Consider the following 143,664-nt stretch of genomic DNA (forward strand, 5'->3'; position numbering starts at 1 on the left):
CAACATTTGGTAGAATTGTTCAGCCTTAAGAAATAAATGTGATTGAAAAAGTACCTGACCAGTCTAAATGACTGGTCCGGTAGATCTAGTGTTAAAACCTATAAACAACTTTGTTTCATTATTAATTAGTGAATTTGATAAAATCCATGTGGTTGCAGGCTAAAAATGTGTATGATCAACTTTGAATATTGCTGATAATATTTGTTGTTAATATTTCCTGTTGATGGTTAGGATATACCTTGGAAAAATCATCTCGATAAAAACGTTTAAAATTACAGACACCAAATATAGTTCGATTTTGAGATACGCTATTTGCTAAAATATTGACATATGACTTTTACCTGTTTATACATCTTTTGCCTGAATAAGAATGACGCATGAATATTAATTCCTTTTTTAAATTGGATTAACAGTAGAACTAAGAGAAACCATTATACGAACAGGCCGTTTTATCCTGAAATCCCTTCTACTTTTTTATGCCTTTTTGAAAGAGAAGTGCTTATATTCACCTTAGTTCCCCAGTTTAGTAGTGTAATTATATGTATGCGAATAATTTGATGATTACTAAAATTTCAATGGACATTAATCAACATCAATTATTTAAAGATCTTAATTAAGTTATTGCACATTGTTTCGAGTGATTTAAGCCGATCACTCTCAAGGTCGTTCGATTCGCAGGAGAAAGTGGAGACAGCAATTTCCCTCATACAAAGTGTTGTTGAGAGAGTGCGTTTCCAAAACGTGGCACTATTTTGGAGGGGGTGCACACCCCCACTGGAGGCTCACCTGGAATGTCCGTGGGATTGCGCAAAAAAAGGTCCAATGCAATTGCACACCCACCGGGAGGTCACAGAAGCGCGACCGGATATGACGGGCGCGGGCGCGTCAACAGTCTGGTCGTTTTGACGCTCATTGTGCGATGTAACGATACACAACTACATGACGAAACAGTACAAAATAATAATGATAATAATAAAAAACACCGGTCGCGACCAAGACGGCGCGAGAATGGTGAGCTGGTGGGGATGGTAAATAAAAAGACGATCTGTCCGCCGGTAGCCGTGTCCCCGGGGGCGGGAGAAGCGACACGCGGGGGTAGGCAGACACCAAATGCGAGTGAATGTATTTTATTTTATTTTGTACTTTTTTTTTCGACTGCCCGTTGCGCCGAAATGGACGGTTCGGAGCGGAGGGCAAAGCAAATCAGTACGAAGAAAGGTGTCACAAGAAGGCGAAGAAGCGCGAACGGCTCGAACGTTCCGGTCTTGAAGGGCCGGTCGGTGCAAAACGGGCGCGATGGCGCGAGAGGGAAAAGTTCATGAGTCAACAGACAAGTGAACCCAGGTGACTTTGGTGACCGTCCGGGTGAGTGAGCCCGCGCGGCTGCTCGGTCAGAACTGCGCAGAACGACGTCGGTCACAGCCACAAACGCGCGCGGTCGCGCACACGACGAAAGACCCGCGCTCGGTTCCGGCGGGCCCGCTTCCCGACGGTGTGTGCATACGGGTGTACGGCGTTCTTGGGTAAGTGTATGTATCTGGGGTGCCACACGCGGTACGGTGCTGCGGCCGATGACGATTAAGGTGACGATGAGGTGGACGACGACGACAACCACTACCATCCAAGCGAACTGAACGCCACGGCACGGCACGGAACGGCGAAGATGACTCTCACGACCTACGCGGTCAAAGTGTGCGGACCCTCCGCCTGCCCCGCCGACCCAGACCCGGCGACCACCCGACGTAACGAATTGAGCGCGATCGTCGTCGAACCAACCGGCCCAACCCGTCGACGGTTTCGTTCCACGCGATTTCCTTCAGAACACTGGCCTCTCCCCCCCCCTGAGTTTGCCCGATCCCTCAGAAACCTAGCTGTGTGTGTGTGTGTGTGTGTGTGTGTGTGTGTGTGTGTGTGTGTGTGTGTGTGTGTGTACCTATACACAAGAAGATGCGCGGAGTGGAGAATGATTCGGAACCTTTTCGTAAGATATATCTGGTGGGCAATTGCCTGACGCTAGAACGGTGGGACCAACGAACGGCACTGGGTTGGGGATGGAGGGGTTAATCTCAAACAAGAAGAAGGAGCAGTCGCAAGTGAGGAAGCAGACCCGCGGGTTATGGTAGTGTTCTTAATTTATGAAAGGTGATCGTTCGGATGTAGGAACACAATTTCGTGGGTTTTTCGATGCCATTAATACACGGTGGTGGTCCACGATCACACGCACGATTAATCAAACACGTCGAATCATCGGTTCGGAAGAGTCTTCGTTGTTGTTTCGTGTGACATGAATTGTTCTCCTGGTCGGCAAACTCCCCATGGGTGCGTTAGAATAATCCAGAAAGGTTGCATGATTATGATTGCTTTATGAAATTTTATTACTTTTAGAACTGAGCCATTAAACTACAGCAGAGCATCGTAATGGTGAACTGAAAACTATTGCGCACACAACCACTCCGGATCGGCGCCGGCTAGTTGTGGCGAGAGCGCTGTGCACGAAACGCTCGCATTATCTCCTGGCATTTGATGCACTTTGCCACGACCTGCCCTTTGGGTTGCTGTGCAGTGCCGTCCCCGGGCCGAACTCCCGCTTGCTGCCAGGGGCCACCGGCACGGTCGGGATCAACAAGGCTGGGTTTGGCGTCGAGGCAGGGTAGCACAAACATACACAAACAATCTCCCGGCGATGAACGGTGCAGTGCAGTTCCCTCTTTCGCATCCACCGTTCCGCGCAGCGGGGTCATGGCCTCCGCTGCCAGTAGCCTTTCCAGCAGTAGTGGCCTGGGCCAGCTCTGAGCGAATGGGCGCCTTGACGCCCCTGGAATGAGCCACAGCGAGGCAGCAACGAGGAAACGCCCGAACCGACCTTTGACCACACAGGAAGCTCGAGTTCGCTAAATAGGTTTGGCGATAGCATCTGGTGATTCGGGCACGGATCGATCGACGATGGGCTAGCCTTCGGGGGCATATTGTTTACACAACACATAGCACACGTCTGCAAACGATCGTTTCTAGTCGATCGACGATGCTCTAAAGAGCGTACAAAGTCTAGAGGGCAATCGATGGAGTCACAAAGGAAGCTTCTATCTGTTGATCTCTAGCCGACTGGAGCCTGTAAACTGCAATTTGGTCCAACCTCACTGCAAAGATGGAGGTACCATCCGTTTGCCATATCTACATACTGGTGACAGAATTAAGGGCGCTAGGAGGTTGTAGATCCAACGCATCGGCTAGTTCAGTTTCAGCTGTGACAGCTTCTTTTCGACCCCTTGTTTACCGGCAAAAAAAATTAGGTCACCGATAACACATGGCCGCCAGCAGACCAGGATCTGATAACGCACTTGGGTCTACTTCTGGTGCCTAGACGTTCTGATAAACAAAACGCATGGACAGACATCTCCAAATGTAACAACAGTTGACCGGTGGTTGTACTGTGTGCAGTTGTTGTGCACCTCCAGGTTACCTTGAGGCAGACTGGCACTGGTCCACTCGAGATCGTCCCTCATCGGGTGATACGTTTGCCCAATCACTTGCACTGCCACAATCTTATCTGCCCAGACACCTGTCTACTTCGAAGGCTTGCACGGAAGGGGCGGTTTTGAGAAGCTGGGGTTGGTTCTGAACCACTGAATTGCGGTAATGAGCGGATTGATGCAATTCAGGCATGTGATGAAGAGCTCTAGTAGTAAGACAAGAGTTAAATAAATGGAATTGCTTACGTTAACACCTTCAGGAAAATTAATCCTCGAAAAATAGTTAAATTTTAAAGCTCATTTAATGTCGTGAGCACGTCGGGCGACTTTGTTGCGAGTTTGCTTGCGGTTCGGTCGATGTGCCTTTCTAATCAGGTCTCATTGTTTTCCTCTCCCTTATCGTTCCAGAACAACCGTGCATCTGTGAATCACCCTCGGTCGGCCCGGGGCAGCGATAAGTTCCCGCTTTGGGCAGTGGTGGTAGCAACAATAAAACCCTTCACGTTCGGAGGCAAAGCGCGTGTGACAGTTAGGCGAACGAACACAAGGGTAGCACACCTTATGGCTACAGGGTCACTGTTAAGGCAGGGAGCATATCAGAGCGTCCCGGATCAATCCAGTACCTGGTGGAACCGGAAAGCGCTTGACTTTCCTTAAGTAATTGCGGTGTATAGAACAAGAACAAGCAGTGCGTTTTACACCGTGGTCAACTGTTCGTTCAACGGTTTTGCAGTTGGGGTTCTTGGCTCTGATACTATACCGAATAGATCGGATACTTCGCTCAACTCAACGCGCCCGAACCTTCGATGAGTAATAGCCCGCCGTGGAGGTACTAATTGTCGGTGAAGTTTGTCAAAAGTGTCACGTATCCAGCGCCGGACATTTGCCGACCGCGTGCCGTGTCATCGATTCGTCCTCGAAAGTTCGTGCCTTCGTGCCCTCCCATATCTGACCCTTCTGCTCCAAGCTGGTCCGTGTTTCTAATCGACGAAGTGTGGAGTTTTTAGCGCAACCAAGCTTCCCTCGCTTGCCTGTATGCGTGTGTTTGTGTGTGTGTGTTTGTGTGTGCTGTGGGGCGCCGTCTCGCGTGGTAGTACAACTGTCTCTGTGATATATCTGGCTCCGCGTGGCCAACGGTTGTGAAATCGCTCGTGTGTGCTTAGAACGGGAGTGTACAGTGTGTCGCGCTGGGACGCGTTATCGGCGGGTCGACGCTATATTGACCGCGTTCGAACGTCGGGCTTCTACGTCTTACTTTCGCCCCAGCAAGGGTGCATTTCACCTACGGACAAGATATTTGGGTGCTCCCCAGCCGACGGCCTCGGTATCGGAACGGCGCGAGCAGCAATGAGCGATCGCTGTGGGCATCGGTGGTGAGATCATGAGGGAAGTGGACACTTCGGAAACATCCGTCGTATGGCCCGCATGGTGTTATTCAGGTAAGAACCAAACGTCTTCATCGATGCATGTATCGTGACGAATTTGAATAACATCCGTAGGCATCTTATCTAATCGTGGTCAGCGATTTCGCATAATTTTACGAGCTTATTACAGCGTCTGTTCCGGCCCACCAACGTGTTCCCTGGTGTGGTTCACGTTGGGCTGATCATTTAACGTCCATTAATAATTCCTGGGTGACGCTTGTTCCGATACATGGATGTTTAAAATAAAAATTAATGCTATTTCATCTATAATCATCTGAGTTCCCGGTGAAGCCATTCCATTTAAGATAAACAGTGAATCTTCAAGTCGAAGGTCCGGTACTTAAAAAGTATTTTAAGATATAGTTCTAACTTTCTGATGCGCCTTGTGTTGAGTACATCGTATTAGTATTGCAGAATTTGATGTTTTTATTTACACATGGATTTTAAATACTCGAAAAATACGAAATCGATCACTTACGTGTAATAAGAGCACTTGAAACTCCGTGATTCTATGCGTTGTATAACTGGTTGTTTGCGGATCAATAACAAGAAACATTTCATTTCTTGTAAACAATGGCAGTCACAATTACACTTCAAACTTACAAGGTAGAAAACCTCTTGAATCTTTCAGTTTCTTAAGAAGTCTTGGCGCAAAGCAAAAGGCAGTAGGGTTTGAAATAAATATTTTAAATTCATTTCTGGTTGAAAAGTCAAAATTCTTGTAATGTTTCGTAGCTCAAACTAAAAATCGCTTCACCAAGAATTGTTTTTCAAATACTTTCTTCTTCATTTTTATTCAGTCTGAGGATTTAGCGATTGCGGTTCTCTCAGAGGTTCTTTGGTTAAAAATCAACTGTCGCAAAGGAGAAACAATTTTTGTACAAGTAGTTTACACCCGCAAAGAGATTCCATGCTGGTTTTCCAGCGTTTAAAACCGCATAATTCGATCCGCTTACAATTAGCCTCTGAAAGTCAAACGGTTTTTATGGCGGCCCCTTGCGACTTAAAAAAAACTCACAAAAACTTGTCAAAACAGGCGTAGGCGGTCGGATCGTTTCAAAGCGTAAGGATCGATTTCGGAGTTTTCCCCGTGTGGCGTCATCGGTGACACCTTCCGAGAAATTGATGTCGCATGTCGCGGTATCCTGCACCCGACGCGGACACAGCTATAGGGCGGACAGGACGGCCATTAGTGCGGCTTATGCCTTGTTTTTGGTGTTTCACCCGGCGTACTAGGAACAATTCAATTACCTTCCCGATGTAACCTCCCCGAATTTTGTCTCCATTTCCCACTATTGCACCGAAGCGTGGCAGGATTTTCCGGTATGGTGAACGTGGTGCGCCAGAGCTTGGCGTTGTTGTACCGGCATGTTTTCGGTACCCCTCTTGTCAACAGTATTTCAAAGCATGCCGATCCGCCGACAACTTCAAACTCTATAGCTAACCGCCGGTTGGATGAAGGACCCTGCGTAAGGCAAAAAGGAAGGGAGAGAAGGGCTTAGTTTTGGAGGTGAAATTTAATTTCACCATCGCAACACACGCGGCCATTCCTGGAAGCTAGCGTGACATAAGCCACCGATTAGTGCGGGTCAAAGATCACCCAAATGGATTCTAGGATTATACGCAGGCCCGGAATGTCCACGTGTACGTCGGCGGGAAGGTATGCTTTCCGGCCCATAAGTTGCCTCGTTTCGCAGAAAACGTTACGCAATGCGATTCAACCGAAGAAAAAAAAAGCGATATTCCAACGAACTCTGGTGGCCACCCCTTCGAAAAATAGGAACGCCAAACCCGATAAGCCACGCCACGATAAACGTCACGATCGCCCGTGTTTGGCCTCATATCGAAACGGTGTGAAATTTTCCGATAAGGTCAAGCTTGCGACCGATCCGGTCGGTCATTAGCATAAACTGTTCGGTCAAACGTCGAGCTCCGAAACGGGGTGGATCGAGGTAAGGTTTATTTTTAACTCCCCGAAGCTCTAACTTTGGGCCTTCGACATTGTGCGAAGTTGAAAGTTTGCTCCAAAGAAAACCGAACATTTGATGTAATTTATGCTCACAGTGATCGCGTCTTCGTTCCGTTCAACAAATCTGCTAGAGGAGACCCTCGTTCGTCGGGCCACTTGCCATTTTGGACCCCTGCTTTTTCCCGCCAGCCTTTCAGAACGATAAAAAGGCTAATCGGTGGTGTTTTGCTCGCTGCTCGATGTGTTGCCGTCCGAAAAAGACCTTTCATGTGAACTGGGCTACCATCTTCGTTTTTCTTTTCTTTTTTTTTGTGTGCAACATGATGATCATCATTCGTTCGGTTTGCGGACTGCGCGCCATCACCGAGTCGCCGTCGGTCAGGTCACATTTATTGACATTTGGAGCGCACGCGTGGAACCGCCGGCCTGGGTCCGGGGTTGGCCGATCCGTCCCCGGCACGGCACAGTTTAACAGCGATGCTCCCGCGAGTTAACCCCGCTCCGGACCGCCTTAGTGAACGCCGGTTCGGATGGCGGGCAGGGGTCACGATTTGCAAAAGCAATTACAATTACTCGCCCCCTACCACTACACACCTTGCCGTTCGGTTGATTTGGCATGTCTCCGGTCCCGGGATAGACGGTTCCCCGACGACCAAACGGCCGTCACCGTGCTCTGATGAGGTTAGGCTTGAACTTTGGCCGATCGGGCGCGTCCCCCGGCTGTCGGTCGTCTAATTCGGTTGCTTCGATTCGGCGAGACGGAAGCTCCCATAAAAAATTAGAAACGCGACTGGCGAAAGGTCCTTCGTCTGTGTGGGGGTCTCTCACCGGGGCGCGATTGGACGCCATTCGTTAGATCATGCGGTCGCTGGGTTTGATCTTTCCGACAGGGTTGCCGCATATGTCTAAGAGGGGGCTTTCCATACAGTTGGAGATGTGAAAAATATTTGGTTAAGCGTTAATGCCACGGAGGTCAGGCATTAGAGTAATTTTTATAGCAAATTTAATTATTCCTATCCTATGATATTCTTTCATCTTGTGGTACGACTGCCAAACTAAAACAATCACACTCTTTGAACCGGCTTTATTTGTAACGATTATGTTAAGTTAACATGGAACTAAGCGAATTTTAATAACTTTCAACTATGCCAGTGCGGATCGTTTAGAGTCAAACAATCTTCTTCAAACGAGTTTTTAGTAGCTCAGTATTCTGCTTTGATGAAATGGAATAATAAATAGATTAAGCAATTGATTCTCCGATTCGAAATCGTTCGAATCAAGTTTGTTGTCTGTTTTTAAAACTAACGAAACGTACATGATAAATTAAAATGAAAAGTGTTTTTAATCGTACCCTAATGTTTGTAAGAATGGTACAGTAAAATTTAGCTGGTTTTTTGTTATTGAGGATAATGGATAATTTTGGCTGGAAAACATAAAAAGAATTGATGATGAAATGATAGATAGAATGCCATCAGATCGACGCTCATCCCTGTTGTGCCCCTTCATTCCACTTTAACACATATGTTTTAAATTGATACCTTGAATGGAAAATGACCTGCAATTTTATCGATTGAGTCCATCAAACTCGTACATCGTGAAAAATCATATTAAAGATCGAATCGTGCGATGCTAATTTGACAAAAATCTTAAACAGTCAGTGGATTAATTACAATCGCAATCGTTTGCTCGTCAAACATTGTGTTTCTTTTTCATTTGATAAGTACTGATTCACGACTGCAACACTATTAGATTGCAGAATGATTTACTTAAAGTATTTTTGTTAGAGTATCCAAACAAATTGTTCTTGTATAATTAGAGATGCTCTCTTAAATAGCGATTGGTGTAAACTAGATTTGTATTGTTGTTCGATTTTGTTTAGGAATGCCGAAAATTCAGAAGTTAACAAAAGAATAATAAATATTTAGGAACAGATCATTGGAGACATAGAAAGGCTTTAAGAACGGCAAACAGGTGCATTTAGTAAATATTAAGCTCATAGTGACAAATCGAGCTCGAGCCATCATCCAAATCCATCCCGCAACATTGTCCGATTCTTGGCCGAATCGAAACAAGCCGGTTTGTGTTGGAAAATGTCATAAACCTCCTTAAATTAAATCCTATTGTAAGTCCGGTTTTAAGGTGCTCCTGCATAACTGTACCGCGTTCTCGAAAGCCCGGACCACGGGTCGCATCCCGGGTGTGTGTGTCCTCCGGGTGCGCGTACACGCTCGATATTTATATCTGGTTCACAATAAAAATATCTCCCCTTGATTGGCCGTTGTTCCAGTGGGCTCTCGGGATGTCCCGTTCGTGTCTCGGAGGGAGAAAATGTGTCCCACGGATGATCGCCAAGCCATAAGCCGGCCCCGCCGTTTGGTCAGGTGAGCTCCCCCCCCTAAAGGTGTTTCACCTGCTCCGGATCCCGGCGTACGGGGTGCGTGATTGGCCCCGAGGGGCGGCATTCCGGTCCGATATTAAGCATTTTCGTACGTGCCATAAAACTGCGCCACAATCAAACTTTCTTCCCTAAATACACACACGCGAGAGCCGCAGCCACACCACGATGCCACGGAAGAAAGAGGGGGGGAGGGGGGGTTGTGCTTGGCGGTTGTTGGGTTGAAAATGGCGCGAACAACCGTTTTTATCGGGGACTCTGGCCGATCGAAACGAGATCACAAAGCCTCGTCAGAAATAATAAGCGATCATAAAAAAAGAAGGAAAAAAAACGGGCCGAGGGGAAAAGAATCAGCTTTATCTCTGAATCCACCGTTTGCTGATGATCGTTGTCTGCTGTTGTCGCTTCGCGTCTTCTCACGACTCATCGCACCTCTTCGCGCCGGGACGAGGGCCGGGTAACATTGAAATGACTCCGGTCTTGACACTGGGCCTGGCGGCCATTCTGGCATTGGGGAATGGGCTGCTGATGGCGATGGCGACAAACAAGTTCGAACGTAAAGTGTGGTAATAAAATCACGGCTCGATCGCCCCGATCGGGTCCGAAATCGGTTGAGAACATCGCGCGCGCCAGGAGTACGAGAAGGATGCCTTCGAGAAATCCAATTTGGGCTCAAGTATATTTTTCTTCCCGGCTTGGTTTTCCCCGTGTGTTGTGTAGATAATTTTAATGTTTTCATTTGGGAAGATTTTCTCCCCACCAAGCTTTTCAGCATTCGGTGAAAAGGTTCGGGCGAAAGCTCGAGCTGCGTCGATTATTTCAAAGGTAGCCAAGAGGAAGAACATCAGGAACGGAAACTTCCGTCGATGATGTTCCCGACCAGATCGGCCTTGTTTTATGTGTGTCCCCGCCGAGCGCGATGCTGGGCAATCGTCTTGTTTGACAAACTCGGAACAGGGGACGACACGACGCAAGAAATGACTGCTGATTATGAAGCTCACCACCGGCAGAGCGACTTCCCATCCAATTATAACTGCCGGCCGGTCGAAGGGTTCGCTTTACGTGTCTATTAAAAATTAGAATCAGAATAGCTGGACGTTTAACTCCGCTCGACGGCGGAACCCCCTCCCTTGAAAGGTCAGCCTAATAACGCCCATAGGCAAAATGGGGCTGTTAATCCGAACGGTGTTCTGGGACCGGTTTCATTTAATTTGGGGGCCAAGCGGGCAACCCCTTTTACCGCACAAGGAAGACAACAACATCGGCCGAAAACAAAAAGCAATCAGCTTCAATCCTTTGACCGCGGGAGAATATATGTATATTTTACGATCCACGGACCGATTCTCGCCCTCCATGAATATGAGGCAGTTGGGATTGTTTTTTATGATTTCATCCACCGGATCGCGGATCGTCGGTCATCGGAATCGAAGGCGAGCGGACGCACTCCGAACCGCTGTCAATTTTCCTACCGTCGCGCGGAATGTGATCTGGATTGAATTAAAACCGAAGCCCCCGAAAACGGAGCAATTGCCAGAATGTGCCATTAAGCAAACCAAAGCTTCGGCCACTCAAAAACCCGAGAAGAGAACGAAAGATCGAAAAGGGAGAGGACCTCAATCCGTTTTGTTTCTTTCGAACAGACCCCGAACCGCACACAAGCTCACACATTTTTAGCGATGGTTAAAGTTTGTCCTTTTTGAGCCACCAGTCGGGGTTACGTGCCAGTATGTGTACCCTTAATAAGTTATTTTTTGGTTTGTTTATTGTTTCGCCAGGAATCGTGGGATTCCTTTTACTTTTCTTCTGTCGAAAAGAAAAGGGAGAGAGAGAGAGAGAGAGAGAGAGAAGAAAAACACAAAGCGCCGAGGGTTACGTCAATCGGGCGAAGGGCAAAAGTGAATGTTGTTCTGTCCCGGGACACCGGAGCAGCCCAGGGTCCCGCGGGGTTGAGATCCTCGCCTCGCCTCTTCCTCCGACACGGTGTGGATCCCTGAGACATACCGGGTGAGAAGGTGCAAGATGGCCCAGACCTCTGTGTGCGTGTGTGACGATATGAAATTATAATTTTGGATAAGGGCTGCAAATTGTCTGATTAATTGCCCACCGGGAGGTGCATTACGCATATTTGGCCGAGAGATTGTTTTATCAAGGGTGATAAATGTTACGACCATACTTCAGACCCTCCGGAACCGGGGCTCGTCAACCCTTGCTGAAGCGATATTCAGGTTGGCGTAAGCACGAAATACAAACACAGTCTATAAGACACAGTATGTATTTCGTAGAACTTTGAACCGGCTAAGATACGTATGGTGTCAGCTACGGTTGGTATTAATTCGTGGCATTACTTCGACGTCGTTTTGAAATACCAACGCAAAATGTGATTAAATGCTAGCCGAGCTGTCCAACTGTGTCCTGACAGCGATGAGCAACGTTTCACTCCACTCACATCTCAATTAAAGCACCAGTCGGTAGGAAAAAGAAAAGAGATCCCGGATGACAATTACATCGGCCGATCGGTAATGATGATGCGCGCAATGGTTGGGCTCGCGGTATGCGCTGCTCCAAATGTGATGCGAATTGCGAATTGGCTCGTCATAAATTGTTGTAAAAGTTCTTTTCCTCGTTATCGAGCTTGCGGTTCGCGCCGCAAGGGACGAAATCGCGATCGGGCTGGAGAAACGCACCTCGCATCTTCCCGCATTAATGATGGAGCATTAAAATTGGAGCTCCGATCGTTCGCAGCCCGCCCTCCGCTCATTAGGCACTTGAGCGGTCATAAGGGCGGATAAGAATGCCGAGCGAATGGCACTCCCGGCCGGGAATTGCTACAGTTTCGTCAATACTAAAGAAAGGCTTTGGAAGAGTTTTTGGGGGAGAGGCTAAAAAGAAACAGGAATCGCACGATCGAAGCAAAGAAAACACACTCACCCGGCGGTTTGCAAAAACCTTTCGCTGCTCCGCTTTGAGGCGCACGTGAGGAACCAACGGGAGAAGCGTACAAAAATAAAGCAAAACAAAAACTCGGAGGAACCCTCTGTCGCGGCTAGACGGTGAAAGGTGCATCCCTTGGAGTGCCGATCCGGTGCAACTGCAATGTCCGGCGCTGGCGGACAAAACAAACCCAGCACAAGCAGGGGACAGCGGGTCGAAAACAACACGCCAGGATCGGTCGAAAGTCGATCGAGTGAAAGATGAAAGGAGCGTTTGCTTGCTTTACTTCACCCTCTGAGGCTCGGAAAAACCCCGCGAACGGAAGCTTCAAAGTGTCGGGTCGGAGGTGGCTACAAAGCGTAACAAAGCTGACCTGACCGCAGGCGTGTGGTTTGTTCCTCCCGTTTCTGCATTTGCTCTGGTGCCAAGGGCTGTTTTGAATCGTTCGTTCGTGAATGTTTTCCTATTCGCAATATTTGGAACGATTAAGTTCTAACCGAAGCTGAACGATATTTAATTTTCTTTCTGTAGTTTGTTCGGTTTAAAATGGTTAATTAATTGTGATGCAATTATTATTCTTTCCTCCTTTCTACAATTCGGATTTTGAATTTATTAATTCTACAGTTCTTTTAACACTGCTTGTACTTCTTCTATAGTTTCTATCATTTGAGTTTCTACTCGTGCATATTTTCACATAATTCTTTTCATTTTATTTCCTCTTTATACAAATACTAGCTATCTTTTAATTTGATTGTAAACCATGTACGTTCATTTTTAACTCAGACTAGGATGATCGCAACCGTCCGAAACGCAGGTGATAAAAGCCTGAAGAGAAAGGAACTCGAGCTGAAGCTGGTGAGCCGACGGAAGTAGTCCAGGCTCCGAGGTGGTTCGGCTGGCTCCACACGAAGGGCAGGCGAAAGGAGCTGTTCCGAAGCTTATGAGCTGGATCGCGCCGAGATGGAGGGGAGAGGAGGGACGATCGGGCGGGATATGATTTCCTTGAACCGAAATCTACTTTTCACCGGTCAAATACGCCAAATCATCCAGTTTGCTCACGTTACCCGCACAGACCACCGGTGCGGAGGCACCTTTCGAATGTCCTGGTCCTGGCCTGGTCGCGCCTTCCTCCGGTTTCACACCGATGTCCCGCCGGGGACGGAGGGGTTTCATTCGACCCGCATTTGCTCTCATTTATCAGCGTCGAAAGCCGCGGCCGTGGATTGGCGGGTTTCGGTGCAGCAGGATTTTTTGGCCCGAAATGTGGATGAGTATTCGCTGTGCCGTTTGTTGGTGCTGGTTGCGGGAAAATTGGCCCAGATGGAAGGGAAATGACACGTTTTGCGAAGAGAAAGGAACGCGACACCGGTGAATGCGCGAAGGCTCTGCACCGTTTCGCTCCAACAGGCGTTTTCAGGCTCGTGATCGAAGATTTTGGGTGGCTTTCGGGGATTTTGAACCGGAACGGCCGAATGGTGTGGGCATCGTTTCGTAACACCAGTTTCATGTTGTGATCCGCAGATCCGTTTCATGTTGTGACCCCTCTCTGTTGTGACGCATCTCGCGATGCATGTACTCGCCAAAGACATGTTTACATAATTTATTTTGGTAGAAAGCTGCACAATAAGCTTCTTATTTTGTTACATGCTCCTGAAATCTAATTTCATTTAAAAACCGTACTGATGACAATGTTGAGTTTGAAAGTGTAAACAAGTTTTAAACTAGTTGATAATCACGACGACGAGTTTTAAATTAGTTGCCGATACAAGGATACTTTGACATTATTTACGACGGAATCAGTAAAATATATTAGTCTGTCCTTTTTAAATGCATGGGTAAGAATTATATAGATTTGATAGAATTTGTTATTTTGTGTTATATGTTTTTTCTTTCTGGTAATGTTTCAGACAGCTTAACTCATTTTATCGATTTGATAAATTTTGGCATGAGCTTGGTCATCAATTTAGTTAGTTTAAAGCTCGTTGTGTAATAATCTGGACATATAATCTGGAAGTCATCTCATTTTTCCAGTTAGTAATAAAAACGGTTTGATTAAGCATCTCATTTGTACTCACTTACTAATACCATTAGATCACACTTTGCAAAACATACGCGAACTCAAAACTGGAAGGGTAATTTATGGGTTGTTATCACAAATTTTTATTCACTGAGAAAATGTTAACTTTTGTCATTCAATGTTTATCCTATTTATTTTATTAGTTTTTCTGTACAAAGTGCTTTGAGTACTAAAAGGATAAAAATACGGTATTTTTTTCACCTTTCGACTTCTGTAACATGATTGTGAAAAGCAACCATATATTTTTCATTTTGCCTTTTGAGAAATCGAAGCTTCTCTCTATTTGAACCAGAGCAGTAGTTGTTCAAAACAAATCGATCAAATCGTCGAATAGAACTCAGATGAAAGTTCAACTTGCCTCTCTGTCTTGCGGCATGAAACACTTGCTCCGTATCCCGTGGGGTCGGAGGTAGAAAAGTGGTTCCGTCCCGCACCGGACCGAGTCGGGTCGAAAATTCCCCCACCGTGGAAGATCGCGCGCTAATGTAAATTGAAGAAAACAAATCGCACGAACCGGACCATTTTTCCCCGGCCCCGGTTTGCTGTGTGTTGTAATGGCCGACGTGGGCAGGAAAAACTGAACGATCCGGCGCGGTTTTTCTACCGGACAAACGTGATACAAGTCGGCTGGAGCGTGGGAGCGGGTAGGAGGCGGTGGGAAATCAGTGTGAGTGTGAGAAAAGCCGCGTGGTTTGCGATCGTTGTTCCGGCGGCGCACCGAAAACATACAAAAAGACCGCACAACCAAAACTGTCAGAGCCCAGCTGGCCCGGCGTGGTAGGCCTGGTGGGGCTGGACACAGGTCCGATGGGTAAAGGATGGGCCGGAGGGGGGCAGCGAGGGAAAGAATGGCCGCCGAAAGGAAACATGAAACTTAATTTTATAATTAAATTGTTTCGCTCGTATTAGGAAATTAGGTATTCCGATGCGGTTCAATATAACTGTACCGGTGATGTATTTGGCTTTGCTTACTTTCGTTTTTTGCCTTCTCTACTGTTTCGGCGTTTATTTGATTTGTTAGTCGAAAAACAAAACGAAACATGCCGAGCGCTAGCATGGCTAGGAGTTGCGGTGCTTGCTTTGCTGGGAAAGTGTTTATAGTTGTAACGAGTTTCGTCATATTGCGGTATTGGGATATGTTTTAACTGGTGTAATGCGAATTATAAAAGTTTTATAAGGCAGTATTTTCCAAGTGAAAATCAATGAGAAAATGTTGTTAAAATTGAACATGAAATGGCATTTTTTACCACAACATCAAAGTGAAGATGGAATTCCTGAAATTTAATATTTATAACTAGATTTAAAAGCATAAGCAACAGTTAAAAAAATCACGAAGCACATTGTAACTGTTTTTATTAGCGTAAAACATTTTTGTTACATTCATTTGATAGATTTCTTTTTATAATAAATTGCTATTACTGTGATTGTTTGTCTAAGATGAGAAGGGTATTGGTAATACATTTATGACATATTTGAGCCTTTACTTTTGATCCTTTTTAATGAATTAATCCCTTCACAGTTTTGCCAAAAAAACATTTTATTCCATTTCATAAAATTTGTACCCCGTGCTCAAGTTAGAAAAGAACGAACTGCAATAAAGTAAGTAAGTAAAGAAATGAGCAATATAGTCGAAAAACTATTATTAAAAAAAATACACCTGATCCTGAATTAGAACGAACATATTTTTTTTTATTTTCAATTAGTTCCGACTGTGAGAATGTTTTTTCATGGACACAGATTTCTTCTTTTTACTGTCGGTAACAATAACCCAAAGAAGTAGCGATGCAGTTAAATATCCGAAACCCCGAGCGTGTCAATGCTCGACGAGCAATGTGTGAAAATGTTCCCCCGGTGTTCGCTCTGGGGCAACGCCGGACGGGCGGGCGGACTATCAACGGGTGGAAAGGATTGATTTTATAGACTGCATAATAGGATCGCTGATTTTACGAGATCTGCTAAACATTTCCGGCACGGCATCGAGCCCGTCCGTCGCGGCGGTTCGGGTTGCGGGCTGATTGGCGGACCGTAAGAGGACGGCCGACTTTATGGATCGTAACACTGATTGGGGGGGGCCCGGCGTAGAATATGCCGATATGAGGTTCATTATCGGCGTACGGCGGGGCCTATGATCGGCTCGTGTCGCATGCAGATTTGGCCGAATTGTGTTCGTGTTGCCCGTTGTTTTCCCGTGCTGTGAGAGAGAAAAACCCCGCCGGTGCTTTTCGAGCTTTATTTTTGCCCGCATTTTTACACACTTGCACCGGAAAAGTGGTTCAAACTGCTCCCTTCGGGAGTCATGCCGCATGCCGCGCCGGTGGATTCGACGCCGGTGGTTTTGCCTATCGAAGCCGCGGCCACATAGCGTGAAAGTTCGATTTGGAAAATTTACTTTTCAGCGCCGATGGCCGCACGCAGCGGCCGTGGGCTTTCGATTGGGCGGGGAAAACTGCGCCGGAATCGGTGCACGACGATGACGACGATTGGCGCGCACTTGCTTTCCCGTTGTGGAAAACCGATCACTTTACCCGGGATCACCCCTCGAGAAAGGGTTTTCTGCCTTCCCTTTCCACCACTTTCCACCTGGTGAAGGAAATTAATTGAAAAATTGATTAAAACATTTGCCGTCATCTGCGGCGCTGGCGAGATGCGATCGCGTTTGCTTGTTCCGATTTTTGATGTAAACTGTATCGGTTCGGGGGGGGGGTATGCGATGCGGTCGGCGGCAAAATGCCCGTCCGGTTCCGGTAAGGTTCGCGCCCAAGGGAAACCCCGAGCAACGCCCCACCAGCAACAACAACAGCAGACAAAATGCACAAATCATAATCAGGAAAAAGAGGAGCATCAGTATCGCACCGCCGATGTTGGGCCGCCGGCAAATTGGACGGAGCACTACTGCGCCAGCAGGTTGATGCGCGGAAATGGCTATTGTGTGCCGAAAATATGAGTTTTTTTACCCTCATCCCCATCACCTCCTCCGTTCCCTAACGCCGGCCGGCTGTTGGCCGCGGAAGGGAAATTAGTCTAACAGTTCGACCGCTTGCGGTACAATGTAGAATGTTGTAATGATTGGCTCGTTGAGAACCCAACAGAGCCCCCCGACGCGGGTTGCCCCAGCCCGGGGAAGGTAAATGACCGCAACTACATGGGATCGTTATTGGTTTGTTAAAGCAACACCTTAGGTCACTTTGGGCCGATTCAAAAACACCTGTTTGGAACTTTGATATTTAACTACTTCCTCAATGTGTTTACGCTATGAGATTTGTTTGTCACCAGCAAACACTATTTTTTGCATGTTCTTAACCGATCGAAAGGTCATAGTTAGTGCTATATCAACGGTGGGCTGTTTGCCACATTCGCGATCCTCGCCACGAACATCTTCAGCATCTTCCGCCGCTCAGTGCTGTTATGGTGCTGCAATAATTCTTCATTAGGAAAACAATATTCCATCTCATTAAAATCCCGCTATATTTTTGCACGTTTTGATTGGGAAATTAGCCGTCATAATGATTATATTATTGGAATAAATTAAATTTTCCCCTACTCCGACGGGTGGTGCTGTGCGGAAAATTGGCCAGCATAAACCAAAACAATAACAGAAAACCAAGCCTGACGAAGCAGAAGAATTTCGGTTGCCCAGTGGTAGGATTCCAAATGATCAATAGCAGTAGGATTTTGTGGGGAATGATAAGTGTGAGAGGAGATTAGAAATGGCGTCCAAGGCGACGGAAACTCGAACTTCACGTTATTTAAAACACACCAGGCTTGATTTGGGTTGATTGTTAAGTTGATCTGGGAGGATGTTCGTTTTTTTTCGGAGAGATTTGGAGTTGCACTATCATTTAAATGTGGAATGAGGATTTTAGGAGTCGATAACATACATACAGAAGTCAACAGCACGTTTTTAAACATGTTCTCGCACATATTGATTAAAGTTACATTTTAAGGACTTGTTGTGCTTTTTGAAAGCGTGTGGTGGCCCCAATTGTAATAAATGACCTCAGGATAAATTTTTAGCATCGTTAAAGATTGTGGAAAACCTCTCCCATAGGAATAACAAATTATAAAAAAACCATAGAATTGTTTTTTAATCTCTACATCACTAAATTGTGCAAATATTATCACGCATACGGAAAGTGTACAGTATTTTTGTACACTTGGTAACCAGATGTTTTCTAACTTCAATTGACGAATTTTATGAACAGGTGTTAACACTTACGTCGAATAACACATTATGAATATTAAATATTTGGCTTCAAGAAAAATCAAACATCAGTTGATAAAATTGATTTATTCATGATATTTAATTTTGTTCAAATTCAATTTGGTTTAGACCTGTTCCTTATAGAATCATAAACATAGTTTTTTGCTATTTTTGATAACGAAAACACAGCGTAGACAAAACTTTTTCCACATTTTCTTACATTTCTACATTTTTTGTAAAACGTTTGTAAAAAAACGTACAATGTTTTTCGCAAAACTTTGTTAAGAGCTATCCGCAATGCGTAGTACTTTTGATTTGTTCAAAAGTTGATCGCGTTTTTTTGTTTGAAATCTAATTTAACTTGTCGTGTTGTGTAAGAAATATTTGGTTATTTCCAGTATTTCATTTTTAACCAGCTTTTTTGCATCCAACAGTTTAATAAAATTGCTCTTCAGCTTGTGCTTTCCCGATCTGTACGAAAACTCTCTGTAAACGCATAAATCATACACCCAGCAGCATCACTATTCATTACCCGCCTTCTATTGGTACAATTGGAAGAACAGGTGATAGATGCCAACAGGTGGTGCTTAACGCACAAACGTTTCTAATCGATCGCCGTTGTTGAACCGTTCGGGTGCTTCCGGATGGGGAAGGGAAACGGCGAAAAAAAACGGCAACGAAATGCGCGAACTGCTGACCTTTGGCGAGGAAAACAAGCAAACGAGCTTTCAGTGCCCCATTATGGATGCAAAGTGTTGAAAGCACGATTACTTCCAGCGGAGTGGAGCGCACAGAATGTGCACACGGTTCTTCGGCTCGATTGCGTTTGCTCTCGCACAAACAAGATGTTTAGGGAAGGCTAATAATTGGGCGTGTGTGTGTGTTTTTTTTATCGAAGTCGATGATTAATGAAGTGTTCGAGAGCTGTTCGACTCAGCCGAAATGTGGTTGGACGCGGGAAGAGATAATATTTTCTGTGTGGCCATTTTTGTTGCAACTGGTTGAAGAACTTAAAAATATTCTTGTTTTGATAATACCCACCAGATTCTTCAGTGATTCATACTCTTAGCAAGTTTCACTGATTACTGCTTCGTTAAACGGATTCGAATGCTTGGTATCACTGCTTGAGACTCACTGGGTTTGCGACAAACAGTTGCAGCTTAATGCTTCCGATCTCCGGTTGAAGACGATCCGCTGACGTTGATGCTGCAGCCCCGCACGTCCAGCCGCAAACACCCCATTCCCATGCTCGGCGAAAGATCGTAGCGATGATCGTGATGATCATGATTATGATAAATATGTTATTATGCGCCCACCTTTTATCATCTTGTCCGCCCTCATCCCATTGGACTTCGCAGCAGCAGCAGCAGCAGCAAGAGGCAAACAGTCGGCACATCCTTCTTGGGTCAGCCTCTTTCCTTTGCCTTTCATTTTCGGTGAGCAGCATCGAACGCAGCAGATTGCGCCGATCGTAACTGTTTATGATCTATTGATACGCGAATCCGCGGATGGTTCGAAGTTTACGAGCCCAAACGCGCCCATTTATCGCATTCGGAGCGAGGGGGCGTTCGTGTGGGTCGGCGGAGGACATGGAGCCGGTAATGCTCGTATGCTTTTCGAATAAATTCATCGCTTACCATCTGACAGGTGCATCGGAGCGTGGCCGTGGTTGAACTCCCCGGCAATCGAGGAACGCAACGGTAAAACCCCGACTGTCGGTTGACCAAACAGTAAACGATGGTTCAGGCAACATTAGCATAGTTGAAGCCTTTCTGTTCGTCGTAACTAAAACAGCTCATTATGTGTGCAATATTTAGAAGGCTTAGCTGGTGGAGTTTTCCTTTTCAATCCACGGAAGGTGAAGGTTTCCATAGCAGGCTGCGCTTATACCGAACACCATTCGCACAAGGAGTATCGTCGATCAGTTGAATGCGCAAATCATAGGCGAATATTTTATTACATTCCTTGATTGAAGCATGAAGTTGCGTCCACCACCGAACCACTCAATCATTGCTGCTGGCCAACAGCGTTAGGAAGCAAAAAAAGGGTGGTATTTCGATCGATAAAATGTCGCTGGTGGAAAAGGAAACCCCAGCAACCCCGCCAAGGTTGCAAAAGGGAAACGAGAACAATATAATCCTCCCCCACCCCGTGGAAGGAACTGGGCGTTGGTTGTGTCGGGCCGAAGGAAGGAAGCTATGGAAGCCCGCCTACGAACCCCATATTGCTCCCCGGAGGCTGCAACTGTACCGTTTTCTTGCGATCGCGACACGAAAGGAACGGGCGAGCTGCACACGTTCGTTTTTCCCTTTCCCGATTTCCCCCCTCGGGCTAAACGATTTCCTCTAAGCCAGGGGTTGGCAAGGGCCGGCACGCGGGTCAAATCCGCTCCTTAAGAAATGTTTTGACCCACATACAAACAGAAAACATCTGAATTCTTATGGAATTTGTTCACGTAATCACGCTTATTTTTTCTTAAATGCTTGTTGAAATTATTGCAGACAACTAACCTGCATAATTTTATTAGATTCTTCGATAACCCTGTCTCGCGATTCGCTTGGAGAATTGAGAGTCAAAATAACATGTCTACTTTGCATCCACAATAACTATTTGAAGGAAAATATTTGTCAGTATCATCACGAAACAAAATGTGGTTCACAATATTCAAAACTTCTTGAAGCTGATTTATTTTAAAAACAGAGAGCAAGCCCGAAAAATATTGATTTGAGTAAGTGAATAATTTAAAACATAATCAAAAGAGTTTATTTAAAGTACAACAAACGAACAACAAGTTTAAAAAGTACTTCAAAAAAGTGATCAAATTTACAATGAACTTGAATGAACTAAGACTTTGAAATATTTTATATATTATGTTTCTGTTTCTTTTCGAAGAAGAAAATTGATTCTCTATTCAAAAAGTGTTTAATATTACATGCAAAACATTAAAACATCGTTTAGTTAGTAGTTGGCTAGTTAGTTGTTGGTTCTTTTTCATCGTTCTGGCTCATTTGTGGAAACGTGTGCCGACCCCTGCTTTAAGCTGCTGTTCGTGGTGCAGGAAGCTCGAAGAACGCTAGAGTGTTTGCCGGCGGAGCACACGGTTCGACTGCTGCCGGGTGTAATTTATTATTTAATGTGCCGCATGCGCGCGCCCGTACACACACACACACATAACGATCGTCCAAGTGCTAGCCAGATGATCATGTTGCCTTAGCCCGAGCCCTCCAAGTAACGAGCCTTCCTTCGGAGCGGGAGGGCAACCAGGGAGCTGGCAGAATCTGGCCTGGCCCGGGAGGTCGGTTTTCGCTGAGGTCTGCAGATTGGCGCAACCTGATTGAGGAAAAAGGCGGCGAACCCCAGGGATCGAGACCTCGCAGGGATCAAACGGGTGACGGCGGGCGACGACGCGCGGGTGACGGGAGCACAGAATGGCGCTGCGTCGTCGTCGTCGGTTGGGTCGCGCCTCGGGAAGCCGATGAAAGGAGCAGAGAATGTACCCATACTGTGCGCGCCACCCGATGGTGGCAGAAGCTGTAGCAGCGAGCAGCAGTAGTGGAATTGAATTGAAATAATTTTGATTAATTGCTGATTCAGCGAAATGCAATTAACGATAAATACGGTAGGGAAAGGTGGAATTATTGACCTTTCGCGTCCCACCGCCACCGACCGACGGCGCCCCCCCCCGGGCGCGGAGGTGGAGGCTGTGTTGGCAGCCGGTCGTAACCGGCAGGCACAACCACAGCTTTACCGCACGTCTCGCCGGACCGCACATGGTCATCCATCCAAACATGACCTTCCTTGTGGCGATAGAAAACAACAACTGTCGGTTGGCACGATGGGCGCGAAGGGGAGAGCGGACAAGGGGAGGTGAGGGCCAACCGGGTGGGGAGTGCAGTTGGTGAACGTTCAATGCATCATCCATTGGTATTTATGGAACCGTTAGAGCAAAGGGCTCTGGGCGGTTTGCGTTGCAGTTGTGCAGTTGCAGCAGTCGAGAGAAAAGTGCATGGTGGCATTTTTCTTCAAACGCTCGATATTGATGAGGGTGGGGGAAGGGAGGAAAGGAAGTTGGTAAGGGAGCGATGGACGCTCGTTTTGTTCGATAGATAGCTATACGGTCGCGTCGGTGATTGGTTCCGGTGAAGGAGAAATGGGAAGGTCGTTTGTCGCGCGGGAAAATTGCCTTTGTGGTGTCGCATTGTCGCGGGTGTGGGAAGGAAAAATCGAACCTCTCCGCTGGCGGTGGCAAATTGTTTGCCTCCTTCGTATGATAATTGCAATAAGATACAGCAGCCATTGACGAAGGCCTGTTGTTGCACGGAGCTTTGTGCAGCTCTCCGCGCTATTGTGATGACTTTATAAATTTATTATGGCTTTTTATAAAAAATGTCACAAATATGACTGTTTAATGCCAATCTTTGGTGCGTTATTATAGTGTATTAAAATGATGTGTGTATCAAAAGATTATGAAATAATGCAATGATGCTATAAATAATGTAATATTTGTTGACGATTCCATATAGCGAAATAGCTTATTTTTAAATCATCCGTTGGTTCTTACGAAACAAATTAAATATTGATTGTTTTGGAAACGTCACATGAACCTTTCACCTAAGATTCATTCAGATTGAGTTATGAATCTTATGGGATTTGAATCTTCAAACGTTGATGAATCTTTAGCAACCATGAATCTTAATTAATCTTTCGTGGATCTTACACGAATCTTCATAATTCTTACATTGGTGTTTCTCTCTACCCTGTTTTTAGTCATTAGTTTTCTGTTCTTTTAACATTAAGGAATCTTTGGCATTCATTAATCTCTCATTAAAAGATTTATGAATATTAATGAAAAATCAGAATTATACAAGTCTAAATTAATAATTTGATTTAATTTTTACAAGCAAGATACGTACTTGTAACTAAAATGTATCTATTTGCTACTGGAAGCTGTTTTATCGAAGTTATTTCCTAGAAAAAATGGACTCAGGTCAGGCGGATGCGTTGATAATGTAATTACAAAAATGTACAATGTTGCTTCAAGGGTGGAAAACCCCTTTCTTTATCTATTCCTGATTCATTTTGCTCTTGCTTTGATAAACATAATTGCTGGAAGCAGAATAAGATCATGTTTGTGATGTGTCTAGTGCTTCCCCCGTACTTTTCTGTTGAAAAAGAGTAACCATTACAATATGCTTGATTTAGAATATTATATGTATTTGACTCATAAGTGTCTACTGTTTCTATACTAACTCGCCTTTTTTATTTAATTTTAGGTAAACTCATCATGCTTTGAAAATACTTGCGGAGTGGGATGCTTGTGCTGGATACATTGGTAAATAGAAAAACAATCTTTGTTTTCCCGTAAGTGGTGGTTTTTCATAGTAATTTATTTGAGTTATTCAGTACTAAGACCTTATCTCAAAATTGCAACACTCGAGGTAACGTAATTGATGAAGCAGTAAGGGGTTTTACAAAAGGAATGATATTTTCCCATCCAACTCGCCATTTTAAGAATATTTTATTAACATTGGCGCAATGATTTGCGCAAGTGCGTAAAACACTGACCGTATCGTACGCTGTCAGGAACGGTTGACCTCCATCGCCACGTCTCCAATTAATCAAATCCGTCCCTCCGCCGGGTTTTGTCGCCGTATCGATTGCATTCGTGGTGGGATTACATTTTGGCCATATACACACGCCGTCATACAGTCGGGCGAGCTTTTACCCCGTTTTGGCACCCGCCGATGGATGATCCGGCTTCGTCCGGCTGTCACCTGCCGGCGTTCGGTTGGTTCGCGAAGAAGAAGGTGTCACCCGGATCGCGTCAACCGTCGACGGTGCGTATAAAGCCATCGAGGTTTCGAGCTGGTGAAGTGACCCGTGGAATGTTTCGTGCCGATCGGCGGCCCCTTCGATCGCGGGTGTCGACCCAATCTGTGACCGACTGGGTGTCCCGCCCGGGAGACCGGGAGAGGTAATTTATTCCAAAATTGATCGGTCATTCGTGGCGCGTACGTGACGCTATGCGCAAACCGGTGGACGGCGCGACGACTGGCCGGGAAGCACAACCCCGTTGGGCGTTTTCGGGGCGAGCTCGGGAAGGATGGATCGCAGATGGAAGGGTGCGGACGGGGTGTGGGTGCCGTCGACGTTGACGAAACGTGAGACGGAGCGTTAAAGAAGGAAGACCTTCACTTGGATATGTCAGCTTGAATTCGGCGATCGGCAATCGTTGGCGCGACTCGAGGACAATGTCGACGAATGGTACAAGTGTGTGTTTGCACCGATCGACGTTCCACGGCGATTTGTCGAATGATATATAATCCAGGATTTTTTCTTATCCCCAGCCGACCCCCTCCCGGGGGGATTGGGAAGGTCGGAGTAGAGGTCAGAAGAATGGGCTATTTAAAGAACTTTGACGGACCGTTACGACGGTGCACCGTGGGTGCATGTATGCTTCATGTGCCATATTGGAAAATTATCAAAAACCGCTCACATATGTGAGAACCACGGAACAAATTCCTTCCATTCGATGAATTGTTTGCTCGATCATCTCCTACGAGTTGAGTTACTTAGGTTTTCGTTGGATCGTTGGCAAAGTCAAAGAACACCCACACCAACCTGCTGCTCCAATGACTCACTTTTTTGCTCGTGTCTGACAAGTACACCACCACACCCTGGACACTGGCTCTGGACGCCGATTTCGCGCGACCCGCTAACGACCGGCGACGTGGACGGAATGAGCAATGGCTCTTTGTTCTGTTTGGTTGGATGGCGCGAGCTTTCGACGCGGACGCGGGATTGGCATATGACCGCCGGACGAATCAGATTTCCAAACCACCGGACGCGACTCGCATCGTAAGCTTCTGTAGAACATCTTGCTGGATAAACCTTCGGAGCTAACTCCACGACGTTTAATCGATGGAAATTTGATTGATCGAAGGTCTGTCTAAAATACCTTTGAAGAATGTTGACATTACTGTTCTATTGTTAATACTTCCTTACTCGAACTTAGTGTTAAAAAGAATATGTTTGATTTTCACACCTTTGCTTGCTGATCAAATGTTGTCAAGCTGGTCCGTTGTTTGGCGATTCGAGCTCTCATCTCTAGAGCATCCCATTCTCGAGTCGAAGTTCTCGTTGACCTTACTTCATTTTCGTTATACCCAAAAAACACCTAAAAAGGTCACGCTGCATTTCAATTCACTAGTGTGCGTCGCCTTGCCTGTTCCACGTTTATAAAGATGCACATATCCGATGACAATGCACGATGGATGCAGTGGTAAAGCAACAGGTTTGAGTCGTTAAACAACGGAGGCCGTTAAAAGAAACCTTCCGTGTCGTCATCACCTCCCACCTTCTCATCTTGTGCTCCATGATCTGGGGGATGGAATGGGTCACCTTCTAACGGTTGAAATGTTGCGCCATTTTTATACAAGACAAATTCTTGTTACATGTTTCCCAATGAAGCTATTACAAGTTTTGTTACTAATTAAAAGGTATGTTCCGGAAGGATGTTAAGATGATAAACAATATTCTATTTTCCTGTTGAATCATTTATGTTTATGGTCAAGCAGATTGTTTTTGTTTGGCAAAATGTATCCTGTCATTTTAAATAGTTGATGTGTTAACCGTAATTTGAATTTATTTTTAAAAAGCTCCAAGCTGATGGAATCATTATATTTTGTGCATGTTACAATCACATTAAAAAAACACAAAATCTAGCTTGAAACCAATAAAAGTGATAAAATGTAGCTTAAAATAAATAAAAATTATGAAACGACACAAAAACAATTTAAAACAAAAATGTCAAAATTAAAAATAGAATAGTTTTATTATAAATACTATTCAAATGGGATGGATGCCCTTTGGGAATAATCCTCTAGATTTGGATATTCTTGAGTTGATTTTTGGATTATTTTCACCTATACTGTTATTCATTTTTGGTTAACGTTTTATTAGAAAATCCTACATAACGTATGTTACAACGTAACATATAACGGAAGCCTCTAAAGTATGAGGAAAAAAGAATACTAACGTATTTTATATAATTTATTTTTGAAGGATATCCATGCATTACGATGTTTTCAATCGATCAATTCACGTTGTCTCATTTTTATTATTTTACTTTGCTTGTATTTTGGTTTCTGTTGTTTCGTTTGCTAATGAAAATGATAAAGCGGGAATTTTCTCATCGTTTTGCGATCGTTTGTCCAATATTTGCCGTAATGTAACTGCATCATGTCATAACTTCAATCCTCACGCGCACGCCTTATTTATGAGGTACGGTTTAAAACGCCTTACCAAGGAATGTTTCGAGCCGTAATCGATTGGATGCAAACGCAAAGAGCCTTTTCCATCCAAACGGGCCCTAACGGGGAAAGGGGGGCGGGAAAACCCCGAAAAAGCCCCACGGTTTCGATTACTCGTTTCAATTGTTTGTGCGAGTGGTGTTGGCGTTAACCATTTCTCTGGCCCAACATTCCAAACATATTTCACTGGCACTTGTCCGGTGGCGGGCGGGGATGAAGCCTTCTTCTCTCCGGGTGCGCCTTGTAAGAACACCCGAAGCACCCTTGATTCGGGCCTGCGAGGCGTTTTTTTTTCTTGATCCCTCGCGCGGTCGTGCCTTCAAATTTCATGCAGTTTAAAATAGATGAAATATTTGGACGCCCATGTCTCCCCCTCCCCATACCCCCTTTGCCCGGGTCGGGTAATCGATGATACCGGTGATGATCGGCTCCTTCTTCCTCCTTCCGGGGGCTTCCCCGGCCCGCGTTCGCACCTCCGGCGTGAGGGAGCCACTTTATGGAGTGATCACGACGACGGCAGCAGCTCCATCATCATCATCATCATCAACAACAACCGTCGGCAGGCGGGAGTGACTTGCACAACGCACTCGCACAACCCGCGCTGGCCGATTGTCCGCGGTTGAACAACGCTGCTGTTGAACTTCGGAGCTCCGGAACGAACGTGCAGTGTAAACAATGTAGCACCGGCGTTTTCCACCGGAACAGTGGACCCTGGGGGGAGGCTGGGGGGGGGGAGGGGGGAAAAGGCCACAATTGGAAATCGCCCGAGTGTCTGCCGAAGCACCTGCGCACGCGGGCCCGAAACCGATCGGGCACGGAAGGGAATAGCCGGAGCTGGAGCACCATTATGCTTATGATTATCAAATGAAATTGAGCTATGCTTCCTGTGAGGAGGAGGAGGAGGAGGAGGACCGATGCCAAGGGGATGTTGAGTGTCCGGGTGGGCGACAAGGGGGCTGCGGACGGCGGAGAGGGGTAGCGAAAAATTGTGATTTACGGTTGTTGCCTTTCTTCCTTCCTACCATGGCCCTGGAGTTGGGAGCGATTGGCGATCAGGAAATTACTTTCTCACACCTTTTAATTTTTCGATAAAGATCCAATCCATTTGCCACACATCACCGGCGCCGTTCGCCCGGTTCGGTTCGGCCGCTCGCGTAATGAAGTGATCGGCTGGCACCCGGCCTCATCAGGCCGAAAGTTGAAACTCCACCTCCCGGGTGCCGGCGCTGGGAGGATTTCGGAGGGCCTAATCCGAACGTCCAGCCACCCGAGTGGGCCTCTCGACGCCGGACGGGAAACGGCGTGAAAATCTGGCATGCGTTCGGGGCGTCGTAGCTTCGAAGGCGTTGGTCGCCACGGCACTTCCGCTGCAGCGGAACATTTCCATGGGGGAACCGGGGAAGGGCGTTCTTGATGGCTACGGTCTAGATCGTCGTAATTGAGACCGGATCGGGGGGACGAATGTGTGTATGTGTGTGTGTGTGGTGGGGGCTCGAGGCGAATAATTGAACCTCCGGTTCGGGACGCCGAATGTCCGGGTCCGGGCCTTTCCCGTTGAAGGGGCGAACCACCTCGTTTGTGGCCGGTGGAAAGCTGGAGGACCATTTTCCTCCGAAAACCCAATCGGCCATGGCCGATCAGACAGGTGGTGGAGGCAGTGGAGAGACAGAGAGAGAGAGGGAGGGATAGAGAGTGTTATTAGGAAAAAACTTTCTACCAAACTGATCCGATGACTATCTCTTGGCGGTAAATTGGCCTGAGCCGCGAGCGGAAACGCGAGCGGGCTGGAAAGGGGAGTGGGGCTCGAGGAAGGAGGCACCAAGCACCGTAAAATCAAACGGTACGGACCTCCGCGCACCAGATGAACGTTACACGATGACAGTACCATACGGCTTTTAATGACAATTTACGGGTTTCGGGTTGATCTCGATTTGATTAAGCCACTCTCTCGCAAGCCCCGATGCATGCTGCAGGACACGAGCATAGGCGTCGCTTTTGCGTGGCCACGTTTCCGCCCGGCTTAAAGTGTTTCTCTTCCGGGCACCGTCGGGGGAGGGGGAACCGCGGGGAAAGCTGGGGGAAGCACTGGCGGAAAAGGGAACACACTTGTAGTGCGGGCAGCACTTGATCGGACGAGTGTTTGAAATTCTGTTGTGGCGTTCCAATACATTATTGTTCGCTAGGTTGCGGGGTACCTGCGGTGAAGGACTATGCGCCACAGCCGGTCTATCATGCGACCAAAAGAGATAAAAATAATGACATCTATCAAAAACATATCCATGCGTTCAACAACCCAACCATAGATTCGAGCTTCGTACGACGAAAATTTAAAATGAATGTTCCATGGTATCAAAAGTAACAATTATTTTGAAAACAAACCTAAAACTATCATTAACAAAAGTAAATGTTAGAACAACCATGGCTGCATTAGATGTTAGCAAAAATTTGGATTTAAGGATTTGGGTTCAATTTTATACTAAGGTATGATTACCAAACTATTTAATTTGATGTTATCGGATTGAAAAAAGTATAAAACATTTGCCTTTCTTTCTGTACGCGATCGCGAAATCAGCTGATGCAAACTAACATGTGAAAGAGAAGTAGTTAAAACCTAATTCGAATATAATAAGTAAAAATAACAGAGAAACATTGGCTAAAAAAGATTGATTTTTTCTTATTAGGAGTATAAAAAATATTTTAAAAAATATGGAAAATATTTGATGATCACAAAGCGGGCTGAAAACAATATTTGGGACTTTTTCTTACTTGAATTTTGTTGACTACTCACTAATCAGTAGAATTTCTTCTATTTTATCTTTAATCATTTTAAAAGCTTCATTACTTCATAAAGCAAGCATAAAAATATTGAATTAAAGAAACGAATAATATTTTAAATAAATTAGGTGAAATTATAAAACGATATTGATTGCGATCAGTCGGGATAAATAAAGATAGGCAGATTTTTTTTGTGAATAATGGTTAGGTTAAGCGGACAGTTTATTTGCTTAACATTTGAACTCTTGTCAAGTCGTTTTGGATGAATTGGATGCATGTGTCAAACGTTTTCGTTGATATAAATGGTTTTTAAAATCAAAACAAACGACCGTTACTTACCCAGTATATTTTATAGATCGTAGGTCTATGAAAATGGACGATCGTTTATTTTTAATCATCCTCAAAATTAAACAAATCCGTATGCGGTTTACCTAATAATACTTGTAGCATGTCTATTCGCACGCACCTATCCCATAGTGCGACCGCTCGAAACATGAGTTGAACCGTGCCACATTTTCAAGTGCGGGTGGAACGCGTATCGATGCAAATGTTGCACTTGCAGCCGCGATGCAAAGGCCGCCTGGTGTAAGCGACACCACCCGTGTACGTACGGGGCAAACCTGTCCTCCCGGTTCAGCTTACCCCGGGGCAGCCCCTTTCGCCCCGCAGACCGAATCGAGCTCTCCCACGCCAGATCCTATCGGAAAGGCGAACACAAACTGCGCACAGCGCTCGAGCGTCAAGCAGGGCTTCGCAGTGTCAGGCTTTGGAAGAAGACTGTATTAAATAAAATTAGCATTATCGAGAAATTTAATCTGCATTGCGCTGAACTTTGGGTCGCGCAGGCCGTTTCACACCGGCCGTGGAGCAGAAGGTTTCGGTTTGCCGAGCAAATAGCGAAATAAAGTTGTAGGTCCTCCCGGTGCATTCTTTTAGGCCTCTCTGCACTCTGGTGGACGACCGTCGGCTGCATAATGATATGCAAACGATGCTGCGCCAGTAGTCGACGGTGTGCGGTTGCGTCGTTGCGCCGATCGGAACCGGAGGCGGCCGAACATCGTTGGCCAGGAAATGAATGGAGTGGCAAAGGGCGCAAAGGTTGTGCAGATATCTCGCTCTAGGGTTCCGCCAGTCGTCCTGCCCGGTGACGAGGTGTCAGGCAACGTGTTGCCGTTGTTGAGTCGGGTGTATTGGCATGTTTTGGCCCTCATAAATGTCGGTCTCTATATGAAGGCGTGCGGCACATTGTTGCGCAGAAGATTGTTCTACGGATAGTGGATAACACGGGTCAAATCTGGTAGGAAATGGAAACGAGATGTCACGTTACACACGGGATTAGCCTTATCTGATAATCGTGCCTTCATATCGCATCGTTGGACATTTTGAGTTATTACTATCTATCTACTTCAAACAACAAAGTTGCACAATAGTGCTCCAAGTACCTCACAATTGTAGAATTGTTTTTTATTTGTAAGTAGAGAGAACCTGAAGTGGAAAACCAGTTTCTCCTTTATTATTTTTACGCCATGCGCTCAAATTCTGCTATTCCTATTTGAATTAAAGCTCTTCAACAGTTTCTATCCAAAGTAAATCTAAAGTAAATCATAAAACTCTCGTAAAAGTAAGGTTAAATCCATTTTGTTAACTTTGTCGTCGAACCCGCCTTAGTCCCAAATAGTGTCCATTTTGAAAGTGTAATCCAGTCGCACCAAAAACGAAACGTCTAAGCTTGTGTTCTTCTTATATGTATCACTTTTCTCAACACGTTCTTGATCAACTTTATTTAATCCTTAACATTTGAGTGTCCGATCTTACCTATTCCGGACATACAGGTACAGATCGACCGGTAGCCATTACTTCTCATATTTAAACAAAGTAAAAGGTCACGCAACGCGATCGTACACATTTGTGTACCGCAAGCAGCACGGCTTGGATGTACCTGTTTTTTTTGTTTTTGCTGCCAGCTTCTGCAACCAGTTCCCTGTCCGAAGGCAGTTTTGCCTGCTGAGCAGGCTTGCTGAGCGTTCCATCGCGGACCGACCATCGCCTACTCGCTTTGTTGTCCTAGACATTGAGTTCAATCCATTCGCCTCACAAGATCAAGGTTACGGTAACGGGCTTAGAGTGTGCAGAAATACTTCTGCGACCAGAATGGGGCATTTATTTTTGCGCAGCCATTTTGCGCACATACTTGCTTGCGGACTCGGCTTGCGTGAGTCCACCATCGACGATCCGATTGTTTCAAGCGCAGATCTTTTACGAGCATCCAGCGACGTGCGAATGATGTGTTGCGATTGTGACATGAAGCTGATTCGGATTCTTAAGCCGTACAGTTGACCTATTATTTTATAGTTCAAATTTACCAGAATTCTTAGTTATCCCGTTCAGCTCCAGATCATTTAATTTGGACGATATCTGTTGCATACTGAAAAATAAGCATTTAAAAGATTTGGCAGGAAGAGTTGAATCAGTCAAGTTTTTAGAAAACAATAAATAAGGAAGTCTGCATAAGTGATGTTAATGTGCAGTTTTTTCTAATACTATTCAATAAAAATTAATTGAGCTGATTTACAAAACTCAGTAAACCCAGGTTGAAAACTGCAGACAAACAGAACTAGGAACTAGACTATCAAAAAGAATTTAGAAACAAGCAGAACATAAAAATAACGAAACGGCAAGAGATGAATGAAAACATAAAACAAATAAATAAAATGATAGGATAAAATTAACAATGCAATTACAACAAACCAGCAAAACAAGTAAATTTAGGCGTTATGTTCGTTTTCTTCTGAATTTATCTCTGCAAATTTAAACAGTTTTCGAAATTTACTGTCAAAACCCATCATTGTTCAAAGAGACAGGAATAGGGCATTTTTTCCCTGGCTGAATGATTGTATTTAATTTGTCGTGATTTTAGGATAGTTCAGGTTTGTTAGGTTTATAAAGCAGGCCATAAATCTTAGGACAAGATCTTTTAAAATTGGCAAACGAGTTTCAAATCACATGATTTCCCCCCACGAACACTTTTCTCCAGTTTTTCACCATTTCTCTTCAGTAAGAGGGTGTATTTCACTTCTGTTCCATTATTGTCACACTTGTTGCCAGTTTTGCATCGGTTCCATCCGATGGCTCTTCCACTGGTGGAGGTTTCTTTTTATATTTTCGCTCACACCACAGAATCATTTGCCGCGACGTTGACGATCGTTTGTTTGCCGCTCAAATTGTCTAATCGCCGCACGGTGAGAAAAACTTTTCCACACGCTCACATCACCCGGGCAACCGGGCGTTCCGGGTCGTTCCCGGGGGTATCCGTGCGGATGGTGATTATGGTGCGCGCATAGTTGCACACAAAAACCCATCGTCAATCGAAGCGATATGGATGGTGACGGTCCAGCCCACCGTCGGGAAAGCGGAAAAGAATGGGCCCGAAGGCAAAACTCTCTCGCGCGCGCTCGCACAACCAACATAAATCGATCTAATTTGGTATTTTCTCTGCTCTCTTCTTCTTACTTTTCCTTGGGGTTCGCATCGATTGCGCAGGAGAAACAACGGTTAATGAAGATTTACCGCAACGCCTCGTCGCAGCAGCAGCGGCAGCAACAACGGCAGCAACGGCCGCCGTATCGCCATCCTCGATAGTCCTCCTGGCGCAGAAGCAGCACAAGCAGAAGCAGCGGCAGCAGAAAGGGCCGCAGCACCGCCACCAGTCGTCATCAAATCAATCTCGGTCGTCATCGGCCTCATCAGCGTCCGTGTCGTCATCGGCCACGTCTCCGCCGCTGTCGTCGCCGTCGTCGTCGCTGTCGTCGTCTTCGTCGCCTACGCCAACACCGGCGTCACCGATCTCCCCGCAGTCGCCGGCCCGCCCGCCCGCCCGCAGCCGCGGAAAGCGGAAATCAATCACGCGAGCGACGCGACCCGCGCCCTCCAGCCACCCACCGTCGCTGCACGCCGCCAGCAGCGCCATCGCGGCTGCCCTCGAAGCCGGTTCGGTGGCTACCAGTGCTAGTGCGGCCTCGGGTGCCCTGCTAGGGCTCGCCAGCCTGCACCGGCTGCAACGGCGACCGTCCCCGCCGTCCGCGTTCGATTCCGCCTGCGATGGACGTGCGCTCGACGAGGGCAATGCTGCTGCCGCTGCACGACCATCACCACCTGATCTGCTGAGTGGCAACGGCGCGCGAGCGGAGGAAGCGGAGCACGGCAGCGTGAAAAACTATCACTTCGGTGCTATCGATACGCGCGTCCTACGGCAGCACCAGGCAACGCTGCACTCGCTGGACAAAATGCTGAGCGAGCGCATCTACGATCGGAAGAAGTATCTGAACTCGCCCACGGGCGGAGGAAGCGGAAGTGGGGGCGGTGGCGGCGGCGGCGGTGGAGGTATCGTGCCCGCGTCGGCCAGCGCCTTCTACGAGAAGCTGCGCAATGGTGGCGGGTCCGCCGGCGACGGCCCGGGAGGAGCGGGGGCCATGATCGAGTCGCAGCTGAATCTGATCAAGAACGGCGGCCCCGGAGGCCCCAACGGCACCAGTGCCCATCTCAGTGCAATAGCGGCTAGCATTATTAGCAATAACAATAACAACAGCAACAGCAACAACAACAACAACAACAACAACAGTAGCAACGGTAGCACCAACAGCAGCGTCGTCGGCGATGGGAACGGCAGCACTTCTCTCGGTGGGAATGGCAGCAACGGTGCGCTGGCGTCACCACGCGGCAGCAGCGGCAACAGCAGTAACCAAATCACTAGCAACAAAACGAGCAATAGTAGCAGCAGCAGCAACAACAACAATAACAGCAACACGAACAACAACAACATCAGCAGCAGCAGCAGCGGCAGCATCAAGAGCGAGCGGCTCAGTCCCGCCAACAACGATGCGCAATCGATGGCATCGAGGTAAGTTAGTAGAGATGGGCAGTTATCAGGACCTGCGCCTTCGGCGGGATCTCAATCATCAAGACACATCGGACATCCTCGGGTTAGGCACGGAAGAATATATGACCTTTGCGAATTGTCAGCTATTCGCCTTTTTGCTATCTTTAAATCGGATTATAGCATCCTGAATCTGTTGAGGGTAAGTTGGACGATGTTGGTTCAAATAGCCGAGCAGACGATCGTTCGTATTCAAACCAAATTTTAGATCTCATGCTTAAGGAATGAGTGATTTTGTCATTCTTATTCTATTCAGATTATTATATCTCTTGAACCACTCAAATAGGTTTGTTTAATGAAACACAGATAGTTTAAAACATACAACGCCCACGAGGGTGTAGTTTGACGCACGACATTTTACGTAACAAATGTGAGCAAGCTCAATATCAAATGTTAATGAAGGTCTCAATATCCTAAGAAAGTTGAATTATACTTTTAAATTCTGGAGTACCGAGAATCGTGCGCCGGAGTAGAAACTTTAATTTTTCCTGATTATTGGCCGATGCATTCGATCAACTTCTCGTAGTGACTCGATTATCGTCAACTTGTGTTTTTTTGTTTAAAAAATCATCTCAACCATTTATCAGTTTTCATTTATATTCAGAACATCTACTGAGTGATACTTAGAGTAAAACCTTCAGGGTAAAGACTGCTTGGAAAGAATAGTTTTGGATTGATGATGATGAGTCCTACCTCTTACCTCAACAAAGTTTATTGCTTTATTTGCCAGCTTCTTATCTATTAGAGTGTAGGTTAATAAGATAAGAATGCTTTCAAACAATTATAGGCATGAATTCTACGATCGTTTACTCTTGTTTTTGTATCTTCAAATAACAATAACAGACAACAATCAGTTTCACATTTCTTCGTAGATTTGGCGCTAGAATAAATCCAAATTTAATCAGTGATCAGATGAACTTCATATGCCGTTGTGGTTGCAAAAATTGGGAGACCCGGCTTCTGACCTACACATATTCTGGCACCTGGGGAGTTCACTGGACAAAGATCCAGAAGTATCTATCTTGATCTCCCCGTCTAACGTCTTGACCGGAACGTAAAACCTTGCCATGTTATATTTTCCACTTTCTTGCCTATTCATCCTGTCGCTCCGATGTCTGCACCTTCTGTTCCCTTCCCTGTACAGGTTGTGGCCGGTCTGTGCACACCCTTTGACCAGTTACGGTAGCAGCCAATCTAGCGCACACTTTGCAACAGATTTATTCTCCTTCCCTACGCTGGACCGGCTGCAAACGCGATCACTGTCTCGAGTGTGTCCAGAGTCGAGCATTCCCGAGCTGCCCGACGGTAGCCTGCCCATTCCAGGCATTGATCCCCGTTGCCCTCCCCAGTCCCCAGTGGCTTCCGTTGCTCCGTGTTTGCTTCTGGTTCGGTGCGGAGCTTATGTGTCATGTCTAACTGGCTTGCGAAGCCGCTAGTCGGAGTTTTCAGATGACCGGTCGGTTTGCTGCTGACCGCCTCGCTCTGCAGCGCGATCTCGTGACGGCAGCAACATCATTTGTCAGCAAAACGTGTGGTCCAACGTGTGTGTGTGTGTGCCTGCCTGTGCGAGCACGAGTATCCGTCGTCGTCGGCCCATCGTCGACGTCGTCGTCGTCATCGTCGTCATCGTCATTGCCGTCGCTTTTGTACGGTTCGGGCTTTGCGACTGTTAAATTTATGACTAATTTGATTTACAAGTTTGACACGGACATGCGTGAAACGACCTTTCCGGTGGAGCGTGGAGCGAACGTGGACGGCCGCAACGGACAGGGACGGACATTCGGAAGCACTAAGTAGCGGTCGTCGGCAGTTCGCGGCCGGGCTTCGGATGGTCATGTTTGATTACTTTTACCTTTCCCCATCATTTACCGTATTTCCCTCCCGTGGCACACCGCCCGCCATCGCCCTTGGACCCCCGCACGGTGGCTCCCGGATTTCATCGCCGGGATGTTGTCGTCGGGAATGTTTTATCGCCTCGCAGATACCATCGAGCGGTGGCTGTCATGGCCAGTGCCACCGATTTGCACCGATAGCAGCCCGGCGCAATCATCTCGCTCGACCAGGGCAGAATGCTGGGCCGAGGAGAGAAAACATCGGATCCCGGTACACTGGTAGCACGAGGCAAGAGGTCATTCGTTCGAGTTTTGGTAGTTATGTCTCAACATCATGAAGTGAGTTGCGGACATCGTAATTTACAAGACATTCTTTGCAAGGACTACGATTGTTCCGGCTTCTGCCTTAAATTCGTGCAAACTACCGAGCGACTTATAATTCTGCCGGTTTATCATCAGATACTGTTGTTTGAAGATAACTTATCGAAGTTGAATTCCAGATGATAAAAGGAACTAATGAAAACCCATCTTTAAGGGTTATAGATATTTTAGGGGTAAATATTTTGTGTCATTTTACCAGCTTTGCCGTTAATTTTAACGATTGTAGTACTTTTGGTAGATACTGTTTTTACTTCTTCTGGTAATACTGAGCGTTCTAAAACGAGACTCCTACTTGTACGATTTCTGCTATACATATAACCTTGGAATGTATGACTTTTCCAAGAAAGTAAAAATGCATGTAGGGGATATAAAGCGCACGCAAAAAGGGTTTCAAAATCGTATTCTATTCTATTTCAAATGTTATTTTCAAAACAATATAATTTTTTGTTCACGTTGTTCCAATGTTTATCCCGCCTCAGAATTTGGTGCTGTTGCTATCAATTTCTATCGAAAAAGAAAAGATATTTCAAGCAATGCGCTAATCCATACTGTTCCTCATTCCTTTCACACATCTGCACGTCTCACTGATGCTTGTACCATCTCCAAACCGGTGCAACTCGATTGAGTTGAACTAATTTTAACAAAGTCTTAATTTGTATTTCCGGACCGCAAATGAATCCGCTGCTTAAATGGCGCCGCGGCTCAATAATAAATCCAATTGGCTTGGCGTTCCTTTTCGGCAGGAACTTCGCCTGTCACCGGCGGGCTGGGAAAAGGGGGTAGGCTGGTAGGAAGAAACAATTATCCCTTCGGGTCCAGTGGGGCGTTAAGACACGCAGTCGCCTCGGCTGGGTGTGACAATCGAACTAGCGAGCAGGTATGGGGAGAGTAATTTACCGGACAGTCGCACGGATGATTGATCCATTTCAAACCGTTACATCTGACCGTTCACTCGTCTTTCATTCTAATTGTCTGTGGCCTTTCCCTATTCCCAACGGAGTGTGTGTGTGTGTATTTTATGTGCCGGGCATTAAAGTCAGGCAGTGAAATCAGTCGGCAGGCTGGATAATTGAGGCACAGTGTGCAGTGTGTCGCAGGTGGATTAGTAAATTTGTCATAAACATCAGTCAGCAGTCGTATAACCGTGTTTTATAGTACGACAAGTGCTTCTCAACGCGCGGCCATCGAGGCGGTGGTTCCCCGATTCCCCGCCGCTTGTCGTGGCCGTCGTTTTATTGTACCGATCGGTCCCGTCCTCTCCGGAGCTGCTGACCTTTTGTTCCGAGGCGATGATGTGCCTCGATCTGCGCCTTAACGGTGCCTCGGTTTATGGCACGCTGGGAAGCGGGAACGAATTTGGGTTGATTGATTAGATGGCGTTATGGCGGAGCGTTGAGGATCGGGAATTTGACTGTGGGTTTCAAACCCCCTACCCGCTCCGATCGCGCACTAATGTTTGTTATTGTACTTCTCGACAACGACGCGACGGATAGGCATACTTCACCCAAACGAACTTTTAATAAATCACCCAGCTGCAATGGCGGGTGCTATAATTTTGTGAGTACGTGAGGTGTGAAATTTCGAACCAGATCGTGAGGCCACACACAACCCATCTCCAGTGCAGTGTGGCACTCGAACCGTGACCCGGTGCGTGTCTGGCAGGGTGACACATAATTAAAAGCATATCAAACCACCTCGCAGGTGACAGGTTCTTACCGTTCTGGCCCCGTTCGGAGGTGTGCGTGGCCGCGCGAGGGTCGTATCGCACCGTGTCACACTTGCTCATCAGTCTCGGTTATTGAACTTGAAAGTTTGATCGTTAATTTCATTAAGCTGTTTGTTCGGCGAAGCCGGTTTCCCCGCGTTCCGTCGAGGAAAAAAGAAAGCCAGGAATCTCGGAAAGCGAGAGAGAGAAGGAACGCCGCCGAGATCGGTTGAGTCGGATGATCGCCGATCAAGGTGCACCGTTTTGTTTTTCCGCGTGTCGCTGTCGTGTTCTGTCGTGGCCTGTGGCGCATCGACACAAGAAAGGATTGCCTCGGCTGCCATTCCAGAGAGCCCTCGGGGCGCCACGGGGACGAAATTAATTTTTCTACGTCTCCACACCTCCGTGGGGCGTTGTTTTGTTGCCTGCGCAGTTCTGCTGAGTTCTCTGGTGCGCAGTTTTGCACCTTGTGCGCCGCCTCGATTTGTTTACCCCTTTTTCCCGTCCGATGTGTCACTTATCTTGATGTCGGTTCGTCCGTCCCGGGCGTAATTAGTCAAGTAATTCATATTTCTTGCGCCCATTCTCTGCCGTTGGTTCATTGTTTAATTTTTATACTTTATTTTTCATTTCCCTCCGGCTCGTTCCTTGCATTCCCCACGCTCACGAATCAAAGGTCGCGGAGTGTGACGCCGTCGTCCTTCTCCGGGACGCCACCGCAGACGATGCACGCGAGCGATGCCAGCTTCCCCAGCAGTATTCCGTCCGGTGGCTTACTTCCGTCCCCGAACTCGGTCGGTGCGAACTCCGTTGGGCGACCCGAATTGCAGGCGCGCAACTACTCCGACTTTATGCGCAGCCTGGCCGCCAAGTACAACAACAACAACAACAATAACAACACTAATGAGTAAGTCCACCGACATCCCCTTGTGTTGTCCACCACGCGGTGTGAGGTTATTTAACTCTTCTCTCGATTCTGCTTTCTTCCCGCTCGCAACAGTGTATCGAATATCAAAAATTCCTTCCCCGAACCAAAAATGCGCTTCACGCAGCCGAAATCTTACATCGAGGGCTCGCTGAGTAGCAAGAAAGGCAGCCCACTTACCTCCACTCAAGTAAGTACCTCACGGTGCCCACCAGCTGGGGATCTGCCCGGCGGTGCTCTATTGCCTCCATTGGGCTTGACTGACTTGGGCCTGTTCCTTCTGTTCCGACCTGCAGGTACCTAATCCAAGTATTATGACGTCGCTGTTTTCGGGACTTCCATTCCAGTCGGCCGTCTTTCCGCCCCTGATCGACATGAGCAGTACGCAGGCGCTCGTCACGCTGGTAAGTAGGGGGTTGGACCCGGGTGAGGTCTTGGGTTGGGTTGGGGCGCCATGGGGAGGTGCGATTATTCTTGTGATTCCTACAAAGTGGTACTCGTTGATTGGGATTGTAATTATTACAAGCAGTTACTGTTCGAAGAATTGACCTTTCTGATCATGTTGTTAGGATCCTTAAGGGTTTCTGAAGTTTGTGTGAATGTTTATTTGGAACGGAGAAATGTAATTCTTTACATAACTCCGGGTAGAATTAGTAAGTAAAATATTAGCTAATTTTGACATAATTAGAAATCAAAAGTTATTGTAATAAAAACTTAATGTTTTCCTGACTGGTAAAGCAAGTTATGAGATGCAACGACCATATTATTCTAATTACTTTTCAAAAGATCAAACGAAGCATTTAAATACAAGTTCAACTAATTCCGTGGGACGAAACGGCTTTATTTTTATTTTTGCAAGTGTCCAATAAGGCATCTCTTTCTGAAGATCCATTAATTATCTTTTTCTCAACTGTGTTTAGCTTTTCCAAAGAAAATGATAAGGAACGCGAAAAAAGTGCTGTCGCCAATATATTACATCTCTCAATGTTACCGATTTAAAAAAATATATTTTGTCAATTTATCATACTTATTTCTTTTGATATTACAAATTTATTTGTAAAATTTGAACAATCACTCAATAACTTCAATAATTTAAGTCTTCTTAACACTGGTACACAAAAACTACTCTTTGGACAAACTAAAGCTGTGTCTCTTACGAACAAAAATACCAAATTCTCAAATGCAATCATCTGAATATAATTTTCTCAACCATAATAGAATGAAACTTATATATTAGTGATAAAGATTTACTAAAACAAAAAACATTATTTAGGCATATGAAAAAATATCAAATTATTCATATTATTCAAAAATAAAATTATTTGCTTCATTGTAATGCCGGAAAACTGGGCAGCGATAAAACACAATGAATTTAAATAAAAAATAGATTAGAATATGTCTTATGTGACCAATTATAATTTTAGGTAAGCATAAAATGATGTATCTTTTAAAAATTTTCTATATTTTTTACCATTTCATTGTCAATCAGGCTCGGGCTGCAAAAGAGTCCGACATTCACAACATTCTCAAGACGGACACGGGTGGCGGGCTGAAGAAACCATCCTCCCTGTCCCGCGGTTCCTCTCCTCCTGCCACCTCCACATCGCTGACCAGCCACCACTTCCCGTCCCCCTTCACCACGGGCTACCTTCCGGGGCTGCTGCCGAACCACCATCTGGCCAGCTTCCCGTCGCAGCCCCCTCCCTCGGCGGCGGGGCTCGGTGGCCCGCTCAAATCGCCGTCCCGAGCGCCGGAACCGAGCGCCCTGTCCACCTTCCCGCTCGACCTGAGCGCCTCGACCCCGTCGGCCAGCAAGCGGATAAGGCTCTCGTCGCCGACCCCGAGCCGCCACCAGGAAACGTCCCCGGCGCCCAGCTCCACCAACAGCCAGCCGTCCGCCGACGGTTCGCTGGATCTCAAGGCGACCCGGAAGTGCCACGCGCGCGTCGAGGAACTCGGTGCCTGGACGGTGGACAACGTGTGCGACTTTGTTGCCAGCATCGACATCTGCGCCGAGTACGTCCAGGTGAGTGCCAAGTGTCATCGAACTGCGCGCGCGCGCGCTGTTTCAACTCCGACGCGTCCACTATAACGGTCCCTCGGCGCGGTTGCGAGAAGATCCTACCGTCCACCACTCCCCCCCCGTCCCCGTCGAGACCCAGTTACGGCGGCTTCCAGGTCGCGATGAAGCAATAAAACTAGTTAGTCAATTAGCTCACGAACGAGCGTCCCGAAGAGGCCTCGCTGGGCTCCTCGGTGTCTCTATATACGGCATCTCGGGTGCAGCGCTGGATGCATTCTTCGCTCGCTGTCGATATGCGATGGCTTTCCGCCTCCATCCCCACCCTGACTCGGCAATGACTTGCGTCGACAGGTTTATTTGGCATTTTTATGGGCCTCATTTAAAGCTGCTTAAGACGTTTCTTGACACCTTTTGCCCGGGCCAGCAACGCCACCACCACCAACATTTGTTGGCTGTTTGTTCTTGAGCCAGCGGCTCCCGGCGTGCGGCCAGGGAATCGATAGGTTAGTTTCCCTACTTATGCCACGATTGAAGTCTTTTATTGGCTTCGGGTGTGTGAGAAGGAGGAAAAGAAAACAATCCATCGAACCTATTGAAGCTCGCGCTCTCCTTGCCCGGGGCTTGGCGTTGCTCGCCCATCAACTGCGGTGCTGGAAAATGCCACATCCAACAGACAAACCGGTAAAGACTTGGGAAACCACGGTTCGGTTCGTGATGCTCGTAAACCAAGCCCCTTAGGAAGATGCTCCTCGTGGGGTCGTGCTTTATTCTAGGTTGACGAAGGCTTTTTCAAGAGCCAACCCTGCCCGTTTGCACATGTCTGCAAATCAATTTGCTATTTGTTTTCGCTGCTTTTAGCGCTGCACTCAGTTTGCAGCGTGGTTCTCATACGAGCGCAATTGCGCTCATTTTAACGAACCCGGTAAAGAACGCTCGACTCGTGGATGAATCCCGCGAATCGATGGTGAAATCGATCCCAAAGTGTCGGCTGCATCGAGTTGCATCGCAAATTAATAGTAAGGTCTCCCACTTCCCTCCCTCTTTGCCACTCTCTTCCCGTAGGATGCGACGGCAAACGGCTTTCACACGACCGTTTGACATGATTTTGTATTTGGCTGCGCGCATCCAGCCAAGAGATCGATGGGAGTCGTGATTCGCCAGGTTTACGCAACCCGTCGCGATCGGGGACAACCGCAGATTGCCGAGGGAGTTTACATGCACCGGAGTGATTTATACAACTGAACCCTATTTCATGTCAGGTTGTTTATTGCTGTTCGTTCGTCTTTCTGTTTATTACATCGTGTGGGTTAGTTGGACCACATTTTTCGAATCTTTTATTACTTCTCTCAATGATCTTACTATACTTTAACAATGTGTAGAACAATCTATCTATTCACAACCGTCACACTGTGAATTCTTTTCTTCTCCCTCCTGTGTGAAAAAAAACTTATAAACCATCGAACATGGCACCGTTTTATGACTTCATCTGCTTAGTGAGGCTTTACGCAGTTGTCGTTGTTTAAAGAGATCTTTTTTCCATGCAGCTTTTTTCCTGTTCACCCATTTTTACGATCGCCACAGTATCATTCCCATTATACTCTCATTCGTACCACATTTATTATCGATTTGTAAGATTAACATTCGACTCGTAGAGGCAAGTCGTTTTGCGGGGTGCGGCGTGGAAAACAAATATATTTCTTTCTCCCCCTTTGCCCCCTCATCATCGGTCCGGTTCGGTTAATCTCTCAATTTAAATTGTATTTTAATGCTTCTGGTTTGCAACCGCGTGGAAAAGAGGTAGTTTCTATTTGAGTTACGTGCCTGGATCCGATGCATCAGGCTGCGGGCCGGATGCTGTAGCAATTATACGCGGCTACTAGCATGGAAACGCTACCGATTTTCGTGTGTTTGTTGTGGTTGTGTTGAGGTTGTGCCACTGAAACACACTGTACTGCTGGCAATGTGCATCTACACTAGCATCGAGCAGTGGCGGAAGGAGAAGAAATGAAAACGATTAATCTGTCCATGTTCGAAAGCGATGTTTCCCATTTTGAGAGATTTTGATTAAACTGCTTCCGCATCGGATAGTTGCATGGGAGTCGATAATCATTCCGGTTGGATATCGTTACTTATTTACTTAGTGCCGGGCTTTGATGGAGCAGAAATTTGAATAATGAATGGCGCTTGCAAAAGGCTAACATTATAACGTGATAATTCACCTTAATAACATGCGTTCCGTAGGGCTACGATTTAATCTCTTATCGTTGCATCGAAATCACCTGAGCCGGGTTGCGCTGTACGCAAACAGGTTCGATGGTGTTAATGATTCGTTTAGCCAAAGTAGTGGGTTTTTGCATTTGAATTTGCAATTTTATGAGGCTGATTAGTGACAAAAGCGCTGCTCCGTGTGCACTGTACGCTGCACGGACAGTGTGCCACTGTCAGCACGGTGTGAGATGTAGATGAAGGTTTAATTGAGCCACCTTCTTGCTCGATGGAGCCCTTCGTGAGCGGTGTTCGCAAGCGCCGTGACACGTGGCGGCACTCGTTGTGTGTGTGGAGTTGTTCAATTTGTCGACTAATTGCACGCATTATCCCATCCATCCATCTTACGGCACGCAGCGCGGGTTAGTTGGGGTGTCAGCAGCGTTGGCCTCTTACAGCTACACGCCCTTCTGCTGGTTTTTCGTTGCTTCGCGTGCCAATCGTGATGCATGGGAACCGGATGGCATATGTAGGATTGAGGCGGATTCGTACGCAGCTCAAGGATATGTTTTTGGATGTTGTTCGTCGTCTCCGAACTACCTGAACCTGAACCTGTTCAAAATTTCATTAAAACTCCCGTACATAATGCGAGGGAAAAAGCTATTTACTACTGTTTTCATTTACCAATTGAATTAATGCACTGTTTTAAATGGATTCAATTTAAACAACATGCGCTGCCTTTTATCAATTCATAACCAGCATCTTATAGAGTAAATCATTCTTTTTGTAATTTCCCTACATTTTTTGGAAACAATTCCAATTTTATTCTGTTCATACCAACGGTTCGAAATCTTATCCAATCTCTTATTTCGAATATCAGTTGAGTATTATTTTTACTTAGCTTCTGTTGCCAATGATTTGTAAAAATAATTGAAACAGGAAAGCATTCAAATTCACCTCTCAAATTAAGTTTTCTGTCTGTTTTTGTTCCTTTTTACTGTTGTGCCGTATATATTACTTTTTTTACTGTTGTGTACTTATTTTTTACTGTTGTGCCGTGTAGTCGTATATATTTTTTTTCGTTTTGTATATCGCATTAAAATTCCTAAAACCTGATGTATCGTGTTCGGAAATGTTTGTCATTTCGTAGTTTCTTGACGTCAATTGTGCTTGCATTCTTATTTTAGTTTTACAAACCAAATCAATCTTCTGAATTATGTTTTTAGTGTAGTGTTCTAAACATCCGTACCAATCATTTTCTTTTTCATGCTTCGAATTACAATACAAGCTCCAAAAAGTTCCTTCATTGGCGACTAAATTGCAAATAATTTGTTGGAATACCATTACAAACTTCTTCCATAACTAATAAACCATTGTTGCCTCTTCGAACATATGCAAGTTCGTACAAAACGAACGTAGAAACTGTATCGCAATGTTGGTAAATACTGAGAATTAACATATATTAAGGCATAACATTAATATAGCAAGAGAATTCGTTATTTGACGTAATAAGTGATCATTTGACAACGAACAGATCATCTTCGACCAATGACGACAGTGGCAGGACGTGCTGGCGCATTTTACCTTGTACCTTGCGCCGCATGTCTGTGTGTGTGCAATTCATACGTACACCATCTGGAACCGCGAACGTCCTGCCCGTGGGAAGTGGAAGCCGTTACTTTAGCCACGCTCCATAGCCGAAGCCACCGCAAGACGTCGGTACACGTTTTTTAGCACGTTTTTCCGCTTCCAGTTCGACGCTGCTGGAATGATTGCTGCCGCTCAATCTAGCGTAGGGGTGAAGAGGGAGAGGTGGGGGGAGGGGGGAGTGAAAAAAATTATGATATCATCTGGATCGGGCTCGCACCGCCACGCATTCCTTTCCTGCCGACCGAGCGCGAGGTCGCCACGCCAGAGTACATGACTACGTTACGACTACGGAGGTTGGAAAGCACTCGTTTTCCAACAGGTCCCGTGCGCTGGTCAGTAGCCGGGTCAGCGTTTGCCGAGCGAGTGCCGCATTTCGTGCCCTGGAATGCCGCCATGTTGTGTTGGTCCAGTTCTGCCACGGGTTCCTCGGCCAAAGCGAGCTGTCCTCCTCCGCAACACACGCGCGCAAGGCCACGGCGACGTAAACAAATGACACTTTGGAACTCGGAAAATTGGCTCCTGTCAGCGCGGTCGTCGTCGCTCGCCTTGGCCGACCCTTCCCCGCCCCCGCACCTCACCTGAACGTTGCTGTTAACGCTGCGAGCCCACGAAGATTAATCGGCGAAGATTAGCGCCTGCACATGATTTACAGCTGGCACTGCGGGTTGGATGCTGGCAATCGCCACGGATCGCAACAGGGGATAGTGTACCGGAAGTGGCGGGCACAAACTCTGGTGTAGATCACGAGCGCCCGTTAACGCCAGCCGTCGCTCGGGTGAAGGAAATGGGCGCGCATGTGTGCGCTCGAGCTCAAACTGTCAATCGTAATTATCGCGTGAGCGTGAACACAAATCTCCGCTCGTGCTCGTGTTCCAAGCTCCCGGGGAGCCGTGTGTGGGGTTCGGTGTCGGGAAACGTTTATGTTGCTGATTTCATTTTCCTAATGCTGGAATGGTAAAATTTACAAGCACAAGATAGAAGACAAAACGATGCAAAATGAACTGATAAATAATATGTCTTAAAGTCAGGTGTTTTCTCAAATCTCCTTACAAACATGTCTTCAACACGGTTTGATGATTTTTTTTGGGGGAGGAGGGGGGGGGGGGGGGGGAGGGAAATAAATAAAGGTTTGCTTCCCTGTAACAACAATTTTATTATTCGTAAATCATTGAGCAAAAACGGCCATTTAAATAGGGTTTCCATTGCTATAATCGATAATAAATAAATCAGCGTCTATTATTCCTCACGTTTATTTCTGTTGAGAACATCTTTACTCGGTATCAAATTTTGTTCGGCTCTAGTTTTTCAATTCGATGCAAATTGGTAGCAGTATTGGTATTTGTATGTATAATTTAATCAAGAATGCGTAATTGTGTGTCTTTAAAATGTTTTACGCACATAGAAAATAGCTAAGCATCAAGCTTTGTTTTTCTAGCCACAAATTTAATAAATTTGCTGGAAAGATGGAACAGATACTCAGAATTACAGTTGAATTGCAAATAAACATTCAGAGTTTAACATTCCATCGTAACTTATGAACTATTAACTCTGTTTCTAGCTGCTTCTGAAGCTTCCTCTGCTTTCTTATTCATCTATCCAAGCATTTTCCATTAAAGCCTGCCCGACTTACGATTCCCCTTTCGGTAGGCTTTGATCCGCTCTCCAAGCTGCTGTTTATTTGTCGCAAAATCGACCAGTTCAAGCTTCGCCTTTTTGCTGGGTCAAACTCACCCGGCGACCCTCGTCGGCATTTGAATATCATCAACTCGTGCTCGCTACTTAAGTAACTCGCCTTCCAAATCCGTCCGATGGGTCGGCCGAGGGGCGTGGTGGGAAAGGAAGCGAAAATGTGACCCACCGCCGTGCGACCGTGGGTTCAGCTTGGCTTGAGTCTCCAAAAGAAGAGAGCAGGAAAAAAAAGCAGCACCCCGAAAAACATCCCGTGCCGCGCGTGACCCTACGCTTTCACCCCGCGGTCAGATGCGTTATTTGTGTATCTGTTTCTAGCCGTTTTTTTTTATTATCTATTTTTCCTCTCCATTTCGTCCGTTTTGTCCTCCCCCCTCTGCTTCCCCAGGCTGCTTCCTAATGCGTTTGCGCCTAATTCGGGCGGATTTCGGGCTAAAAGGTTAAACGGCGGAAAGAGATACATTCCGGCGACGGTCGCATGATTCGATCCGGGGCGGAGAATTAGATCGATGTGCGCGTTTTCGGAGCCGCGTGGCTGGGCAAAGGTGACTATGTTTTTTTTATCTCCGTCGCTCTCTCTCTCTCTCCGGTTGACTTCTAAGATTGCGTGTGAAGCCCTAGGTTTCACAAGGAAAAGGGGGCAAAAACTCCCTTTTTTGTCGCACTGGGAAAGGGAAGGAGGCAGAGCAGGGGATGGGGAAGGGCAGCGCGGGACACGGGAACCGCTGGAACAAGATCCACCAGATCTCGATGTCACGATAGATGTCATTGATCCCGTCTCGAACTATGGCCACGTCTTGATCGAGCGAGCGAGCGGTGCGCAGACCTCTGGGGGAGGGTGAGCCTGAACCTGCTCCATGCCTGGTGACGGCTAGCCTGGAAACGTCTCAAGCAACACCCAGCCCCACCCCCTCTCCCCTCTACCCGAGAGGAAGCCGAAGAGGAAGCTGAAGAGCACCGGGCTAAGAACAAGTTCCGCCCGTTCGTCGCTTCGTCGCGCATTGCATGCTCCGCTAGAAGCTTCGACCGGGTGGAGGGGCAGGTCGCGGGGGATGCAGTGGTGACGTGGGGCGAAGGTTCAAGGATAGATACTGGTGCACCTCTCGTGCACCGTGTCGCCCGAAGCCGGTGAACCGGGTTCAGCAAGAACTTTGATCTCGTTTTCCGAGCCAGGTTTTCAACGACTTTGCACCAAGCGGACGCAAACACACTCACACACACACACACACACACACATACACAACTAGACCGTGGCATTCTGCCCCGTCTCATCGTCTTGTCGGGTTGTTTTTTTTTTCTTCTCCTCCCTAGATGCCCCTTTCTGTGTAGCGTGTGGGTTTTTCTGTTTTTGTTGGTAACCTCCTCCCATCGTAAGTTGTTGCGCAGATGATCGCCATCGGCATCAACATCATGATCTCCGGGCGTGCTGTTCACGGGCAAAGGGGAAGCCATCGCCATACACGGAGCATGATCCCGTTTTACCGTTGACACTGGCCGGCGGAGGCCCGATCAGTACGATCAACTAGTCCAGTTGCATTCCACGTTCTACGCAGCCATATCAAGCGCGCGGTGCAGCGAGATGCCAAAGATAGAACTCAACTAAACCTAAACGGCCGAGGCGGAGGAAAAACCAAACCACAGGACTAGACTTTTCAACGGGCGACCGGTCCGGCGAACGAATCCTTCACCCGCTGGACTTCCTCCACCCAGAGAAGCTCTGGCAAGGCCTCCTCAGCAACAACCTGCACGCAAAACGATTGACGATTTTGCTCCGTCGGGCGTGATGAAGCCGCGATCGACAAATTAGGCACAGCTTGGAATCTATCTTTAGCTCGGTTTACGCAAAAACACCCGAAATTCCCATCCACGGGACTGGCTACTCGGTCGGTCCAGCCCTGGGAGCTCGAGTTCCATCGGTACGGTTTCCATCCACTCGGGTGAACTCTCATTCACAAAACACCTTCACGGACGGTGACGTCCTAGAGTTTGGCCTTTCCTAGCGGACGGACGCACAGCGGGAAGAGTGTGCCGATCTTAGCCGCGCTGACCGTGTTATTTTTGTTTTGTCTCTCGGGATTTTAGAAACAGTTTTATGCAAATGCTAACCTTTTTCGCTATTTATTGTATTAACCCGTTTGGGCCGTGGCCGACCGCTCTCCAACGCTGCGTCCCCGGTCACCGGGCGGATGGGATGCGATACCGAGCCAATGTATGCCAATACCTCCATATAGCAACCGCAAGGCCCGGTTTGTTTAACGTTTTGTTGGTTTCTTTTCGCCAGCAGAATTTCTTCTTCCCCGTTCGCGTTGGCCGGTGATCGTTTTTGAATATTAAGCGCGACATCGCGGTGGTAAAAATAGTCGTGAACCTTGATTGGGATCAACAGTTACTCCAAATGTGCCGGTCTGACCTGAGGCTGGAGTTCTGCGGAGGACCTCTGGTTTGGTTGTGGGTTGGCTGGATGGATAATGCTCTCCTCACGTAATCTCCCGCCGATGTTGACATAGCTATAGCGGGTTTTGCAGGATTCGGATTCCTGGGATCAAACCGTCGAAATTGCTCGCAGCGATCGGTTTCCTCCAAAATTCTTGTTTGAACCACCTAAACACCCCTTGTAAATGAAGCAACTCCTTCAAACACGCATCCATCCGCTAATCTACCGGTTTCCCTTGAGCGTTCCAGCAGCTTATTAACGTCACCCCCGGGCTCCGGTTGCCCTTGGGCGGGTGCGGTTGGTCACTCGGCTAGAACTACTCGAGAGCCTATCGGGAGGAGGATCTATCCGCGGGTCGCCATCGCCACTCGCTCCAGTGATACTAACTTCTGCTCTTTTCGGGGACTTTGTTCGGGCGGGTGATAATGTTCTCCTTTGTTCTGATTGTGATAATGTTCTCCTCCAGTTTTGCGACGCACTCGCCCGGTCTCCACCGATTTTGGCTCATGCATTATTTATGATAGGCGTAGTCGTAGCTTTGAACTTGCCAAATCAAGAACAAAACCGCGATCGCGCACCGGCCACCAAACCGGTTGGATCGTCTTTGGGGAATTTTTAAAATAACTTCCGAGCCGCATGAATAATTCAGCAGCTCTCGAAATAAATTCTACCCCCTCCTCCCGTTCCCTACCGCGCAGAGCGTCGGAGGAGGAACGGGTTTTATTGTAGCCTCTGACCTAGAGGGTCTCCGAGGCGAAGCACCTCACAACATCGCACAGGTGCGTACGAGCACCGAAGCGCACCATTAAGCCAGCTTCTCGAATCTCCCTTGCTTCTAAATTCCACCACGTTCCACGCTGGTTTAGGAATCGGTTGACAGTGGATTCGATCTATCCGCCGTCCCTCCAACGAGCCTACCCCCGGATTTCGGGCATGCCGCAACCTTCCGGTTCACGCAGCTGTCATCTGGACGTTCTGCTCTGCTCTGCCCCGCTGCGGCCAGAGTGGTTTATGGAGCGCGTCGATTTTCCGATAGCCGATCGACGAGCGGCGCTTCACCGTCAAGTCGCCCCGGCTGGAACTCGCCGAACAGCGCCGAAATATAAATCGACAAAACATTTCCTGTTATTAATTCCCCATCCACCGGGATCGTCCGGAGAGATCCGGAGGTCCGATTCGCGGTGGTCTACCGATGCTCCGGACCTCCGGGATCCGTACGGGGATTAGTTCTCATTAATTGGATTCGTTACGCAACACTCTACCCCCCCTTTGCCCCTGTTGCCCCCATCGGGACGCCAAGGCGAGTCTGGGAACTCGCACCGATCTCATCTGGTGGCCTTTTCGTGGCGTCGGGAGTCGACAAGTGCCTCCGCGGTCGACAGAACGACAAATGGTGTGATTTCTTCTAAAACCCTAATCGACTTGGTCAATCGGCGAGTGGCATAATGCTGCAGCATGGTTATTGGGGCATTAGAACGGTACAGAATGTGCGAGGCAAAATAATAAGCGATGGCCCATTCCTCCGGCACTCCGACCCTTTCGTTCGAGCCACCTGGAGCCTGGCGCGAAGTGGAAGAGGAAATGCTGGATTGTTCACAAGCACAAGCACCACCGAAGCCCAATTGCGCTCGCAAAGTGGCCCAACGCCCAGCGCGCTCCGTGGGCGCAGCATCGATGAACCATCAAGAGACTCGATCTCCAGTCTGTCCATGCGCGTGTGTGTGTGTGCATGTTTGTGTGGGGAAATTTCGGGCAATTGAAGCTCGTGAAGCAAAATAAAAACAATGCTGCTTAGCTCACGGACATAGACCAAGATTTGGTGTGCGAGGAGGGAAAGGGGGGGGAGGGGGAGAGAAAAACAAAGCGAAAAACGGTACGGTTCCCGAAACATCTGCTCGGTGCGGTTTTGGAGAAATCGCCGGAATGCTGGTGGGAAAACCGTTCGCGTCTCGCTGGGAATGTTGCTCTAAACTACGTCAGGTGGCCATCATCATCTTTCTCGCGGGGCCAAACGCCGCCCATTGCTGGTGTCTATTTGTGTCATGTTGTGGCTCCGAGGGCCCTCCAACGGTGGGCCATCGTGTTTGGCTTTCCTGGGCAAGCATAACTTGTGCTTTCTTAACTGATGTCGTTCTATTAGCATGTGTTTGCTTTTAGCTGAGCTCCACTGGATATTGTTTAATTTTTCTCGAATTGTTTTAAGTTGATTGGTTTGGACCAATCTGAATTAAACAACATCAATCATTATAAGAGAGTTTGATTTTCCATTAGGTTTGAGCAAAATGTTTAATTGTTTTTGATTGGATTTAACTTATGCTTAAAGTATAACACGGGTTTTTAATTTTTTAACAATCTTAATTTGATTTCTCTCAGATTTTCAATTTTGTAAACACACTTTAATTTTTTGACTCAAAGGATCGCCAGGAACACGTCTAAAGTAAGTTTACATTTCAATCCATATTTATTGGACAATTTTTTTAAACTACTCTTGAAATTGAACTTTAAATTCTTCCTTCTCAGTTTTTGGTCAATGCTATATTGATTTAATAAATATTGACTTTTCACATACCGTGCTATTATCTTTCCAAAATTTCTAAAGAAAGATTTAATATTTTTAAAAATCAGAAAGCCTGCCTCACTTTAGCAAATATTACACATCTTAAAGTCGATGGACGAAAGAAGCATTCACTGACAGCGTTCTGCAGATACGCATAACAGATTCATTATCATTTCTAAGGCTTATTACAAAGATCTTCCTACCCTTCTGGGCTTCGGTTGGATGCGCCGGGACGATCGGTTTTGCGGTGTGCTGCGCCCCGTTTGCCTTCGTAACAAACGATCGGATGATTGCCATCGATGGCGGTTGGCCAAGGGGCGGGCAGGCCAGGCAGGAAGCTTATCTTCGCTGGGTAAAAGGGAAAAGGAACTCATTGAAGCCAAGCGCAACCCACCGCGTATTGGAGGATGCCGTTCGGGCCGAAGCGAATGCACTTTTTCCTGCAAACCCGGCGGTGCCTGCGGTGGTGGTGATGATGATGATGATCGCACAACAGCCAGCCAGAAAACTAGTCTTAGGGTTAAGTACGCTTCCCATTTTTCTTGCGGCTACTGCGCACAGTCGGCTGCGCAATCTCCGCCCGCTCCAATCACTTGGTCGCCTCTCGGGTCCCCTCCCGGGAGGGAACCAGGTTCTGCGCCATTTGCCGATCCTCCCCCCTTCCCCCTCCCTGTTTCGAACGCGATTGAATTGTGATATTTTGCCGAGCATTATTAGCGTCTTATCGAGGGACGCATTCTTTACAGCATCGGCGGTTTTAATGCGCCGATCGGGTGAACCACTTGCGGCGGGCCATTAGTTGGCGCTTGCGATCTGACCTTTGCGAAAAACGCTACCGGCTAGAAAGTGAGCCGATTTGGCCATTCGCTGGGATTTGGTCAAACGTGTTCGATGACTGATACAAAACAAATTATTTTGAATGTAGTTAAATAGAGCAGACGCTTACCAAAGGCGTTATAATTCGTTCGTAAAATGGTAAATTCATTTAAAAGATACCAGTGACGTCTGCATTATAATAAGTCAGGGTGGACATGAGTCACTACAATATGAGTACATAAATTTGAAACATCAATATCGATTGTTAAAATCAAAATTGAAGTGTTTTGTTAGTTGTATTTTAATTTACAACTTATTAACAAGGTTTATTATAAATTTTGCATTAATTACTGCTCATATTAAGCCGTTTCTATTGAATTATTTGAAATAATAGACCATGTTAAGCTAGTGCTTGTTAAATAATGTTAGTTAAGCCATTTGAGCCTATAATGCACCATTATCCTTGGTAAAATCGCAATTTTAAGAAGTTGGACAGAACTTCAATCTCTTTGATTAGGAGCTTCCGGGTTCATTGGCTTTTCAAAATGAGCTGTATAAACACGAAATTATACTATGGAAATGAAGAATGAAGAAATAAGCTCTCCCATGACAGGATCTCTGAGCAGGGGCGGATCATAGGATAACCAAACAAAGCAGCGTCTTGGAGGCCCGAGATTTCAAGGGACCCGACCTTGAAAATATGGCCCATATTTTTTTTTAACTTTAATTTTGGAAAAAAATTTATTAGTTTGCAACAAAGATGCTTACTTTATCATATGTGTGATGAACTTGTGAATTTTCTTTTGCATAAATAATAAATGAACAAATGAAAATGTGAGAAAGAACCAACTCATCTGAATTGTGTTTTTTTTTTGGCAAAAGGTGCCATATTTTGTAGGCAAAAATATGAGACCATACAATCAAAGAGATTAAATACAAATACTCGAAACAACAAAAAACGATCAAATACAAGTACCCGTAAACAAATAAAAAACTCATCAACTTGGTTCATAGAAAACGTTATTAGTGTTAAATGTGGTTTCGCAAAAGCTTATGATGACGATGAGATTAATGAGAGATTCATGATTCCCAAAGATTCATCAATGTTCACAGAAAAGAAAACTGATGAGTAGAAATAGGTTAGAGAGTCTCTTTTTTGTTGGTCGCATGATCTACGTCAATGAAAGAATCCTGAAGGTTCTTGAAAGAACCATCTCTGGGGTCTCCGAGATTCATAAAGGTTTCGAAAGATTCATCAACGTTTGAAGATTCGAATCTCAAAACATTAATGAATCAATCTGAATGAATCTTACATGAAAGATTTAATCTCGCCTAAAAATTCATTAGGATCAACACTAATAGCGTGTTTTTGGGACCTAGAACTTAGAGCTACCCCAAGAACGGTTAATCCGCCTTGGTTCCTGAGGAAAATGTGTTAAGAAATAGCTAGAGAAAATAATCGCATACTTAAAAGAAAGTAATAGTTGGCTTTGCAAAATTACAGTGACAAGTGTGAATTCAAGAAATCAACCAATGAATTCGGATACAAACATCCATTCCGCATGTGGTGCATGATCGGCGAACAGAAAACCAGACAAAAAAAACTCGATCTTCCGCTTCCCCGGGGGCCATAATTTTCACGAGCACGCCCCGATATCCATGTCCCGAAAATCAAACATTCCTGCGGCAGAATGTCGAGCGAACTGTTAACTCTTCTCCATCATCTGCGAATGAGAAGTTAATTACCGAAATGCGTTTCGACAGGTTAACAAGTGTTTTACTCTCACCTTAATTAAGGCAGCGAAGCGAAAGGCAGCCCGCGGAAAGTGCAAACGAACGCCAACAGCAAAAGCGGTATCAGGTCCGTACGTATCATCGGTTCGGTCCCAAAGGTCTTTACAATGTCCGGGGTGGACGGTGAGAAGGCGAGGGGTGTAGGATGCCTGGGGCGAGGTGCGGCAGGTGAGGTGCTGGTCCAGTGGAGCTTGCCAAATATAAATGGAAAGGATTGTCCACGTGAATGTCGAGGCGCGCAATCTTTTCGGCAGGCTTTAAGCTTCATAACCGCTTATTTTGGGCGTCTCGCTTCGGTTTGGTGTCTTTTCGTCCCATTTTATTGGCGAAGGTGCATATTGGCGATGCACTCACCGTTGCACTTCGCCACTGCAACTAATTAAGACCTTAAGCTTGTGACCGTTGGAATGGAATGCCGGTTTATCGGCTGGGAGTTTACAATTCTTGGCACAGAACGAAGAACGTCCCGGTTCTGGATCTCTATTGATCTTCGAACTCCGCGCGAATAAAGGTTGCGCCCCCGGGGTGGATAGCGATTAACTTTCTCATTTTGTTTCAATTCGATTCCTTCCCCGAAAGTGGAACCGTGAAAGTAACCACACAACCGGGCGCGAAAGTAAAAGGCGAGCCCCATTCTAAAGGGAAGACACTCGCGTAAGAGTCGAGCGTAAAGTCGAGCAATGTTCGTTCGAACGTTTGCCCTGCGATGCGTTTTGGTTGTTATTTTGCTCCCCGTCCCGGATTTTGGACCTTCACCAGGCCGGCATTAAATAATGTCCTCGGGCAAAAAAACCGAGTCGGCAAACACAATGGAGTCGTGGCAGAATGTAGGCAAACGTATCATCAGCATAATATTTCGCTGCATTCTGCCGAGCCAGTGAAGAAACTCGCCCAACCCAATCTCCTAAACGCTCCTTTCGTTCCTCCATTTTGTTTTCGGGAGACGTTTGATAGCTTTTAGGAAGGCCCTTCGAGTGAGGGTTCGTGAATGGTTCGGAGAAGTTGCATTTTTATGGCAGCCCAGAAAACCCCCCGGGTTGCCTATCGGGTCCGATGTGTCCAGAATGAGATTTGTCCGTTCTACTGACTCGCCAAAAAACCGAAAAGGATTCCTAGCCCTCGGGGCAGCTCACTGGCGATACCTTTCGCTTTTAGGACACGGCTTTTGAGGATCGTTCCTGTCGGGTTTCACCGGCTCGCCGGCAAGGTCGATCGTCAATCTTCTGGCGCGTTTCGTCGGTTTCGATGCTCATTAAAAATTCTATCGAACCAGTGCTACTCCAGCCAACTCGCCTCGCTTGGTGCCTCGGGCCAAAGGTCTCGCCAAAACCGCCCGTCCGCTCGTCCCCGCCCGCAGCGGAATGCGTCCCGGCAAAGTGCGTTGGATGCAGCAAACCGAAGCCGAGAAGATGGCAAATGCAGAAGGAAAAAAGGGTTCTAATCAAGGATGGCTTTCCGATGGCGGCCCTTATTTATATGGCCGTTCTTGAACGCCGCTCCCGGAGACGATGAGCGGTGCAGATATTCTTGGAATCCTCCATCCAGGGTTCCGAGGACCTCCCGACTTCCATTTCGACGCCTTTCGGTCGCTCCCGGGGTCTCCGAGGTCAGGACCCGGGAGAAGCTCACCGGTGACGCTCGAAAGCCACGGGCTCGGGTTCGGGACCATCGGCGAGGGAATCTAAAAAACAAAACAAAGAGCGAGAAAAAAGACCCGAGCAAAAGATCGCAGCGAACGGGAAATGTGTAGCAAATATTTTATTCAAGTAGCCGCGGGGATCAATTATTTCGCTGCTGCCTCCTCCCCTGGGCGTTCCGTCCACCTACCGCGGCTCTGCAGCTCCGATGCAATCGTCGCGTTTTTTTCCTACCTTGCCCCTCCTTCCCACCCCAGCACGGGCTTTTTTTGCGCGCACGCAAGCCAACTCCAGCGGGACTCAGCGGGCATCCGATCCTCCTCGTGCAGCCTTCTTAATGCTTGTTCCCTGTTTTCCGCAATGCCTGCGGCTTCCCGGCACTGCGCTTGTGGAGCTCGGGGAATGGCTCGGCAAAGGGCTCCCCTTCTGGTCAGCATCCCCTCCACCCCCTCCCCCGGGGAGTGTGCATCGGTGCTGCATCGTTGCGCGCGGGATGCGCTCCGGTGATTGTAATTTCCGATGAATTACTGCAGCATTATGCTTCCTGAGCAGTCTCGGTGCACCCGCCACTCGCAGCCCTTCTTCTGCGGCTTCTCCCTCTTGCCAGCCTTTATCCCCGGCGCGGGATAGTGCCCGATAGCGTGCGTGCAAACCGGGTCAATGCCGAGGTTGAAGCGTTTGATCCACTTGCTCCTTTTAAAGGTGTTTAATTGTAGCCCAAGCGGTGAGCAACTTGTTTGGACGTACATCCGATTCAATTTGTGAGGAAAGTTCATCGAAGATTTGGGTTTAAAATATCTGTTTTGAGAGAAGAAAATCTACACTTTTCTGGTAAAAGTCTTTTTCACTTTTTACACATGAAATGTAAGGGCTTATTTGAATTTTGAACATCCACCTGTCAGGCTAAATCCTTTTGTTTTTTGACTTGGTTTTATGTCTTTAGAAAAAGAAAATTGAAAAGAAAATTAGACGAAAATAAAAGCATTCAAAACTTGTATTAGTTGGTTATCACTCGTAATCAAATCAATTTTAATGTATCAAGTCAATACTATGACAATGCTCTAAACTTGACATTTGTTGATAACTTTAATTTTACTTACATTAACTGTTACTCACATTTCCCTGAACAGATGCTCTACAAATGGTTAAGATAATACTAAACCGAACGAAACATATTTTGCATGATTTGATTTAGGTTAGAAGCTTTTTGGTTCGTTTAGGAGTTGTTAAGCGTGGTTGTTGTCTTCACATGTGTGAGATTAGTTTTTGCTTCTATAAAATAGTGTTTGCAAAAACGACCAACTAAAGGATAAAGAATTGGTTAAAATACATTCCAAAATCGTTTATTATCAGGCCTCGAAGCACTTACAAATCCTTGTAAAACATACAAAGTTCAAATGTAACAATTAAATGAGACGAAATTATGATTAAAGCTATGAACAATTTTTGATTTTTGTTGATACGCCTTTTTGCCAAATGAACTTATTTAAAAAAAACAATCGCTTTACCAAAAAACATAAAAATATGTATTGCTTTGAGCAAAGTCTTGAAACCCATTCAAACAATTTAAATTTTACACATACGCCAAATTAAAAAAAAACAAGCCAAAAACTAGTTATTTATTGTTTGCCATTATACCTGTTTCTTCTCAAAGAAAGGACATTATTTTTGACCACCATTTAGTTCCACTGTGCGGTAAGAACGTTGCGACCGGATCGCTTCGCCAAACGACTCGATCGCGGTCAATTTAGACGTTCGATCCTAACCTTTTACGACCCCTCGGAGCACGCAGGCTTCGATGTTGGTTGTATGTGTGCCCGGTAGAATTAAAATGTGCCCCCGAGCATGCAATGTTCCTCTCGCGATGCTGCTGCTGATGTTGCCTCCTTTGCTGCTGCAATTTTTTCCCCGGTCGGTTTTGTTGCTTTTTTCTCTTCCCCTCGTCCTTCTGCATGAAGAGGCCCGGTAAAGAGATGGTGTTGCAGTTCCCCGGTGTAGTTAGATATCCAGAACGGCATCCGCCACTAAACTGCACCAACAAAGTATCGGTAGACACAGGTCGTCCGATGGAGGCGAGTGCAGGGTGTGATCGGCTTGATTGGAGCAGGCAAATATATTACACTTTGCACCCGCTCTAGATGCAGCCCTCGTCCAGTTGCACTGGTTCGTTTTAGTGTGCATTCTCTCTCTCACCCTCTTTACACTCGCGCTTCTTGAAGTTCTTGATCTTGCTTAACCCTTGATGTTCAACCTCATCGAACGGATAGCTCTTCAGAGGGTGTCGTGTTGTCTTCTTATCATCGAAATGAAATGTTACCTTTTCCAATCCCTTAAGGCTGTATTCACCTCGGTTAATCTCCCTCGCTCGTTGTTTCCTTCACCCTTAACCCTTCATCCCAACCCAACGTGGCTCCCGTTTCGTGTGACTCGATGCCACTGTCGCTTAATATCTGACTCCCGGGTTGGATTGAAGGGGCCAAAGTCGTTCGTTGCTTGGTAGAGTACGGTGGTTGAAACCCTAAGAAGTGAGGAAACGGCTGCATAATCTTTTATGTGTATATGGCACACATGTTTTAATCACAATAATTTCCTCCCGAACCTGAGACCACCACCTTGGAACGCGTTTCGTTGGTGGTAAGGCGGATCAAACGATCGTTGCTGGAACATAATGAAACAATGTTGAACGAATTGGCGCTGCCGTCGAGAGCTATGCTTTTCTTGGTTGCTTTTTTCCTTTCTTTTGTCCAACTCTTTGCGCCGCTCACCTTCCGACCGGGAGCGTATTATGTTACACTTTCGTACACAATGTTAGTTGATCCCGAAGGCTGCGACTAATTGCACAAATTTCAGCACGTTTACCGTGTTCCGTAAGCGCCGATTGTAAAGCCATGTGGGTTGAAAATGTGATACACTTCGGGCATGTGGTCTGATGGGTTTTTGATTTCAGTTTACTTACATTTATGGACACAACTTTTAGGTAAAATGTTAACCACACAACGGTGCATCTATTTTCCTGAAAGCTTCATTTTAAGCGGATGAACAAAACGCCGCATCATTCGAAATCGGATGCGCCGGAGGACCCTCGGATTCGATACGATCGAGCATCGCCCGATGGATATGATTCACAAGAGCTGCTTTGCAGAGTTGCGCCGTCGCAACAATTCCGCCGGGCCTGACGTGTCTATCTATCGGGGGCATTTGATTTATTGCTTTTTATAGCGAAAACAACATTGCTGCTACCTACCACCGAAGGCGCGAGGTTGTAAGGGATGAAAGGTTGGAGCGGTCGGAACGCTCGGAAGGGTGGCAAAAGGATCCGAAGGGAATCGAGCCGGTCGGGTGATTAACTGCAACCGATGATGCACTCCGGCTTCATCACGATGGCGGGACCCGGTGCGATGGCCGGTGGCAAATGCCGATCGTGGTTGCCATTTGTGTGTATGTGTGTGTGTGAGATTTGAGTGGAGAAAAAGGGGATCTCAATCAAAAGCTGATTACTGCTGCTACCGAGTGCTGGTGAATCGATCGCCGTTTAGGGGGAGGGCAGGACAAATTTCTCATCCGTCTTCGCTAATCTGCCATTTGACATGGTCAATTCCATTGGTTCGGGACCGATTGGCAACATTGCATGCAATGTATCGACGTGGCGCATCGCTGGGAGATGATTAATTAGACTTTATGAGCGGAAGACCAAACCTGGATGGTGCTAGGATCCAGGAAAAGGGAGCCATCGGACACCAATGAATAGTTTCATTTGGTTTTATCCAGAGGGTGCTTGACATCTCTTGGAAGCAACATTTCTTTCCATGGTCAGAAATTACTCAAATTGACGTCTACATAGTTCTTATTCTTGAGGATATTTGTGATCACCTCAACTCTTTAGTCTCAGTTCCTCTTCTTATCATGAAGAAGAAAATACCAATTTTGAAGCATGGTTATGGAAATAACATACTTGGAGTAGGATCATATTACCTAACAACTATAACATCTTCTAATTCTTTTGAGTCTTTTAAAAAATGTGTATGTAGCAAAAGAAAGCGAATGGTGGAGTACGTTATTTCAATAACAATGTAAGGGCAAAAATGGCCGATTATATAATTTGTAAAGCTAAAATGTTGAAGTTCATGATGTTGGGAAATTCCGTAGACTAATTATAGGCCTGTTATGCAACATGCAATTGACACTATTTGCAGAAAAGACATTCTGTTTTAAAAACTAAAATAAAATTTGTGAAACCAAGCTCATGCAAAACATAATTAGTTTGTTGTTTGGAAAAGAAATTTTAAGAAATCTGACGCATTTTGGCAAAATGACATTCGACGCTGTCAGGATATAAAGAACGTGTTTTAAATGGGACAAATGCAAATTTTCAAAGCTTGCATTCATTGATTAACCAATGTTTTTTTAATATTTGGTTACAGTTTTCATTGAAGCGTTATCCGTGACAACCAACATGAGGATAATTCTGTTCTTCTTTGGGTACTAGGCATTTGCGTTGTCATGTTTTTACGCAATAGGTATTTTGTATGTGTTTTAAAAGTTTATAAAAAGAGAAGGTTTCACCCAAGCCTCACAGAATAATGTGGTGACGATAAATCGAATCAAACGTACGTTTCCCGCAAATCACCGAGGAAGCTTTTCAATTTTTCCACGTGTCCGTTGACGTTGGCGCGGCGTGCCGAGTCTATTACAACGTAAACGATTGAGGAATAATCATCAAGACAAACAGCTGAATTGAATATGATTATTAAGATAATTGGCGTATAGCTGTCGAGCTGCTGCGACTCCGTGAGCGCACTGGCTTGATTGAAGCTGAAGGAACGAGAGGAGGGCATTAAATCTTTCCGATCGACGTGAACCGCAACCGGGACTCCGTATTCCGGATCGCCGCTTCGATCGTCGTTGAGCCTGTGGCTTGGGTTTGGACCGAGTTGGGAAACCCGGTACCAACCAACAGCAGCCATTGGCGGCAGCAATTTGCCCGAGTATCGCCGATGCCGGTAGCCATCGGTGGAGGTCCGCCGAGATAAGATTTATGAACGGCGAACCGACCGGGGCTGTGTGTAGTAAAACGTTCGGTTCATTGAGTAAATCCGTAAGCATTCAATTGCACAAATTGTCGGTTTTCGTCGTGGCGGTTGGCGTGCGTTTTCCCGGGGTTTTTTTCGAGCGCCGTTTTGCCTTTTTCTTTACGCAACACTCAGTCCATGCCTCTGCCCAAGCTAGGATAAGGGTGGGCAGAGGGGCATAAGGACCACGGGAAGGTAAATGATGCCCCCGCCGCCCCGGTAAGTGCAGGCAAGATGGTGATCCTAGCTGATCGCTTCTGGGTCTTCTAGGGTTGATTGAGTTCCCCGGGAGCTCCTTGGAGGTTACGGTTTAGGGGGCGTCATGCCGGAGCCCCAGCGGAAACCAGCTAGTGCAGGGTAGAACGTGGAGGTTTATGGACGAACCTAGGGCCCGAGGGAAAGCAAACAGGCACACAAACGGTACACCCGGCTGCAGCAATCACTCATTCTCAATGAGCATGTGGCTCGCGTCCGAGGCGCAAAGCCCGACCGAGGCTCCCGGTGCACCGATGCAGTACGCCAGCGCACGCGCATGCCATTCCCCCGGCATAATTGTAGTTGTCGGTGCACGCGCACCCAACACCCTGCTCCTGCTCCTGCCCCTGCCCCCCCGTTCCGTGTTCAGGAAGCCGACGAATGCACACGAAAATCCTCTCCTGAAAACCGCTGCATCCGTAACGCCAAACCTGCCATGTGCAACAAATCGTAACACCGAGCGAACGGCAACTTTGCAAGGCGAGCTAAGATTGATTCCTGCGCGCCGGTCGGGCCCTCCTCCGCTCCTCCTCCGAGGCATACGAGCGACGTTTGGCCTTCGTAAATTATCGAAACCCCCAGAACGCGTCCAAATGCGAAAGCGCTAATTACTGGCTATCAGGCGCAGTGCATTGCAACTCAAGGGAACTCCGGTCCTCCGGGAAGCCTCGGTTCGGGAAGGCAACCCGTCTCGGTAATCAATTGCAAGTGGTGGAGTTCGCGCCGCGACTACCTTCGCCGAGGAATGTGCGTCGTGTATCATTTGTCACGGTTGACCAGTTTCCGCCTTCGCCGGCAAAAAAAAAAAAAATGCAAGGGGAAAATGCACATATGCATTCTAATCAGTGCGGCGCTTCTAGCCGGTGGGCTGGTGGATGCGAGCTGTGATTGCGTTGTTTTAGGCGCTCATGTAAATCAAGCAGTACATCAGTTATCACATGCACCCTCAGCAGGCTTGATTTGCATACACGAATTAACAAAACAAGAAATACTTACTGCAAATATCTCATCGTGTACATATTAGATTATGCAAAGAATTTTATTTGATTCAATCATCAACGAAGCGATAGCTCATGTAAAACTATTGCAACAGGGTTTATTTTTCATGATTTGCATTCAAATGCATATATAAATTAAAAATTGCATATAACTTTGATCTTATCCCCAGTATATTTTTCTAGAATTTTCAATTTGAGCATTCTTTAAAGCAATGATAAATGTTCATAAAGTTTCTATCAATCTTGGATGTAACATTTTCTTACGTATCTAACCATTTTCATCTTCGATATTTATTTCAAAAAGGTTCAGTTTTATCCACAAATTAAATTTATACAAATAATAATTAGGCATTCATAACAAACGAGATGGTTGGAAAAATTTTAGTACGTCTGTCAACAAGTTTTAAAACATCGACACCACGTTGGAACGGAGGTAGATATTATACTTTAACTGCTAAGCAACAGCTTAAAAGTACTGACTTGGTGTTATACAAACATGTTGTCAATTTGAGTAAAGAAATTGATTTTCTATATTAAAAAATCATTTGCATCTTAGGTTTTTTAGTTTAAAATCTAGGATTGATCTTGAAAGTCGGATCTCCAAAGAACATTGTTACTTTTCGGATCAGAAACAAAGTTTAAAATCCGTAAAAGTAGAATGCTGTTTTCGCAGTGAAATTTCTCAAACTGACAATTAAATGAATCTCAAAATTACTTCGTCTGGACACCAATACAAAACTGGAGAAACGTATAACAATAAAGCAGTATTATAAATTAAGGTTAAGGTTCCTTAGTCCTGTAACATATCATTGCGGAATAGAGTTGTTAGTTCACTTGCTACTTGTTTCAAAACATAAACACAACCTCACATACAGTTCGAAATATTATTTTTTATAAGGATTTATACATGCGGATACAAATCCAAATTCTCAAACGGAGGCAGAAACTGCGAAAGCTAAGCCAGAACACAACTACCCTTTATGAACTCGCAGTATTTTTTCTCCATTAAACATCAACCATTGAAGAACATACGTTAGCGAAGGTGCAACATGCATGCACGGCACGGCCAGCTGATGCGTACGAAGTTAATGATGAACCAGATAATGCGAACGCTGGTGATTGAGCAGCACAGAATGCAACATAATCTTCCGCATTGATGGTCAGCGTTTTATGCATCTTGCTTCCTCTCCGTTCGTTCGTTAAACGCCTCTCGGGGGTGCGCGGGGGGGGGGGGGGGGCTACGGTGTTAAATACTAGCACGAGCGCAAGGTTGTAGACTGCATGTGCATTTGCTCGGAACAAACTCAAGTGGTGCTTCCTCTTCGGTGGAGCGGAGTCAGGGGAAAGAAGTGATGAACTCAGTGTGATACGATGACGATGACGACGACGAAGAGGATGATCGCCGGGAAACCTAAACCGGTGCGATGACGATGCCATAATCTCGGGATGGGCAATTATATTTAAATCAAACTTATTTCACCCAGATGATCCCGATTGTGCGGGTGTAAATGTTTGGACTGAGCGTTTGGCGGTGTGGTCCCGGGGCTCGTAAGGAAAAAAACGGTAGTCCGGAAAATTAGTGTTGGCGCATGCCGGACGCAAACGAGCATGACAGAAACATGAAAGTCAAAGCTCACCATCACCGGTGGCTCGTCTCATGAGCTGCAAACGAGGAGGAAACATTGTTGTAGACGGCATGCAACCGCAACCGATTTGTTTCTGTGCAGCTCAGAGGATGGAAATCCCGATGGTGAATCTGCTTAGTCACTCTCAATCAGGTTTACTATGGGAGTGTTTAACAGATTGGAGAAAATCTAGATTAAATGCACAAAATGATCATCACTTATGTCATTTGCAAACACGTTTGCTTGTTATACTAATGCAAGTAATGTTTGTTAGAGTTCTTTCTATCTATTTCCTTGATTAATTCCCTTTTTTTGTATTTTAAATCCTTGACAAAAACAACCCTCAATTTTTTGTTTATTTATTGATGAAATATTCTTCATTAAACCAATGTTTTTTTCTTCTAAATACGATTCACGACAGTTTAGTACGTAGGTGTTATGAATTTATTAACAATCTTCCATTTGAGGTGTTTATTAAGCCCCATTCAAGAATCTATTGACATCGTGTCGTAGCAATATCAAGATTATCTTTAAACTGATTTAAAACAAAATTATGATGATTAACAAAATTGCTGGGAATAGTAATTAATTATAGGGCCTTTTTATAAAGCTTTTGGGAAGTTTTGCTTCGTGTTTCGTGACTTGTTACCTTCACCACCAACAAAGATTCCTTGGCAAACATGCAAACAGCAGTGCATAAACATCATCATCAAATGCATGAAAAGGATATTTAATGATCGACGAAATGTGGGAATGCTTACGTTCCTTCACTATTGCATTGATTGCAGATGCGTCCTAAAAACGCCCAAAAAGCCATCAAAAATGCATTAGAGAAATGCGGTGTATTCATTCTCCAAAATGGCATTAGAAAAACGGAACAGAAAGCTGAGGGCCGTGTCGTGTCGGCCCTGTCGGCCATGTTCCTGCCGGTCAGTCCCAAGGAGCCACGGTTCCTCGATGGATGCTGTTATTACCGAAGTGTAATGGTAGGATCGTGACGCGGCCAGCCCGAAGGCGCGTGCCAACGGTTCGTTCCGTTGTTCGATGTTGGTGGTGGTGGTGGTGGTGGTGGTGGAACCTTTTTGTGCTGGCATGGATCATTCGCGGGGAGCGATGTTTGGATTTGATATGCATAATCTTGTCCAACGCTTTGTGTTTTCCTTTTCCTGTTTTGCCTACTTGTCCGCGGCCTGGTAGCCGCGATTCCCCACCGAGGCCGAGTCCTTCTGCTCTGTTTGCTGCGCCGATAGGTCGATCCTGCCAGTGGGAGGCGAGCATAAAATGCGACTGCAGCGCCGCCCTCATTGCTTATGCATCATCAACAAGTTGGCCCGCTTTTTCGCCCGTGTGCCCCGTGTGTTGTTTTTGTTTTTCTGCGCAAGTTTTTTCAGCCCTCGTACCTCTTTGGCCATCGAGCAATCTGTCCGGTGGTGGGATGCACACAATTCGACCAAACGCTATCATTAGAGAGGGGCACGGATTTTTTATTTTTCCCTCCTATTTCCCTCCCGTTTGCCGTTGTTGCTTCCATGCCATGGTCGAGGGAGGCGAGTCACCATCCTGCCGTTATGTTGCCCCGTTCGCCCTCTGCCAGGCTTTGGTGCAGCTTAATTTAGGCGGAAAAAGGTGTACCGGCCTGAATAGGGCCTTTAGGGGAGCGGAAACATAAACAACGGCCCAGCCTAGCGACATGTCAGGAATGGCCCATGCCAGAATAGTCCCGCAGCACGACAGGAGTCTGGCATGTTGACGAAGCGTTTTCATTCCTGTTTCTGGATCGGGATAGACAATAGTGTTTAAACCGACGGTTAGTTTTACTGCCGTCTTCATTATCAACAGCAGTTTTGAGCTGATTTATATCTCTTGGGCTTCAAAATAAAGGACTTCCTGGCCTTGGAGCAACTTTTTGTCATAAATGATGATGCTTCATGATGAATCAGAGAGTTTAATGCGTAGAAATTGCACGTTTCTGTTGTAATACCGTTATTTTATTTTTTACATACGCTTTTTATTTAGCGCTCAGCAAAGAAACTAGTTCAATATGACAACAATGATAAGTTAGTTTTTTGCAAAAGCATTCTGAAATTACGTCAATATACCTGTAATCAATTTAAGTGTAATAAAAAGAAAATCTAAGGTTTTAAAAATAATTTACAGTAAATTCATATCTACCCAATAATAATATAAACGAAGTAATTGAATAGTCATAAATGTTTGCCCATTAAAAAAAAAAAAAGATTAAGAGATCATAGAAATTTGGAAGAATGTGGAACCTTGCAAAATTAACAAATTGTTTCTTGAGATACGTGTTTGTTAATTTGAAAAGTATGGTTTATGGTTAAAGTTTATCCTTTTATCCTTTTTTACCTTCATTGGATAAAATAGGCATTATTTTATTCATTTTACACAAGTAAAATATTAGCCACACGTTTTGGAATGTCGATAGTCCAGCTCAGAGGTCGATATGCAATTCCGGTAAAGGGCCAGATGATGAGGAAAAAACCCGAAAGGTCTTTAAACGATGGTTTAATGTTTGACAAGGAATATTAAACCCGTTTTAAATTGAGCATAACTTTTTAAATATTTACACAGTACTCTAAGATAAATTATTTAAAGTTTCAATTGTTTACTATTTTAGCCGTGTGGTCTTATTTTCGATAATTTTCGATTCAACGTATACATTTTTACGGATTCTGGACGAGATTCACGAGGCTGGGAAATTTTAGACCGATCAATAGGGAAAATACGACTGAAAATGTATTCGAGGAAGTCGCCCGTTATTGAACACCTCGTTCAACAAATTCAATGAACATTTTTGACGAAAACTAAGTGTAATATCGTGAACAAATCAAATAAGAATGGAGATCGTTTGTTTTTTTTTTTCGTTATGTTGTTCTAAAATGTTCTCGGATTTTGCCGACCCCTGGTCTAGCCTATTATGAAATTCGGAACATATTTCCTTCACTTTTGCTTGTTTCAAACCAAACTATTTCATGTTGGCCCCCTTTGCATGTTCGTTCGGAAATGTCGAGCAATGACTAATATCGTGCATTCGTTCGGTTGTTTTTTTATTTGCAGAATTTTCGTGATCAGAGCATCGACGGGGCCGGCCTGCCGCTGCTGACGGAGGAACACCTGACCAACTCGCTCGGCATGAAGCTGGGCCCGGCGCTGAAGCTGCGCTCGATGCTGGCCAAGAAGCTGGGTGGTCCGTGCCCGTGCGCCCTCTGCAGCGTGCCGACGCCGCCGCCCGCCCGCACCAACAGCAGCGGCAGCAGTAGCAGCAAAGGCGACACAACTCCCACCAATCGGCCACCGAGTAACGGCTCGATCGGGTAGTCGCTCCTGCAGCTGAAAAGACACGATCGAACGATCGAAACGAGAGCATCCTCCAGGGAGCGGACGGGGGCTTGGAACATCCCCAAGGCAACCCTGGCAGCATTCCCAGACTCCCTCGCTGTGTGGCTCTCTCCAGCGCCTTTTCCAGCCGTTCCAACGTACTTACTAGAGATACGCGTGTTGGCCGCTTCTTTATTATTTCTTTTTTTCATTCAGCAAGCCGGGACATGTACAATACCTACGATTAAGTATGATTTAGTGTTAAATATTAACGAAGGGCCCCGATAGAAAAGGCGCGGTTGAGGATTGATTTGCGATGCAAACGTCATAAAACAAGAACGTAGGATGGAAGAGCGCTCCAGATTTTAAAAATAAGTAACAGTGGTCTATTTTACTTTTTTCAACTCTAAATTGTCAATCTGTTTGATACTCAATTCAGGTCCCCTGTCAGAAAAACTCCGTCAGAAGTGTCAACCGTGCATGATGTATTCTACAACCAAAGAAACGGACGGCACTAACGGCGCGTTTACGTTTCTACCTCTGTCGAGATGAGAAACGATAGCCAGTTTTGTTTTTTTCCTTTTACTAAAATTCGAACAAAAATACATATTCACAAAATCAACTTTTACAAAAAGATAAATCTGAGCCCAAGGGAAGAGCAACGTTTGTTTGTGGGGTAGAGAACGATGAAAGGAGGAAAACTCTTTCTCCATCTCAGACGATTTCACAATGGTGCAATGAAGGAAAGGTAAAGCGCAGTGCATAGAACCGAGTAGATGAAAGAGAAACGGATGCGGCCACTCAAAGTTGTTAATTTCTCGTTATTTATTCAATTAGTTTATCAGTTAGCAGTATCGTTTTGTTACGTTAGTCAAAATGTCCGCAGGCGACCGGTTGGGGAGTAACACTCCCCAGAAAATAAAAAAAAGACAGACAGTTGTTGCCGAACCCGGCCTTATTCCGGCCCACAAGAAGGGGCTTTCTCGTGAGATGTCCTCTCGGCGTGCGTTATATCCTTTTTATCAGAAATCCACTAGACGCCAAGAAGGGTGGTCGAACCCGGCAAACCCTTCTTTATTCGGGAGCGAAAGAGAGCAGGGAATCGATTTCAAAGACAACGGATTTCAACTGGATGCCCGCACGCACGGGTTCCGTGGCGGGAGATTTCATTCCGTCGTTCCAATCGAACAATCGATAAAGCGCGAGAAGATAATTTTAGAGGGCACTAGCAATTATATTATTTAAAACTGCAAAAAACCGTTTACGATAGTGTATCAGTATTTAAAATCGGGCGCACTGAGGTTTCGAGTGCGTGGTCAAACGTATGTACGGAGCGTCACTCGCCGAGGTCTTTGCGATCGCCAGGTTGAGACGCAAGGACGAGGGTACAATAAAGACATTACAACGAAATAAATATACAAAAATATCATACACGCTTTCAACGACTTGATAGACCTGTGTGCGGTCTTAAAATATCACATAGTTATCGTAACATCATTTATATACATTAAAACATTGTTCCTAAAATCTCATTTGACTATCTGAAGACAATAATCGTTTAATTTCGATCGTAGCTATTTTCCTTTAAAATCCAAAATTAAATCTTAATTTAAAAATCCAACGCAAGAAGCATACATTCAAAATGTTTAAGATGGGTTTTTACTTTTTCTTGAAAACATAAATAAATAATTAAATCAAGGGTCGCCTTTTTCGCTGTTTTTGTAAGAATGCTGAATGGGCTGAACCAATCACACCGAAATTTTGAATTTATATAAACATTGGAGAGTTTTTCCATGAGCTCTTAAAATCAAACAAAGGCTAGAAAATGAGAATAAACATAAACTTACATTTGTTTCCATACGCTAAATACGTATCCCTAAAACGATTCTTTAAATAAAACGATCAGTTATCAATTCAACTTTCTAGTTTGTGTACAAGTTTTGCTTGCATACAAACCTGTTGGAATGCTCATGTTGGTTTCAAGTTGCACGCGAGTTGTTTTTCTCACTCGATGAGTCTCACAACTCACTTGCTGAGTAATGCACATTTTTCCCTCATATTTCCGATTATTGTTACAATTTTCGAACGTAAAATCTATTTTACAATTTTCGTATCCTGAGTCTCACAACTCACTTGATTAGTAACGTAAATATTTTCCTCATATTTCCGACGAATGTTACAATTTTCGTACGTAGATTTTTTTACATAAATTATTCGATTAATAAACCTTTGAAAAAACCATGTGTCAATTCAGTGCGAACCTGGTGTTCATGGTTGGTTTCGGATATTCTTTAGATATATCGGTTTAAGCAAGTTGGAAAAATTCGATATTTACATAATATACTGAATAAATATACTCCTTTGGTGGAAAGTGAATAAAAATGTATTACCACCTTCGAATATTTGCAACGCAAAATCCCGCAAAAAAAAGACGGTACCAAACATGCACCACGTTCCTCAAAAAAAGAAATACGTCACGTCACTGTTCATTCGAGCGGAGCGCAGGAATCTTCACGCGAACATACGTCCTCGGAGGTCCTTCAGCAGGAAACGAAGATAAGCAAATATTGACAACTGCCAGACGGCTTGAAGACGCCGAAGCATTGAAAAGGGCAGAAGAGGCCTCGGCATCGACTCGCTATCATCGCTTTGTTATCTTTTCCGATGAAAATTTACATCAACACGTGCACGGCTCCGTCTCTAGGTTCGGTGCCTCGCCCCGAGGAGGTGGTAGAAATGTTGGATGAATCGCTGGACAGCACCAGCAGTCTCATAGTGCTTTGACACTTGGGCAGAGATTGTATGATGTCGACTCTCCCGCCCTGAAGGTCCTTTATCTTCGTTTTCGTCTTCGTCACCTACGTGAAGCACGCTTGGAGCTACAAAACATCCGACGGTATGTTTTATGCTATGTAGATCATGTCTTAGGAAGGAAAATACACCTGTATCACAAGCACCAAACCCCGATCCACCCCGCTAGAGTGTTCACCACGCGAGGACGTACGACGTGAAATGCCAAGAAGTTGGGATAAATTATGCAAGCTTAATCCGACTACATCTTCTCCCGTAATGGCCATTCGGTGGCATTTTCAGCAACAACCGTTCCGCGAAACGTCACTCTTTTATCTCGCTATGAGAATCTCGTGAAATAATTCTCTGATGAAATTTAATTTCACACGCATCGTGTTGCGCCCGCTAGAGGGTTTGCTTTTGGCACGTTTTAATGAAGGCTCCCATGGCCAGAACGTATTTTGCTTGAACGAGTAAGAAATCTTTAGAAGAGTGTTCCAAACACGAACCATACCATACTGATTCAAAACACGGAAACCATAATCATTTAAATTAATAACACCCCACTAGGTATTACATCTATACAAACAGTTAGTCTTGTTCTTCAATTTTGATCTTGTTAACAATCTTTTTAAATCGGAAATGAGTTAAAGGATAGATTGTGAAAATCAACACAATGTCAAAGAAATTAATTAATAAAAATGAGTTATTTAGTTCATCGAATCATTTTTAATTTTTTCAAATAAGTAATATGATGTATGCTTGAAATACTCAAAAAATGTATCATAGGTGATTCATTTTGAAGATTCGTATTTGATTCGAAGTTTAATTTCAATCTACTCTAAACTTTTTTTGTTATTTAAAAACTAACTAACACCGTGACTTTTCTAATTTTAAAAGCATAATGGCCGTGTAATAAAATTAAATAGTAGGGGGTTTAAATAAAATTATGAATCGGTAGTTCTCATGCAGAAATTGTATGTAAAGGTTAGCTTTAGATATGATACCTATGAAATAGATTTTTTATAATCAAACGAAGGAACTAACTTATAGATTTTAACAATAATAAACAGATTTGATAATTTTTAACCAGTTCCTCTCCGAGACTCGTTGCGATCGGACGCACTTTTTACAGAGCAGAGTGTTAAAAAACGTGCAAGAGCAAGCCACATCATGGCTGCTTCGAGAAGCACCCTGCGGGTGGATTTCTCGAAGCTCCCCAAAAGGCCGTCCTTGATGGACGCCACAACCCTCGCCATGACCAAGCTGGGTCTAAGCAGCTCTTCTATCCTATCAATCCGGACGAAGCCGGCATCCCACTTCCTTCACATCCGAGTGAAGGACCAGAGCCTTGCTCTAAGAACCGTCGAGGAGAACGACGGCAAGCATTCTCTCGAATGCGACGGGAAGAAATTCCCGATTCCGATCGCAATGGTCGACAATTCCGTGGTCATCAAAATCCACGACCTGTCCGAGGACATCACGGACAGATGCATTACGGATTTCTTTGCTCGCTACGGAGAAGTCCGGTCAATCCGAGCCGGAGTATGGGCGAAGCCATACCCGTGTGCCGGAATCCCTGACGGATACCGCTACGTCACAGCGGTCTTGTCTAAGCCGGTGCCGTCATACGTCTCGATTGGAGGGGAAGAGACGCTGATAACATACCGGGGACAGCAGCAAACGTGTCGAACATGCCGTCTTGCTGCACACCATGGGATGACCTGCACCCAAGGCAGGAAACTGGTGGCTCAGAAGACGAGCGTCAACGAGAGGCTGTCGTATGCCTCAGCGGTGCAGAATGGCACCGAAAACCCTGCTCCAGCAACAGTCCCCCGGGCGAGCACACAAACCGTCCGTGCACCGACCGACCCGGTGAGCACACCGACCGTTCCGGCAAACACAATGCTCATCCCATCGAGCACACCGATCATCCCGGCGCCCGCATCGACCGTCCCGGAGAGCGCACCGGCCGTCCGCGCACCGACAGTCCCGACGAGCACATCGACCGTCGCGGCGAGCACATCGACCGTCGCGGCGAGCGCACCGGCCGGTGCTTCGAGCCTGACAATAGGCGCACCAGCAACGATCATCCCGATGCAGGCCACTAGCGTTGCGGCTAGTACACGGACCGTCCCGGCAGTAGCATCTTTCATCCGGGCAAGTGCGTTGACCGTACCGGCAGCATCGACCAGCACCAAGATGGACAACGCCGGACTTCAGGTGGACGCCGATACCTCATCGACGTTCAAAGCCCCTCGTGTCCCTTCACCTTCCGCTACATCTTCATCCCTTTCCTGGCAAACAGTGGCAGGTAAGAGAAAGACGGACGAACAGACGGACAGCGACGTGTCGTGCAAGTCTGGGGAGGAACCGATCAAGCGTAAGCCAGGTCGTCCTCCCAAAAAGACCAATGCCACGGCAGCGAAACCGACTGGGGTAATGGAAGTGGACGCATAGTAGTTTGGTGGAAATGGATGAGTTGATGACATCAGTGACGATCGCATCGATAAACATCAATGCGATATCCAATTCCACCAAACTAGATGCACTACGAACTTTCATACGTACTCTTGACACAGACATAATCTTCCTACAAGAAGTTTCTGTCAAAGACTTAGTGCTCCCTGGGTACAATGTTGTAACAAACATTGACCACACAAGGAGAGGTACAGCGATCGCCTTGCGGGTGAACCTAAAATTTTCTCACGTCGAGCGTAGCTTGGACTCACGACTAATCTGCGTCCGGCTTGAGAATTCTTCCACGCTATGCAACATTTACGCTCCTTCGGGAAGTCAAAACAGAGCTGAGCGGGAACTCTTTTTCAACCGCTCGTTGGCGTACTACCTGCGGAATGCACCGGGACCGGTCATCCTTGCAGGGGACTTCAACTGCGTGCTGAAGTCCAAGGACGCGACGGGTATGGGGAATACGAGTCTCACTTTGCAAAACTTTGTTGACAGTATGCAGTTGTGTGACAGCTGGGAGGCTCTCAAAGGAAACTTTGTAGAGTTCTCTCACATCACACGTGGTTCGGGCTCTCGCATCGATCGCTGCTACGTCTCTAAGGACATGAAGGATCAACTGCGTGCTACAGACATGCACGTATTGTCTTTCTCGGACCATAAGGCGCTCACGGTGCGCATCTGCCTTCCAAACATTCCTCGGTTACGGCAAAATGGATACTGGCAACTTCGGCCACATATCTTGACAGCCGAAAACTTGGAGGAGTTTAGATGTAAGTGGAACTATTGGACAAAACAGCGAAGGAGCTTTGGCTCCTGGATGGAATGGTGGATTCATTTCGCCAAACCAAAAATAAAATCGTTCTTCCGATGGAAAACGAATGAAAAATACTCCATGTTCCGCTTGCAGCATAACATTCTCTATGCGAAGTTAGAGTCCTCATACGGTCGGTATCTTTCCAATCCGATCGAGTTGGTCAATATCAACCGTATAAAAGGAGAAATGCTACTCCTTCAGAGGCGTTTCTCTGAGGACTTTACACGGATTAACGAAACAAGGGTGTGTGGGGAAAACCTCTCCACCTTTCAGCTTGAGAAACGAAGGCGGGAGCGCACCGTGATCACCAGACTTACGTGTGACAACAACGTTGTTTTGGACTCTCCTAAACAACTGACAGACTATATACATACGTACTACAGGGAGTTATACACCGACGAGACAACGAACGTTGACGATACTTTTGCCTGTCATCGTGTAATCCCCGAAGATTGCGAAATCAACAACGATTGCATGGATGAGATCACCTACGGTGATGTCCTTCATGCAATTGAAAAATCGAAACCTCGAAAGTCTCCTGGGCCGGATGGAATTCCGATTGAATTTTATCAGCGAACGTTTGAGATAATTTGGAGAGAAATCATATTGATTCTCAACGAGGCTCTCAACGGTCGTTTCCCGGCGGCCTTTGTCGATGGGGTCATAGTGCTTGCGAGGAAAAAGGGAGATGGGTGCAAACTATCTTCGTACCGTCCGATCTCTCTGCTTAACACTGACTACAAGCTGCTTTCCAGAATTCTGAAGCTGCGGCTCGAGAAGATTATTGCTAGGTGGCAAATCATTTCACCGTCGCAGAAGTGTAGCAATAAACCCTGCAATATCTTCCAGGCTGTACTCTCTGTTAAGGAGAGAATATTCGAACTTAAACGGAAGAAGAAGTGTGCAAAACTCGTCTCTTTCGATCTCTCGCAGGCGTTTGACCGTGTTGACAGGGGCTTCCTGTTTGGAACGATGGAATCATTAGGGTTTAATCCCGCACTAGTGCGGCTTTTGAGGAAAATTGGTGAGCAATCTTCGTCCCGTGTCATTGTAAATGGATCCCTATCACCTGCCTTTCCCATCCAACGTTCCGTGCGACAAGGAGATCCCTTGTCAATGCACCTGTTCATCCTCTACCTTCACCCCCTCATCAAGAGACTCGAAGATATATGCTGCGATCAGGACGACCTGATCAACGCGTATGCTGACGACGTCTCCGTGGTGAGTACTTCCCCTTCCACAATCGAGCGGGTGAGAGCAGCAATTGAGGCCTTTGGAGTCACTTCTGGAGCGAGGTTAAACGTCCTTAAAACCACGGCTCTGGACATCGGAATGGTGACAACCGAGAACAGAATCAGCCTGCCATGGCTGCACACCGTAGAACGGCTCCGTTTACTTGGAATTCTGTTCTCTAACAGTATCCGGGAAACAGCGGGCCACAATTGGGATACTGTTATCAATCACTTTCGTCAGTTGGTATGGCTGCACAGGGTGAGAGATCTAAACCTGCTGCAAAAGGTAACGCTGCTCAACTCATTCTTGCTCCCTAAGCTATGGTTTGTTGCGTCAGTCTGTGGCCCTCGCGCAATGGACATAGCCAAGGTGACAAGTTTGATCGGATCTCTCCTATGGAACGGATCTGGGGGTATACGTGTCTCGCTCCAGCAGCTGGCCCTGCCACGAGACCGTGGGGGCTTAAACCTCCACATCCCAGCCGTGATGACAGCAGCCCTACTTACAAACCGCTATGTTGTAGAACATCAAAGCCTCCCATTTGGAGCCCAACACATCTTGTGTGCGGGAAACCCCCCAGATATTTCACCGATACCATCTACGTATCCGTGCCTTCGCAGTGTTATCCAGCAACTGGCGTACACTCCATCGGCGGTAAAAAAACAGCTATCCACCAAGGCCCTCCGCAGGTTGCAAGTGAACAGACTACCCCCAGCCAAGATTCAGTCCCATCCGAAGGCAACCTGGAAAAAGGTGTGGAACAACATACACCGAAGCAAACTAACAGCGGAGCAAAGATCCACCTTATATTTGCTCGCGAATGGCAAGATCCCGCACGGAGAGCTGCTTATGCGTATGGGACGCACGTCTTCGGCTTCCTGCATGTTCTGTGTTGAGTGTGACACCCTGGAACACATGTTCACCTCCTGCACTCGCGTTATTGCCGCCTGGGACCTGCTGCAGCAGTGCATCAGGAATGAAGCTCCAGGGTGTCAGTCGTCCTTCGAGTGTCTCCGATTCCCAGTGCTTGGGAATATAAGCATTGCGCAGCGGAAGGTTGTCCTTCGTTTGTTTGCAAACTACATCATCCACATCATTGGAAACAATGATGCTGCGATCGATGTAAATGTCCTTAAGTGTGCACTGTATTTGTGATTATAGAGTATAAGAAAATTTTGTTTGTACACCTTATCTATTTATAAAATAAATAGTTTATGTTTTATAAAAAAAAAAAAACCAAATGATTTTTATTTCTACTGTAAACATCAACGTACACAAAATAATTTAATACAAGAAAATGAAAAGACACAATTGAAAAAGCTATGGTTTTACCGTCGATTAAGTTTATATAAAAAGAGTATTAAATTAAAAATAGATCCTTGTCAATTATAGAATAATTTTGTAACAATTTAATCACTATAAAATAAAATTATACTACCTATACTATCTGTTACACCAATTATTGATGATGAAAATTAATTCATGAAACAGTTGTAACTAAACTTTTACCACTGACTGTCCGAATCAGAGATATGAAGAAGTATAAATCCTGCTAACGTCAAATTTTTACACTTTTTGTTAAGTGTAGGTTTTCAATTATTTCATGGATCGCTGAACCGTTTCATATGCCAGCGGGACTTCTCTTCTTTATTTCGTGGTGCAATATGTTTGCATTCATGTAATATTTACTGAAATGGCATCGATTCAACCGGAAAAAAGCTGAAGCTACTGAAAAGTACCCTATTTAGTGTCTGCAAATCGACTTGAGCTACGTTTTAGTGTAGGTCGGAGGTAGGAAGTGGAATAAATAAAAACGTATGCTCCCGACAGATGAATAAGAAGATGGTAGCCATTATTGATAAAAATCACGGTCTTTCCGCGCGAAACGTGGTTCGCAAAGTTGAGAAGTCAAAGCCGTACGTTCGAAAAATGAATCAAAGACAAGGATTGAAGACGTTCAAAGTGAAACAACCGCGATGACAAGCTAAATTTCACTGCAAAAAATCGTGCTAAGGAGCTTTACACCAAATGTTTGTAAAAAATGTCTTGGTCATAATGGACGACGAAACATACATTGTTGACGACCTTAAAGAACTTCTAGGTTTGATCATTTTCAATTTTCGTTGCTACCTGTACTATCGTTAAGGATGTGTACGAGAAAGAATGTCTGCAAAGGGGTTTGCTACGTTTAGAAGAAGCCATGACTCTCCAACTCTTGCCACTATGCGAAATCCGTCCTAGAATGGTATAAGTCTCAAGAGGTCAATTTCGTGCAAAAACTCAAATTCACCAAACTGTCCAGAACTTAGTGCAATAGAGAAGAAAAATAGTTTCTAGAATCTCTTTAAAAGGAAGAAAATAATAAATAGTATCGATGAAATTAAATCGAACTGCACCAACAAAGTATCTGATGATAGCATACGGGACCTGATTGTGGGTGAATTTGACAGAAAGAAGGATTAATATTTTAATTAACTGTTTATTATGTAGATATCATTCTATTATTCTGAAATAAACAATTGGTTTTGTTAAATTATGAGAAGTTTGTTTGTTCTTAGTGTCATTATTTATGTGTTCGAAATTTTACATAGATAGTGTTGGAAACCGCGGGGGGTCCGCGACAGCCGAGTGGTAGCGCCGGTTAGAAAATCGGCCCATGAGCGCCACCTCGACAGCGTGGGTTCTCGAATCCCAACCGAGACCGGACCCTCCCCTGTACAAGAGAACTGACTATCCTCGTACAACAGGGAAACAAGTCTCGTAAGCCCTTAACGGGCAGGCATGACCAACAAAACAAGGTCGTTACGCCAAGAAGAAGAAGTGTTGGAAACGTTTCGATCCAACGAAGCTCGTCAAACAGAAACATCGCCGCGACGCCGATTTCAAGGTTATAAAAGGATCGTAGGATACGCCTCTTTGGAAACACAGAAACGATAGAAGCTAGACATTTTTTTTCCATACCGGAAAAAACCATAAATAAAGAATAAATGTTTGGCCAAAGACAACACAAACGGTGGCCCTTATTATTTCCACAAGAGCGACGTTAAAGACCACCTATCCTTTCCAGATAGGCTTTAATATCTTGCATACAAATATCAGCGACAGTTTTAAAAAGATTTTTCGTCATTTTCATTATTTTCCTGTGAAACCAAAAAAAAAACTTTAGTTGCAAAAATGTTTGCCAACTTGCCAAAAGAGACTACATTCAAGAAAAAAACGTGTTTAAACATATTGCAGGTTTGCTCCCTTAACGGAACAATTTTCTTTCTATCAAAACGCCTTTACCTTCCCTTTCCCCATGCGGTAGAACAAAGTTACTAAACAAACATTATTTCGTCTTGTTACCAAATATACGTCATACGTCTTTTTACAGCAGCTCTAATTTATTTTGAGATTTTGCGATAAATATATTTGTATATATGGTTGTATAAGTACACATGTGCATCGGTATGCTTTCCTGGCCGTACAACGTAACACGACTGCGGTGCATCTGTAATGAAGAGTGTTATCGAAGCAACCCAAAGAACGTGCTCTATTACATGATTTTGGTCTTTTTGTTTATGATGGGTTGTTGTTTGATTGACATTTATACTGTTGTAGCCGGTCCAGCAATAAGTAATTGATAACAACATTCAGTTTCACTGTCCTTTTCCAGTTTCCTTTCTGTCTAGTCCTTTTTCAACCGTACAACCTTCTCGTTTTCCCTTTTCCCAACGAGCGCACGCCGGAAAAGTCTTCGCATTCGCATAACGAACCACCGGATTCGGCCATGCATGAAACATGACGTCCGGCTGCTGGCAAATTAATTCCGATCGCTTACCTTTTCACCTCCTCTTCTAGCCTCTTTCTCGCGCTTCCATCATTCACACTCGCAATAATTAGCCTTCGCCGGACGGCCGGTAGGGAAAAGCAGTCTTGCCGAAGCGCACCACCGAATGCCAAGTAGTCGTTAGTAATTTGGAGAATTAAAAAAAAAAAACAAGTACAAGATTCACCATCAGCGAAGCGAACCAGACCAGGTTTTGGGTGAACATTCTTACCGCTTACCGATTACACGAGCCTCCCCTGGGGGAGTTGGGTGAGCTTTCCGCGGTTGGACTGACGTCTCAACGAACGGAGAACGAGGAGACAAACTCGAAGAAAATCATGTTTCTTTTTTAATCTGTACGTTGCGGGGAAGTGTATTTTTTTCCTAGTACTTTACGTTCCCCCGAGTGACCCGGGTGGACATCCCACGGACTCTTGTTTACATATAGTTTACACGCAGTGTTTCAATTGTTGGCTCCGATTGGGGGCGGGTGGGGATACGGTAATGAGGCTTTTCTTAAGGGTTTGGTTTTCGTACTACAATTATCTACTGGCACGTGTTGCGCCATACTGAAGGAATTGCTGCTCGCGCCCTGCCTCCTATCCCCCTCGACACCAGCTCACCACCACCACCATGGAACTCTGCTTGCAGCTCCGATAGCCGCGTGAATAAAGTGTGCTTGTTTAAACATTTAAAAACATCCCTGTCACACCAAGTAGATTTTAGCAGCAACCGATACCGGAGAAGACTCAACACCCGAGGAGGAGTTTGCTTGTTTGTTTTTCGTGTTTTTTGCTTCTGTTGTGTTAGTTTGGTTTTATCTCTATGTATATATATTTTTTAAATCTTCCCAACCTTTTTTTTCTTTCTAACGACATTTTTTTATCATAACTTCCTTCATCCCTGAATCCGAAATCCTTCACATCGACACTCGATTCCTTCGCAAACGCCTTTCGCCTCGAACTGGACCGTTTTTTGGTTGTGGGGATGAGGATGAAAGAGTAGGGCAGTCCTTGGTGAGGGGGAGGAGGAAAGATTGGAAGAAACTGGAAACTCTCGAACCCTCCCTCCCGCACCTCATCTCTTCCCGCCCGCGTCCGATCGTCGATTGCGTTCGATCGGGCAGGGGTCGGCAAGCCCATCCTTGCACTGGAGCCGAGCGTCTTACTTCTTGAAGCACGAGATCGGGTTGAAGTAGCACTGGCGGTACCGGATCTGGCGCTTCATTTCCGGCGCCCGGTACAGCTGATCCCAGCCACCTCCGCCGCCGCTGATGGCACTGAGGAACAAAATCGAGCGTTCATTGTTGGAGCTCCGGGAAACAATACGAAAGAAAGGGAAAGAAAGGGAAAGAAAGCCGGACGGCACTTACTTGGTCTGGGCGTACTGCGCCAGCAGCTGGAGCTGCAGCGGATCGAGCCCGTAGTTGTCCAGCTGGTTCGAGACGTACGAGTTGTAGTTTGTGTACAGTTTCCGCAGCTCGTTCGGGTTTATCTCCGGCATGTCCTGGTGGGAGTAGACAAATGAGGTTCGAAGTTTGAGTTTGAGGCCGCACGCAAATGTCTTGCATATTTTACGCCCAGCTACCGGATCGCATCACATAGGATCGGAATCAGCTTCTTGGTACCCGGCTTAATGGGACTCATTTATCACCGGGGGCCGTTTTTCGCGACGAAGCTGACGAGCGTTTAGAGTTACGGTTTCAACCGGAGGCATAATCGTAAGGAAACCAATAAGGAACCTGACGATGACATACCGGCATGCTGATGAAATATTAAAATATAGCTAGGCGAAGGTTTTGTGACCCCTTCCCCAATCTGGTGGAATGCGCAATTTGATGAGTAGAAGATGGTTTAAGACACGAAGGATATTTTCAAGGAAATTTACAATTTATCGTAATATATTGCCTTAATTCCAAATTCGACCCAAGTTAAGACGGTATCGATGACTTGAGATGTTCCATCAAGTTAGAAAGGTTGCTTAAAAACATAAGATCTTAAGAATGTTTTTAAAATCGGCTTTTTATAATGACTCAACTACATAATATAATGAATAAGATATGTTTGATTTAAAAATATAGTAATACAAAAATTACAAATTCATCTAACACAAAAATTACAAATTCATCTATGAACTTTTGATTTTTACAATCAGAAAAATGTAAAACTTTAATAAAAATTTTATTTGGTCGAACTTTAAAGGAATTTTATCCAGTTTCAAATAAACTTTATATAATTCATCTAAATTGATTGAATTGCAAACACAGAATCCATTTCTTCAATCATATACTTTCAACACGGACATTTAAAGAAACGTAATGCAATAGAATTGAATTGATTGAAATAAGAACATTGAATCAATTTTATTTCAATTCAAACAAAAACATGCAATTCCAATATCACAGTGTAATATTTACATTGTGAAGAATTTCTCAATACTTGATTTATACGTGAAAAGAACTAAAGAAAAGATCAAATCGGTCAAATTTTAATAGTATTTTGAAGTACCGTACTAAAATAAAGTGCAAATACATTATTGAACCCACTGAAAATAGTCACTATTCACTAGATACCATTTGTTATTTGTTTCTCTTCTCAATCAAATCGTATCATACGTTTGCTCATATCAATGTGTTTTATACGAAAGAGATATAAAAAACGACTATTTCAAAACTATTTCATATTAAACACCCACTTCCATGGGTACCGGAAAAGTCAAGTGGCAAAAATACTCCATCGCTTGCTCTCAGATCATGTAGTCAACTTGTTCGGACCACTAAAACACCTGTTGACTTTCAAGTTGACGCAAACTATCAACGATCCGCCCTGGTAGTGGGGGAATGGGAAAATCCGCACAAAACATGGCCCGCATAAAGATTCCGTTCCGGCCCGACGCGTTTCCGTTTCCCATCGGAAGCCAGAGCGGATCATAACCTCCTGCCGTACGGCTGCTAACACGATAATTCACACACTCTCACACATCCCTCCGCCATCGGTGAGGGGAACGATTACGTATGGAATACGGCGAAGGATTTCCGGACGTTCGGAGAGATGGCTGCCAGACAGAAGGATGGTCGAGATGAAACGAACAAGCTGTTCGGCGGTGGCTCCCGGAAGTGGAAAAAATCGTTCCATCGGCAGCCGAACCATGCTTCTGAGGGCAACCACTTGTCGTCAATTTCCGCCTCCTTTCCATACTGATTGCTTGTTTATGTGCTCGGAATTTATGTTGACGGTCGACCGTTACGGTCACACTCTCGCACGTGCGGCTCCACAAAGAGCCGATGCAGTTGCACAGTGGGAAACAAGTGTGTCAAAACAAAAGATCTTTTTTATGGTGCATGTTTCGTACTTCATCCAAGGGATATACTTGAACAAAAAACTAAAGATTTTACAGCTTTGGTTTCATGCCACTCTTAAAGTAATATGCCATATTGTGCAAAAAAGTAGTGAATGATAGTCAAATTCACTTTTGAAACTCATAAAAGAAAAGCAAAATTATATTTTGTCGTATGATAGAAGCATAACAATGTAAAAAATTATGTGTTTGTAGCTAAATTAAACTTTTATGACTCAAGACAACACAATATATCAGCAAACAAATTCAAGTTGTTTGCTGATGGCTACACTTAGACAAAGTAAAAGAATGATCGTATTAATATTTACGTAACATGCATTGAATTAAAATTTAATACTGTATTAAAAGTAGATGACATCAGCATTCAAATATTGCAACATTAGTTGCAACATTCGTTATTGTCGCTCAAAAGTTAGTTAATTAAGAGATGTTAACAGGTTAAAAGATGTAAACTGTTAAACGTATCGAAAAGCAAAAAAACAGAATTTGAAACACATTATGACACCATAAAAATAGAGAAAAAATTACCCAAAGAAACACTTGTCCCTCCGATACGGCACAGCATGACACCGGAGAGCATAAGCATAACAACATGCTAATAAAAAGCTAACAAACAAACCGATACTCGCCCAACCTGTTGCCCTGTGGCGAGGGAAACATAAAGATTACAATAAATTCGAACAAATTGAAAAATAATAAACCGATCCAACAACCGAGGGGCGATTCGCTTCAGCAGCTTCAGGGTCAAACAAGTACCTGCACGGCCCTAACCACAAGCACCTACCTGATTATCGATTGCATTCTGCGGTCGTCCGGAGCCCAGCTTCACAACAAACAATAGCGCCAGAACGAAGAGGATCTGTCGCGAGGGCGTCGTTGGGGCAGCCATGAGTCTCGGCGGGGTTGGGGCGCGGGCCAGGACGCGATTCCAAGTGGATTCGATGCACTTTTCACCGGAGATGTCCGTCCGCTGCTGCAGGTTCTTGCTGGTGTCGGCTTTTCGACTGAGATCGGAGCACGAGTCTGAAGTAAACCGCACAGAAGCAACGGGAATAGGGGGATGGTGAATGGGAGGGTTATGAAAATAAAACACAATTAGTTCTGTGGTAGTTGGATGCCAGGGATTGAGGTTTACAATCCCGTGACCACGATAGAGAGAGATATATATAGAAGACGGATAACGAGTTCCCCGAACGCCCGAGGCTGCAAATAGGATGCAGCAAATTGAAATTCCGCTATCGGCCACCGATTGATGATGGAGTTTCGCCAAGATTAATATTTATCAGGTGTAAGCGACGCGAAATTGGAAGGATTATCAAACCCAAAACGCCCGAGGAAGTGCCTCCGGTCGGGTTACGGTTGTCACCAATGTTCAGAAAGTGGGATAATATCCCTCAACGACCTGGATTTTTCACTTACTTACCCACATTTTCTGACGCCTGAGAGATTTAAATTCTACCTCGGGAGATAAAATAATCCGTTAAGGGTAAGACAATAGGTAGATAAGCCTTCTATTGAAGCAAACCAAAGGCTCAACGTCCTGTGTGACCCACAAATCAACGAGTCATCTTTCCAATACACATAAAAATATTTAAAGTAGTCATTCATCATTAATCATCTCATTTTCACAAATAAATGGACTGTAGCTGTTCTAAGAATTGTTGAATTTGATATTTCTTTTGCCTTATGTATAGATCTCTAAAGCCTATCACCTAATTTATGGAGAATAATTGGGGTTTTCCATACATTTTTACATTTGAGTTAAAACCCAATGAAGAGTTCATAAATTACAAAGTCTGTGGAACAAAATATTTTCTTGTTTTTACTACTTAGTCTACAAACGTTGTAATCCGCGGTTAAGGAAACTCAAATGCTACATTCATAACCGTTGTTGTAAAGTAAATTGAAGTTTTTATAGTTCAACATAAATAGCTTTCGGTTTCAACAAAAACAATTGGATACAAATCCAAAGCGGGTAGCTCCAATATGTCATGTTTATAACTAGAGGCAAATCGATAATAATTGTTTTGGAGCAATGGCTGCCAGTAATTAATCATGTCTGGAAGCTGACTTCTTCACGGTGATTTGATGTTCGTCGTATGTCAAATACAACCGTTGATTCCAAAGGTTTTAGTTATATTTAAAAAAAAGTTATATTTATAAAATTTGAGAACGCTGTTGTAAACAAACAAAATGTGATCTAATCTTCTTTAAGAATGGTTTATAGTTATGTTACAATTTTATCGAGTTCAGTTAGAGTTTACATTTACTACAAGTAGCACTTAAACGCTTTGTAAGCGTTCAGCAATTTACGAAACACTCCTTATTGCAAGGGTGAACGTGCTCGCTTTATCCTTCGCCGTGTGCCTAACTAGTAAAAACACGCACGGTTAACCAAACACACCAGAGAAGTGGTCAGTTAGAAGCGCGTCCTGCAGAGTCACAACCGTCACCTAATTAATGTGCAACCCACGAACGTGGACCAACACTGTTTTCCTTCTTTATTTTTCTTGTCTTTTTATTTTTATACTCTTTTACCGGCCCTGAAACGATCGCTCGATCCACGGCACGAGAAAAGGTTGACGAGAATGACCAATATTTTACATTTGCGGTCGGAAAAACACAGTTTCTCCTCGTTTGCCCCGGTTTTCTCCTGGAGTTCCCTCGGCCCAACGGGTCGACGGGGCTGTCGATTACAGGACCGCCAGCCGGAAGCTGCCGTTGACAGCTCGATTGTGTCGTCCCCATCGTCAGTGACAAAATGGTAGGTCGCAATTGTGCGTGGTAGTGTTATGGCTTTTCCGTTTGTTCCGCTTTTCTTTTGTTTTTGTTAAACCATTGTGCTTCACTCGAACTTCCAACCACTCTAGCGGGCGTTTGGGAAGCGAATGCTAATTCTGTAGCTTATCGTAACATTTAGTGGTGATAAAACGGAACTGAAGGTTGCCCGAAAAGTTGGAAACGCGGGCCTCATCAATAATGGGCGGCTTGAAACACCATGCGCCTCCATTATAAGGCTGATGGCACTTCCAAACCAATACATTGTACTGGTCAGGGTTCAAGAGGTATGGGTGACGATGGACTTATTTCCTTTTCGGTTTCGCCAAATCGACAACCTTTAGCTGAGTTTTCAATTGCTCAGTGACGCATCTAATTAAGGACAAACTTCAACCTTTATTTTCTTTTCATACTTTTTTTCTTTCGTTGCGTTCGAGGAATCATTTCCAGCCCCGTTGATTTGAATGTGTTTCTAGCGAAAGAAGGACCCCGAACGGGGTACGTTTTTGCGGTAATTTGAACGATGTAATTATCTCCAATGTTGAACGAGATGTGGAGTTAATTATTCCCAAACGATATGTCGTTCGAGCTGCGGAGTCGGTTAATCAGCTCCGGTAGATGCAGAATGGTCTGGGGAAGCAGGAGGAGGCGGGAATCGGTATTAGGAGCAATTTGTTTCACCCATCGTGAAACTTTCACATCATGTTCCCCCGTGGCAAGAGACGATGACACACGACGATTGAACTCAGTTCTAATCAGAAAAGTTGCTATTTCTCGAGCGTACATCGAATCGAATGGGATGGTTAAAGGTAAATTTTGCATCATTAATAAGATGAACATCAGATCTTGAATGCGTGAAATTCCAATGTTTAACAAGCAATCTCAAAATGAAGGAAACTTTGTGTTTCGAAAGGTTACAAAATGGTTTAAAAATTCATGTGTTTGGTAAAAAGGGACAGTGTGGTTTAATTTGTTACTTTTTAATTTATTGCTATTGATTTTAACTATGCGATTGTTTTTGTATTGTTATCTAACATATTATGTTCTTAAATTGTCTAGTTCGTTGTTTGCGTAGCGTTTAAATCCACTTAATTCAATCACCAGTTCAAGCTCTCGTATTACACAAGACTTTACGAAATACAATGTATTTTTAACATAACACAAAATATTCCGCGTTCTTCATAACAGACCCAGCTTAGTAAAAATCAACAATGGTTTGGCCTGTTTTTACATTTTCCATTATTGCAACCTGTTGATAGCTGCCAGCATGATTGACGAGGGTGTCGATGTGGGCGAACGTTATGTCACTTAAAGAATCGGGCCTACCATGGAGAAAAAATTGGAAAAGGACAATCCTATGCAACACGAGTCTGTAACTCATATTCTGCCCAAAAGGCTGCCGGCATTGAAACCCGAAGGCAATTAAAATGAACTTTTTTGACATTAGAATTCCACCTTGCGTACGTCTGACAGCGTGATTAAATGTGTCATAGAAGAGATGGCCGAAGGCAAAATGTCGCTGGAGGTGCAGGCTTTTTTTCCGGGAAATCGTGAAAACCAATCCGCATCAGTAAAAAGAAGGTGGTTAAAATGTAAGATTAAAAAAGAAACAAAACCAACCAGCTATTTCTGCGTCACCGAGGGAAGGGAAAATAGTTTCACCGAGGCGGGACCGTTCTGCCCAGGAAGAGCCGCAAAAGGGAACGTATGTCCCTAGGTTAATATTTTACTTTTCTTGACACATGATATTTTAATGTGCTCCATTTTGCCGCCTTTAAGGTGGCTAGCACATGTTGCGAATATGCATATTTGCATGCAAAAGGTGTGGAAGTCGCTCGACCCGTCGGCCAGGGAAACATGTGGGTTAAACATGTAGAGCATATTTGTGTAATTTTTTTCTTTGCTTTCTGTTTGAAATAAATGGAGGTAATAAAATAATCCGATCTATTTCTTCCTCTTTGATGTGGTAATTTCGAAAGGTTTTATGGAGGCATGAAAGGTGATTTAGTTACTTTAAATTTTATTTCAATTTTGTTTATCACTTTTGAAAATTTTACTATGATTTATGATGATTGACTACATGATTTTTTTTCCATGAAGTTATGCACTTTTTAGTTCTTATGTTTCATGTTAGATAATCAAATTTGGTATTTAATTTTATTTAATAATTTTATCTTCAAATTGGAAAACTGAATAAATTTGTATCTAATAACTTCAGTCGGGTAACAAGCCAAACTATCCATCTTTTGTACTCCACTTGTTACTTCCACTATAGATCCTCGATTGACCAACACACAAGTAAAGGAGAACCGATTTATCCTAAACCCTCCGGCCCTTCCACCAAGGTCGTAAAAGTGGCCAATGGCGCCCCAAACTCCGCTCCTAATGCTCGCCTCATTATGGCCACCGCGCGACAAATCAATCAACGCTCCACAACGTGGATTCGCGTACTTGACCTCACGGAACGTTAATATCGTTTCATTGTTTCTTTGTTCGGTCGCATTTATGGCACCGCTCCGTTTCACCGTAATGGGCCCAAGCTCCCTCATCGGACATCGGTTTCGCATTAGGCAGAGTGCAGCATCGGCAACAATTAGTTAGTGCATAATTTACTCACATGATCCGATCGGCGTGAGGTTTGGCGCACTCTGGATGCTTTTGGCGGCCGGATTCCACTCGCACACCGCGTACCACAGCACACTTTCACCCTCGGACACACTCGGTCGCACACTCTTGGCACACTCTTGGCACACCGGAACCTGGGTCGGACACGGAAGGAGACGGAAACGGATTGGATCACTTGCACCACCTTTGACGACGAAGCCGAAGACTTTCGCGGACGACGAGGTTGCGTTCCTGCACTTGGTCTGCTGCGGTATGAGCGATCCGGAAGCGGCCGTTACAATATTTATACGGTCCGCGTGCCGTGGCTCGGTGCCTGTGTCGAGCTCGGCGGAGGCGCAGAACGGTCGCACGCATGGCCTCCGTGGGGCCGGATGTCAACCACGCTCGCTTGTTATCTTTATCTCACGCTCTCCCTCTCTTTCTCGCTCTCTCGCACTCGCTCAGTCAATCATCTTCGGGGACCACGGAGTTTCTTCAGCCATCTGCCGACTCGCTTGCTCCAACAGCTAATCAACACACCGGTTTGCTACGATCACACGAAAGGCTTTTCTTTCCGCTTCTTCGCTCGAAGCCCGTTGGGAGGGGGGAGGGAGGGGGATGTTTAGGTTCGGGTTGGCTCGATCCGAGCGGATCTCACAAGTGGCATAGAGGCCGGGGGTCGTGATGGAGCAAAATATGTCGTTGCTCCATTTTCTCTACCGAAAAGCGGGCTTCCCTGCATCAACAAGTGAATGCAACAATATTGCTCAGGCACAACACACAAGCGAACTACAGAATGACTTGTTTATTGGTGCAGAAAGTTGCACTTTAATGCAATGGTTTTTTAAACTCCCTTTAAAAACGTGTGTGTTTTTTAAATTATGACCTGCTTTTCTGATGCTTAGAAAATGTGCACGAAAAATTAATTTTAGTGCATTTTCTCGAAAAACTAGAGATAATGAACATTTTTTTCCAAAATATAGAACAAATAAAATTTTTAAGCTTTAGGTAATGGTACCAATAGTAGCACATTTAGTCACGTAATTAACTATATTATGTACTTTATAAGTGTGAAGACCACAATATTATACCCATTTATACCAATTATGATCCACCGAATTAATCTTCTGTAAAGCATCTATTTTCACCGTGCAAAATAAAAAATACAGGAAAAATGCCTTTATTTCTAGCAAATTGGTTCCTATAGTTGTGTTATCGAGTACCTATAGTGGTGGTAGCCTAGAAAACTTAGAAAAGACGGAATATGTTTCAAACTGAACGATAAAATTACTCCTAGACCAATGCATTATCTTGGTCGTAGACCAATGCATTTGTGATTTATAGCCTTAAGGAAATCCTGGCATACCCGATAAATTGTTGTAGAATCCAGCATATTTACTAATATAACCTGATTGGAAAATAGTAATTTTCTAGCCTTAATTTTCTACGGGAAGGAAAGATTTATATTTTGATCATTCCGTTGAAGATCAAAGAACAATTCATACTGGAACAGATAACGCTATTGTCTTCATTTCTTCGTAGAACTAAGTTTTTATTCCGCTATAACCACTATTGGTACTAGCACCACTATGGAAGCACTTACCCCACATGTATTAAAAAAAATTAAAAACCTTTAAAAAATGAATGATGAAGATTTCAAGAATTCAAAAAAAAAGTAAAGCAAACATTAAGAGTCTAATAAAAGTGAAAAACGCGTTTCAGCACATAATACACGCACACGTTGTTGTCTGTCTCGACTAATATTTTCATTGGGTTTTGTTAATAAAAAGTCAATTTTTACAGTTTTACTTGCTCTTAAATAAAGGAAATAATATAAACTTCAAGAGGTGTTAATCGAAGGAGGAATCCAATCGTAGATTATCTTTCTGTATGTTTTTCATTACACATAACTATCTCAGTTTGGCACTCTATAGTTATTTACAAGGATGTAAACTGAACTATGTTCAACGTAAAATACCACAATAAAAATATTATATTTTTGTCCGGTGCTAGAAATTTATTTGCTTTCTCCATCTTCTAATAGCGTACAATTATCATAAACTTTACAACAGTTAAACAATCATACGTATGGGTTAAAATTTCGCTAACTTTGGTTTCTATTGAACATAAAATACTGTCTAAATAGAATCTGTTTTTTAAATTATTTGACGAAAAATAACAGTTTGGAAAACAATGTCAGTTCAAATGCAAGGTTCGTAGGACTGCCTAGATATAGTTTCAATTGTTTGAGATAAAAATATGTTGATTTAACATGCCGAAGTATACAGAATACTTTATTTCATGCATGAAACATATTATTAAAAGGACGATTCCAATCTTCCAAAATCTTTTCTACCTCTCATTTGACCTGTAAGAAACCAGAAACCTCTGAACCAACCAATACAAGATTTATTAGAATTAAGTCGTTGGTAAGAATCAACCGAAATCCAATTCATTGATGAGATTATATGTTTCGCAAGGAGAGGCTTCCTTTCCCATCCTTCGCTCCTGCCCTACCGAAAGCGTGGGAAACGTGTCCCGTTTCGTTACCGTGATCCTTCCGTCGGAAACCGACACCTTTCAACCGTCACAACCGAAACCTGCGTGGCCAAGGTTGACGCCATAAGCGCCGTAGCCCTTTTCACACACGCACGCCGGGTACGGCGCAAACAGGTCCTACGAAAACACACATCGCACCGAACACAAACAAATTAGCATAAAGATGCGCGTGCGGTCCGGGAGATCAAAGAAAAACCTTCCGAGTCCCGCTGGCGGGTGAGCCTTTTTGACATCGGTGAAATTACACTTTAAATACAGCGTACACCGCGCTTTAAAAGTGTATCGCACTTGGATGACGACTCTCGAAGGCGATGTCTTTCTTTCGTTCGCGGATCATTAGGCAAAAGCCGTATCAGAGTGCGCTTTCCTTTCCGTTGCCTCCGCCGGCTGCGCGTTGGTTATCGCGGAAACAAGCCATTAGAGGGCGCCGAAAGAAACGTGACGATGAATTTTCATGCCAACAATTGCAGCAGCTGGTTAGAGTAGGTGTTGGCCGGGAGATGCATGACTTTTGCAGATTTGCGCCTTCCGATATTGAGATTAATGTTGACGGCGACCATAAGGAAATCTTCGTCAACCTTGTGTCGGTAGTTCTGGCAGGTTGTTTTTCCAGAGCTTACGATCATCGTGCAAATGCACCGTGTGTGTGTCTTTGTACGTATATTTTTCTTTCTCTAAATTGCATTTCATCGAAACGCACCAGGCGTCTCCATCGCTTGGCCTATTAAAAATAGCGTTTGTCATTTGGTTTGGTTTGTTGTGCCAAAGCAAGCCGGGTTCCGCTGCAGGGCGGCACCTTTCGGAGCGGTATAAATTTAGAGCCACATGACGTCATCAAGTTTGAGACATAACTTCGCTTACGCAGGACCGTACGAGTGTTGCCATTAAGTGTTGCCGGCGGCAACAAAACAACACACCATTTAATTGGATCATGAACGTGAAGAAACAAACATACTTTGCTCATTATGAGGCACCCGTGAATGCCGTTCCACAGACGCCTCTTTCCCGTCGCAAGAAACTCGCTCGAGGAGCGGAGGAGAAAAGTGAAAAGCGATTGACTCGCGTTTTAGACACCGGCGGGGTTCGACCGGGAACGTTGGAACGGGGAAAAGATGGCGGTTCGCGGGAAGATTAATCAACTATCTAATCTGCCGTCAATGTTTCCCGAGCGGATAGCTGATAAACTATGACGACTTAGGTGAATAAGCGCGTACCAAACCCGACCGGTGTGGGCTTTTCCCACCCGTTTTTTTTGGGGCTAGATGAGACACCCGGTTAATTAATACCTGGTGATAATTTATGCTCCACCAGCGACGCCTAGACCAACGGTGTGGCCACTTCGTTTTTGTTTTTTGCAGCGACCATCACCCTTTTCCGGCTCGTGTTCGTGTAGGCTTTTAGCAGCTGTAAACCGAACCCCTCGGGGGTCGCGCACGAAGCAGGCACCGACGCAACCACTTTGGGGCCAAATTTATGGAGTGACCTGTCGAGTTTGATTTGCGCGCGTACGGTACGTCAACTCTTGCCGCCATTAGCCATCGGCTCGGTGGCTCGGAGACGCTTCTGACCACTCCGGGGACGCCATGGACATCCATCGCTCATATCGGCTCCAACGTCATCCGGTCCGGGGGAGATTGGGGAGATGACTTCTTACGTAAAACAAATTGCTAATCAACGCATTACACAACGGACCGGATTCCCAATTGGAGCTGGAAGCCTTCATCGATGAGCTGCACCTCGCAGCGTAGCCTACATCAAACGGAACCATACGCAAACACTGTTAGGGGGAAGTGTTGGGGGAAGGGGGAAGGAGAGGGGGGGGGGGGAGACTCGACGGAAAGCTGGTTGAAATTCTATCTTACACTTATGTGGCGAGAGTTGCTACTGATTGGTTGGGGCAGATCGGATAAGTACAGCAGGGGAAAAAAACACATGAAACAGTCATCTGCCGGACACCGGACTGCTCGTGATGTGTGTGTGTGTTTCAGTGTGGGTAGTCTTCGAGGGTGGACTCACGCATTGGTGGCCACGGGTGTTCCGCACGGCAACAAAGTGATGCCAAGGAACGGACCCGGGCTGCAAAACACACACACACACCATCCATCGAGGTGAGAAAGGTGTGGGAGCAAACGTGTTTTATAAAATGGTAATTGAATTTTATGCCCCTGATTGTCTCCCATTTCGCGTGGCCCGTGGCAAAACAAGTCCGCCTGCCGTCGCTGGAATCGTCGGAATCGTCGGAATTGTCGAGTTTGACCTGGATCAGCGATATTTTTTAGCTTACGGCACGCGCACCGGCGCCCTGCAGCATCTTTGGGGTTAAGTTTCGGCGATGGCGAAAAACGCCCTCGAAAGGGCGCACGGTTTCGTTCGTAAATTTGACTTGCTGTTCCGCTAATCTAAACCCAAATAGCCTGCAGCACTGGAGGGGGAGAGGGGAAGGGGTGATGACATTTTACAATGGAACGAAACAAATCCGCGAACGCAAAAGTCCTTCTGGTCATTCGAGGAACCTGTTGTTTCGAAATGGTATCGCCTTGGCAACGGAAGCAACCGGTATTCGCTGTCGGAAAAATGTAGTTTCCCATTCCGGCTTATCGAAAAGCTTTCTACATGTTCGAATGCTTCGATTTCCGGGAGCTTTCGATGGGAGGACTTTATTCGGAGCTTCCGGAAAGTCTGGAATCAGCCACGAAAGCACGTCGATGTGGGACGCCGTAAGTAGATGAATGTGCTATGCAATCTTTTATGCGAACTGAACGCGATTTTACGCGGTTCTACTGGAGCTGGAAGCGTTTGAATTTCTACATTAACCTTTTTACATAAGGGAGAAAGTTTAATGCAATGAAGAAAACGAATCCCAAAATAGAATTGTTCAACTTCAATCACTTGAGGGAATGAGCATAACATCCGTCCGAGATTGTTCACAGTCTTGAGAAAAAAGAATTCGTCTAAAATTCTAGGTACAATCGCACCTAGATACAACGAACTCGGATACGAGGAATGAAAGCGATAAGATACAACGATACATACGAAAAATTTCATTTCAATTTTCTATTTGTGTTGCAGAAGTTTTTATCAAATATGCTACATAACAAATCACCAGAAGAACAATATGCTCTAGCAAAGTCGTTGGAGGCCTTTGGAGAAAACAGGATCTTTAAAAATATAAATTAATATATTTGAAAATATAAGAAATAATAATACGATAAACGTGAGTATTTTTAAGATGAATGATACATAGATTAAACATATCATATCTTACTTACTTATGTGGCGCTACAACCGCTGAGCGGTCTTGGCCTGACGAAGCTCCATCCGAAACCGCTCACGGTCGCTCGCCACGCTGGTCCAATTCCGTATCCCGGCTTTATTGGCGGCTTCGTCTACGCCATCCTTCCACCTCAATTTAGGCCTACCACGCCTCCTCTGTCCTTGGGGACAGCCTAAAAGGACTTTACGGGCTGGGTCGTCCGGTGCCATTCTCATGACATGACCAGCCCACCGGAGCCTGGCGAGTCTAATTCGCTGTACGACAGTAAGGTCGCCGTACAGCTCGTAGAGCTCGTCGTTATAACGGCTCCTCCATTGTCCCTCCTCACATACGGGGCCAAAAATCCTCCTGAGCATCTTCCTCTCGAACACGGCTAAGAGGGTTTCGTCAGATTTGGACAGAGTCCATGTCTCGGAGGCGTATGTGAGCACTGGTACTATGTATGTTCGGTATAGTCCCAGCTTCGACTGTCTTGACAGGTATCGTGAGTGGAAGAGATTTCTCAGACTGTAATATGACCGGTTGGCTGCCAGCACCCTAGCGCGAATTTCATCTTCAATGTTGTTGTCGGTGCTGACCTTTGACCCAAGATAGGTGAAATTTTGGACGACTTCAAAAGTGCGTTCACCTACTTGTACGTCACCCCCGCGTAGGCTTTCGGCAATTGTTGGCAGGGCCGCTGATGGTACCACCATCATCTTGGTTTTTCCCTCGTTTATCTGCAGTCCGAGGTTATTCGCCGCTTGCTCGATCCTTTGGTATGCTTCCGCTACATAGGAGAGTCTTCTACCAATAATATCAATATCATCAGCGTATGCCAGGATCTGGATTGACTTATAGAAGATGGTCCCCGAAGTTTCCACCTCCGAGTCTCGGATGGCCCTCTCTAGCGCTAGGTTGAAGAGTATGCAGGCAAGCCCATCCCCTTGGCGCAGTCCCTTGGTGGTAGCAAAGGAACTTGAGAGTTTTCCATCCACCTTCACCTGACAAGTGACGTTGGTCATGGTCATTCTTACAAGTCTGATTAATTTAGCCGGGATTCCAAATGAGCTCATGGCTTGATACAGTTTTACCCTGGCTATGCTGTCATATGCGGCTTTAAAGTCAATGAAGAGATGGAAAGTGTTTTGTTGGTACTCTGCCATCTTCTCCAAGACTTACCGCATGGTGAAGATCTGATCAGTGGTTGATCTCCCTCTTCGGAATCCCCTCTGATAGTTTCCTACTATCTCTTCAGCGTATGGGTCAAGTCGTTCTTGAAGAACGAGGGAGAATATTTTGTAGGCGGTATTCAACACCGTAATACCCCTGTAGTTACTGCAGTCTAACTTATCTCCCTTTTTGTATATGGGGTAGATGATACCAAGATTCCAATCACAAGGCATCGATTCGCTATCCCATATCTCAGATATCAGTCGATGAATTTCGTTCTCTAGATTTGCGCCTCCGTTTTTGATCAGTTCGGCTGTTATTCCGTCCGTGCCAGGCGACTTGTTGTTCTTGAGGCGACGGATAGCCTTTCGTGTTTCTTCAATGCTAGGTGGCTGAAGCATGATTTCATCTGCTGGTGGAGCCTCCAGCTGCTCGTTAAACTGATCATTTAGTAATTCATCGAAGTACTGAGCCCACCGCGAGAGGACCTCTGGCTGGTTGCTGACCAGATCTCCATCCTTGCTGCGACAGCAGGTCACCTTCGGAGTAAAGGTGCTTCGGTGGCCTGCTATCGCTTGGTAAAACTGTCTTGTGGGTCCGTAACGCACTTTGGTTTCCTCGAGTTTTCGCATTTTGGCGTCCTCCCACAATTGCTTCTTTCGCTTGAAAACTCGTTTCTCTTCTCGTCTGAACCGGTGATATTCTTCTGCATATCATCTTCTTTTTTCTTAAACATATCATATCATTGCTGTGTAAAAAAAATAAATAACATTGAAGAAAAGGTCGATTCTCAAATGATCACATTTTTTAACTTGCGAAGTTTTGTATGTTGCGCTAGAAGGAAAAGAGTATATTTCCTCAACGCAAGTTTCTGTAATCAGTTACTTTGACTTCTAAAAGTGTTTGGAACCTTGCGCATCTTTGTGTCGTACAGAATGTTTTTTCGTGAATTTATTTTCTTTTAATGTAAACCTATTTTCATCAAACAAAACATACTTTCAGTGTTGTAAAAATACATTTTCGCATACAGAACTTCTAGAAAATTCAAAAAAATTAAATCAAATCCCACTGCAACTGGATCATTATGCCTACGATTTAACACTTAATAGTTCAACTCAGCAATTTCCCCTAACAAAAAGTTATTATAAAATAAATATTGCCCTAGTTATGTTAGATAACTTGTGCGAGAAATTCCTATAACAATGCGCGAAATTCCTAGTTCACAAAAAATATCAAACAAGCTAAGCAGTTGTTGTATATTTTTAACAAAATGATTTTACGTTTATAGGAATTTCATCCAACAAAAACAGTAATCTTTTGATTATAAATTGATCACTGGAAACCAGGTGAAAATCTTAAATAATTGTGTTCAAAAGGCAAATAGTCTATGAAAAATAAAATAGAACTTCTTTGACCAACAACCAGTTAAAAATTTAAAAAAATTGGAGAGCGTTGATAAGAATTTCGTTCTTTGTATAAAACCAATTTTAAAAATAAACACTTAACCAACAACGTAAAATATAAAAATCTCATTAGAATAGCACGACCAAAGGAATTGCAAATCGTGTGCTAATGTATAGTTTAATATTTTGCATAGATTGATGGGAGAAAAAGTTTTAATTAAAAGATGAACCACACGTATTGTCATCACACCATGATTGGTTTCGAAAAGAATAACCACCATAGCGTTAATCTGTTTCTATTTTATTGAATTGTAGTAATATGATCAGTACCAATATTTTAATAATACAATTACACTGCACCTACAGCCCGTCGTGATTGAAATTACATTGTTACCTCTCGCCGGTTCTTCTTCTCCTGAAACACAATCTCGCCACATTTCTGCTCCTGCCCATTGCCTGCTAGAATTGTGCTAACAGCAACTATCCGGAAAGAATCGTTCCTGCCATAATGTTCCGCCCTATTGCTTGCCGTACCCTTCCCTCGTCGCTGCCATCGCCCGGATGCCGGAAGAAACCTTGCGTGAAGATCCCTTCCACTGAAGATTACATCCAAATTGTGGACCGCGCCGCGACGCCTCCGCCGTGGTCACGATTGATTGTGAGGCTCAACTGGAAACCGCCGGTTCCTAGAAACAGCTGACCGCATTGAAATAGCACTTCCAGTACCGGCCCTTCTTCGTCTTGTCCTCGGTGCCCCTCGTCTGAATGTCCATCTGGGCGGAGAAAGGAAAGCGAATGACGGCGACGGCACGGTCAGGAACCACTCCGCGGTTCGAGCTTACCATTTCATCTAGCAGCTCCTTCCGGGCCTCGATGTCGTCGATCTCGTCCGGTATGGAGTTGGTCACGCGGTCTTCCGCATCCGCGTCCGCATCCGCCTCTAGCGATGACAGAGAAAAGAAAAACCAACGGCAAGAAAAACGGGATCATCAGCCGGCCAGCTTCAGGTGGTGGAAAAGTTGGCCCACGCGGACCGCCATTTTCCACGCGAGCCGATCGGTTTTCGATCAATTTACCCGCGTAATAGGTTTTCATCAGTTGCTCCGTTTTGCTCGGCGGAGGTGGTGGGGGCGGTGGCAGGCTTTTGGCCACCGTCGGCTTGCCGCTGTAGCGCCCGTCCCGGTACACCTTGTTGATTGGCCGGCTGCCTCCGTCGTCACCGTCGCCCTTCTCCAGCGCGTGGTGCAACGCCACCATCAGCCGGTCCAGCAGCATCGCCGCCCGCTTCGGCACGACCATCTGCAAACGATAGTTTGAGCTGCAGTTTAATTGGGCTGTAGTTCCGGTGCACGACTAAGGTCAGGACCGGTGGGTCATTAGATTTGCATCAGAGCTTATGCGGACTTGAATTGGAGATGCAACCGTAGTTAAAATCTAACATTAAATTCCTTCATGTAACTAACTAAGAATGACAAATTCATTTTGTAATGTTCTCTTGTGCCAGTTCAATATTAATCAAAAGCATGTACAATAATGTTGTAACTAGTTGGAAGCATTTCATTATGATATAAAATATTCAAGAAATATAATAAATCGGTCAATTTATGTTTGGTTTTTATTACGATCAATAAATTTAATATGAAATAATTCAGTCATCCTTTTCAAATTTCAGATAAACCAAGTGATATGAAAGAGAGGAAACACTGACCAGAGAGACGTATTAAAAGATCTGCATGCTAGTTTTATGAGATTTAAAAAATGCAATACAACTTCATTAAATTTGCATGTAAGTGAATTTGAAGTTTAGAACCAAAAACCAAACGTTTTTCAGTTTTAAATCTGTAAGAAAATAATTTAGTAGGGTGTTAATATATTTATATTTTCATTATTACAACTTTGAGTTTTCAAGTATCCTCCTTATCAATTTCAAGTAGAACTAATTTACAATATTTTTTTTCCTTCCGATGCATGTTCTGAAAACTTACAGAAACCTCATAATTATAACAAGCTGTTTGAGTTGAGTTGTAGTTTGCTGATACATACAGTTCTTTAGGATATAAAACATGTGATCTGATTAGAACAGAGGCTAAAACAGACAGCAATTTATCGTGTGATTTTTAATGTTGATTTTTTGCATGCTCACTTGCTTATTATGGAAATTCGTGGGTCGATGTAATGATAATCTTGTAATAAAGCAAATGTCCCAAAGACAAATAAAAAGTTTTGCCTTCCAGACTTCCTTCCAGCTAGACGACCTTCAACGCGAAAGGCAAGTCGAAATAGTATTATTCAAAGGATTATAATTTGACAAGATCTGCTACGATATTATTAGAAAACTAATTATCCCATCTGAACGTGCGCCCTTTTAGTCAAACTGATACGCATGGAATCAAACAAATCGGTTACCATGAATAAAAATAGATCTATGCAGCATAGACAGGAATTTACTTTATGTACAAACAAAGTTGAGCGATATAGTTTGGTTTTGTGCTGTCTTAAAGCAATTTGTTTCGGCTATAATTCATTATTTAAATTCCAAGGTAAGGATGGAACATTAAAACAATATTCCACACTTCCATGTAAAATGACAGTTTGAAGTGCAAATCTCAAGTATTTATATAAAAATACACCATTCTTTGCAAAATTTAATGATTCGTTTGAAGCAAGTTTTTGTTTTTAAAAATTGAAATAGCTATCGAAAGTACAGTTTCATTATCTATTTATCCAAGAAAATCGTCATTATGAATTTGATTTTTATCTCTGATACGACGGAAATTATCTACAAAGTCTATGTTTATCCTTTGCAGATCATAGAAAGCAAAGTAATTATCTGCAAATCGAAGAACAAAACAAACATTCTTTCCTGTTTATTTTCCTAATGGCTTCAATTGCCAACCTTCCCGTTACAATGTAATAGCCTTTTAAAACTTATGTTTCTGCAAATACACGTACTGTTAGCACTCAAAACCCACAAATATTTTCACCACCTTTCCAAACAATTACACGCATCACGATCATATGAACGTTGCAAACCTTCAAAGCACAAGTGGAGGCAGACTAGTCATAAATCTTGGCCACTTGAGGTTGACTATAAATATGCTTTCGTGTAATTCACATTGAAAAACTGGCTCGACACATCGGGATCGATTTTATTGTAACCTATTTCCGGTGCTTTAAACACTGGTGGGTTTTAAATGGAAGAAGAACGTTTTAAAAGAAATTGTTTTCACCAAAATTTATACCAAACAAACATTTTATTCATTTTGAGCTAAACAACTTAATTTTCTTTTTACAACTACAACCTTTAATAGATCAGAATGCGCGTGTTGTTCCGAGGGACGTCTTACCGGATAGTCGTCATAGTTGACCACCGCGTACTTTGCCATCTCATCCGACCGGCTCAGTTTGACCGGCGGCACAATGCCTTTATAGCTCGCCAGCTTGCCCCAAACGTTGGGCATTTCGAGCAGCACCAGGCAAAGGGTCATCTGCAGCACAACGCCTCGCATGGTGGCGCTTCACCTGATTAACGGAACGCGGGAAAATGCACTGTAGCAGTAGGACGAGCACACTTCACACTACACCAGGAAAATGGCCTCGTCACGTGGTCCGCGGCTGACTGGCGGGAGAACAATTTTTCACAATCACGGCAACAACTCGTGTGCCAAAAGCCTGGCGAACCCTTCGGTGTCCAACGGTCGCCGGATCAATTATTCACACCGGTTCACCCGATCCATCATTTCGTGGCACGCAGCGATCTAACACCTCACTATCACCGGCCGGGAATCTGCACCAACTCTTGTAGCAATCGTATCCTGGCGTCGTTTGTTGGTCGTTTTTCCACCCTTTTTCGAAAACTCCTTACGAAACGCGAAAGTGCGCGCGCCCGAGCGACAACCCTGATGCAACTCCGCACTCGATCGTCCTGTGAACCAATCTAACCGCCAGCTCGAGCCACTCGGGCGCTTTTATAGACTGAGTCGGCGACAAACGCCTCCCCTCACCCGCCCCGTGCCATTGCCTACCTCCGTGCTCAACGCGTCAAGCAATTTCCATCGTCACGCACATTGCCTGCAATGGATAATTTTCCTCAGAGGAAGGGGAACATGGATGCTTTCGGCATGGATTTAAGATTTCGCCGGTAAAGCAACAGGTATGTAGGGACAAACCGAAAACGAAACTAATGAGTCAAACCATCTGGAGATGAATAGTTTAACAAATTTAATTTAAATAGTGTTTGTTGATCGAAGTTGATCAGCTGAGGCATTAAAATTTGACAAAACCTTGGGTAATTTGAAGCAATTTTGTAAATATTAAATATTTACTTATTTATATCCTCACACAAAAACTGCATTGGATCTGAACAAAGGCGTCACCAATCTTGAATTCCAGCTTTGCATCATTCTTCCGACAATCGCCTGCACTATTGAAGCGTTATTTCCCAAACCCCAACGGAGGCGAGGAAGTTGAGGCGGCTATGGGCTTCAACCTGTTGAATTATTGTGAAGCAGCAAAGGCCGAAACATGAAAGGATTTTCGGCAAGATGAAATCAATTATGCAGCTCGGTAATGTTTGAAATATTTACCTCGCCATTATTGAATCTGCATTAGGAATGGCCGAAACCGGCAGCAAAATGGGAAAGATGTCAAGAAAATCTGCGTTCTTAACTTTTTGGTACTGATTGCACAGTAGTGCCTATTACTTTTTAATTTTATGGCTTATTTGTTTAACTTACATCAATAGATTATAAGTGTGTTGATAGTTTGATAGCAAGACATAAACATAAGTAATGTTTAACCAAAATTAGTTGTAATATTGTGATAACAACCAGATTGCAAATGTTCGATAACGTCTAATTCCTGCCAATATTCAAGAACTGTGTTAGGTCACTTACTTAATAGCTGAAACAAAATAAAAACAATATGAAAAAACTTTAAAATGCTTGCCGTACATAGAAAAGCTCTTGAAGTGAGAACCAAGTTCAATTAAAAATCAACTCAACGTTCATCTTCGTATGGCCTGGTTACACTTGTTATATGAGAAACAAATCTGTAAAAAATGTTGTAAATATTGTAACTTTAAAATAGGAATCATTACACTAACGATCAACTCGTCGTAATGGTAAAAAATGTAAAAATCACTAAATAGACAATAGTAAAAGCTTAATTGCCTTATCCTTTGTTGGATTTCTACAAACAACGGAGAATACGTTGGACGTAGGGGTCCGCGACAGCCGAGCGGTTGCGCCGGTTAGAAAATCGGCCCATGAGCGCCGGGGCTCACCACCTCGACGGCGTGGGTTCGAATCCCAACCGAGACCGGACCCTCCCCTGTACGAGAGGACTGACTATCCACGTACACATAGGGTAAAAAGTCTCGTAAGCCCTTTACAGGGCAGGCATGACCAAACAAGGTCGTTACGCCAAGAAGAAGACGTTGGACAAACATTCGTTCCTTCCTTCCTTCGACCACTCGATGTTCTTTGTGTGGCGATCGTCAACCAAAACATTTCCTCCGTGTTCGGCACGGCAGAATGTATGCCAATGCCAAGCGCAGCATGGCCAAAAGTAAGTCAATGTCAATCCCGAGGGGTCACTTTGGTAGCAAGCCTATCCCAAATTTCCCAAAAGGTAGGCTTTTCACCACATCGCTTGCTCGACATAACGAGTCACTAGCCCGCAACCCATTTCAGGTTTGTCGGGGGTCATTGGTCACAAAACGATCCCTTGCTCCTTCCCGGTAGACACCGTCCCACCCTTCCCCATCGTCCGCCACAAGAAGTCCCGTCGGCTGGACACGTCGGGAAATGCACGTTTAATGTTTTCGCTATCCTGCCGCGCACGGTGAACTGGAAACCGCCTCGAATTGGCCGACACTCCGAGCGAAATCGGCCCTCCTACCGGTGCGAACATGAAAGCGCTTTTACAAGGCGCAGGCGGAATATGGAAAAGTAATTCGTAAGTGCACTGTCTTCCCTTCTCGCGTTCCGTAGGGGTTGGCCGACCGGATCGGCAGAGGAAAAAGCATCGATTGACGATCTTTGCTCACAAAATTTCTCCTCCGCGTCAATGGTGAAACGAAAACGGAAAAGTCTTGTGCATATGTCGAAACATGCCGCAGCCTTCCGTTGCACCATGGTGCAGTGTCAGATGACCGACCCACACCTACGGCAAGCATGTAGCAAAGCTATAATTTAAGAAAAGTAGGTACCATTCTTAGATTTTTCCGAACAATGTCTTCATATTTTCATCCACATGTGACTACTGCACGTGCAATACTATCTCCGTCCTACTTTCCAAACAGAAGAGACCGGATTCCTTGTTTTTTGATAAACTGAAAGATTAAACTGTTTCAAAAAGGTTCACCATTGGATCCTTTAAAAAAAGGATCAGGAAACACCAGGCAATCAAATCAATTTATACGTGCTCATCGTTAAATAAATCGATGTCCAGAAAATTACAGGCAAAAGACCAATCATCACAAAAACGGTAATTATTGAAACATCCCGTTTCGAGGGCATCCACCATCTCTCAAACGGGATTATCAAGCATAAGAATTTTTATTGCCGTGCGATAAATCGAAGTTACACTTTTCGATCACTTTCCTGTTGCTGCTTGACCGCGGTGATGACATACAGAAATACTGCTCTACAACGAAGATAATTACTGTTGCCAGTTGTAGATATGCTTTATTTGTTGAACAATATTGGCTTTTCATGTGTTTGAAGAAACACGTAAAGCCAGCAAGCAAACTGAAAATAAAAAATGTGTGACAATCACAAGTATGCATCAAAGCATCGAGAGCAACGATTGTAATATATTTTCTAGTTTTTAAAGGGATAAATGAATAAATGAAGGGAGAATGTAAATGAGATTCAGACAACACATTTAGCTCAGTTAATTCAAAGTTTTAAGAAAATTCGAACAGAAGCGCTAGGCGGCCAAACGAGACTGGCCCGAGTGCGAGAGGACTCTCTATTCACTACACACAAAGGGGAAAAGCCTAGCAAGCCTCATAGGAAATGCGCAGACGGTCTTGATTCCAACACTAAAAACTTTCGTCATAATTGAAATTCTACAAAAAAGTTGTATAGTCAAAGTTCCAGGAATAACTACTCAACTCTTTACATTAATGATTATTTATCTGGTCTCATAAACAACCCCAAAAAATTAGTCAACATTTATATAATTATTCATATGTGTACGTATGCTCGACTCATTTTCTGTATAACATAATAATTCGACGAAAATAATGCTTATGTTGAGCATGGGGCACTGAAAATGGATTGCCCGTTAGCAACGTTACTTCTAGTACGTTGATTGACTTATAGATGTCGCTTTAAACAATTTGAACAGGTTGAGCCGTTGCAAGTGCAAGCATGGAATACTAACCAATTATTTCGGATTTAATAATGTAACTACATTACTTAACCGTAACCATGAAATTTTACTGTGTTACCTGCTGGCTATTAAGTCAATGGGTTTTACGCTATGGGGGATGCGATGGACGAGAGATTCTGCTATGTTGACACATATGTTCTTTCTGCTGCATGCTCATTTCCATTTCCATTTGGATGCTTCAATCTACTTTACTACTTCAAACGCAATATGATAGAAAAAAATGTTTTTTTAATAGTTTTTTTTTTATTTCTACCATCCGCTATCAGTCAAGCTGAAATATTGGTGCATATTCCGCCAGAGCGCATAAGCTTTGCGCAGAATGAACAGTGCAGTGCAGTGCGTTTGTTTTTGTTTCAGTGCCCAAGAATACCTTTTGTTTTGCTTTTCCACCGTTCTCATACAAATATCCTTTAGCTCTGTAGCTAAAAGGTTGCGCCGGCGTAGTTGCAGATGCTGCAGCGCATTGCTCTTGTCATACCTATCTTGCTCAAAGACCAAACAATAGTACAATAACAACAACAATTACCGGTGGACGCCATGAGCCACCACCACCGGGGTCGGTCAAGGTACAAGATTCAGACTTTCAGTACCGAGAGTACACTTCTTCGAAAACAGCGATTAGTTTTATCAGTGCCAGCTACGAGTGCAGTGCGGTCCATTAGTAATGATGGCTTGCTTGTTATCATACTGCCATCGACACTACCAACAATTACGGGCTTCAGTTACAAGTGCAGTGTTTAGCTAGCAGAGCCCTCCGGGTTCGAGAGCAAACACACAGACACACAGTTTCATCGTTAGTATATTTTCGGTGCGATTAGTTCATTCAAACTATCAGTTGTTTTATAATCCTGCATACTTCACGAAATAACATAAATTAAAATATGAGGAAGTGTGTACTAATATCAAAACTCGCAAACAGTACAACGGAAGACAACAAAAATCACACGATATGAAGGATGCATAATGGAAAAATAATAAAACACCATAGTCATACTTTCGCTCTACAAATGCTGTATCTCTCCTTTCCATTCAAGTAACATAGAAGAAACATATCCACATAAACTTATAGTTATAGCAACAAAAACCGCAATGAAACTTTGAATAAAAAAGGAATTTCAAATTAAAATAAACTGAATCAGAAATGATAAGGTGCACACCGTCCTTCAATTTTTGCCTACACATAGGTACGTATAATGCTCCGCGTTTGATCAAGTGAAACCGCCCTTGAAGCGATATTTTCTGATATTCATGGAATATAGCGTCACCGTTTTCCTCGTCGTCTCGCACGCTTTCAGATGTTTCGTTCGTATAAGTCATAATGCTAATATGCTCCCGGTAAACATGATCCATCCCATGCTGCTCGTTCGCTCGCCACAAAACGCGGTCTCGTTCGATTGAAAATAGAAGTCGAAACGTGTATAGAAGAGGGTATTAAATAAATTAAATGTCTGATGAATTTTTCCCACTCCACACTGTCACCTAGGGTTTTGTTTTTCTCTCTTATCGTAACGCTACACAAAGTTTTGTATGATCTAAATGTGATCGCAATGTATATCGACGCTGCGTCGAGTGTTTGCGTATGTATGTTTGTGTTTTTTTGTTTTCATTCCAAACTCTTTCCTTTTCTTTTCTATAATTTACTGTTCTCTTGCTCGTTGCCGGAAGGAATTTAGGTTTCCTTATTGTTCATTTTCATCACAAAGCGAAAGATAGAGGAAAAATTGAATCGCGATCATTGATCAGCAGCATTCTGCACACAATAACATTGAGCCATTGAGCTACACAGAACCTTCTTTAAATGCATTGTTGTTGAATTGTTAAAATTTATACATCAACAAGTGTACATACATCGGAAACCAACGACACATTGGATCTGCGAGAATGAAAGCTCTTCTTTTTTTCGCCGATGGTAGAGAAGGAGATTCATGTATGATTAGTTACCAATATAATAGGGGAAAGGGAAATATGGAAAGAAAATAGTAGTCGTCCCAAACGTGTGCCTTCTCACGTTACGTTAGTGTTTTGCTATCCCCTTCGCGCAATCACTACGGCGTTGTTCGTCGCTTTGCTGACGGACCGTCCTTTGAATCAGCAGAATCCGGGGGCACCGGTTCCTTACGGCCAAATATTCTTCTTTTTTGCCGTCACAATTTCTCCTAATTCTACTCTCACCCTAACGCTCATCAAACGATTGCTTTGCTGGGTCGCGCGGTTGTGCATATACGTGTTGTCGTCCACTCCGCCCGGTTCGCCCCTCCGTTGCAGAGTGGCGGTGAGTGGCAGGACTGTTTAGTTGTACTGCTCAGGTAGTACGTACGAGATGTCATCCCACGGGTGACGGTAGAGACCCTGCTTGAGCCGCTTCTGGTCCATGTAGTGGCCGATGAAGCCAATGCTGCGACCAAGCACAAACAGTGAGTTGATTGCACCGATGTTGATGTATTCCTGGGCTTCATCACTGTAAAACATTCAAACCAACACAATTCAGGTTTATTCGGGGATTATTACTATTCTTAAACTCCATTTGTAGCGAAATGGATCTGGTACGTACCTCGTGAATGAGCCACAGTTCCGTAGCATATCTACGAAGCAGGTCGCAATGACACCATCGACGTTCAGGATGAGGTTCGGTTTCTTGCTGGTGGTGATCTTCTCAACCTCCAGCGCGTACTCCAGCAGCGGATAGGCCGGGAAGTTTTGCATAACAAACTCCTTGATTATTTTCACCCGCACATCCGGATTGTTGATGGATTTCACTCGATGACCGATGCCCATGATCAGTTGTCCCTGGAGTAGCAATGGAGCAATAGAAAAAATTGGAAAACGGAAACAATATGTTAACATCTCTTTCCAAAGATCAAAATAATTTTGATTAAGGAATTATTATTTTTGTACATCACGTTCATTAAAAATATGAAGTTTTACGGTATGACAGAAGGCGAGCATTTAGGGAAAAATTGAAGTGTGGGTATGTTAATGATAACAAAGTTAAATGATACTCAGATAGTCAGATTGATAATGCATTGAAAAGCCTAAAAATGTATCTGGGAACTACATAACAATCAATTTGTAAACAATAAGTCCTGAAAACTTCAGCTCTCCACTTTGCTCGTTTTTGAGTAAGTAGTTTCGGTCGTTTAAAAGTAAATTGCAAGGCTCAAAAAGCTATGATACATATCAATCGGATGAAAAGAAAGCGCTAAAATCAATACTCACGAGCAATAATATGCTGTATAGGACATAGTTTTTTCAAATATCGCGTTAAGTCACTTGACTGCCTACATTGCATTTTTACACTACACTGAGAAGATGTCCAATGGAAAAATCGACTTTTTTTATGTTCTAAAATTAGTTTTGGTTAAAAACAATCACAATCGTCGATAAATTCAACAAAACTATGAAATGCCCACTTGATTGTTCTACCTTATCCCAAAACATATTTTTTGCAACCTTGTTATACATTTTTCATAATAGATTTGTAATTTTTCTATAGGAGAAGTTGTATATCTAAATCAACTATAAAGCAGAAAAAGAATCCATTGAAAATACAACCCGTAGACTGACCTTCTTGCGCATGGAGTTGACGAACTCCATCGGGTGAAGATTGGAGTCGTACGCTTCGGAAAACTGCTTCGCCGCACCGTCGAGTGCACCGCCGAACCGGTCACCAATCGTGAGCAGACCGCTCACCACCGACGACACCAGATCCTTTCCGGCACGGGCGCACACGATGGTATTGTGCGCGCCGGATACGGCCGGTCCGTGGTCGGCCGTGACCATCAGACACATCTCGAAGAACTTGCAAACGTACGGTGGCAGGCAGCGCTGGAACCAGAGCAGCGACACGACACCCCCGATGCCGACGTTCTTCTGCAGCACGTCGCTGATCGGCATGCCAGCGTACAGCAGCTCCTGGCCTCGCTCGTCGCAGATCGACGTCATGAAGGAGGCCGGCTTGCGAATCAGGCCCAGCTCGCGAGCCCACGAGTAGTCCATCGGTACGGTCGGTGCCGGAACCTCTTCCGCCGGCACAATGTGGCCCTCCTTGACCATGTTCTCGTACACGGAGCCAATCAGATCGCCGAGCGTATCGAACGAGTCCGGCACGTGTGCGCCCGCCTCGGCCAGGCTCGCGTTCTTGGCGGATGCCGTCTCGCGGTCCGAGTTGGCGCAAGAACCGGCGTGGCCGAACTGCACCTCGGACGTGAACATGCCGGCGCAAGTGCCGATGCACCAGGCAATCAGTGGCTTCGTGATACGGCCATCCTTCAATGCTTCGCACACTTCGTACTCCTCGACACCACCGACCTCACCCAGCAGCACAATCATCTTGGCGGCCGGATCGGCCTGATAGCGCAGAATGTGATCCATGAACGTGGTGCCCGGGTAGCGGTCACCACCGATAGCCACGCCCTCGTACACGCCGTCCGTCGTCAGCGAGACGATGTTGTTCAACTCGTTCGACATGCCACCCGAGCGCGACACGTACGCCACGCTGCCCGCCCGGTACAGCTTGGAATGTATGATGTTGTCGAGCATGCCGCCCGTGTTTCCGATCTTGAAGCAGCCCGGCTTCACCCCACCGACCGTCGCCGGTCCGATGATCGACACCTTGCGCTCCTTGGCGGCCATGTTCAGTTTGCGCGTCAGATTCTCCGGGATTCCCTCGGCGATGATCGCAATCGTGCGGATCTGCGGGTAGTCCAGCACCTCCATCGAGCTATCGTAGGCCGATCGCAGCGAGGCAAAGTTCACCAGCACGTCCGCCTCCTTGTGCTTGTTGATGGCTTCCGACATCTTCGAGTACACCGGGATCAGCACTTCCTTGTGGCCCCAGTAGAACTTCTGCTTATGGTAGCCGGTGAACGGGTACACCATGGCCACCACCGACGGCTCGTCTCGGCTGTGTAAGCAAACAAAAAAACACAACAACACGGTTACTACCACACACATACCCTGGCGCAACACGACGCTCTTCACTTACCGACAGATAAAGTCGAAATCCAGCATCGATTGCACGGCACGGGTCTGCATGCCCCAAACGAGTGCCTTCGTCCGGTTGGTAAACATCTGACGATACTCTTCCGATCCCATGCCGGTCTGCGAGAAGCGCACCGCTCCACCAGCTCCGCCTACCGGGGAAGTAGCGACGGGTGAGGTAAGTTTCTTACTAACGCCACCACTACCACTAGCTGCTACATGATGAAGGATGCGCAGTAAGAAAGGGGCGCGCACGTAGTGTGTGGCACGGATGTCCCGGAACCGTGGACCCCATGGGATGGACATGAAACAGTGAGCGGAAACGGGCATGGTGGTGGTGGTGGTGGTTGTGTGGTGTTTGTGGTGTGTTGTTGTTGGGATGGCGATCAAATGCAAGCAAGGAGAATGCAAATCATTTAACAGATACACACACACACGCACACACGAAACACATGAAGGCGTGCAGGAAGAAAATGAAAAGAAAAAAACAAGGAATAAAGTATGGCAGAATGTAATGTGTCGTTGTTTCAGTAAATCGATAGTAGGTTTATGAAATGCAATAGAATTGTGAAAAAATAGCATGGGTTTTCTAGTCAAATGCTGAACGTATTTGGAAAAGATGTCCAATCATTATGAAACATATTTGGAGCATGGTTGATAAAACATCGTTCAATGAAAAGAAATTATGAAAAAATCTATCTAAAAATGTTTTTTCAGAAGATGCTAGACTCGGCGGTAGAGATTTGAGTTGGTTTTACCTTACAGTATTCTTATATAAAACAAATTTAAATATGACTAAACTTGTAGACGGTGCGTACCAAAATTTTGTGTTAAATTTAAACGAATTATTTGTCATATAAGCAATTACCGATATTCAGATAAATTTAACAGCACTGAAAAGGTTTATTGTGTAACGTAAAGTTACACTCAACATGAATAAGCTTGCTCTATCCATTGAAAACCCCTTTTAGCGACTCAATAAAATACTTGCTCCGGAGCACAATAAAATGACAGTGGCTATTTTAGTACGCTATCGCTACGTTTAGTAATTCCGGTGTATTTTTTTCTGATAACTAACACAATAACCTTTCCAGTGCAGACACATTTTTCTGTATATTGTCACGCAAAAATGAGCAAGCAATTTGTTCAAATTTATTGCAAAAATTCGTCAAGCACCCTGTAGAACATAATACTAAATTTTTATTACATTGTAACGAACAATAACAGAACAGGAAACAAGCTAAGCTAGCAATGTAAACAATCTAAATGCCTAAGAAATAATGCATTTCTTTGTTTAACATTATTATACATCCCTATACTCGCTGCAGAGGTCCCTAGTAACAGGCTCGGAACACAGCTTTTCGCAACAATCTGACAATGTCCACGAAAAGTTTAGTATAGTTCTTTTCTATTATCTATCGATGAATGAAAATGTCATTGTACCGACTGTAGGACTAAGAGCACGGCGCACTCGTTCTTTACAAAGCAAGAACAAATACCAACAACTCAAATCGTCCCAAGCTGTGAATAAGCCTACCCATAATGCTACAAAATACTACGTTATGGGTTAAAAATGCACATATCAAACACCGATGCTGGTAATTAGTTTGGCCAGCATGTAAAGAGTATAAATTCAAAAGCTGTATAATAATCTCCGGCAAAAGCGAGTCACCATCACCATCGAGTGCATTTGCTTCAATCACGAGTAAAACGGGTGCACCTTAGACATTTTAATGGTGCTCACCTATGTCATTTTCATCATTGTTTGTTTCGTCTGCCCCATAGGCTGTGGGTTCATACGCTGAGCGGAGCAATATTTTGAACAATAATTTCGAAAATCCCAACATCCGACTACGTGTGGTAGCGTGGGGAGCATCCGGGGTGCTCTGTACCATCGTAACTGATGCATGACCGCCGGTCGAAGAACTGTCAATTTGTGTGTGGATCTCACAAACGGATCGTTCATCAGGAGGATATTGGGCATGAGATGGAGCAACAACAGCTAACAGAAATGATGCACGCCAAAATTAACCAAACCATTACAAACCGGAAAGGAAATGAAAGTGTAAGAGGATTCTCCGATGAAAAGCGAGGGAGCAAAAAGTTAACTAACGAGAAAATCACGAGATGGCAATTGGGGGAAGGGTGGTGTCTGAAACACTTTTGAGTCCAAGCCAAGGCAGTATTTTGCTTACCGTTGACGGCATCCTGGCTGCCAGTGGATGACTTCTTGGACGATTCGGCCGCCTGCTGGCCACCAGGCAGCAGGAAGTTTGCCGTGGCAAAGTGTACGTTGCAGCTCTTCGGGATCGGTTTCTTGCCCAAAGCCATGCCGCAGATGGCCGTCATGTGGGTTTCCGGACCAAACACGTATAGTGGAATGCCTGCAAAAGGACGAAAAGTCGGTTAGAGAAGCAGTTTGGTCCACTTATTCCGGCTACTTACCTAGACTGCTACCAATCTCACGCATCTTGCGCAAACCCTCCTGATAGTTCGGGCCAGCGCGGCGTACAAAGATAGACACACTGTGGTCGATCAGCTTCTGCTGGTACTCGCGTAGCGCCGTAATGATGCCGCTGAACGTGGCGGCCACATTGGTGAAGTTAGCGATACCACCTCCGGTGATAAGCACCTTCCCATCCGGATGCTTCGGGCTGCTGGTCATCAAACCTAGGATCGTTTTCGCATACTCGTACGTCTGCTGTTCGGACGGTGCGCCACTGTACTCGCCATAGTTGGCCAGCTCGTTCGCTCCGTCCAGATCGCAGATCGTATCGGAGTAGATCACACTAGCTCCACCACCCGCCACCATCGTCCAAATGCGTCCATTACGGTTCAGGATGGTCAACTTCAGTGAGGCACCACTCTTGGCGTCCAGATCAGCAATGTACGCCTCCTCCGGGAATGCATCACGCCCGAACGGTGGTGGATAATCGATTTCACCCCACTTTGGGCGGCAAATGAAGTCGGCCGTCGCGTCCAGCTTGGCGGCCAGATCGAGAATGTAGATGGAATCGCTCGTGACGACCAGCGGGTTGATCTCCAGGTAGGTGAAGTGTAAATCCACATACAATCGATACAGATTAAACACAAAGTTGGCCACCCTCCTAAAAAAAAACAAAAGAATTTAGTAAACCAAACCAAATGCAAACCATTAAACCACCAAGCTACGATCTATGCTACGATATCAACAGTAAATCTTTTCAGAGAGATTCTATAACAGGAATTCGATTCTAAAAAGCGTAAATGAAAGAGCAAAAGAGTTTCGGTTCGTGTTTCAAGAGTGAGTAAAAGAGTTATTAGTCGTCACAGAGATTTCCGAAATCTGAAATACGGAATCGAACCGTTAATAGGGATTGGAAATCGTATGTAAAAAAATCATGAACACACTTTCCCTCTAGTTTATTTACTCTTAAGGGATTCGAGACCCTGTTCGAGATTCGAATCCTTGGTTGAAATTCGATTCCCTGATTAGGATTCGATTGCTTGTTATGGATTGAAATTTGGATTTCTGTGGCGGCTAGTAACTATTTCACTCACTCATTCACTCTTTTGAGATTTTAATCGCTGTTCCGGATTCAAATCAATCCATCCGCGAGGATTTTAATCAATCAATCCAATAGTAAGATTCTTACTCACTCTCACATTCTTACTCAGTGCGCACATCACTACCACTTTGTTGTAAATGTACTTACTGCTTTTTAGCGGAGGAGATTTCGGTTAGCAAAACATTTTGTATGTCTTCCAGACTGACATCTTTTCCAACAGGTACGTCCAACTTGAGCGCCTTCGAATCGACATCGCCAATATCGACACCACCCTGGTGGTAAAACAGTATAGTGTCTGCCGTCCGGTGTGAGTAGATGCACACGTACGCTTCCTCGTTCTGCAATGCAGATAATGATGATGATGATGAATGCATAATATGTAAATTAAAGTGTTCCGTTGGCGTCGTAATCAATGGGCGGCGTGTTGTTTCTGAGCAAATTGATAAACATTACTTACATCTTTGTGTGGCACGAACGGTTCGATGATAAAGTTTCGTAGCTTTCCGTTGGCATTGCCAATCTTCTGATCCTTGCCCATGCGCTCGGCGATCCATGCTTTCACCTGGGTCAGGTTTTTGTTCACTGCGATCAGTCCGAGTTTTCCACGGCGCTTGATCAGCTGGTCCGGCTTAACAACGAGAGGCTGCGAGTGAGAAAGAAAGATGCAAAATAAATGTCTACAATAGGATTGCTTACATCAACGAGACTAAGAATTTAAATTTGATTTTGATTTGAATATTATTCCTCTAATAAGCTTGGGGTAATAATGGCTTTCCGTGTTCCAAAGAGGCTGGAATAGACATATTTTGAAGGAGATTTGCACTTTGTCATATCATATAAAATCATACACGATCAACAATCAACGATCGATCGTATGATCATACGGCCGCTCCCTGGCTTCCACCATCTTTAAGACACACGTTTACGTGGTTTCTCGCACGGCAGGCAAACGCAAACACTTCGACGCGATCGGTCAATCCATTCGGTGCTTTTTTACGTCACCACGCGCAGTTTTGTACGTCTGTGACGGATGAGCGTTTTACGTAAAACGATGATGAACCAGACGAAATAGTGGAGAAAAAAGCTACCGTTTTTTTTTTGCACTCCTCGTGGCGGTAGAACGCGCTTCACAGGGTCAATAATTGACACACGGAAAGGACAACAACAAAAAATGGCAATGATGATGATATTTATTATCACAAAAAGCTCTAGCAAAAGATCATTCTCGATCGTTTCCGTGCATATTCCCGTTGCTGCTCACTGGGAATAATCATCTGCATAAGCAGACAAGTTCTAATGTATCCGGACAAACAAGATTAGATGATCGGTCCACGGCCCAGGCACCTAATGCGAGGTCTTGGGAAGCTTTTTTTTTTTTTAAAGTTATACCAACCCAATCAAATTGCGCAAAAACTGAACACTTACCGAGGTCTCCAGCCAAGGATTGTCCTGCACCAACTGCTGCCACTGTGTCGTTTCGGTAACGGTCGCGAACCGGCACTTGGCCGTTCCATGGTCGCCCTCGAGCAGGCGGTTGATGATATCTTTACCGGTGGCTTCGCGTATCGCTTTGGCGGACATCTTGTTGCCGGTTGTGGTGTTTTGGGGATGGCCCTTTTATTATTAGGTTGTCAGGAACACTGTTAAAATGGAGAAAAAGAGGATTGTTGCAAAATTGACATTTGTTAGGAATTATTGAAACAAATCAAATTTATATATTTCAACGAGTATCATCGACGACGCATATCGAGCTCGACATAAAGAAAATTAAATTTTAGACGTTAAAACTACAATTGTACAATTTATTGAGCAACTGCAAATTATGTTTAATAGATGTGACTTAATTGGTTTCACTCATCACAAACCACGTTTTCCTCATAAAATTCTTTGAACTTGCAATTCAAAATTCACCAAAGAATGGTCTATAATAATTATACAGATTGAAAGCTAAACTGTTCAATCATAATGCAGTAACTGAATATGTATATTTCCAAATAGTTTCCAGATCTGGTTTCATCAAATATAAGTAGCATACGTCCAGATTTAAAAACACATGTGGTACTCATTTTGGTACTCTGATATGGTACAAGTATTTTTGCTTTTTTCTTATCAGATGCTCGCTTAGTACCTCGAGTATGAAAAATATGTGTTGATTTGTACAGTTTTGTTGATCTTTTAAACACTTCTCCTTGTTTTCTCCTACTGGGTCTTCTGCATTTCTTATTGGCGTAACGACCTTGTTGGTCATGTCTGCCCGTTAAAGGCTTACGAGACTTTTTTACCCAAAGGTGTACGTGGATAGTCAGTCCTCTCGTACAGAGAAGGGTCCGGTCTCGATAGGGATTCGAACCCACGCCTTTTGTATTTACAGACAGTGAGTTGATTTCATTTGCTACGATAAATAGTCTTAAAAAATACAACCATGGACCAAACTTCTTCCCATCTCTTACGGCGATACACATGCAACTCCACCGTAAGACGGCCACCACTTTCAAACGCATATTGCATTTTCAAATGTATTTAGGCGAACGAAATGTAACCGAAACCACACCGTTGCCTAACCGCATCGGAATCCATTACAAAACCCGTCCCCGTGCCAGACAGCCTTCATCGGGCGGGCGAGTTTCGAGCGCCTTCGGAAAACGGAAAAGCTTTTGGGATGATAAAAATGACTAAATCGGAATCGGGCTGAGTGGCGCGTAGCGACCTAGGGCTAGTCCACATGCCAGTTTACGTGTGCCGCACATCGGTTACGTCATCGGTGAGGAAGACGCTCGGAACCCTCATTACCCCGCTTTCGTCTAGGAATCCAATATTCCTCGTGGCGGAAACAAACAACAACAACAGTAGTGCCCCGCGTCACGGATCGCAACCACACTGTCGCTTCTTTGAGGCGGAATGGCGCGTCGCAGCACGCGAGGCTTCAATGTGCCGAGACGTCGCCGGGGAGCGCCGCGTCACTTTCACCTTAATGACACAACAATGGGAAACTCTTCCAAAAGTGTCCATCGTCCGGTCCCGAAGAGTTGTGTGTGTGTGTTGTTGCCTGACCGATCGGGCGGCGTAACGAGCTGCTCGGTTGGTGTCTGGCGACTTGTGCCAGCCGCCTATGCAAGTTGTTTGAATGACCGACCGACGTTTTTGGGCGATACGCGCCTAGCAACGACAACCACACGCCAATTCTACGGAACGCGAAATCACGAGGCGTGCGTGGAAGATAAAGATTACAACATTTGAATCATCGACGAACGGAACTCCGGTGATGGGCGGCGTGAGTTTGTTGGAAAAGGAAGGTTTTGCGTCGCTCAGAACGAGGATCATACGACGATTATTTTGGTCAATTTAATTCAATTGGGTCTTGAGAATAGACAGTTTGCTCCACCAAAAGTTTGTTAAAGTGGTAGATTCTTGTTCTTTTTTCTAATATTTGTGTGTGACGGTTGGCAAAAAACAAGAAACGGTCCGCAGCTCATTGATACACGCACACATACAAGTGTGTTGCCTTCCGGCACACCTTAACCTGTTATCGCTCTACGCTTCCCGTTTGCGCCTTCCGATGCCATGCCAACAACGGATCGCGGACGGCACCGTAATTAATATACATTCTCTACCGTATCTGCCCCCGTCCGGGTTGTGGTGCAACGTGTCGGGTTCGATCGTCCGCTGGCTGCATTGTGGCAGCACCTCTGAAGAGGAGGCACTCAGAACACTCGAGTGTCATAAACATTTGTCCAGCGAACGCGTGTCACCGCGGGACGGGGGGGGCGGCAAAGATAATCGAACACGTCCAACGGCGGCCCCGGAAGAGACTGGAGCTGAAATTAGTTCGCGATAGGCGCAGGCGTTTATTGCAATATAAGCCTGCATCGAATGAATGATCGCCATTCGGATAAACACAATTGGCACGGTAATGTGTGATAAGGCCGTAGGGTGGCCAATCGAATAAGCTCAAGGTGTCGTGCGAGAAATTTGGACGCTTGCCCGGATTGGTATCGATCCGATCCGGTTTCAGTTTTCGGGTATCCCGTTCGGTTACATAAAATACCCACTCCACTCGCCCCACAACTGCGAGAGTGGAGCCCACAGCGGTCCGTAACACACGGACGAACAGAATGACAAATGGTCGATGGGCCCTTCCGCCTCGCACGGGGTACGCTTTTCGGGGTTCGCAGCAACTTTCTCCTCCCGAAAGCATAAAAAACTACCATTCGATTGAGTTTCGAACGAATACATCAACAAAACAGCGCACAGCAACTTTGGATAGGCGCGGGCAAGCGGGCTCACCTTACGTATGCACGGACGTATGAGGAGAGACGGTAACCGATTCAACAGCACACGCGGCTTGCCCTGCCAAACTACTGGTACACGTAACCGGAAAGCACAACGGACCGCGAGAAGGGAACCGACAGCAATATGAAACCTTCGCGAAACGAGAGGGCGGTAAAACGATCCGATCGGATCGACGGCACAACAGCGACTGAAGCAGACGTCCAGCCTGAGATGCCGCGGGTGGATCGCGAGACTTCGAATCAGCACCTGCTGGCGTGTCGGGGTGGTGCTGGAATAGTGCTGAAGTATCGCTCCGGTGCTGTATGGGTGGAAGGCGTTTGCTTGCTTTTCTTACTTTTCTTCCGTTTTCTTCCGTGCCTTCGCCGTAACGTCTTATCTCCTCAGCTGATGCAGCCGTAACTTACGGAGGGTTAGGGGATAGGCGAGTGCGGTCAGAGCGTTCGACACGGTTTCACCTCGACAGAACCGCTCGCTGGCTTGCCTGCGCTGGCGAACGTAGTCATGTTCGCCACAAATACATCCGCCTTTCGCGGGCTGACCCGGTCACAGCTGACACACGCGGGAAACGGGAGCGACGACACGATGACCCGCGAGTCGGGACACACTGTCAAGGGCGGACAGTCGGATGCTGGACTCGTGCATGCAACCAGCATTTGACCTAGTGTTTGGAGGGTTGCACCGCACGGCATCGGAAGTTACTTGCCAAATGCAACATTTGAACCTCACACACGCTCCTGTTGGTGGTACACAGGTTGCAATAAATCAGCCTATAATATGCATAAACCGTCCTTGATCACAACAGGAACGTATTGATTCTGGCCGTTTCCTGAGGGGGAGCCAATTTAAGGTCATAGTTTAGCCAGCTGGCACGTGCAACAGCAGCGAGTAAATATAAGAAACCGAAGTGAAAGTAACCCACCGAGCCTTGGCAACCTGCTGCACGCAATCACAGGTTTCTTGGACAACTAGTTTTTATTTTACAGTTATTGTAAAAAATCACTCACAGTGCTAATCTGGATCCATTACATAGCATTAGGCCTTATTTGCAACTTTTGCAGCTGAAGGTTTTCACAATAATTAAAATGTATACAATACAGTAGACATACATCTTTCAGTTAAATACTTCTACCAAATTGATATGATAGAGATAATCATGTAATTTAAAGATTAGAGATGGTTCAGGTTGCTTTTTAGCTAGATGTTACCCTTTGTTATCATAGCTAGATGGCACCCTTACCTTTTTCCCGCATATTATATTGCAAAATCTAAGTGAAATGTACATCTAGCCGAGATGTTATATGGAATTAACATTTACACACTTAACTTATGACACTTACAGTACAAATTTCAGGTTGGCCAGACGATTTAAAGGACCGACATGCACCGCTTATCCCATCATGTTGCCAAATGCGGCTGTGTGACGTATATATTTTTGTAGTTAAACCGTTGCTACGGGAAACATACGATCTGAAATAACACGCTTCAGTGTGCATTGCAACTATCGCCCTACGTACATCTACTACTCTATCCTGTGACCTCTAGATTCGTCTTGCATCACTTACAGATAAGCATGCAAAGCGGAAAGATGCAAAAAAAAACTTACCAGTAAACCAAAGAAAAAGTACCATGACGCAACCATAGCACAGGATGGCTTATTTACAAGGAAACTGACCGACAGTAAAGATATCTGCATTCAAGGGGATAGGTAAATAAAGTCGCTCTCCTGAGGTCGAAATCTTGTCTAGATGCACGATACCATCCGACAATGGAGAAGATTACAAATGCTCTCGGAACACTGGCCAGTGGTGCAAAAATCAATGGAAGTTTTGTGATGAACAAAAATGTCACGACTAAGAATAATCACAACACAGCCTGGAAAATCGTTACAGAGAGTGGCTCTTGAACGCCATCCAAGACGGAGCCTGTGACGTCATTGGCCTCCGCTCCGTTACATAATGAGACAAAGAAAGCGGCTATGGGAAAAAACTTATCCCGAGGAGAAACCATTAAAATGCATCTAGGACTTAAGCAATTAAAACGCATCAATTTATCCGGCTTCTTTAACAATTAATTATTTCAGCCAATGAATAAGTTTTCCAGAAAATATCAAACGAATCCATTCTTAATCCATTGCGGTTCAAATACAAATGGAAATGCCACAAGCAATACAACCTTGGCATTGAAGATGGGTTCTTTACAATCAAAATAAGGCTGTGTCAAGGTCACACGGCAACATCAGCCTTGGGCTTTTTTTGTATAGCAGGTGATTCTGCAATAACGTCAACGTATTACTTAGGTCACGAATTACTCACTTCTGTGCTTAAAGTTAAAAAGCTTTTACAATGAACATAATTGTTAAGAAAGTAATGAAATGTAGCCACTACACATTTTTTATCAACAAAACACATGCCGCTGGGATTGAATTGTTCTTTTCCGCGAAATCGAATAGGATGCAACCCGTAAGGCCGGCAAATTTAATTTTACGAACCAAATTGGGCTGAAAAATACTGTAATATCGTTGCAAACATCATGCCACCTCTTAACAAATCTCGTACGATCTTTGCAATCCGCCCGCCGTCTCGCTTGCCCTTTGCACGCCGGTAACGCAAAACGTGTACGGGCAAGCAAGAAGGCAACATAAACAGACCACCATCGACCGCTGATGGTCGCGCACGTCATCATAAGTGGAGGACGCCGTCTCACTCGCTTTCGAAGCTTAGCATCTGGACAATCTGCGATAATATTCCTCGTTGCCAGGTGCTCATCTCCGGTCACTAATGCTTTTCACGTAACCGATAGAAATTGTTTGACCGATGAATCATCAACACTGTCCGACCGAGCGTCGAAATCTCCACCTCGTCTTGCGCCATCCCATTTCCATGTACAAATTATGTTTACAATCGTAGATATGTAACAAGCGTTGTTGTTAATGGTACTGCACCTCAAACAGTTTGACATGGCTTCCAAATCACGGGATAATTATTTGGAGGTGCTGACTTTAATAATGATAAAATACATAAACAATCCAACCTACAGTAGTACAAAAAATGAAAAAATGTTATCGGTAGTAGCCGCTACGCGAACAAACTAATCCTGGCGCTACTTGCTCGAGCATTGCCACCGGGTTGAGTATGGTCGTGCCGATAATTTATGCAACCCGATCGACATTGCAGATCAGCGTGGCATTAACAGCACAGCAGAGTTAGTATGCTTGTTGCTGAAAATCCGTACCGCAACGTTGAATTGGCCTGGAACGGGCCGCGTGCACGGTGAAAGTTCACAGAGGAACTTAGCATTTTTGTTAGCGACACTGTTTGCAGTCGGTACATTTTTATTACAATACCACTAAGATCCATCCTGGAACAAGCGAGTCTGATGTTTTTATGCTGGAAAAAAGGTGGAACTAGAAGTGGTCTATCTTTTTCTTCCGCACGTCGTCATTCAACATATTTGCGCACACAACCGAATTTGCGTGAGGCAATCGATTCCCCACACGCACTTTCTATTTAATGAATTTCTTACATGCCGTGATGGTTCGCCTCGATTTGCTCTTGCCGATGTGCCGCACGCCGAGTTTCCAGAAGATTGTTTCCAATGGCTGGAGAATCCAGAGTCCAAAATTGCTGACACACTATGGAATCCGACCGCGAGCAAATTTCCCGACGAAATACTGCGTCTCGCTGACACGAAGATAAAAACTCGACTGAAATTGATCGCTGTTTGGACTGACACTTCTAGTGACATATTTACCTTATGACCAAGGTTACTTGTACAGAGCTGTAAGGATGAAATAATGGCTCAGATTGCCAAATTGTTTATGAGAGAAAGTTGATGAATGTTCGTGTAAAATCATGATTTAGTTTGGATTTGCTAAATCAACTGTTTGTATCATTGTATGTTATAAAAATGATTATTTTCGCAGTGACCAGGGTTACTGGTTCAAGTTACATTGCAAGTGACGTTTGTTTTGACATTAATTTGTCATTGGCGGGTTTTTTGTACTGCAGAATCGTTTGGTAAACAACGTACGTTTAGTAGCCGGATGTGTGCTTTCTCGAACAAGTCTATTAAAATTGCAAGCGTATCGGAAGATAATTAAGGAATTGATCGCACGATTTTAAACTATCATGGACGGATTCGTGTTGCCCACTGTTCCAGTGTGGTTCCATCAGGATGCCTCGGTCGCAACGCCAGACAATGGTTTGCTTTATTATTCACGTTTCGATGTGATGTACATTCCGCCGGTGGAGAAGGATCGTTTGCCCAGGATCAGCGTTTTGACCAACGATCTACAGTGAGCATCTGTGTTACTGATTTTGTTCATAAGTTATAATTGCCTGTGCAAATTTTAACTGTTTCTACTTGCTCACTTTCAGAATTGCGTCGCTAGCGTGTGATTTGGATTGGTCCGAAAGACGTCTATTTGCAACGCTTGATGAAAGCAAAAGCGTCTACATCTGGGACCTTGATTTACAGCAGCCCGTGCAAGGTCATCGTGGGCACGTCGGGCCGAAGAGTACTGCTCAATATCACACAAAAAGATCAAAAGAAACAGCTCTATGTTTTGCGGAAAACAAGAAATTACTTTCCTGTGACCATTCCCAGCTAATTGTGTACTGTTTGTTATCAGACACCTACACAGTCCACGCTAATTTGTTCCGACCGAAGAGTATCGTGGTTACGTTAGTTCCTTCTCCAGTCGATCGCGATGTGTTCTTAGCTGGCATGAAGGATGGAGTGATTCAAATGTTTTCAATTAAAAAGATGACAGTGTTGCACACACTCCGTGCACACGACAAAGAAATAATTTCCATCGCCTGCATGATGGTACCCGTGATGAACGAAAACCGTCCAATATCGAAGAAGGGTAATGCAGCCAATAAGAGCACTACAGTCACAGACAGTGTGCAAAAAGCAGGTCAAGCCAGGCCAAAGAAACAGGCGCGCAAAAAGGCTGTCCCAGAGGCGGATGCGTCTGATTTTTTTGACATATACGATTTCAACGAAAACCAGGAGGAGTTTGGCACCATCATCGATCGAGAGTCCCAGAACAAGCAGGACCAGTTTCGGGAGAAAACTAAAACGGTCGAAGGCTTCAACTTTCTGGAAGCTTGTGAAAATCTCAAAGAGGACATTCTGAAAGCTGCCACCAAGCGGGACGATGAGGATCAAGAGGATGATGATGAGGAAGGCGGTGACCGCTCGCATATACACCAGGAAGAGTTTAATACGGACGACGAAAACGAACTCGACGATTGCGAGAAGCTGCGAGACTATGTCGTGATCGATAATGATGATGATCGTAGCGAAGGGAACGAAGACGTTCAATCTGGAGTGTCGGAAGAGGATGGTTACGAAACCAAGCTAATCATTGTTAGCGCCAGTCGTGAAGTATACCTTTGGTTCTGGGACTACGACACTGGACTACCCATAGACAAGATTGTGATGCCATTCAGCCATAACGATTGTATCTGCAATGCACATTTTAGTACCGCAATCTGGCTCAATGAACAACGAGTAGTTGCTCACAATGGGAACGGTAATGTACTGGAATGGAAAGTGAACTTTTCTTTCAAAAATAACACAATTCGCTTGGCGAGCGAGATGAGCCTTGCACCGTATCCTGTGGGAAAAGTTATATCCTTAACACTCGTTAAACAAGCTGTGAAAGGTGGCTCTGAGTGTAGCGAAAGTAAGTTTTTATGGTGCAACTCCATCAACCGTAAGTTAGTTTGCCTTGAGGTGTCCCCAAGTGGTAAACCGACCGTCGTCCTCGATTACTCATGCGTACTCTCCGTCAATAATTGCATAGTGGAGAACCCTCTGGAATCGATGGTGTAAGTTGCCCCATACTAGCCGTCGGCGAGAATAGAAATGTCTGTTTCATAAATGATGTTTTTCGTTACAGCATTGCGATGGGTTCTGCAGCACCGAGAATAGAAACACTTAACTTGGCCAGCATACAGTACGACAGTATTCCCATCAAGCCAATAACGAACAAGATTTGCGGGCCGATAACGAGCTTGGACTGGCACCCCGAGGACGAACAGAAGCTTGCTTTTGGGACCAACGAGGGCCGTATCGGTGTAATAGATACCGGCAGTGGTAGTAACGTTCCCGTCATCCTTAAACCATTTACAAACAGAACAATATATGCGCTGAAGTGGTGCTATCTAACCGATTCCAACAAACAGCGGAGGCTGGTGCTGTTTGCTTCTGGCAAATCTGAACTAGCCTACTACCATGTGACTGGATCGAACAAGAATGGTATGTTGCGCTCTTTCTGTAAAACAAATTTTCTATCCATATAATAAAAATTCTTTTCCAGAACCGGTAATGTGCAAGCAGTTTGATGAGGTGTCCTATGTTTCCGCGAAAAATAATCTGTGCTTTGTCGGTACCCAAAATGGGACCGTTTACATTAACGATCTCGATAACAATATGCAACAAATCTACAAACGAAAAATAACTAAACGCTACGTTAGCGCCTTGGAGTACAAGCTAAACTGGTTGGCAGTTGGTTCAAACGATCATAATATATCGTTGATCAATTTCACCGATGGTGGCATTGTTGGTAAGTCATCTTTTAAATCAACTAATCAGTCACAGTCTTGTAAAATTATTGTTTTTCCACAGATAATGATGGTAAAAATATAACTCTGCTCGAAGGACACGATGATGGTATATGCAAGTTGCGTTGGAGTCGTGGAGAGTCGATGCTGCTCGTTAGCTGCAGCTTTGATACCACCATACGCGTGTGGAATGCTCCGGCAGGCACATGTCTGAGTGTTTTCAGGCCGGGTTATTTTATCTATGGCGCCATGTTTTCCCCACTGGATGAAAATATCATTCTATATGTCGGCAAGGGATGCTCACTATCTTTCTTCGACTATACGAAGCCACAAAATGACTTTACGAAAGGTAATCCACGTGCTAATGAACAAAAGTATTCGAAACGATTAGTGAGAGCTCATGATTTTCCTCCTTGTGTCTTTCTTCTCCGCACAGGTCGTAAGAAACCGTTCAAATGTTCAGCTCGTAAGGTGCAGGAAAATGATACGAAAAAGTCAAACAAAAAAGTCACCAAAACTCCGACAATCTTACCGCAATCTGCCGAACAGTTGAGCAATGAAGAGACGGTCGAAAAACTTACGGATGGTCTGAAAAAAGTATCGCTACAGGAAAAACATCCGCTTCCGTTCCGCACCAACGTGGTCACTACATTCCAGCTGGCCTACCGGGAAGTTAACAGACCTCAGGAGGTTCTGGAATGTATCGTCAAGTTGCTACACACCATAGAGCCCGAGCCGGAGCCGGAACCGGACTTAAATACCGATGACATTTCGACCGACAATGATGACGATGTGCCAGAGTTACGCGAATTTAAAACTTTGAAAATAGAAAAAAAGGAAACGGAAGACGCGAAACAAGAAGCCGATAACGGTAAAGTTTTCTACAATGAGAAACTGTTTACCACGGAGGAGAAACTGAAGCAACTTATACAGGAAGAGGGTAACTATGCTAAAAGATGTCAAGTAAAGCGAATGACTGACTGAAATGTAATACAATTTGTAGTGAACAATCATCAAACATCAGCCACATCATCGATTGGGATGGTTATTCTGCCGCAACTGTTGCATAAGCTAAAGGAGGTGATTGTGGAGCACGTTAGCAAGAAAAAGCTCACCCCGCAGCTCCTGGCGCTGGCCCCATATGTTTCACATATGTATGTGTCACCGAAAACATCAAACATTGAGTCAAAATTAAACACAGCGTTGTATTCGTTCTCCTCAGGTTTTGGCGCCAATGCTGCCAAGCGTATGCCTATCAACTGATCGAGAGCCAACAATCGCTTGCAGCCATACCGTACTTCCTGGCCAGCCATAAGGTACGTAGGGTCGACGATATTTATTAAAGAGTCTCTTAACAACGTGCCTTTCACATGTCGCACAGGTTGACGAATCCATCGAAGCATTGTGCGATGCGAAGTATTATCGCGAAGCGTGGGCCATTTGTCGGCTGCAGAAAATGCCGGACGATCCGACCCTGGAGAAGGTGGCCACCGAGTGGGCCAACCATTTGGACGCGTGCGGCAACCTGGAGGCGGCAGCTCTGGTGTAAGTTCTAACACCAGATACTTTTTTGTCCATTGTAGTATATGTAATCGGTGCACTTATTTATTTATCAGATGGACTGGGGTGAAAAAGTATCAGAAGGCTATCGATGCCCTGTCGAAGCGTAGAGAAATTTCTGATGATCTCCAACGTACAATCGATGAACTGGCCTTAAAACTACAGGAAGTTGCTTCGGATTAATTAGCGCCCGCGATTTCGACGCGAACTATATACTTTTTTTTCATTTTTTAATCTCCTTTTCAGTTTTCCGATTCAGTAATACGCTGTTTGGGAACATTTTTACAATGAAATAAATACTGAAATTAAATCAAAAATACTATCGCAGTACAATGATTACACTCTCGGGCATTGAAATCCCACGGTCATGCAAGCGGTAAGGGTAGATAATTCCGGTTGCGCTTGCGGCAACAGCACCAGTACCGTTTCAGTACGCCGCACCATATCTGGCCACACACCAGCTTCATCGGAATAAGCATCATCGAATACACTGCCAGCTGGTAGAAGCGTTGCGACGTCCACAGAACTGTGTACCGGAGTTTGTCGCCATCGAACATGGCATAACCGTAACCGATTTTCATCTCGCCCATCCGGTAGGAGCTGGTGGGCACGACAAACTCCAGCAGCTCGCGCGTATCCCTAAGGTAGTCTAAATTAAACTCCGCCACGGCGTGTCGGTTACTTCGCTCGGTGTTGAACGATGTAAACGTAACACCACCTTGCGCTAACCGATTGCGATGCGTTTTGACGAACATGGATTTGTGTTCGTGCGCGGAGAAAATCACGTTCGGTTGAAAATCGTCCAGTGCCTGCAAGGGAAGATCATAAGGACGGTTAGGTTTTGTTCTATGCCCAACCCTGCATCAAACGCGTATACTTTGTACGTGAACTCGTCCGTCCAGCGTAGTAGCGGCATGTGACTCAGGAGTACTGTGTAGGTAGATTCTTCCCCGTTCGCTACCGGAGTCGTGTTCGGAGGAAGTGTCATGCTGATACGATTGGCGTTAATAAAACGCAGCACCGTTTGCGCCGTCCATTCATCCTTTTCATTGAAATACTGCTTAAATCGGAACACTTTATTCGACTGTACTGTTGTTTCCAATCCTTCTCCGCCGATATCATTTTCACCGGGGATGTAGAGCTTTAAGAAGGGGCAGTGTGGAAATCATGGATTAATTAAAAAACTTCCCTCGGAACCATTGATTGGGGTAGGGTTGACATACGCACCATGAGGGTGTTGGCCGTTGGCTGGGAGAATATGTTCACGAACCGTGAGAAATAGTCGGCGAATTGGACATCATCCGCTACGCTGCCTTCATCCATCAAATCTCCCAAAAAGCATATCACATCGGGTGACGCATGTTGAACCGCTCTTTTAAACGTTCGTTTTAAATGGCTACGATTCAGAGACAGTAAAAGCAAAGTAAATTTTCTTTTCTTGGTTTTCCCTTAGTGTTCTTCTTCTTCGCGTAACGACCTTGTTGGTCATGCCTGCCACGTTAAAGGCTTACGAGACTTTTTTACTCAAAGGTGTACGTGGATAGTCAGTCCTCTCGTACAGAGAAGGGTCCGGTCTCGGTTGGGATTCGAACCCACGTCGTCCAGGTGGTGAGTAAATAAGAGACTTTTCCATTTTTATTTTGTAATAAAGGAAAGTTTCTGGTTTAGAAAGTAGACGATTTCGTTCTGGAGTTGCAATTGTAAACTTTGAATCTTTTAGGATGCTTGTACAAATGTCATGCTTTCATTTGAATTTTAAAGAAAGGGACACACATGTTTCAACAATAATCATATGACCCAAGAAAAAAAAACGTTTGTAAATATTGGTTGTTTGGACGAAAGTTATTAGAGCTCACTCATTACAAACTTCCCCTCGCTATTCATTCAAAACAATATGGTCTTCCCTCTTTGAAAAAACTTGTACAATATATACTCGAATCAATAAAACAGTAATTGAACAGCGTCACTCTCAGCGCTGATAAGATTAGCTCTCATTTACTATCGGATGATATTTGGCAATGTAATGCTAGCATGTTGGACACGAGATCGAAGCTATCATGAATGAATTTTTAGCCGAAATCTTCCGTGCTTTTTAACACAGGATCATATAACACCTACCCACCTTGGCAGACATACCAAAACTAGCTTTATAACTTGTGTGCGCACTTTTACAAACACTAATTCGACACTATTTTAAAATGTTGCACCAAATCATTTAAAATAATACGTTTTACATACCGATCGGAGTCAAAATTTGCTAACGGCCAGTACAGTTTGGAGTCGAATGTGTTTCCTAAAATTTGTGGATCGGCTACAAAAAGTATCTTCACACAGCTATCTGCAAATAAGTGGGATTTATTGGTCATTGGTAGGAATATCCATAAACCGCACGGCAACCGCTTACCGGTTTCACACTCCAGTTCAGCCCATTGAAAACCATGGTAGATATGTATGAGATACTCATTGTACAGGATAAATCCAGCCAACGTTGGTAGATAGATCTTCCAGAACAGTGGTAGCCTGCAAAAAAAAAACAACAATCATTCATACAACATTGCGCTAAACATCGAACAGATGCAATTGTTACCTGCAAATACTCCTTTTCATCTTGTTGGCCACCTTTTTTCAGTCACCGTCTTCCATGGTTCAACGAGGACTGCCCGAACCATACTTGCCAGAACCGGGTGAAGGTTTTGATACCTCGTAAAACAGCTCTACATCGATAACGACAGCGCACCGGCACCGGTGCCAACTGATAAGGATGATGAGACTCATCTAATCGCGATGTCGGAATTCCTCCCACGGTGGTTAACGGAATCTTTCAGAGAAACACGAAAGGGGATGTGGTTCAGAAATTTCTGGGCTTCCATTTGGTCACAGGCAAGCGACACTGAACACTAAGCTGATCCACTTAATTGTTTTCTCCTAAAAGATGGGAACCAAGCGGGCCGAATTCAATGAGCACATGCTACTCGGTATGACAGTCATGGTTTGAAGTGCAGTTGCGGTCTTATCAATTGATAAGGTTTGTTTTGGATCACTGGCCACACCACCATTCTTACATTTCATTTACTTACGTCGTCTAGCGACAATATTTCCGTAAAAAAGTATTGTGATCTGTCATACGGTTACATTATCAACCATATGTTTTACATAGCCACTTGAGAGTTACTTGCCAATTATGTTTGTATGCTTTCATGTACACTAGTTACTATAATTTGCTATTCATTAGTTTACCAAAATAAAAATCTTTATTTTATTTCATGTGAAGAAGGCATGCACTTTTCATATCATATTAAACTTATTATGGATAGTCTTTACAGTTTTTGCAAAGCAGAAAAATTATCCGAGGCACTGCATGAAACACTTATTATTTCTATGACATTCTACGTTTATTTTAATTCATGCTTTTTTTTTAAACAGTCTTCTGGGATGTTCTTTTCTACTTTGATTTAAAGCACCCAGCTTCATTAACATCATTGAGTTAATAATTTTTTCGTCCATTAATAGCCAGTTTCGGACACTTGATAAATGTTGGAACTACTTTTTATCCACTGAATCACTTCAAGCTCTATACTCATTAGATATGTCCCAAATGTACCCATAAGAAATATAACCCATGCCGAATTGCTATTGTGTTCTTTTATTAATCGCTCTTATATAAAATACATTAGGGGTTTTTACAACTTTATATTTTTATTGATTTTACAAGCGCAATTCATTTAAGCCAAGAACATTTTTGAGACACTTGCATAATGGAAGTTGCAAAATAATAAAACAACATATTTTAAAAATTGTACATTTTACACAATCTAAATGAACTGAATAGCGAAGAAAAATGTTCTCACTGATCACCCTCACCCTCAGATGTACTACGTATGCTGCTTTTCTAAAGCTGTGTAAGCAAAACCTACACGTTGCTCACGGGGTACCATGTGCTGTCTGTGTACGTACGCACGTTACTAGAACGGTTAGTACTCCGTGCTACCCAGCGCCGTTAATCGCCAGTCGCCGCCGCCGTCATCGCCGCAGCCATGGACCATGAACAAAATCAGATGCCGATTCATCGACAACATTCATTCGCTCGGTACGCGTTGTACGAAGTGTAGTGCGCGTTAAAGAACCGCCTTAACCATCTGCAAGCCACACTCGCTGTAAGTTGTACACTTTCGCTGCTGATAATAGGGGAGTACCAAGCTGCAGCCGAGGAGGGACCATTGCCCATGACCCACGCGCGGTTTGTGAACAGTGATATCGTGTGGTGCAGACTCTGTGGTGCATAGTGGATGGAACAATTGACTATAGTTTAAACGCCCAACACCACGAACCGGTCGATGACGCGTTGTGGGGTAATTGGTATTCAATGTCCGTCGTTCTTCTAGAACTCTAACTGTCCGCAACTCTTTTTCGGTCGATTCACAGTGGGAAGTAACGTTGGTGCCGTTGTTGAAAACCATTCGGAATATGTGTGGTCCCACCGCGGGCAAAGTCAAAGGTTAAGCTGATTGTCACAAAATCGAAAAGATCATGCTTGTCGTGCAACCCAAATAAATAAAATCCGTATCAAGATAACGCTCCGAGCGTGTGGTTGAAGATAAGTAATCGGAGAAAGGAGATTAAAAATAACGGCCGGTTGTGTTTGATAACAGTTTAATGCGCATGAATGTGAACTGCATCGTGTTTTAAAAGGAAAACATGCTCCATCAAATTATATGTGTTATGCAACTTCAAAAGTCTGCAAACTATTCAGTAGGAGCTAATGCGCAAAAACACAAATCATAGTAAACCGAGATCGACGTTGATGTACATATCCAAACATGCTTTCTATCCACGTGCGATCACCGTTGCTTGGCAACGTGATGCCGGAATGATCTGTTTTTCATCACACGGACAAGGCCAAAGAGCATGGTGGAAAATAAAGTTTATCAATGCTTTCGCGTGTTGAATGAATAGTTGCGGTTAAAACTGGTATGCCGTCGATTAGTGGCCCACTGTTGGTGCATCGGGACGTAGATTACGCGCACATAGAATGCTAATTGTGCAAAGCCACCATCCTCACAGCTTCCTGATGACATCGATGTCATTCGGTTGACCGATGCTCGTTAAACTTTACTTACCGGACCTAATGATGACTATGGTACCTGTATTGTACTGTTAGTAAAAGTGAGATAGCCTTTGAATAAATTCATTCCGCTTTTTTCCGTCGAATAACGGATCGTTCAGCGAAAGGATCGTTCGCACAGTTTGAGGCGCCAGTTGCATGGATATCTCGAGAAATAAAATCTCAAGGGAGATTTTTATTTCGGTTACAATATTATTAAATTGAGAACTGGTTATATCATGATCTGGACTTAATGCAGCATGATCTGCACTTTCCGGATTTACTCAGGGAGCAAAACTCGGCCATTATGCGTCATGCACCACGCAAGGACTCTCGATGCACGCAGCAGTAGTGAATACTTTCTTAATCGATTCTCTTTGTTGCCGATTTTTTCAGCGAATCCAACGCCTGAAGTATGACGAGCGCTTACATAACAACCATATCGAAAAAGTATCCCTCGTTCCGAGATGAGCCCTTGAAAACGGTGCACCGGTGGCTGGACGGGAAGCGACAGGACGATGGCGCCGAGTGCTTGTGGCGCATTCACGACACCCTGTACGACTTGTCCGACTTCATTGAGCGCCATCCTGGTGGCCCTGAGTGGCTGCGGCTGACAAAGGGCACCGACATAACGGAGGCATTCGAAACGCACCACATCACGTTGCGCGCCGAAGGGATGCTGGGGAAGTACAAGGTGCGGGACGCCACCGAGCCACGGGCCGTCCAGTTGACGTTCCGGGACGATGGGTTTTACCGCACGCTGAAGCGACGCGTACGCGACAAGCTGAAGGATGTCGACTACACGCCCGCCAAACGCTCCAAGCTGATCATCGACTCGATGCTGGCGGCGGCTTTCGGGTTGGCGTTTCTGTCGATCCGCCTGGGGAGCTATGCGCTGGGGGCAGCCTCCGGGCTGTTCGTGTGCTGGACGATGATCGGTGCGCACAACTTCTTCCACCAGCGAGACAACTGGCGAATGCTGACGTTTAACTTGGCCTTCTCGAGCTACCGGTGAGCATTGCGGGGAAGTACGGCTGTTGGCAAACCACCGTGACGTCACGATGCGCTTCCTTTTTCGATTGCAGCGAGTGGCGTGTGTCTCATGCGATGTCTCATCACAATTTCCCCAATTCGATACTGGACCTGGAAATTTCCTACTTCGAGCCGTACCTCTGCTGGCTCCCGAATCCTGCTCTCAAAGGTCCAGTCAAGCGGATCGCCGCATGGGTGTACGGTCCACTGGTGTACTCGCTTCTGTTTTACGGGGAGTTTATCAAGCGATTGGTTGAGACGTACCAAACCGGCAAGAACCCCTTCTTCCTGGACGATCTGGTAACGCTAATCCTCCCGACATTTATGTACGTGGTCGGTGCCACCAGTCTGTGGGAGGTGGTGAAGATGTGGCTGTTCATTGTGCTGGTTGCCAGCTTCCTGTTCGGTTTGATTGGCCTCAACGCAGCCCACCACCATCCGAAGGCGGTGCACGATGGCGATCAGATTCCGTAAGTTTAGTTCACAGTGGCTCACTTGTGGCCTTAAAATATAACCAACTGGATACTTGGTAACTCCACAGCGCCGATATCGACTTTGCCGTCTACCAATTGGCGGCCGTGATCGACCGCTCGGACACGAAGGGATCGCAGTTCATGGTGCTGACCAGCTTCGGGGATCACTGTTTGCATCATCTCTTCCCGACGCTTGATCACGGTATTCTACCGCAGCTTTACCCGGTGTTCTTCGAAACGTGCCGGGAGTTCGAAACCGTGTACCGAGAAATGCCCTGGCTGCAGCAAATCATTGGCCAACACAAGCAGTTGGCGCGCGTGGAAACGACGACCTACAACCCGTCGGACAAGTTTGCGTAGAAGCAATCAACGGCATACGGCCGGCAAAAACAGCGACATGCGACCAAAGTTTGTTCTGGACAATAGCATTTTAATTTCAAACAGGAGCTCATAGTTAAAAATACTTGTGATAGTCTACGTTTAGTATCATCGTTCTGGTTTTCTATCTGAAATGAAATAAAAAATATAAAAAGTATTAAATGTTCTTGTGACCTGTCCGAATTAATTTGCACATTTTTTTACGAATTTACGGTTAGTTGACGGGGACAGAAAATCAGTAAAGCCGGACAGAATGTCGGGCACTTTGGCACAACCTCGACGGTGTCGGTTCGAAACTCATCCGAGACCAAACTCTCTATCTTGTATGTAGGACTGGCCCATGCAAAAGGAAAGGTTTAGTAAGCCTTCAATGGGGGTAAGCATGACCAAAGACGGTCGTTACGCTAACAAAGGAGGTGCGATAAGATTGTTCAACTGTAATCAATAATAAAATGATTTACATTAAGGAAAACAAGATAAAACATCTCTTTCCAGCGTTGGTTTTCGTGGTAATGATTTTTTTTTTTTTTGGTTTTAAATTGGATAAGAATGCGAACCAGCTATGTACTTTCACCTCACGATGGCTTATAGCCAAACTCGATAAACAATCAAGAGTAGTCCGCACCGATGATGAAACAGCACAATAATCATGTCGCGATTTCCAAATTGTACAATTTTTATCAAAGTTTCTTTACCATCGCTTATCATCAAAGCTTTAAGCATTTTTATCACACAAGCACACATGCAATCGCTCTTACGGCAACAACCTTACCTAGGGTAAATTGTTTATGTGTAATCCCAATCATACAAAATGGTAGATCAGTTTGCGTTGATCGTATACATACCAGCCGCATATGCTGAAGATACCTTTTTAAACGCCATACCTTACACCAAATTTTATTTAATAGGTTGGCAATTCGACAAATCTTCGTAAAATTTATCGACCATGGCTGAAAAGCTAAAAGTCAGTCACTAAAAAATTAAAGCAATTATCGACACTTTATTGAAAACAAAGTTTACGATTCGAGCCTATCTGGAACAACAAATTTTTAGAAAATTTGTTCTAAAAAAAATTGTTCCGCAACAAAGTCTATCTCTCAATCAAGATAGATAGATAGCAAAATACTTTATTATCATCATCCTCTGATTACTGTTCTCCCTCTTGTTCCCCGCGCCCAATTGCTCGAAAACACGGGTACCCTTAAGGTTTTCCAATTCATCACTGGATGAGTTTCGAACCGCAGTCTGTTACGATTAGAATTACTGCAACGTCTGCTTTAACGAACAAGCTACATTGAGTCACGATAAACCGGCACCAAGTCCCGGTTATGTTCTGCTAGCTCCCAATCTTGCTCCTGAGTGACTCTATTTATAGAATTTATTTGATGATGTCCTATGTATGTGTTTGGTGCGTCCGTTTCCGGCTCTCTTCACTTGACTACGTAAGAATGTTTAACCCTTCAGCGGTCAATTAAGAAAAAAAAAGTTGAATAAAATTTGTAACATGTAATTGCGATAACTCCGGTTCTATATACTTCAGGTTCTTCTTCTTCTTCTTGGCGTATCGACCTTTTGATCATGCCTGCCCGTTAAGGGCTTACGAGACTTGTTTCCCTGTTGTACGTGGATAGTCAGTCCTCTCGTTCAGGTTATTTGTATCAAATCATATTGGAATTACGAATGCATATTCTTTTTATTTTTATTTTATTTTTTGCATATTTTTTTCGCTATTCTATATTTGTTTTCTAGATAGGTAATCTACAGAATTGAAACTAATGATGCTGTGATTGCCATAAACGTCCTTGCCTGTTTGTTCCATGGAAAGACTTGTACAAACAGAAAGTAAGCTTATTCATGTAACGTTACAATAAACGATATTTTATTTTAAAAAAGCATACAATTCGAGCAACACTAGAAAAAAAGATTTTTAGAATATTTGTTGATAATCATGACTGAAAAATGAAAAATCAGATAGCAAAATATTCTTATCTACTCAATCAAGAATAACAAAAAAAAAATCATCCTCCGCTACCATATCTCCCTCTTGTTCCCCCGCAAGCTCAAGCAACATACACGGGGTAACCATAGGGGCATTAACCTTTCTTCACTGGATGAGATTCGAACCGTAATCGGTCACAATCAGAAACTCCGCGACGTTTGCTTTAACGAACACGCTATATCGAGTCATGTCCATTGTGTCAACTTATCCCGGTTAGATTCTGCTAGCTCCTCATCTTGCTCCTGAGTGACTCTATTTATAGAATCTGTTTGATGCTAGCCTATGTATGTATTCGGTGCGTGAGTTCGCGGCTCTCTTCACATGAATGCGTAACAATGTTTAACCCTTCAGCGGTCACTAAAGAAATTAAAAGTTCTGCTTGTTTGTAACAAATTATGTTGGAATTACGAATGTATATTTCTTTGTTGGTTCGTGCGTAGATGGAACACAAACATGTTTTCAATGAAATTCGTGTTCCAACACTAAGCGAGCTCAACCCGTAGAAACGATTCACTGTGCTATGTTTGTTTTCTAGCTAGGTATATTTCCTTGACTGTTTGTTCCATGTAAAGACTTGTACAAACAGAAAGTAAGTTTATTCATATAACGTTAAAATAAACTATATTTTATTTTAAAAATTATGTTATGTTAGCTCCAGATCTTGTTCCTGAGTGATTCTATTTATAAAATTTGTTTGAAGCTGTCCTTTGTATGTGTTTGGTGCCTCAGCTCGTGGCACTCTTGGTTTGGCTGTGTTAAACTGTTTAACCTTTCAGTGGCCACTACAGAAATAAAATGCTGAATAAGTTTTGTAACATGTAATTCGGATTAACCTGCGATGCTTATGTTTTAATAATGGATGCTTATTTTTTACTATATAAGCGATGTCTTCCACGAAAAACATCCTAGAATACTCATCAGAGTTCAAAATGTTCTAGCTTTTTATGCTATTTAGAAAAGATTTTCCGGTTTTTGCAAAATGTTCCTCCTTTAGAGCCACCAGTCAGTTCCAAGTCCTTTGTCCTTTGAAATAAGCGGCTCAACCCAACTCCAGGGGCAGATCCGATCACACAGTAAAGATGCACATAAACTGGCCCTACAAATGTTGGTTTTAATTCAAGAAAAGACGTAACAAGAGACAAAAAATCGCATGCTCTCTCTCCCATCCTCAGAAAGCAGGAATCCTTCTCTTACACCGCGGGATCACTCAAGTGCGGCACTCAGGAAAACTAATTCTCACTCACTAGATGGGATTCGAACCGCAGTCGGTCACGAACAGAATCTTCGCCGACTCTGCTCTAACGAGCAAGCCACGCATCGATTTGTCCGACCGGTCGACTTTTGCTAGTCAGATTATGTTAGCTCCAGATCTTGCTCCTGAGTGACTCTATTTATAGAATGAGCTTGAAGCTGTCCTTTGTATGTGTTTCGTGTCTCAGTTCGTGGAACTCTTCAATTGAGAGCGTACAGATGTTTAACCCTTAAGGGGTCGAACGAATGAGGGAATAAAAGTATTTTATAATATGTACTCTCGGAAGTCATAATTTCACAACTATGGCTTAAATGAAATACTGTTTCAAGATAAATAATGTTATTACAGATAATATTATGAAATTTGTTCGAGTATTTTAGAAAGTAAATTGTGCGGAAAAGCAGCATAAATGTACGGTTGAAAGGTAAAAAAAAGCACAACTAGTAAAATTAGGTTGAAAATTACCTATTTGGTGATAACTTTTCTGTTCCTCGAACGGTTTGGCCATGTGACCCCTGAAATGAATGGTGTTTTCAAGACAAACAACTTAGAAAACAGAAGATTTTTCCATGTTTTCTAATTTTTTAGAAATTTCTTACACCTATGGAATATCCTTCTTCTGTATACGAAATCTAATTTTATAATGTTTATTCTCAAATCTTCACCAAACTTGTTTTTAACATATTGACTGTCATAGCTGTCATTAGTTTTAAAGAGTTTTTGACCCATACATAAAAAAAAGACAACTAAAGGCTATTTTAAAAATATTAAAAACTTAGTTTTTGGTAAGCTTTTTCATTGGTTGGCTTTTGAAAACCGTCGGTTGAATACATTTTATAAACAAATTTTATCCTAAATTATTGTTGTAAAAAGGTGTCCTTGACACTCAACGTGTTAATGGAAGGCTTCAAACGGTTTACTTCAAGATTTACTCGTTATTTGAATGGTTATCTGGGTCCCGGTAACTAAAGTTAACTTAGTATATTTTAATACACATGTTTCATATTGACGATGAATCACAGCAAGAAACATTACGTAACTTCATTAGTCCAACTCAATTTTTCAACAGCTTTACTACTGAAGAGACATTTCCATACACAAGCACCTCTTGTGTAGAGATTGATTGATGTTTTTTTTTGTTCGTCACAGTGTCATACTGAAAGTTTTGTGTATTTTTAGCAATACAAAGCGCTCGACTGTGCGTTGTTGTATTTGGTGTAACCGCTCATGCACGAGCTACACTGCTTCCAAAAAGGTGTCAAAAGCAATGGAGCACGCGCTGGTTGACTTAAAAAAATGCATTTCAATACGATCGCGACCGGCAAGATGATGCTCGAGCCAAAGCGGCAGTGCTTTAAAAGAAAATGAAAACGGTAATTTCGCTTGCATAATATAAACTGAAAAGCAAACATCTTTGAAATGAGTATGAACCTTCTCCGGATGTAATGTAAGAAGAATGTCAGCATTAGGCTCATAGGCTCAACTCATGAGCTTGAGGTCAGAAAAATAAGATCATAAAGATATACTCAAACCAAATACATTTGAAAACAATCTGGAAAAGAACAGGCTTTAATTTTAATATAGAAAGCTGGATACAATCCACCTTAATAATAAAATATACAATCATCGCCCATTTAAATTCAAATTCTAATTTTACGCCTGCCTTCGACTGACAAAGTCACCTTGTTCAGGAACAGCTCGTTCGAATCCAAATCATCGCGAAAATGCTAGAACAAAACTTTTCTCTATCCGCTGATCGCTCCTATTCCTTCCCGGTTTTTGGAGCAGGAATTGGCCATGCCGTTATTGGCAATTTTTTTTTCGCGATTTTCCCCCCGTCAGCTGAAATCCGGTTCATCAAACGACTCGCCTCAGCGAACGCCCAGCAGGGGGGAAAGCAAACCCACCCGAAGACAGCAAAAGCAGTCGATTCGTGCTCCACCAGTGTTTCTTGCGATCGCGGTGCGTTTGGACGTGTGCTTCGCGAATCGTGTTTCGCGCTGGCGATATTAGAAGTCTTCAGTAAAAACTACGCAAGATAATACAAATCATAAAACTCCACCACAATTGTTTACATCTACCCGCGCAACGGGAAAAATACAATTAATTAACCAAATGACAATCGATGGATCAATGCGCCGGGTTTCTGTGCCAATTTTTACGTGACTCACTTTCGGGCGACGTGTCGACTAAATAGAAGTGGGTTGCCGATAGTCCGACGACTTGATAGTGAATGCGATTTGCATAACATTTGTGTTCGATTAACTGTTTGTTGAACTCCACCTCCTCCTCGACGTGCGTCGTATGCCCGACGGGTTTGTGTTGGTGTTTGGGGGTAGTTTTGGAGGGATGCTGCTTTCGAATGTTTAGGCAACCATCGGCATGGAGCAGACGTAAAGTAATGTGAACAACCCGCGCACGGTTGAGAAAAGTGTCGAACGTTACAAATTTGTGGTTACCGGTTCAATTTGAACCGATCGTTATCCAGCATTTAGAGGCTAACAGGTAGGCTTATTTCCGTCACTTGAGTAACTCATAACCAAGCGATTTTGATTGCAAGCATAAAAGGGAAAAACGTAAAGGGAAGTGGAACCGGTTTCTGCACTACACTTCCTGCCCGTTCGTTTTTACAGGTCCGCCCTTAACCTTCGAATATCGAACACACAAGATAAAACATTCTTCACAAATATCAGGAAGCAAAAGAATCCGAAGTAATAAAGTTCTGCGAACAACTGGTCCGCTTCGGTTCTGTTGATTTGAAATTCAAATATCTTTAGTGTCTGGTGTAGAACTTCGCTAATGAGTTGCCGAAGGGATTGTGCCTAAGAGGAGTCCCATTCCACTAGAATATTTCAGTCCTTTTAGGTGTGTCTTTACGGTAAGATCCAACAAAATGTGGACAGTTGCTATACACTAACTATCATTTGAGGTGCTAAAGTTATTTGTGACAATCGCGCAAAGTGTTATAGTTATTACCCACGCAACAAGACGTTTGTTGAGTGCAAAATTATCGTACATTGTTGTTCTATGCCCCCCTTCGAAGGTTAAGGTGTTTTCGTTATTTTGTTTTTTGTCCTGTCAAAAATTATACATCGCCATTTTACAAACCGTGCAATCGTACGTTGGTCAGGCAACAGATTACGCCCACGTTCCGGAAACATATCGTTTAAAACCCATCGAACCGGAAACGTTGTAACGTCTTTCAAGGGTAGGTTTGATACTCGGATACGAGACATGCCGGTGAGCTCAGGTGAGACCGCGGTGGTTGACGGATAGTCATATCGAAAGCACATGACTTACACGCCGGATAATGGTAGCTGCATCTGCAGCTCTTCGGATGAGTGCTCTCCGCTCGCGTGGTCTTGTGCGATATAAACGATTAGCTAGAAAAATGGATCCGCTTCTCTAGGGGTCGCTGCAATGAATTATTTACGCGTATCTTTCGTTTTCGTTATGAAATGAAACCGTGTGACTGTTTAAAAACAATCTGAGGCAATTAAAACAAACATATTGAACCAGTTGGGAAATGTCATCGGCTTTGTGAGAGTCCCATTGGTGACATTGAACAGCAAAAGTAGATCATTAAAAAACAAAATCACGCACGCAAACTGAAGTAGTGATAAAACTTAACCAATTTTATAGTGCCAAAACATAGTATAAGAAGCATCGTTTATGCAAACTGAGTGCAAAGTAAAATTTATTTAAAACTTTATTATCGAATGCACAAAAAACGAAAATTTTTCAGTTTTCCGCGTCTTACAGTAACTGAATAAACATTGCATGGACTTTCAATGTTTTATCACAAGATTTTTTTATGATTGTATTAAGCAAATTTATTCGTTTTGAACCGCAAACCCCTTTTTTCTCATATATATTATTACAATCACAAAAAACAAGGTAGTCTTATAAAGTCTATAGTGTACGCTGTACTTGGCAGCAAAACTTTTATCGTTTAAACTTATAGTTTAAAAGCATAACCTGAACAAACCATTTCAAATTAGTCATCGTCAGCATGGACTGTTAATGTTCATACATATCACGCCAAAGGTTCGTTTCCTTTGACTAAGCTTCCATTGTCCAAGACATCTGTGGTAGTAACGGTTTAACCGACATCGCTAGTGCTAGCTCCATCTGAACATCAATTGAATATCATTTGATGGATGGCTGCATGGCGTGTTATCGAATAGCAGGTGGTATTGTACCAGCCAATAAACAACCAACCAGGCCAATTCAAAGCAAGTTCAATGCCAGCGTTGCAGAAAGAACTCACCAAATCCTTACAACTACTGTGAAATTTAACCGTTTGTATAACCTCGACGAAGTTCTAAAGGGTGGCTCACCGTCAAGGCTCCTGATTTTCGCTGTTCCACCTTTCGGCGCACGCAAACATGTTTAGCGAACGAAGTCGTGCCTAATTTTTGTTTCCAAAGTCGACGCAATACAGCCCTAATTTTGGACCCCACTGTTTGATGGTTTAAAATCGTTAAGATAAATTTAGCTGATTAAATCTGTTTTCGAAAGTGATTGGTGCGAAAAATGGCGCGTACCACAATAGGCCCGCCGGGGCTCCGGTTTACAACCTCCCGTCCGGTGCTGTAAGTGCACGGAAGCAGGCAGATTGAAGCCGAGTCTTTTTCCGGGAGACCCAAGACACGGTTGAATCGTTCGATCTTCTCTGCTTCTCGATGGTAGGGAAAAACCACCCGCCGCGTGTCACGGTTCACGAACCCCGAAATGCCACCTCCAAGCGCCGTTGTAACAAAGACCCCATTTTTCAGGGGGTCGGTTTATTAAACAGGTTTTAATGGACGGCTATCAGCGCGGGCAACCACTCAGCTGGTAGCTGGTTCGCGATCGCGTTGTGATTTTTCAAGATCACGGTCAAATCTCTCGGTTCAGGCGAGTAAAATAAACAAAACAAACAGACAAAGTCGTCAGCCAGCGTCGGTTCGCGCGCATACCGATTCGTGGAACGATCGCTGACAGAGACGTAACAGAAGATAAAGCGGTCGGCGAAGAAAAATTGTCTCTAAATACTCCATCGTCCGTACACAGTTTGATAGATCGGCGCACCGACCATGGCGCACGACGGTGAAGGAGAGCTGACCACTCCATCAGGGACCCCGCGGACAGCGGCTTCCTATGCATCGGACATAACGCATCGCTATCCGACGTTTCGCGACGAACCGTTCAAGACGGTGCACAACTGGCTGGAGGGCAGGCGGTACGACGACGGCGCAGAAGGCCTCTGGCGCATCCATAATAGCCTGTACGATCTTGAAGAGTTCGCTCGCGTCCACCCGGGTGGCTCGGAGTGGCTACGACTGACGAAGGTACATCAACTGCAAAGCCAGGGTCGTTCGGTGTAATTCTAAAAACTAAAGTCTCCTATATCTGCTACGTATGTTGCCAGGGTACGGACATTACGGAGGCTTTCGAAACGCATCACATCGGGCGGAAGGCGGAGAGGATGCTACCCCGATTCTACGTACGGCGGGCCACCAGGCCACGTAACGTGAGGCTCACGTTTGACGAGCATGGGTTCTACCGGACGCTAAAGCGCCGTATCCGGAATCAGCTCGAGCAGGTGGACACCTCCGCCAGTGCACGCTCGCGTCGAATAACGGACGCACTGCTGGGCGCCACCTTCCTAACGGCCTGCCTAGCGGTGAGCCTCGACAGCCTGATCGTTGCGCTGGTGTGTGCCGCGTGTGTCTGCGCCACCGTGATCGCCTCGCACAACTTTATGCACCAGCGAGACAACTGGCGCATGCTGGCCTTCAACATAGCCTTTCTGAGCTACAGGTAAACCGGTCTTCTGCGAGCCTTCTGGGCATCCTTAACAACTCACCCGGCTAACCTTACCTATTCTCAAAATGCATACACACACACACCCACAGGGAGTGGCGAGTATCGCACGTGATATCCCACCACCTCTACCCGAACTCGGTGCTGGACATGGAGATATCAGCGTTCGAGCCGTTCCTGTGCTACCTGCCGCTGGCGGACCTGAAGAACAGCTTCCAGCGGTACGGCTCCTGGTTCTACGGTCCCTTCATCTATGGTTCCATCTTTCTCAGCGAGTACCTCAAGCGGCTCATGGACAGCCTCAACCAGGGCAAGAACCGGTTTCACCTGGACGATCTGATCCCGTTCCTGCTGCCCGCGGTCATGTACGCCACTAACCCGGGTCAGCTGGCGGTCGTCCTCCGGCTGTGGACGTTCATCGTCCTCATGGCGAGCTTCTTTTTCGGCCTGGTCGGTCTCACGGCTGGGCATCATCATCCGAAGGCGCTCCACTCCGGTGACAAGTTCCCGTAAGTAGTAATCACCGACCACACCGGACCAGAGGTTCGTTCGCTCACCATAGGCTCACTTTCTTTCCCGATTGTTTCCGGCACAGCGATGGCATGGACTTTGGCCTGTACCAGATGGCAACGATCGTCGAGCGGAAGGGCGTCGAAGGGTCGCTGCTGAAAGTGCTGACCACCTTCGGCGATCACCACCTGCATCATCTCTTCCCGACGCTCGATCACGCGATTCTGCCACAGCTGAACGGCGTATTTCTCGACACGTGCCGGGAGTACCACGTGGGCAAGCTGTCGAGCACGTGGTTTTCGCAGTTTTTGGCGCAAAACTTGCAGCTAGCCCGGATACGGCCCAAGGTGCACCCGCGATCGGGAAAGTCCAGAGCGTAGATCGAAGCAAACAAAAAATATCGCCGTCGCCGCAGATCGACTGACCGGGGCGATCTTGCGTGCAAGTTGTATCCAAATGTTTGCACCCAAGTGCTGTTATGCTATGGTTGTTGTATGCAACTTAACGATTTATTTAAAACAAAACAGCTTTTAAACTTGCTAGCCAATGTGTTTATAAATTCAGTTATTATAGCTTTTTTCGTAATGAATAATCGCCATACCTCTAGCCACACAGCCATCGAAGGCTTAACGATGCAAATGCTCCATAGACAATGTTCAAACATTCAAACATAGCACTATTATAGGGCCTTGTCGTTATAAAACTGAGTTTGAAGAAGTTGAGTCTTACAAGGACACACGAAAAAGATTTATACTGCTCAGTATGATAGAAATATCTTGTTGGAAATAAATCATAACCGTTGAAGTAACTAATGCTTTGATGGACAACCAGCTGTACAGAATTATGTTTCGGTCGGTGCATATCATATCACATTTTCTTATCAAATCTCACCAACACCTCAAAAGTGTTTATGTTTTTTCGTACACTACCTTTTTTACTACAGATTGCATGAACTTTCTATAAATTGTTTTCATAGCTAGTTGACCTAGTTCTGGGAAACAAACAAGTAGGTAAATAATTTCAAGTATTAAATGATTGGGGAAGTTATTTGAAATGTGTCACCTACATATGCACCTACGAGTATGGTGCCGCTGAAGCAGATAAATGCAGTAGTAAATAGATAATAACAGTTATGGTCAAGACAATTTTGATTGGCTTCGTAAGTAGTAAAGTAGTGTCTCCGGTTGTTGATTACGTCTAGTTGTGGGCCACCCTTAACAACTTTTGAACCTTTACAGAAATGGCTGATCAAAATAATGTCAAACTTGTAGTTTGACCGCTAGCATAACCAGTTTCACAATCAAGCTTGCATTTGATTTTTTCTGTGCACAAAAAAAACAAGTGTTGAAAAAGGTGTCTGTTTCTAAATTTGATTCATTTTCCAAAGGCGATACATCAAAGGTAAACATTGAAAACAGGTGGTTGGCCAGATTACATGATTTAGTGTATTAAGTGTTCTTTGTATTATAATATACAGTCGACTCTCGATAATTCAAACGTTCGATAATTTGAAACTCTCGCTATTTCGAAAAAACTGGAAAACTCTCACTATTTCGAATAAAAACAATACGATTTGGTACACTCGATAATTCGAAGTAAAATTCAAAGCTAGGTTGCTCTCTTCACGCGGTAATTCGAAGCTGTATCCACTCAACTCGCAACAATTCGAAGTTCTGAGCAAGTTGAAACGTAATAGAACGCGTCACATTGCGGGTGCCCTATAACACTCTGTTGAACAGGGACGAAGATTTTCGTCCGAATTAGACGGACAGACGAACATATTTGGGGCACACATGCTTTGTAGGAAGGTTCACAAGGAAAAGTGAAGAAAAAACAGTTAGCGAAAACGGTGGGTAAAGGCATAGCGTAAATCAATACACGCATACTTATTTCCAGTTCATAACTCAGCAACCGTAGCTGCTTATTTCCTACCACTCTTGATAATTCGAACTCTCGATAAATCGAACTTTTTTCTGGGTCCCTCCAACTTCGAATTATCGAGAGTCGACTGTAGCATGTTTGTGCTATACAGTTAAAACATAGTGACAATGTCCCACAACAAACAGAAACCATTTCAACCTTAACCTGACACACTTTCTATTACACAATGTTAATTCAACTTAACTTAACAAATTAACAAATTCCTATCAACACCTCCAAACGAAAGTAGTGCAACCCGTAAACACACCGCGACACGACAAGTCACGCGAAATCTTAACAAAAACACGACCTATCGCAAGAACGAAATTTATGAACGGTGCTCGTGAAAACATGAAGTCGACAAACAATAACATAGGCTTATGCCACTCGACACCCAAGCGCATAACAAAGCGACCCAAATAGTAACACGGAAGATACATTCCTTAGGACAAGACAGGAAACCATCCTCAGTTTAATCGCTTCTCAGTTTTGCCCGAGCCTGACTCGGGCAGTTTTGTTTCTACTTTCGTTGTCTGGCGATTATTTGGAGTGCACCTGCTTTGAGAACACGTTCTCATGTGTTGTAAATTTTTATTCACTTATTTGTCTTATTATATTAGAATCGATGCAATTGAACCAAATATTTGCTTATTATCAGCAAATTATTGCTGATCACAATCACAAATCACACATATGCAAACTTCATCTTTTAATTAATAAAGCCTAAAACTTTAAAAAATGTCAGGACCAGACAGGACCATGAAGGGGTCAATAAAATGTTAAAAGAGACAACAAAGAAACAAAGAACAATAGAAAAACGAAGTCGGAAGGTGGTAAACTTTTACCAACGCGCCCGAAACGCAAGTAAAATAAAAAAAACCAAACAGAAGTTCATGTTGAATTTTTGTGTAGTGCATTTTAGCTGAACAAAAAAAAATGGCTACCATTTCCAGTATTAAAGCGTTAAAATATCGTTGTTTCTAACCACAATAACCCTTTTATTGAGTATTTTTCAATTTTTAGCGATTTAAAGATGGTCTTAACTGGATACAACTTTACTATGACAGGAGTAAAGTAGCACTTAATAGCACTTAAGTAGCTGTATGATAGTATTTGGAGAAAAGCTCTACTCTGTCCAGAATTATCTACTATGTTATAGTTTTCTGGGTAATGATGCG

At 44.6% G+C, this 143,664-nt stretch overlaps 7 protein-coding genes and 1 pseudogene across 10 annotated transcripts; 4 read left to right on the forward strand and 4 right to left on the reverse strand.

Annotated features, from left to right (window-relative positions):
• The first annotated feature begins 4,851 nt into the window (after positions 1–4,851).
• LOC131265499 (probable serine/threonine-protein kinase DDB_G0267686) lies at positions 4,852–67,421 on the forward strand. The gene is made up of 7 exons (XM_058267772.1): positions 4,852–4,909; positions 33,095–34,451; positions 39,082–39,312; positions 39,406–39,520; positions 39,627–39,734; positions 40,820–41,356; positions 67,161–67,421. The coding sequence occupies exons 1-7, from the start codon at positions 4,852–4,854 to the stop codon at positions 67,419–67,421; spliced, it is 2,667 nt and encodes an 888-aa protein (XP_058123755.1).
• A 10,681-nt stretch (positions 67,422–78,102) lies between these two features.
• On the reverse strand, positions 78,103–87,400 carry LOC131267239 (uncharacterized). Its single transcript, XM_058270057.1, has 4 exons — positions 87,288–87,400; positions 82,677–82,915; positions 79,908–80,041; positions 78,103–79,814 (listed from the first exon to the last, which is right to left on the reverse strand). The coding sequence occupies exons 2-4, from the start codon at positions 82,779–82,781 to the stop codon at positions 79,700–79,702; spliced, it is 354 nt and encodes a 117-aa protein (XP_058126040.1). The 5' UTR covers positions 82,782–82,915; positions 87,288–87,400; the 3' UTR covers positions 78,103–79,699.
• Positions 87,401–96,348: 8,948 nt separating this feature from the next.
• LOC131267238 (uncharacterized) lies at positions 96,349–99,171 on the reverse strand. The gene is made up of 4 exons (XM_058270056.1): positions 99,010–99,171; positions 96,739–96,961; positions 96,505–96,602; positions 96,349–96,435 (listed from the first exon to the last, which is right to left on the reverse strand). The coding sequence occupies exons 1-4, from the start codon at positions 99,169–99,171 to the stop codon at positions 96,349–96,351; spliced, it is 570 nt and encodes a 189-aa protein (XP_058126039.1).
• A 4,883-nt stretch (positions 99,172–104,054) lies between these two features.
• On the reverse strand, positions 104,055–119,550 carry LOC131267224 (ATP-citrate synthase). Of its 3 annotated transcripts, none has more exons than XM_058270039.1 (10): positions 119,404–119,550; positions 113,017–113,231; positions 112,049–112,234; positions 111,739–111,929; positions 110,489–111,150; positions 110,239–110,427; positions 108,048–108,195; positions 106,628–107,966; positions 105,615–105,850; positions 104,055–105,521 (listed from the first exon to the last, which is right to left on the reverse strand). In XM_058270039.1, the coding sequence occupies exons 2-10, from the start codon at positions 113,170–113,172 to the stop codon at positions 105,353–105,355; spliced, it is 3,276 nt and encodes a 1,091-aa protein (XP_058126022.1). In that variant the 5' UTR covers positions 113,173–113,231; positions 119,404–119,550; the 3' UTR covers positions 104,055–105,352. The 3 variants fall into 3 exon arrangements, with proteins under 3 accessions (XP_058126022.1, XP_058126021.1, XP_058126020.1); XM_058270038.1 differs by having other exon boundaries at positions 108,048–108,255; XM_058270037.1 differs by having other exon boundaries at positions 108,048–108,258.
• Positions 119,551–119,980: 430 nt separating this feature from the next.
• Positions 119,981–124,324, forward strand: LOC131267223 (protein rigor mortis). 2 transcript variants are annotated; one of them, XM_058270036.1, is made up of 11 exons: positions 119,981–120,175; positions 120,258–120,748; positions 120,800–121,718; positions 121,790–122,148; positions 122,210–122,455; positions 122,518–122,802; positions 122,890–123,393; positions 123,457–123,607; positions 123,676–123,769; positions 123,835–123,998; positions 124,070–124,324. In XM_058270036.1, exons 1-11 carry the CDS (start codon positions 120,009–120,011, stop codon positions 124,194–124,196), a joined length of 3,507 nt encoding a protein of 1,168 aa, XP_058126019.1. In that variant the 5' UTR covers positions 119,981–120,008; the 3' UTR covers positions 124,197–124,324. The 2 variants fall into 2 exon arrangements, with proteins under 2 accessions (XP_058126019.1, XP_058126017.1); XM_058270034.1 differs by having other exon boundaries at positions 120,258–121,718.
• LOC131267232 (uncharacterized) lies at positions 124,098–126,620 on the reverse strand (annotated as a pseudogene).
• Positions 126,621–129,529: 2,909 nt separating this feature from the next.
• LOC131267229 (cytochrome b5-related protein-like) lies at positions 129,530–131,089 on the forward strand. Its single transcript, XM_058270044.1, has 3 exons — positions 129,530–130,125; positions 130,200–130,616; positions 130,688–131,089. The coding sequence occupies exons 1-3, from the start codon at positions 129,530–129,532 to the stop codon at positions 130,977–130,979; spliced, it is 1,305 nt and encodes a 434-aa protein (XP_058126027.1). The 3' UTR covers positions 130,980–131,089.
• Positions 131,090–139,326: 8,237 nt separating this feature from the next.
• LOC131264362 (cytochrome b5-related protein-like) lies at positions 139,327–140,946 on the forward strand. The gene is made up of 4 exons (XM_058266665.1): positions 139,327–139,581; positions 139,662–140,053; positions 140,149–140,565; positions 140,652–140,946. Exons 1-4 carry the CDS (start codon positions 139,327–139,329, stop codon positions 140,944–140,946), a joined length of 1,359 nt encoding a protein of 452 aa, XP_058122648.1.
• Positions 140,947–143,664: the final 2,718 nt, after the last annotated feature.

Source organism: Anopheles coustani, chromosome 2 (assembly GCF_943734705.1).
Source record: "Anopheles coustani chromosome 2, idAnoCousDA_361_x.2, whole genome shotgun sequence".
In the NCBI taxonomy this organism is placed as follows: domain Eukaryota; kingdom Metazoa; phylum Arthropoda; class Insecta; order Diptera; family Culicidae; genus Anopheles; species Anopheles coustani.

What these genes read in the sequence shown, in the direction of transcription:
- LOC131267239 (XM_058270057.1), bottom strand. Translation starts at nt 82,781, where the DNA reads ATGGCTGCCCCAACGACGCCCTCGCGACAGATCCTCTTCGTTCTGGCG. An exon ending in AGAATGCAATCGATAATCAG is followed by an intron (nt 80,042 to 82,676) that starts GTAGGTGCTTGT and finishes TACTCCCACCAG; the next exon opens with GACATGCCGGAGATAAACCC. An exon ending in GCGCAGTACGCCCAGACCAA is followed by an intron (nt 79,815 to 79,907) that starts GTAAGTGCCGTC and finishes TTTGTTCCTCAG; the next exon opens with TGCCATCAGCGGCGGCGGAG.
- LOC131264362 (XM_058266665.1), top strand. Translation starts at nt 139,327, where the DNA reads ATGGCGCACGACGGTGAAGGAGAGCTGACCACTCCATCAGGGACCCCG. An exon ending in AGTGGCTACGACTGACGAAG is followed by an intron (nt 139,582 to 139,661) that starts GTACATCAACTG and finishes GTATGTTGCCAG; the next exon opens with GGTACGGACATTACGGAGGC. An exon ending in ATAGCCTTTCTGAGCTACAG is followed by an intron (nt 140,054 to 140,148) that starts GTAAACCGGTCT and finishes ACACACCCACAG; the next exon opens with GGAGTGGCGAGTATCGCACG.
- LOC131267223 (XM_058270034.1), top strand. Translation starts at nt 120,009, where the DNA reads ATGGACGGATTCGTGTTGCCCACTGTTCCAGTGTGGTTCCATCAGGAT. An exon ending in GACTGGATCGAACAAGAATG is followed by an intron (nt 122,149 to 122,209) that starts GTATGTTGCGCT and finishes ATTCTTTTCCAG; the next exon opens with AACCGGTAATGTGCAAGCAG. An exon ending in ACTTCCTGGCCAGCCATAAG is followed by an intron (nt 123,770 to 123,834) that starts GTACGTAGGGTC and finishes CATGTCGCACAG; the next exon opens with GTTGACGAATCCATCGAAGC.
- LOC131267229 (XM_058270044.1), top strand. Translation starts at nt 129,530, where the DNA reads ATGACGAGCGCTTACATAACAACCATATCGAAAAAGTATCCCTCGTTC. An exon ending in TTGGCCTTCTCGAGCTACCG is followed by an intron (nt 130,126 to 130,199) that starts GTGAGCATTGCG and finishes TTTCGATTGCAG; the next exon opens with CGAGTGGCGTGTGTCTCATG. An exon ending in CACGATGGCGATCAGATTCC is followed by an intron (nt 130,617 to 130,687) that starts GTAAGTTTAGTT and finishes GTAACTCCACAG; the next exon opens with CGCCGATATCGACTTTGCCG.
- LOC131265499 (XM_058267772.1), top strand. Translation starts at nt 4,852, where the DNA reads ATGAGGGAAGTGGACACTTCGGAAACATCCGTCGTATGGCCCGCATGG. An exon ending in GCCCGCATGGTGTTATTCAG is followed by an intron (nt 4,910 to 33,094) that starts GTAAGAACCAAA and finishes TCGATTGCGCAG; the next exon opens with GAGAAACAACGGTTAATGAA. An exon ending in CGCAGGCGCTCGTCACGCTG is followed by an intron (nt 39,735 to 40,819) that starts GTAAGTAGGGGG and finishes ATTGTCAATCAG; the next exon opens with GCTCGGGCTGCAAAAGAGTC.
- LOC131267224 (XM_058270037.1), bottom strand. Translation starts at nt 113,172, where the DNA reads ATGTCCGCCAAAGCGATACGCGAAGCCACCGGTAAAGATATCATCAAC. An exon ending in GATTTCGACTTTATCTGTCG is followed by an intron (nt 107,967 to 108,047) that starts GTAAGTGAAGAG and finishes TTGCTTACACAG; the next exon opens with CCGAGACGAGCCGTCGGTGG. An exon ending in TCAACTCCATGCGCAAGAAG is followed by an intron (nt 105,851 to 106,627) that starts GTCAGTCTACGG and finishes TTGCTACTCCAG; the next exon opens with GGACAACTGATCATGGGCAT.
- LOC131267238 (XM_058270056.1), bottom strand. Translation starts at nt 99,171, where the DNA reads ATGCGAGGCGTTGTGCTGCAGATGACCCTTTGCCTGGTGCTGCTCGAA. An exon ending in TCAACTATGACGACTATCCG is followed by an intron (nt 96,962 to 99,009) that starts GTAAGACGTCCC and finishes TATCGTTTGCAG; the next exon opens with ATGGTCGTGCCGAAGCGGGC. An exon ending in AGGAGCTGCTAGATGAAATG is followed by an intron (nt 96,436 to 96,504) that starts GTAAGCTCGAAC and finishes TTCTCCGCCCAG; the next exon opens with ATGGACATTCAGACGAGGGG.